At 40.1% G+C, this 106,983-nt stretch overlaps 3 protein-coding genes across 14 annotated transcripts; 2 read left to right on the top strand and 1 right to left on the bottom strand.

The window, feature by feature from the left end:
• Positions 1-226: 226 nt before the first annotated feature.
• On the top strand, positions 227-20,148 carry LOC130919503 (divergent protein kinase domain 1A-like). Of its 5 annotated transcripts, XM_057842282.1 has the most exons (6): positions 8,866-8,984; positions 9,049-9,140; positions 12,731-12,877; positions 12,957-13,064; positions 15,529-15,708; positions 18,370-20,147. In XM_057842282.1, the coding sequence occupies exons 2-6, from the start codon at positions 9,099-9,101 to the stop codon at positions 19,171-19,173; spliced, it is 1,281 nt and encodes a 426-aa protein (XP_057698265.1). In that variant the 5' UTR covers positions 8,866-8,984; positions 9,049-9,098; the 3' UTR covers positions 19,174-20,147. The 5 variants fall into 5 exon arrangements, with proteins under 5 accessions (XP_057698264.1, XP_057698261.1, XP_057698263.1 ...); XM_057842281.1 differs by lacking the exons at positions 8,866-8,984; positions 9,049-9,140 and adding an exon at positions 227-395; XM_057842278.1 differs by having other exon boundaries at positions 6,675-9,140; positions 18,370-20,148.
• Positions 20,149-22,023: 1,875 nt separating this feature from the next.
• On the top strand, positions 22,024-49,461 carry fbxl5 (F-box and leucine-rich repeat protein 5). The gene is made up of 11 exons (XM_057841854.1): positions 22,024-22,192; positions 23,000-23,215; positions 32,056-32,151; positions 32,220-32,415; positions 32,557-32,742; positions 40,349-40,474; positions 40,559-40,704; positions 44,716-44,798; positions 44,868-45,269; positions 45,343-45,491; positions 48,696-49,461. Exons 1-11 carry the CDS (start codon positions 22,034-22,036, stop codon positions 48,770-48,772), a joined length of 1,836 nt encoding a protein of 611 aa, XP_057697837.1. The 5' UTR covers positions 22,024-22,033; the 3' UTR covers positions 48,773-49,461.
• Positions 49,462-51,314: 1,853 nt separating this feature from the next.
• Positions 51,315-101,849, bottom strand: cc2d2a (coiled-coil and C2 domain containing 2A). Of its 8 annotated transcripts, XM_057841610.1 has the most exons (40): positions 101,548-101,847; positions 101,363-101,447; positions 98,486-98,539; positions 98,309-98,389; positions 98,105-98,225; positions 94,599-94,690; positions 94,441-94,533; positions 94,291-94,371; positions 94,007-94,189; positions 93,718-93,877; positions 93,511-93,647; positions 86,903-87,034; positions 86,229-86,438; positions 84,502-84,608; positions 84,293-84,433; positions 82,391-82,547; positions 82,075-82,328; positions 80,477-80,654; positions 80,177-80,330; positions 79,960-80,107; positions 78,472-78,598; positions 78,198-78,401; positions 77,958-78,050; positions 77,792-77,883; positions 75,735-75,845; positions 75,538-75,552; positions 73,114-73,281; positions 72,883-73,050; positions 69,401-69,497; positions 69,234-69,326; positions 68,935-69,111; positions 67,465-67,479; positions 67,189-67,383; positions 67,028-67,117; positions 62,935-63,048; positions 62,728-62,862; positions 59,763-59,885; positions 59,609-59,667; positions 59,247-59,442; positions 51,363-52,618 (listed from the first exon to the last, which is right to left on the bottom strand). In XM_057841610.1, exons 1-40 carry the CDS (start codon positions 101,565-101,567, stop codon positions 52,433-52,435), a joined length of 5,046 nt encoding a protein of 1,681 aa, XP_057697593.1. In that variant the 5' UTR covers positions 101,568-101,847; the 3' UTR covers positions 51,363-52,432. The 8 variants fall into 8 exon arrangements, with proteins under 8 accessions (XP_057697598.1, XP_057697591.1, XP_057697592.1 ...); XM_057841608.1 differs by having other exon boundaries at positions 51,319-52,618; positions 67,189-67,479; positions 101,548-101,849; XM_057841611.1 differs by lacking the exon at positions 75,538-75,552 and having other exon boundaries at positions 51,364-52,618.
• Between the last annotated feature and the right edge of the window lie 5,134 nt (positions 101,850-106,983).

Raw genomic sequence — 106,983 nt, 5'->3', positions numbered from 1 at the left:
TCCTGGTTTAAACCCTCAAAAGTCTTGGTCTTTTCTTGATCTCACTGAGTCCGATCTCAGTGTGGTCTTGAGCACAACACCAGTTTTTAACATGAGGAGAAATCAAATATCTGGGCTTGGAATCTGACAAAATTGTGATTTCATGGAAAGGAAGTGAGTGCGCGCATGTGTGTGTGTGTAGCGAGTGGGTGGTGCGTCACGTTGCGAGCCTCACTTGAACGCAGCCTATCCGTACACCACCCACCTCCTCCTCCGGGGTCCGATGGGCTCGGCGCCAGCTGGATGCCAGCTCTCTGCCAGTTTGCCGCTCGGCCATGGCGAGAGCTCGGCTGCCGTGGAGGAGCCTCTTCTTCTTCTTCGTCTTCTTCTTCTTCCGGAAGCCTCCGCAAACGCAGGTTAGTAAAGTCGGGGGGGGATATGTTTGCGCGTACGTGTGCGCGCACGTACGTCTCGTGGGGTTGGAGGGTGGGGGTCTCCTCTTCTCCGTTGCTATGGCAACCACTTTCATGATGGAGCATAGATCCATCCTGTTCGTCGCTCGGTGAGACGTTTACTGACTCGGCAAAAAGTGGAGTCTGACTCGTAAACTTCCAGGTGTTAAGTCAACAGCTGCCATCGACGGCTCTGGATGTCCAATCCATTTGAAGTAAAAGGGTTGGCAGCGTATGAATGTTCTGCCAATTCTTGATATATCAGGTCACTTCCTATTGATTTTGGGGCATTTTGGGTTCACTTCCTGTTTATACTGGGTCACTTCCAGGTGATTCGATGGCATTTCAGGGTCACTTCCTGTACAAATTTGGTCACTTCCTGTTGCTTGTGGGGAAATTCAGGGTCACTTTCTGTTGAGTTTGAAGCATCTCGGACTTCCTGTAGATATCGGCTTACTTCCTGTTGATTTTAGGGTTCACTTCCTGTTCACATTGGGTTACTTCCTGTTGATTTTGGGCAATTTTGGGTTCACTTCCTGTTCATATTGGGACACCTCCTGTTGATATGAGGACAGTTCAGGGTCACTTCCTGTTGATTTTGGCCAATTTTGGGTTCACTTCCTGCTTATATTGGGTCACTTCCTGGTGATTCGATGGCATTTCAGGGTCACTTCCTGTAAAAATTTGGTAACTTCCTGTTGCTTGTGGGGAAATTCAGGGTCACTTCCTGTTGAGTCTGAAGCGTCTCGGACTTCTTGTAGATATCGGCTCACTTCCTGTTGATTTTAGGGCATTTTGGGTTCGCTTCCTGTTCATATTGGGTCGCTTCCTGTTGATATGAGAGTTCAGGGTTACTTCCTGTTGATTTTGGGCAATTTTGGGTTCACTTCCTGCTCATATTGGGTTACTTTCTGTTGATATGGGGGGATTTTGGGGTCACTTCCTGTTGATTTGGGGGGAATTTCAGGGTCACTTCCTGTTGATTTTGAAGCTTCTCGGACTTCCTGAAGATAGCAGGTCACTTCCTATTGATTTTGGCCAATTTTGGGTTCACTTCCTGTTCACATCAGGCCACTTCCTGTTGATATAGAGGCATTTTGGGCTCATATTGGGTCACTTCCAGTTGATTTGATGGCATTCCAGGGCCACTTCCCGAACAAATTCAGTCACTTCCTGTTGCTTTTGGGGCAATTCAGGGTCACTTCCTGTTGATTTTGAAGCATCTCGGACTTCCTGTAGATATCGGCTCACTTCCTGTTGATTTTAGGGTTCATTTCCTGTTCCTGTTGATTTTGGCCAATTTTGGGTTCATGTCCTGTTCACATTAGGTCACTTCCTGTTGACATAGAGGCATTTTGGGGTCATATTGGATCACTTCCAGTTGATTTGATGGCATTCCAGGATCACTTCCTGGACAAATTCGGTCACTTCCTGTTGCTTTTTGAGGCATTTCAGGGTCACTTCCTGTTGCTTTTGCGGCAATTCAAGGTCACTTCCTGTTGATTTTGAAGCATCTCGGATTTCGTGTAGATATCGGCTCACTTCCTGTTGATTTTAGAGCATTTTGGGTTCACTTCCTGTTCATATTGGGTCGCTTCCTGTTGGTATGAGGAGAGTTCAGGGTCACTTTCTATTGATTTTGGAGCCTTTTGGGTTCACTTCCTGTTTATATTGGGTAACTTCCAGTTGATTTGATGGCATTTCATGGTTACTTCCTGTACAAATTCAGTCACTTCCTGTTGCTTCTGAGGCTTTTCAGGGTCACTTCCTGTTGCTTTTGGGCCATTTTGGGTTCACTTCCTGTTCATATTGGGTCGCTTCCTGTTGGTATGTGGAGAGTTCAGGGTTACTTCCTGTTGATTTTGGGTTCACTTCCTGTTTATATTGGGTCACTTCCAATTGATTTGATGGCATTTCATGGTTACTTCCTGTACAAATTCAGTCACTTCCTGTTGCTTCTGAGGCTTTTCAGGGTCACTTCCTGTTGCTTTTGGGCCATTTTGGGTTCACTTCCTGTTCATATTGGGTCGCTTCCTGTTGGTTTAAGGAGCGTTCAGGGTTACTTCCTGTTGATTTTGGGCCGTTTTGGGTTCACTTCCTGTTCATATTGGGTCACTTCCTATTGATTTTGGGGCATTTTGGGTTCACTTCCTGTTTATATTGGGTCACTTCCAGTTGATTTGCTGGCATTTCAGGGTCACTTCCTGTACAAATTCGGTCACTTCCTGTTGCTTTTGAGGCATTTCAGGGTCACTTCCTGTTGCTTTTGGATCCCCCCAAAATTATTTTTAAACAAAGAAAAAAATAATTTGAAAAATAAAATTGCCCTCTCCTGATTTTTTTGTTTTTTTTTTTTGTAAATAATATGCAAAGCAAATGACCGTCTAAGGTGCTTGTCACATGATCTGTTGGAAAAATAATTTTGACCCATCATAAAAATATCTTTTTTTGTTCATTTCATTCATTTTTGTTGTTTGCTTTCAAGCTTTACAACCTTTATATATACATGCAATGACACTTTTCGGCCACCAAGGGGGGCCTGCCCCCCCCTTGAACTCCACTTATGGACAAACATCCTTGTTTTTCAGCGGTCATTTTTGGGGGGCAAACAAAAGAGAGCCTGCATCGCATTAGAGTTCCGGTCATTTTGGTGTATGAACGGTGTCAGGGGTCAAATGGTTTTGGCTGGGAAGAAACGCCATTGGAAAAAAAAAAGGAATATTATAAACGACATCACTTCTAGATAGGCCCCTCCCTTTTTTCCGCCTCTATGTTTCCGTGGGAAGCCCATTAAGCATTTGAGCTTTATCCTCATTCATAATGTATGAACATCGAACATTGAAGTCCAACGTGCCTCTATTTCAAATGGACGCTTCATTAGGAACCCCTGTTCACGCTGTCAATAGATGATTCATTTACTGTAAAGGAATATATTTAAAAAATCAATACACTGTTAAAAGAAAAAAGGATCGATTAGAACGAATGTGTTCGTTATATACACTCAGGGTACATTAAGGTAGTATCGTCCTCTAATTAATAGCAGTCATGATCAGAAGTCATGCTCCATTTTCGATTGCATTTGTGGTGTTCGCATGAAAGCGGCTGAGTGTGCACAAAAGGCCACAAGAATTGATTGGGAAGCTCAGGCGGCCTTGTGGCCAAGCGAGGAAAAACAAGAGGTTAATGTAGCGTTTGTGGCTTTGGGGTTGTGGTTTCAAGTAAGGCATAAGCAGGGTTTAATGGGTGGGGTCAGGCCCCTCCTGGTGGCCCAAAAGTGTCATTGCATGTATTTGACTTTTCTATAGATGATTTTAAAATTAACAATTTTCTGGAAAATATTGTCCACAACAAAAAATAATTAAAGGAACAAAAAAAAAAATTATGATGGGTGAAAATTATTTTTCGAACAGATCATGTGACTATTGTAATGCAATGAACAAATCGTATCTGCATGTACGATTAGTAATGTCTGCTCGTCACAGAACACGGAAGTCAGAGATACGCAGCGAGCTCGAGACACCTGATAAAAAGCCCGCCAGTGAACAGTTAATGTTGATGATGCCTCTCTTCTGTTCTCTAACTAAAGATCTGTCAGTAAAAAACGTCAACTCTTTCAGTAAGTTGTCTTATTCAAGAAACCCACAAATACAAAGCAACATAACTTGCACCTTAGACCAGGGGTCCCCAACCTTTTTTGCACCACGGACCGGTGCTATTTGGGTCTTTTTTTTCACGGACCGGTGTTCTGACAAATTTTGCAACCCATCAAAAATTGCAGCAATGCGGTTCTGCGCATGCGCGTAACGTTAAACATAGCCGCAAAATGCGCAAATGCAGCGATTCCAAAGTAAACACTACAAACTTTCTTGAAAGAAAGGAATATTAACTTACGTTTGATCATGGAAGGACTTGTAGAAAAGTTCTCCTCAGATTCATCTTGCCATGTAAGCTTCACACAACAGCTGCACACCGCGCTCACCATTAAGGACTTCGCATTGTCGTTAAACATTAATTAAGACGCCCGCTTCACAAAGATACGATGTTGGAAATTGTAGCAAGGTTTTCAACGCTCTTGTCGCGATGTCAGGATATTCCAGAATGACTTTAATCCAGAACCTCGGTAGAGTTGTTGTCTCAAATGTACATTTAATAAGGTCGCCGTCATTTGCGATCTCTCTGTTTATTCACAAACGGGTCACGAGTCCACTCCTGGGTTCGTGGGTCTTCGAGGTTGTAGGCTCGTCAGGTGCCCTTTTCGCCGTAAAAATATCCTTTTCGCCGTAAAAATATTTCCAAAGACGTCTGTTTTCCTGTTATCTTCACTCGTGTGGGGGCTAATTATTTCCGGGAACAAATGTGCTGCGTCGCGGCCTAGTAATTGGCTATTATCGAGGACAAGCGCACATAGATATATTCTATACACAAACAAGATGTACTGTTAGCAGTCCAATCAATGGACTTCTATGACACCATTGTAATCTATCCCGTAGTATTATATCTGGAGTAGACAGATATATTGGTGTGTTAAGCAGGGGCACAGGGTTAATTCGGCCAGAATGCGGTCCTTATTAAATTATTTTTTTCTTTGCGACCCGGTCGCAAATGCGCCACGGACCGGTATCGGTCCGCGGCCCGGCAGATGGGGACCCCTGCCTTAGACGGTCATTTGCTTTGCTTAGCCAGAACCACCTCAGGAACGAAGCGGCAAGATGGATATACGTCATTTTTTCAAACCTAAGCTTTCAAAAGAGACAACAACTACTGAGCAAGAACCAAGGATTGAACATGTGGACCATGAAAAGCCAGACAGCGATGCCAAAATGGTGAGCGGAGTTTCAATTTACCCCACTAAAGACGCTAATAGTACAACAGAGCCACCACCGTTGTTCTGCCAAATTTTGTACCTTTATAATATTTTGCTCCCAAAGCTGTTGTGGCGGTTAATAAGCCCTCTTTTACATTCAGTTGGACTCTCAATGCTGTCCACAGGTACTAAATAAACAAGTAAAACCATAAACATGAACAAAAACGCTTGGTGTAAAGAAATCAACTGTGGGAACAATTATTAGACATACAAGACCACTGATAATCAATGTTCCCTCTAATTTTTTATGTGTCTGAGCAAACACACAAGCTTCCTGAGCACACTGCGGCCCACAGTGAGCAACATCAGATGTGTACCGTATTTTTTGGACTATAAGTCGCACCGGAGAATAAGTTGCACCAGCCAAAAAATGCGTAATGAAAAGGTAAAAACATATTGTCGCACCGGCGTATAAGTCACATTTTTGGGGGAAATTTATTTGGTAGAATCCACCACCAAGAACAGACATGTCATTTTGAAAGGCAATTTAGAATAAAATACAATAGAGAACAACAGGCTCAATAAATGTACGGTATGCTAACATTACATGACTCATAAACAACGAACTGAGAACATGCCTGGTATGTTAATGTAACATAGCTATTTAGAATTATTCAGATAACTATAGCATAAAGAACATGCTAACTAGCAACAATGATATAATAATGTGTGAATAAGTTCACATATAAGTCGCTCCAGAGTATAAGATGCACCCTTTGCCAAACTATGAAAAAAATCCTGCGATTTATAGTCCGAAAAATACGGTACATGGCGGCCACACACCAGTATCACGCCTTTTCACGCCTATTAGCATTTCTACTGCCCGTAAATTATCTAATAGAAAAAGCATTTAATGATTAATACCCATAATTAAAATATCTTTATACGTCACTAGAATACACACCAATCTGACTTAAATTGTACCTTATTTTTCACATCTTAATATATAGGATTAGCATTTGTTGTACTGATATGTCAGCGAGTAAAATATCGTCAATGAGAACTTCAACTTGCTCTGGGTCAGATTTTGTTTTGTGGGACAGCTTGTTTCTCTTCTGTCGGTCTTTTGCACTCTCCCGCAATAATGTACCAATCCCCTGTCCCATCTTGAGTCTTCGTAATTTTCAACAGCTTTCAAATGACTTTTCTGCTGAATATGACGCTTGAGGTAGTCCAACTTCCATTTAGTCCACATTTTTCCCTCTGAAAACTCACTTGGTACTTTGGCTTTGCGGGAAATATCACCCAGTTTCATCGCTAGTTCGTCTACAGTATATGCACATGCTCCGACAGCCACTCCATCTTATATGAACCGCATTTCTTTTTTACTTTGGCTTGGTGAGTGGATGTGTCGCTGCCCGTTCGTTTCGCCATGATAAGGGGTTGGCCTTTGCGTCTCTCAACTCCGCCGCACTCACGCACTCTTGTCAGCTTGCTAACCTACACCGCGCGTGTAGGCTGGGCAATACACAAGCAATGTAAATGATATGATTGGCTGCGTAGCGGAAGTGAACTTTATCGTATCATTTGCTGTACACCTGTCACTCACCGAGTTACAACGTAATTAATACGTTTCTGTTGATTTTTTTTTTTGTGCGCAGCATAGAATTTCTTGTGCGCAGAGTAGATGCCAGCAGTGCGCGATTGCGCACGCGCGCAGCTTAGAGGGAACACTGCTGATAATCTCCCTCGATCTGGGGCTCCATTCAAGATCTCACCCCGTGGAATTCAAATGATGACAAGAACGGTGAGCAAAAATCCCAGAACCACACGGGGGACATAGTGAATGACCTACCTGAGCTGGGACCACAGTAACAAAGGCTACTATCAGTAACAGAATGCGCCGCCAGGGACTCAAATCCTGCACTACCAGACATGTCCCCCTGCTGAAGCCAGAACACGTCCAGGCCCGTCTGCGGTTCGCGAGGGAGCATTTGGATGATCTAGAAGAGGACTGGGAGAATGCGTTATGGTCAGATGAAACCAAAATAGAACTTTTTGGTTGAAACACAGGTTCTCGTGTTTGGAGGAGAAAGAATACTGAATTGAATCCGAAGAACACCATACCCACTGTGAGGCATGGGGGTGGAAACATCCTGCTTTGGGGCTGCTTTTCTGCAAAGGGACCAGGACGACTGATCTGTGTAAAGGAAAGAATGTATCGAGAGATTTTGAGTGAAAATCTCCTTCCATCAGCAAGGGCATTGTAGATGAGACGTGGCTGGGTCTTTCAGCATGACAATGATCCCAAACACACAGCCAGGGCAACAATAGAGTGGCTTCTTAAGAAGCATTTCAAGGTCCTGGAGTGGCCTAGCCAGTCTCCAGATCTCAACCCCATAGAGAATCCGTGGAGGTAGTTGAAAGTCCGTGTTGCCCAATGACAGCCCCAAAACATCACTGCTCTAGAGGAGGTCTGCATGGAGGAATGGGTCAAATTACCAGCAACAGTGTGTGAAGTTTGTGAAGAGTTACAGAAAACGTTTGGTCTCCATTATTGCCAACAAAGGGTACATAACAAATTATTGAGATGAACTTTTGGTATTGACCAAATACTTTTTTCCACCATGATTTCCAAATAAATTCTTAAAAATCAAACAAGATTTCTGTTTTTTTTTCACATTCTGTCTCTCATGGTTGAGGTTTACCCATGTTGCCAATTACAGGCCTTTCTAATATTTTCAAGTGGGAGAACTTGCACAATTAGTGGTTGACTAAATACTTATTCGCCCCACTTTATCTCTAGCCTGGTAGTCCAGACTCACCGCTGTTCCAGCTATTGAGTCTGGCCACCATTAAGCGCATAAAATTTCCAGGGCGGAGCAAGCCACAGCAAACAGACAGCGGAGTGGACCAATCAGCGACGGGCGGGACGAGGGACAAAACATACGAGGAGAGCGGAGTTTATTCAACATGGCTAGCGCGAGACAGACTGTTGTCAATGACTTGTGTCGATGGGATTTTGGTCACTTAAAACTGATTTTACCGTGGATTGGAACATATTCTCGGCTCTCCTGTTCGCCATCTGTGTTGTTGTGGAGACGACTTCCGACGCGGAAGAGTAACGTTGCTTGTTAAGAACACGTCACGCAAATAAACGAATCTGATTTGTCGATTGATTTTGTACTTGTTCGAGAGGCCGTTAATGGGCTGGGTCCCAGACTATTCTCTCCGTGTTTGAAAAACACAGGGAGAACAGTCTGGCCGTGCCAGGCAACTGTATCTCAGCCATCAATGTTCACGTATCTCATCCATCAATTTTTTAGCATATTGCATCACACTCATGCATCTCAAAGCTTTCAAAACATGGTCTGTGTACTCTTTATTATGTCACAAAGAACAACTGAGAACAGCATATAAGGAACAAACAAATAGCATTCAGTGTCAGGTCGTCAGCAATTCAGCATATGTTTGCATGCCAACTAGCAATTACCGCTTGACCTGATTGTTTCCTTTGCCTGTCAACATCAATAAAATCCTGTGTCTGTGATACGCTACTGGTTCCTCCGTCTCGTACATGACAGTACGACCTGACCAAAATGGAACCAGCGTATCAACCCTCTGCCCTGGACCGTCTTCACCAAACGGAAGAGGAGGTCTCCCGGATGTCTGGTGACATCGCATCGTTAATCCAGGTCGGCAACAAACACCAGCAACAACTCCAGCAACAGCAAGAACAACTGACACAGGTGATCCAAACTCTCACCAAACTGGCAACTCCATCGTCACCACAACCCAATGCTCTGGTTCCAGAAGCCCCGGTTCCGGTGAACCCAGCTTTGGCTATTGATGCTCCCGAGTCCATGATTGGAAACCCCGAATGCTTTAACAGAGACCCAACCCAGGTACGAGCCTTTCTGACAAGTTGCAAAGTCCAATTTTCCCTACAACCCTGGACCTTTTCAACCGAAGGGGCCAAAGTTGGGTACAACATCACCCACTTGACTGGTCGGGCTCGACTTTGGGGAAGAGCGGAATTTGAGAGGCAAACACCACTCTGTACCGACTTCAATGCCTTTGCCAATGAAATGATCAAAGTGTTCGACCCGGGCTTTTCTGGCTGCGAGACATCCCCCGCCCTTATGACCATCCGTCAAGGCAGTCAGTCAGTGTCGGAGTATTCGATTGATTTCCGAACTTTGGTGAGGCGCAGTGACTGGAACACGGAAGCCGTGATCGACGCATTCTATCACAGCCTGGCGGGATACATCAAAGATGAGCTTGTCTCCTATGATCTACCCAGCACCCTTGATGAAGCCATTGCCCTTGTAGCCTGCATTGACCGTCGGATTCAGACCAGACGGCAAGAGAGGGGACGTCGGAGCGCGCCTTCTGCCTCTCAGCCTGTTCCAGTTGTTACTCCCACTCATTTAAACCAGCCTGAGCCAATGGAGATTGGCCGTGCTGCCCTATCTCCTGAAGAGCGCCAGTGACATTTCCCCTCTAACCTGTGCCTGTTCTGCGGGGGTGAAGGTCATCGAATCGCTACCTGTCCAGCAAAAGCCAGAGCTCACCAGACATCGGGGAGATTCGGGTGAGCTTAACGTGTCTTGAGTCTCCCCCCCCATTCGTAAACCCTTGCTCCAAATTCGCCTCCTGCTGACTGACACCACCCATACTTTGACCGCTCTCATCGACTCTGGAGCAGAGGCCAACATCATGGATGTGGATCTGGCCCAGCAGCTCGGCATTCGGCGTCACCAACTTTCCCCATCTGTTCCTGCACAAGCTCTGGATGGACATCTACTCGGCACATTGACCCACATCTCAGCCCCGGTGACCATGCTTCTGTCCGGAAACCACCACGAGTCCATCCAGTTCCATCTGCTTCGCTCACCAGGTCAATCTCTCATCCTTGGTTATCCATGGCTGCGCCAGCACAACCCTAGCATGGATTGGGAGACTTGCGTGGTACGAGATTGGGGCATGAGATGCCACCAGGCCTGCCTGCAGGAGGCAGTCATACCCACCAACCCTGAACCTGTCAATCCTGTTCCAGCTATCTCCAACGTACCTGCCTGCTATCATGGACTCCGTGAGCTCTTTAACAAGACCAAGGCCACTATGCTGCCCCCTCACCAACCATATGACTGCGCCATAGACCTCCTCCCCGGTACGGTGCCACCAAAGGGCCGTCTGTTATCTGCACCAGAAAGAAGCGCCATGGAGAAGTACATTAATGAATCACTAGCTGCTGGGTTAATCCGTCCATCGTCATCGCCTGCTGGAGCTGGATTCTTTTTTTGTACCGAAGAAGGATGGCTCTCTCCGCCCATGCATAGATTACCGTGGACTAAATGACATAACCATCAAGAACCGCTACCCCCTGCCACTCATGTCATCTGCTTTTGAACTTCTCCAAGGTGCCACTGTGTTCACTAAACTGGATCTGAGGAACGCTTATCACCTGGTTCGAATGAAAGAAGGCAATGAGTGGAAGACGGCATTCAACACACCCTCCGGACACTATGAGTACCTAGTCATGCCCTTTGGCCTAACCCAGTGCTTCTAAAATTATTTTCTGTTACACCCCCCCCAAGGAAGACGTAAATGTTTCGCGCCCCCCCCCAAACTCTCTGCCGCCGCTGTAAATAGTATCATTTGTCTATAAAATTACAATTATAAGTACACCTCAGCCTAACATTGTGTCCTTTTCTTCTATTAAAGAAAAAAAGTAACATATCAACTTATAATAAAGTATAACTTTCTTAACATTGTTTTGTTTGTAACAGAAAAGACTTAACGCGCAACAATTTGCCTGAATTTAAAAGAAAGTCACATCCAAACTGTAAAAATACAATCAAGGTACATTTTTGACCATTTGATACTGAAAAAGTAATAAAAACAGTCATTAAAAAAAAAAAATCTATTTGATTAGAAACATTAACTCATGACGACAATATGCCAAAAAATTTGACCGAAAAAACAAAACTGAATAAAAGGAAAAAAAATGTCTTTGGACAGAAGGACAGTTTTTATTTTCGCTGCTCACAGTATCACCTCCTTTGCAATGGTGTGGGGTTATTTTGCACTGCGCATGCTAACAGTGCTGACTGGTTTACTGATATAACACTGACAAAGCGGGACGATTGTTGGCAATAATAGGCATGTTTTCAATGAAAATCAAGCGGCTTATCAATGAGTTTGGGGTCTAATGTCTTTAAGTGGCGTCTTATTTGATTTGGCTTCTGGCTGTCCGCTATAATCATTTTTAGACACAGTAAACAGTGGTCTTTCGTCATCTCCCACTGTATTAAAAGTCAAAGCCAAAAGGCAAATGGCCTGAAAAAAGCGCATTCTCAGCGGCCGAGGGAGAACCATAGGTGAGGGCGGTCGTCGTGACGATCCCAAGCCGAAAATGGCACTTCTAGGGCGGACACGTGAGAACCGGAGAAGACAGTGGGTCGCTGCGTGAGTCCGGTGTTGTGCCGAAAAAAAAGGCCGGAAAACGGCTTTCGAAAACAGCGCACAGCTCTTCATATGTCTTTTTTGTGTGTGCTCTTGCTTAGTTCAAAAATACTGCGCGCACTCGCGCCCCACTATTTGAGAAGTACTGGCCTAACCAACGCCCATGCAGTATTTCAGGCTCTGGTAAATATCCTGCGAGACATGCTCAAGATCTTTGTGTTTGTGTATTTAGATGACATAATGATATTTTCCAAAACCATGTCTGACCATATTAATCACTTCCAGTAGGTTCTGCGCCGTCTCCTGGAAAACTCCGTTTGTCAAAGCAGAGAAATGTGAATTCCACGCCAGATCGGCATATGGTCCTGAGGAGAGGATGTGGGTTCCATCTGGGCGGATTGTAGATCGGACCCTCATATCTGACTTCAACCGTCCGTCCGGCGGGGTCGACTTCGAGCGGCTTGCTCTCAGCCCATGTCTGCATCAGAGTCTTGACTCTGAACCCGATCCTGTGCCATCGGTAGTTGATTCCTCACTGGTGAGGAGGAGATTGAGCCAATGCCCTCAGTGGATGAGGCCATGGACACTGACGGGTGGATTAGCAGCCCTTGGTGGGCTCAATCCTTGGGACTTCTGGAGCCGTCCCTTGAGAGGGGGATTCTGTCATGTATCTCATTTATCAATTTTCTAGCATATTGCATCACACTCATGCATCTCAAACCTTTCATAACACGGTTTTTGTAGTCTTTATTTTGTCACAAAGAACAACTGAGAACAGCATATAAGGCACAAACAAATAGCATTCAGTGTCAGGTCGTCAGCCATTCAGCATATGTTTGCATGCCAACTAGCCATTACCGCTTGACCTGATTGTTTCCTTTGCCTGTCAATATCAATAAAATCCTGTGTCTGCGAAACGCAACTGGTTCCTCCGTCTCATACATGACAATTGAACGCCTAGCAACCTTGAAAACCCCCTCGTACTAAGATGTCTCTCTCTGTTCATCTGTGTTCTATTCCTCTGCAGCGCCCCCCACAGGCGCGCTTGTCATTGGCGCACATCAAGTGTCTGTTCCTGTGCTGGCTGGCGGTTCTGGTAGGCAGCTGGGTGGTCTACGTGGAGTACTCGTCCTACTCCGAGCTTTGCCGGGGACACCGTTGCACGGCGGCCATGGTGAACTGTCGCGAACGCATTAGCTAGGTTTTGCGCAGGCTTCTTTAGCTAGCGTCTTTGTTGTTTTTGTTGTTGTCAGTGCGAAAAATACCGAATAGCCTTGGTGGATGGATCAGCCTGCAGCAGCTTGTGTGACAAAAACACTTTGGAGCTCAACAAGTGTCTCGGCACGCAAGCTAGCAAGCAGGTACACATGTGTTCTCTTACGTTGTTAAGCGAAGACCCTAACCCAAAAATGTGGTTGCGACCTATACGCCAAAAATGCTGACCATTGCCCAGTTTAAGCTGTTGTAAAACTAAAAACGCATACAACTTAGCATTAGCTATTGACGCTAACTACACAGATAAGTTACGCGACAATTTTTAATGTCATGTAGGCCTATCACTTTATTTTGTTTAATTTACCATAAATTTTCCTGTATAGGTCGCAGTTTTTGTACTGAAATTTTCGCCCCAGAAATGCGAGTGCGACCTACAGTATACGCCAAAAATGCTGACCGTTGGCCAATCTAGACCCTCATAAAACTAAAAAAAGCATACAACTTAGCATTAGCTATGGACGCTAACTACACAGACAAGTTACGCTAGAATTTTTAATCTCATGTATGACTTTATTTTGTTTTATTTACCGTAGTTTTTCACATATAGGTCGCAGTTTTTTGACCGAAATTTTCGCCCAAATATGCGCATGACCTATACGCCAAAATACTGCCCGTTGCCCAATTTAGACCGTCGTAAAACTAAAAATGCATACAAGTTAGCATTAGCTATGTACGCTAACTATGCAGAAAAGTCAAGCTAGAATTTTTAATCTCATGTATCACTTTATTTTGTTGTATTTACTGTGGTGACCTCTACGCCAAAAATGCTGCCCGTTGCCCAGATTAGACCACCGTAAAACTGAAAAAGCATACAAGTTAACATTAGCTACATACGCTAACTATGGAGACAAGTCACGCTAGAATTTTTAATCTCATGTATCAATTTATTATGTTTTAATTAATGCTGTTTCTCATGTAGCTTCTTCTTCTTCAAGCATACAACATAACATTAGCTATGTATGCTAACTATACAGAATTTTGAATCTCGTGTAACATTTTGTTTTACTGACCGTATATCCTCACATATAGGTTGTAGTTTTTGTACCTTTCTGACCGTTGCCCAATTTAGACTGTCGTAAAACTGAAAAACCATACAATTTAGCATTAGCTATGTATGCTAGTTACACAGACACGTTACAGTCGTATTTTTAATCTTATGTGTCATTTTATTTTGTTTTATTTACTGTAGTTGCTAGCGTATAAGACGCAGTTTTTGTACCGACTAGATTAGCATGAGCTAAATATGCCGTACCGTATATCTTACCGTATATCCTCGCATATAGGTCGCAATGTTTTTTTTTTTTGTGAAGTCTTCGCCCAAAAAATGAGGGTGCGACCGATATGCTAAAAATGCTGACGGTTGCCCAATTTAGACTGTGGTAAAACAGAAAAAGCATACAATTTAGCATTAGCTACCTACGCTAGAATTTGTTATCTCATCTATCACTTTATTTTATTTACCGTACATCCTTTGCATATATATCGCAATTTTTGTACAGAAATTTACGCCCAAAAATGCGGGAGAGACCGATATGCTAAAAATGCTGACGGTTGCCAAATTTAGACTGCCGTAAAACTGAAAAAGCATCCAATTTAGCATTAGCTATGTACACTAACTACACAGACCAGTCACGCTATAATTTTTAAATCTCATTTTTCAATTTATTTTGTTTAATTTACCATAATTTTTCATGTATAGGTCGCAATTTTTGTACTAAAATTTCCGCCCAAAAATTGCGAGTACGACCTTTATGCCAAAAATGCTGACCATTGACCAATTTAGTCCCTCGTAAAACTGAAAAAGCGTAGAACATAGCATTAGCTACGTAGGCTAACTTTACAGACAAGTCACGCTAGAATTTTTAATCTCTCGTATCCATTTATTTTGTTCTATTTACTGTACTTTCTCATGTATAGGTTGCAGTTGTTGTACGGAAATTTTCGCCCAAAAAATGCGAGAGCGACCTAAACGCCAAAAATGCTGACCGTTGCCCAATTTAAACCGCAGTAAAACTCAAAAAAAGCATATGACTTAGCATTAGCTATGTACGCTAACTATGCAGAGAAGTCACGCTAGAATTTTTAGTCTCATGTATAACTTTATTTATTTGTATTTGCTGTATTTTCCCACATATAGGTCGCAGTTTTTGTACTAAAATTACCGCCCAAAACATGCGGGTGCGACCTCTATACGCAAAAAATGCTGACCCCATCGCTCAATTAAGACACTCATAAAACTGAAAAAGCATACAACTTAGTAATAGCTACATACGCTAACATTTTACTCTCGTCTATTGCTTTATTTTGTTTTATTTACCGTATGTCCTCGCATTTAGCTCGCAATTTTTGTCCTGAAATTTTCACCCAAAAAATGCGGGTGTGACCTATATGCCAACAATGCAGCCCGTTGCCCAGATTAGACGGCCGCAAAACTGAAAAAGCATCCAACTAATTTACAACTAATAGCACAGGTATTCATTAAATTTGTTGTGTACATGGAATTGCATTAACATGATTGAGTTATATTAACTAGACCGTTGTGGTTTCCAGGTGTACTCGTGCACTTGGGCCGACCTGGAATGCGTGATCAGGTGTCGGATGGATGAGACTCCGGCCTACGATGTGGGGAGCCAGATGGAGGCCAAGAAGGAGGCTGCCGCCCTCTTCGACACGCCCTCCAAGGGGACCTCCGTGGAAAGGTTCCGAGAGATGATCCTCGACCACTTAAAGGTAGTGTTGCACCAATACCGATGCTGGTATCGCTGTTAGTAAAAATAATGGAACTAAAATGATGTCAACGGTATAGGCGAGTACTATGAAATAACATGCTGATGCTGACACATTAAAAACGTCACGCTGACAGAGGGGCTCTACATGCGCGTCATTCAGCTGACTGAGCGAGATTGACACAGACGGAGCGAGACAAGCAGAGGATGGCCAAGAAATCTGGACCACCAAATCCCACCATTAGTTCTTTTAAGGAACATCTGATAACGGATGAACCCGCGACTAAGAAGTGAAGGAATTCGGCCCACCCCGCCAAGCCGCGGAAACGGCGCCAGCCGAACGAAATGCTATCCCGTTGGCACAGCTCCCGCAAGCCAACCGATGGGGGCCAAAACTCCGTGCGTTCACTCCGGTGTTAACCCTTTGTACTGACTCCATGTTCCAAAAGTTTGAAGAAGGCTCACCGAAAACAGGTTGACAATTTATTCGTCGACAATGGTCAAAAAACAAGGCAAAAACAGATGACGGAGGGACAATGCTGGATCCAGGGTCGGCAAAACAAGGCTACATAGAAATGTTCCTGAGCAGCGACAGTCGTTATCTAAATGTTCAGTTCTTTTTGAAAGCTGCGGTGGAGTGGGCAGGGAAAGGTGTGGCTGGGTGTTGTCTTGGGATCGTCCCACTGTGGCAGGTTTGGGCGGTTAGGTTCGTGCGTCATCCTTCGTGGGTGGGACGTGGTTGCCACGGCGACTGATGCAGGTCTTGACATCCAAGGCGAATCCAGGGTCTTGTCTAGGGATCAGCTCCTGACCATAGGTGAGGGTAGTAATGTAGATCGACTGGTAAATTGCATTTTGGCTCAGCCTCTTCTTCACCACAACGGACCAGTGCAGAGTCGACACCACTGCAGACGCTGCACCGATTTCAGCCGGGCTCTCTTATTTTATTGCATATACAGTGATACCTCAGCTCACGAACATAATTGGTTCCCAGAAAGTGTGCGTGAGGCGAAAAGTTCGTCTTCCGAACATTTATTTCCCATAAGAAACCATTAAAATGAGAATAATCCGTTCCCAGGTCCCCATAAAACATAATTTTCTACTAAATAAGCCTTAAAACTACACAAAAATATACCTTATTTTATGTATAATAAGTGTGCTATTGTATTATAATTAAAGAAATAAACTGTACTGTGTAATAAAGTTGTTTTATTTACCTTTGCGATGGTATGGGAGTGGGAGGAGTGGGAGGAGGAGGGAGGGAGTTACTGTTTGGAAGGAGAGTGTTACCGGCAAAGTGCGCAGTTAGCGTAGACTCCACTGCTGTGCCCCCCACATGCTTTTGGTTGTTAATAAAAGTGCCCACAAAAAGCCATCCGACGCCTCTGGGTGTTTGTATGCACGCCGCCTCCTTTCTGGAGAGGAAATCGGGCGAACCGAAGACAACCGACGACAACGAGCCAACGTGACTCGCCGGTCCACTTCTCACGACGGTGGGAAGCTGAAAGCACCCCCAATTACCAGTCGAGGGCGAATTGGTAACACGAGTCACCTTCCATAAGGACTGTATGTAACTCTTTTTCGGTCCCATAATAGCAAAAGTACACTCAATATGGTCCAAAATGTCTATCAAACACAAACCACGTCCGCACTCAACGAAAGGGAGGGGACGAACTGGGACGCCGTGAGCGTGCGTCAGCTTCTCGTGGCGCTGTCCGACCGCGTGGCTTGGTTCGTCCGCCGAAAACTAGTTCGCCAGCAGAGACTATATGCTCGCGAATTTAATGTTCTTGAGGCGAAAAGTTCGTGAGCTTAAGCGTTCGTGAGCCGAGGTATCACTGTACTGCACTACCCTCTCCACACAACCCCATCACGGTGCTTGGTTGTGGCTGCCAGTCTGGCACCCACATAATAGGGCTGTAGTTGGGTTTGACACTTTTCTATAAGGGAGAACTCCCAGGCAGGGACGTCCTATTCTTTGGTGTCCGTTGTGGGGCAGGGAGTTGGGGCTCCGGTCCTGCTCCGCACAGCGGTGGCCTCTTGGCTTTCTCGCGCTTCCACCTTCCTCTCTCCTTTCCACCCGGGTGTCCCAGCTGGATGCTGATAGGACGGCGGGGTGTCACCCCTTACAGGTAGGGATCCTTTCCCGCTCTGGGCCGAGTGTGCCGCGGCGGTTGCTGGGGGTCCGAGTGGGCGGGCAATGGAGCATGCCCTCGCCCTTTCCCTGAGGGCTGGTTGATGGTGGCACGGATGATCCTGGGGACTACCCTGGGTCCTCAGGGGATCACAGCAGCCCCTTTGCTGGAGAGTCGAGGGTAAGGGTGTGCCATGCTTGCGCCCCTCGATTAGGCAGGGTCACAGGTCATAGTGGGTTCACGCACAACTAGGTGCAATTAGATACTCTTAGTTAAATGAGATTCTCGGTGCCAGGATTAGCGATCAGGTAGCATAGAATAGGATGTCAGAATATCCACACTTACAGGTGATTTACATAATACTCGAGTTCCGCACTTCACATTGCTGAATTGTGTATGCTCCAGTACAGTACTAAATATTATACTAGTAGCATAGTTCATCACTAAAGAGGCGGGGCTAACACTTGACCTGAAACTTTCGGGTTAGGACTTCGTAACTGAAAAATTTTGTTCTCTGTTCCTCCTCACAGACCAAAGTGGGAGATGAGCAAACCAACCTTGGCGAGCTCAGTGTTCGTGCCCTGACGGCGGCCGACGCCAACAAGGATGGCCACATTTCCTTGGCGGAGGCTAGGTCTTCTTGGGCGCTTCTGCAGCTGGATGATTACCTTCTGGCGTTGGCACTACAGGACCGCGGACACACACCCAAGATCCTCGGCTTCTGCGGGGATCTCTACGTGACGGAGAGAGTCACGAACGCACCGCTCTACGGTTTCAGGGCGCCGACTTGGTTTCCGGCTGGTATTCGGCGTACAGTCGACCACTGGTTCACCCCCGCCTGGCCTCATCGAGCCAAGATTTCTATCGGGCTCCTGGAACTGGTGGAGGACCTGTTCCACGGTGCTTTTGGCAGCTTCTTCATGTGTGACCTTAGCGCCGCCCGCTTCGGGTACACCGGGCGCCACGATTTGAGGGTGGCAGACGCTCAGCATATCGTCCCAGAGGCTACTTTCCGGAAGGCCATCCGGCGGCGGAGGTGCGAGAAGGATGCGGACTGCGTCTACGGGGTGGACTGCCTGACCTCGTGCGATCTCACCAAGCGACGTTGCACTCCTGAGTTGGCCGAGCCCAACCTGGCCAAGGCCTGCCGGGTCCTTGAGGACTACCTCCTGCGGGGGGCGCCCTCGGACATACGCGAGGAACTGGAGAAGCAGCTGTACACCTGTGCGACGTTGCAGGGATCGGCCGAACGGGCGGAGATCCAACACTCGCTGGTCCTCAACAATCTCAAGTCGCTTCTGTGGAAGAAGATCTCGCACAACAAAGACTCCTAGTTAAAAAGTCGCAGAGTTCTTAGTACTGTTGCATCGGTACCGATATAGCACTTAAATTAATCGGTATCCAGGAGCACTAAGAAATAACGTTCCGAAGCTTTGCAATATTTGCTTATTTGAGAACTAGTTTCCAACCGCTGGTCGCCACACCCAAGATGGCTGTCATTCGCTGCCACACCTTCCACTTCAAATGGATTGGACGTCAATGAACACCAATCCCAGAAAATATTTAAATTTGGGGGCATTTGAAGTCATTTTTTGTTGATTTTCGGTCACTTTCTCTTGATTATGGGGCATTTGCAGGTCACTTCCTGTTCATTTCGGGACATTCCCGTCTCACTTCCTGTTCAGTAAGCCCAAATCCACAGGAAGTGACGCAGAAATGTCCTAAAATCAACGGGAAGTGACTAAAAATCTTTTTTTTTTTTTTCAAGCTTCTGCCGTTTTTTTTTTTTTTCAAAATGAGTGTATCGTCACTATATTGGGAAGGGAAACGATTGTTCAATTTCTTCACAGCGGCCATCTTGGGTAGGGCATCCAACGATTTGAAACTAGATCTGGAAAAGTACATATTGCACAGCATCGGCACGTTATTTCTTAGTTCTTGCCGATAACGATGAAATAATTTTAGTGTTGTACCTGTACAAAACTACAAATTAGTATTTCAAACAAACATTTTCAGTATTTATTTATTTATTTATTTACATGAGTCTTGAGTGATTTGGGGAATTTGAGATATTTGCTAATGCCACTTTTTGGAAGATTTAAAGTTGTCTTGCGATTTATAATGATCTTACACAAATTATTACGAATATCAAAAATGGAAATAAATAATTAATTATGAAAGAGGAGTGTGTTTGGTGTGTTTCAACTATTATCTAGCTATCTAGCTCTCTAGCTAGCTAGCTATATGACGTATTAATGCCAGTTTGTAAACTAGTACGTCAAGACAACACTACCGAGACTAGCTAAACTATTAGCAGATATAGAAATACATATCCCAGAATGCACTGTGTGTGTGTGCTTGTGTTGAAATGCGTTCAATAAAAACTCTACACCGAATCGTTTCGTAACCGTAAAGTGTAAACACTCATCGAACTAGAAGATTCAATTTCTGGTGAAATTGCGATAGTAGCTTTGCTTTGGCAGGTAACCTCGTTAGGGTCACTTCCTGTTGATTTTGGGGCGTTTTGGGGTCACTGTTCACTTCCTGTTGATGCAGGTCCCTTCCTGTTGATTTGGGGGCATTTTAGGGTCACTTCCCATTGATATCAGATCACTTCCTGTCAATGCAGGTCACTTCGGGTCCATATCAGATCACTTCCTGTTGATGAAGGTAAGTTCCTGTTGATTTGGAGGCATTTCGGGGTCACTTCCTGTTGATTTGTGGGCCTTTTAGGGTGAATTCCTGTTGATATTAGTTCACTTCCTGTTGGTATCAGGTCACTTCCTGTTGATTTTGGGGCATTTTGGGGTCACTGTTGATGTCAGATCATTTACTATTGATATCAGGTCACTTCCTGTTGATGCAGGTCACTTCCTGTTGATTTGGGGGCATTTTAGGGTCACTTCCCATTGTTATCAGATCACTTCCTGTCAATGCAGGTCACTTCCTGTCCATATCAGATCACTTCCTGTCAATGCAGGTCACTTCGGGTCCATATCAGATCACTTCCTGTTGATGAAGGTAAGTTCCTGTTGATTTGGAGGCATTTTGGGGTCACATCCTGTTGATTTGTGGGCCTATTAGGATGACTTCCTGTTGATATTAGTTCACTTCCTGTTGGTATCAGGTCACTTCCTGTTGATTTTGGGGCGTTTTGGGGTCACTGCTGATGTCAGATCATTTACTATTGATATCAGGTCACTTCCTGTTGATTTGGGGGCATTTTAGGGTCACTTCCCATTGTTATCAGATCACTTCCTGTCAATGCAGGTCACTTTTTGCCCATATCAGATAGATCACTTCCTGTCAATGCAGGTCACTTCGGGTCCATATCAGATTACTTCCTGTTGATGAAGGTAAGTTCCTGTTGATTTGGAGGCATTTCGGGGTCACTTCCTGTTGATTTGTGGGCCTTTTAGGGTGACTTCCTGTTGATATTAGTTCACTTCCTGTTTATTTCGGGGTGTTTTCGGGTCACTTACTGTTGATATCAGATCAATTCCTGTTGATGCAGGTCACTTCGTGTTGATTTGGGGGGCGTTTTAGGGTCACTTTCTGTCGATATCAGACCACTTCCTGTTGATGAAGGTCACTTCCTGTTGATTTGGAGGCATTTCGGGGTCACTTCCTGTTAATATCAGATCACTTCCTTTTAATTTTGGGGTGTTAGGGGGTCATTTCCTGTAGCTATTAGCTCACTTCCTGTTGATGTTAGGTCACTTCCTGCTGATATCATCCATCCATCCATCCATTATCTTCCGCTTATTCCGGGGTCGGGTCGCGGGGGCAGCAGCTTTAGCAGGGAAGCCCAGACTTCCCTCTCCCCAGCCACTTCAGCGGTCAATGTCAATGGAATTGACGTACATAGCCGTCAATGGCATCGACATTCATGGGCGTCAATGCCATCGACAATCGCTGTATATGGGCGTTATTGGCAGGGTTGTACATGGCCGTAATTGAATTGGACGTGTATAGTCGTCATTGGCATCGATAATAATACGAACGACAATAATAATAATAAGTAGAAGAAGAAGAAGACACAGAAAAACAGATGGTAGCTTCTTACATTCCATGTAAAAATACCATCAATGATAGAAAAATTAACGTTTAGGTTCAAGTATGACACATTAAATATGGCGGACAAGCTTACGTACTCCATGAACATGTTTAACTCGCTTGAGGCGGGGTTAACGTATGTCTATGGTAATAACGACGCAGGAGCTCAATGCTAATGCTACTACCAAACGCACATCTTCGAGTCTGGTCAACATGGCTCCTTTTCCGGACGAGGTAGACGTTTTTACGGGCCCGCACTGGCGAATGAAGCAGCTAGTGGATATTTATTCCGAAAAGGTAAATGTTTGCGATTGTTTTTATGAAAGGTTTGCGGCCAAAAAGCATTTTATCGGCGGAAAGGTTGGCCCCAAACGGTGAAGCTCGTTAGCTTAGCATGTTAGCTTGAGGAGCTAGTTACGTAATTATGCAACAGGCTTTTATAATTTAATATCCCCGTGGAACAGATGTGCAATGTGAATAGTTGCACGTTTTGAAACCGTAATTTACTTTATTTTTAACGAGGGTAATACCGCGTAACGTGCATTTGTGCATAGTGAAGGTTTGTTGTTGTTGTGGTACTGTGACGTCGTAAAGAAACCGGGTTGTCATTCTGAAACCGAAGCAATGTACGTTTACGTAATTTATTTTCTTTAAAATACGATTTTTACGTGTGCATTAAATTGTAATAGACAGCTAAAACGAAAAATAGCTAACGTATTACTTTTTAAACGAGGATTTTTGTCAGAATATCAGTTATCAATAGTATTTAGCCCTTAAGTTGTCATTTTCTAATAAGAAAAATAATAAAACAAAATTTTAAGTGACTGATGTAATAACACGGCACAACTGAAATTGTATGAACATGACATTTTTTGAGGAAATAAAATCAATTTCAATGGGTGACATAATGTTGTAATCTTGCAAGTTAACATGATATATGACTTTTTCATTCGTCAAGGTTATTTATAAATTAATGTCATAATAAAATGTTGTCAAATTACAGCAAAAAAGAAGCAAAAATTCAAGTTTTTTTTTTTTTTTTTTTTTTTAAATCAAATTTGAGTTAACATTTTGTCCCTTTTCCTCTCAAAACTGAACGGTCAGCTGTCAGAGACCAACTTCTCCAACAACAGCGACTTCCGCTCCTTCCTCAAGTCGTTACTTGCCACCTTCAAGGAGTTTAAAATGCACGAGCAGATCGAGAACGAGTACATCATCGGGCTGCTGGAACAGCGCTGCTGCACCGTTTACAACATGCACTCCGACAACAAACTCTCCGACATGCTGCTGCTTCTGGAGAAGGGCCTGCACAACGTCAAGGTAGGGTTTATGCGGGTCATTAAAAAGCATTGAAAGTCATCAAATGGATTTTGTCAAAATTCAGGCCTTAAAAAGCATCAAATTACATATTTGAGGCATTAAAGATTATGTAAACTTCAACTTGAACGTGAATGTAGAAGACTTCTGCCTTTGTACAAGGGCTGGTCATGGCTTAGCACAACAGTTATATATTAGAGCTGTCCTGACTAGTCGACATCATCAATGACGTAAATGCGTCGATGAGCACAACATCCCGTCGACGGTTAATGAAGGGTTTAAAAAATACAGTGGGGCAAATAAGTATTTTGTCAACCCCTAATTGTGCAAGTTCTCCCACTTGATAATATTAGAGAGGCCTGTAATTGTCAACATGGGTAAAACTCAACCATGAGAGACAGTATGTGGGAAAAAAAAAACAGAAAATTACATTGTCAAATTTTTAAAGAATTTATTTGCAAATCATGGTGGAAAATAAGTATTTGGTCAATACCAAAAGTTCATCTCAATACTTTGTTATGTACCCTTTGTTGGCAGTAACGGAGGCCAAAAGTTTTCTGTAACTCTTCACAAGCTTTTCACTCACTGTTGCTGGTATATTGGCCCATTCCTCCATGCAGATCTTAGTAGTGCAACGGTTTGCGGTTCAAAACCGAACCGTACGGTTCGCCCTGCACGGTTCAATACGCCTTTATGAACCGCGCCTTTTTGGTTTTGCAATTACAGTAATTTATTCCGAACGCTTGTGGAATGAATTGGTCAAACTCTGTGTGCCTGTGTGTGACGTGAAGCACAGCTGTAGAGAAATTCCCGTCCCGCGAGTAAATGTCCAATCGCTGTCAAGCACCTGTGTAATATGAGCCGAGTAACGCCCTCTCTCGCTTACGAGCGAGGTGAAAGTGAAACAAGAAAGAAAACAAAAAAAGTTATGGCGAGCGAGGAGTCGACAGACCAAATTTTGAGGAAGCACCGGCTTCTTTCAAATATGCGGTGTGGCGACATTTCGGTTTCCCCGTGGACTACGATGCAGACGGAGAGAAAATATTGAAAAAAATAATAAAACAATTTGCAAGCATTGCTCAGCGCTTGTTCCCTATGCTAACGGCAACACTTCTAGAGCTGTCCCGACTAGTCGACATAGTCGACGTCATCGATGACGTAAATCCGTCGACGAGCACAACATCCCGTCGACGGTTAACGAAGGGTTAAAAAATATATGCGTGGAAAGTTCAGAATGTCGGATGCTCTGTATGCAAGCGGGGAAAGCGGCACAAAGCCAAAAAAGCGCACCAGAGTGTCCAAAACATTGACTTATTTCAAAGAAACAACGGAGGGTACACTCTTCTGTCCTGTCTCTTCAATGCCAAGCTTGGCTGCACGTCGGCCGTGAATAAACACCTCAAGCGCCGTCACCCAGTTAATTTTTTTTTCCTTTTTTTTTCATTTTTGTACACCAGAGGGTGCTTTCGCCATACTGAATAATAATGTTTCATTGACAACGGGCCTATAAGTGCTATTAGTATTGTCCTTAATGCTAACTGAAAGGTTTATTTCATGTTACGGTTTATTTTATGGTATAGAAAATTATATAAGGTTAAAAGGTCATAAATATAGACAGTATATACAGTGATTGCACTCAAGGGAGAGATTGTCAATGATAAGGTAATAAATTAAGGTAAAGGCAATTCATTGATATATAAATAAGGTTTAAAAGGAAAAAGATGAAAAGTTTTTGCTAACTTCTAATTGTGTTGTTTTATTTGTGTGCACCGCAGCTCTTACGGTGTGATTACATCAAGGATGGAATAAAAGTTGTAAACCATCAGTTTAAGAGACCACCTTTTCAATCGGGATGCTACACTAGTTAATTCTATCAGCATTAGAACTCATTGTTTATTTGTGATTTATTATTGTTATTTACGTGTTTATTTGTACTTTAATAAATAATTTAAGTGTTCCAATATGTTTTTTGTGAATTGATAAGCGTCAACAAAAATTTCATTGCTAAATTAGTAAACAAAAAACAAAAAAAAAATTTTTTTTTTTAATTATTAGATTAGTCGACTAATCGTAAAAATAGTCGGCTGACTAATCGGGAGAAAATTAGTCGTTTGGGACAGCCCTAAACACTTCTAACATGACTCATCACCTCAGCCGGCATCGCCCACAGACATCGCTTTCTCAGAGCAGGACAACCCCGAAGATGACACCAGTGAAAACACACGGGTCTATAGAAGAGGCGTTCCAAAAGCCTTACAATATCAGGTCAGAAAAACACAAGAAAATAACCCATGCATTGCAAAAGACTTGCAACCATATTCCGTGGTTGAAGTTGCGGGCTTCGTTAATTTAATTGCAACGCTTGACCCGCGTTATATTGTTCCCTCGCGGACAAATTTCACCAACAACATAATCCCCAGATTTATGAAATGGCACGCAAAGCCATCGAATATGATTTCGCGAAAGCACATAGTTTCGCCCTGACCGCTGATAGTTGGACGTCCCGTGCTACAGAGTGCTACTACCTAACTGTGACGGTCCACTATAATTCATACCTGTCAAGTTGTACGGTCTCGTCGTAATTTGTACAAGTGAGCACTGATTTTTAAATGTCGCCGTACGTAACGTTCAAAATCTGCAGGTTTTTCGTGCATTGCGTTTTTGTTTTGTTTTTTCATCCGCTTGTATTTGGTCATTCGTTTGGTTTGTAGCAAACGCGGTGCTAGGCGGCTCCAGTATTTCCTGACTGTGGCCGACATCATACAATCTACGCCTAGATATCTCTTGCATATAGAACTACATGCGAAATGACACTCAACAGCCGCCATTTTAGAGCAGTAAACTTCTCAGAAAGGCTGTGTTGTAGTAAACCTTCCGAGCGAACCTAAGCAACTTTTTATCCAAAATACTCCTAAATCGGCAAAATCTTGACTTGAGTCTATCTTTAAAGGATGAAACCGTTTAAAAATTTTCACATGTCGAAGGTAGACAGAAGGGAACTAAGGCAAAAACGGGAGCAATTTTATCAACTTTAACGGTTGATTCACAACATAAAATGACCTCCAAACATAGCAAAGGTTACTATGTTTTTGGGTTTGTTTGTTTTTTTCTTAGTGATGCACGATAATACATTTTTCAACCGATACCGATAACCGATAATTTCCTCCTCATTCCAACCGATAACCGATAACGTCAAGCCGATAATTTTATTAAAAGATTTATGTAAAATTTTAAAGTATACACAAAAGAAAATATTACTGTGTAAAAATATAATTTATTGCTCTTTTTTTCAACATAAAATATGAACAAGTTGTCAATTCAAACATCTAAATAATGACAGATTGTCTGACATTGTGTAATGGTAAACTTTTGGCAACAATTACTTAATGAGTAAATACCTAAGGTGCACAAAAATGCCTTTAAAAGTAAGCCATTCCTAACGTATATAACATTAATACACTGCAAAACACACCTCCTTAAAACTAGTCAGTTTTAAGTGTAAATCTATTGGCAATATGTGAAATTATCTGCCATCGCTTCAAGTGTATTTCTCTCAGATTTCTTGGAAGTAAAATAGCTAGCTGAAAATAATCTTAACAGCCTTGTTTTAAACAATACATTATTATACTTAATCCTAAAAAAAAAAAAAAAAACTTGGAAGAAGATTTTGAATAATATTTGTGGCTACAGAATATTGATTTAAGAATTTGATTATCTACTGTGACTGTAATTGATCAGAGAAATAAGTTAAATAATTTGAAAAGTGATTGCTAATGTTATATGCTTTGTTGCACACTGTGAAAATGATTTAACTCAAAAGAGCGAGATGTCATGTACCCATTCTGCAGCGCTTTGTTTACATTTGTGGCTTTCATGACATTTGCTTTACAGCAGCTAAACTGATACACGGCAGTACGAATTGGACGGAGTTGGAGCTCGCATCCGCGTGCGTGTTGTTTTGTGCCTGAGTTTTGTTAAGCCGAAAATAAAGGCAGCGTTACAAAGTCATCTGACCGCTCGTCATTTTACATACTGAATGCATTATTGACTGGCTGACTTCGTTTTCTCCATGTTTAAATGATCATCTAACCACTGTGCCGTCATGATAAGCTTGCTTACTGGACATCAGTTTTTCATGAAGAATGGTGGTCGTATAAAGTGCATTATTTTTTTTATCCAGGGCTTTGGTTCTCGGGTCATTTAGGTTAAAAATAAAAAAAACGTGTCTCGTCTCGGCAGCAGCTACGTTCGTACCGGATAATCCGCCCGCCCCAGCCGGTTCGCCGCGGCGTATTCGGGTCCTGGCTCTGCTCGCACGCCGTGGGGGAACGCTCGAGAAACCGGGGTGTTCGCCGGAGGTCCCGAAGCCGGGGAACCTGGCTCGGCCCCGCCTCGCCATACCGGCCAGAGTGGCGGGCTCCGTCGGAAGACGGCTACTTGCCGACTATCGGTCTCCAGTCGTGCCGGTGTTTAGCCTTAGATGCGAATTTACCACCCGCCTTGGGCTGCATTCCCAAACAGCCGGACTCTGTATCGTCACAAGCCCTGTAGTTTAAAGTGCCTGTGACATGAAAAAGCATGTTTATTTCATAATACACGCGGTATTTTATGCTCCTGAATGATATGGACCGCTTGGATGTGTGTGGAAGCGATCGCTATATTTATTTAGTTTTTTGAATCCCCCGCACCAGGAAAATGAGTGACTTCCGGCTTCGGTCTCGCATTGAGGAGGAGGGCGCTGTGACGTGTACGGTAGAAGACGTCCTCTTCACGCTACAGTTTACTGTTGTGTATGAGGACGAAGGATTCAGCTGATTTTGCGGATTAATACGTTTATTTTTTGCATCACGCCAGCCAAACGGCTTCAGAAAAATCATTCTGTATGAGGGAGAGACGTATGTGCCTTTTTGGAGTTTCAAAAGGTTCCCATTCACCGTGGATATTTACTGTGAGACCATTGGACTTACGAGGAAGTGAGTAAACATCTTGTTTTGTATGATGTCAAATACGAATACAGCGATTACAAAGTAAACACTACAAACTTCCTTTAAATGAAGGACTACTTACGTTTGATCATTGATAGGCATGTAAAAAGCTCTCCTAATGCATTAGCAGCAGCACTGTTAGCTGCACAACAACTCCAGCCACCCTCCTCCGGGGAACGAACTGTAAATTGCTCTCTGCCGGGCGGTTTGCCGATCCGCTAAGACATTCGACAACCGGGTCGTCATGTCAGATAATCCAGGATAGCTATGTGTGATTTTCCGCTTTGAAGACTTTGAAACATCACTCGGTTCGGGTTAGCATGTCGGCTAGCTGTCACGCCTTCTGGTTTGTTTACATTCTCCGAAGCCGGGGAAGGGAAATGACATATGTCCGATTTAGGTGTCATAAAATATCGTTCGGGAGGTGCGACAGTAAAGGTGAAGTCGACAGTTTTGACCATTATGGAGTAATTTTGCCATGTCGTCCTGAATAAATGCATTTTTATTATTTCATATTCCATTCAGCACAAGACTGTTGTTTGTCATGACCATGCCATTTATTTAGCAATTGGGGAAAATACTTGGATAAAAAGAGTATCCTGTAAAAATATTGAAGTAAAGAGATAGAAACAATGACATTTTGCCGCTCTCTTCGTCGCGTTTTCCTCGTTGTGAATAGTTCCCCCTCGACGGCCTGACTGGTCCTTCTCAAGCCATTTATACAGGACTGTCTCAGATAATTAGAATATTGTGATAAAGTTCTTTACTTTCTGTAATGCAATTAAAAAAACAAAAATGTCATACATTCTGGATTCATTACACATCAACTGAACTATTTCAAGCCTTTTATTATTTTAATATTGCTGAATTTGGCTTACAGCTTAAGAAAACTCAAAAATCCTATCTCAAAATATTAGAATATCATGAAAAAGTATACAAGTAGGCTATTCAACTAATCACCTGAATCATCTAATTAACTCGAAACACCTGCGAGGGTTTCCTGAGCCTTAAAAACACTCAACTTGGTTCAGTAAACTAAATCACAAGTATGGGGAAGACTGCTGATCTGACTGCTGTCCAGAGGACCATCATTGATACCCTCCATCAGGAGGGTAAGACACAAAAAGAAATTTCTCAAAGAGCAGGCTGTTCACAGAGTGCAGTTTCAAAGCATATCCACAAAAAGTCTGTTGGAAGGGAAAAACCAAGAGAAATGACAGCAGCCTTAACAAAATTGTGAAGAAGAGCCGCTTCCAGAATTTGGGGGAGCTTCAAAGACAGTGGGCTGAAGCTGGAGTCCAGGTATCAAAAGCCACAGTTCACAGACGTGTCCGGGAAATGGGCTACAATAGCCGTATTCCCATGTTCAAGCCACTTCTGAACTCAAGACAACGGAAGAAGCGTCTGACTTGGGCTATGGAGAAGAAGCACTGGACAGTTGCAGCGTGGTCCAAAGTCCTCTTTTCAGACGAAAGCAAGTTTTGCATTTCATTTGGAAGTCAAGGCGCCAGAGTCTGGAGAAAGGCTGGAGAGGAGCAAAATCCAAGTTGCTTGAAATCCAGTGTGAAGTTCCCACAGTCAGCAATGGTTTGGGGAGCCATGTCAGCTGCTGGTGTTGGTCCACTGTGTTTCATCAAGTCCAGAGTAAATGCAACTGTGTACCAAGAGATTTTAGAGCACTACATGCTTCCATCTGCTGAAAAGCTCTATGGAGATGAGGATTTCATTTTCCAGCATGATCTGGCACCTGCCCACAGTGCCAAAACCACCAGTAACTGGTGCACTGACCATGGCATCACTGTCCTTGATTGGCCTGCTAATTCCCCTGACCTGAACCCCATCGAGAATTTGTGGGGTATAGTTAAGAAGAAGATGAAAGACACCAGACCTACAAATGCAAATGAGCTGAAGGCCGCTATCGAAGCATCCTGGGCATCAATAACACCTCAGCAATGCCACAGGCTGATTGCCTCCATGCCACGCCGGATTGATGCAGTAATCCGTGCAAAAGGATTCCCAACCAAGTACTGAGTGCATCAATGGACATTTTCAAATGTTTGATTTAGTTTTGCTGTTATTAAATTATTTTTTTACTTGGTCTGAGGAAGTATTCTAATTTTTTGATATAGGATTTTTGAGGTTTCTTAAGCTGTAAGCCAAAATCAGCAATATTCAAATAATAAAAGGCTTGAAATAGTTCAGTTGATGTGTAATGAATCCAGAATGTATGACATTTTTGTTTTTTTAATTGCATTACAGAGAGTAAAGAACTTTATCACAATATTCTAATTTCCTGAGACAGTCCTGTATAGCTATTGGGGAAAAATACTTGGGTAAAAAGAATATCCTGTAAAAATATTGGAGTAGAGAGACTGAAACAATGACATTTTGCGGCTTTCTTCGTCGCGTTTTCCTCATTCTGAATAATTTCCCCTCAATGGGCTGAATAGTAAAATCGATGAGCCAAGTCTACCGCTGACGTCATCCACCTGTTGGGGACGCTAAAGCCCTATAATGGTAGGCGTGGCTAACCGGCAGATTAAAAGACTAATTTCTCGTCATCTGTGCTTTGCTAAATTGTTTTATGTAGTCGAATCGTCTCAAAATATGATTCTAATTCACTTAATAATGCCATTTAAGACCTTTTTTCTCGTGTCATGTGCTCTTTAACTTAGTTAGTGTTTACAATAGCTTTAGCATTCCCGTTAGCAGCAGCCTCGTATTCGTTCCAAAAATCTTTGTGATGCAGTTTTAAATGGCTGCTGGGTTAGTGGTTTTGAATGAGGACGCTTTCCTTCTGCCTCGTGGAACTTCTACGGTACATGTTTCGCAGATGGCGAGAGCGTCGTTTTTTTTAGTAACAGCCGCCATAATATTCAACTACTTCTTGTCGTGTAACTCTGCCTCCTCAACCCCTCCTCCCTCAGGGGCTTCAGAGAGGGGAGGGGTTGAGGAGGCGGCGTGCTGAATTCTTCGGTTGCGCACATTTGGAGGCTAAATCAAGTATATAATTAGCGGATTGCTTTATCGTTTACATTTTTTATTATCTGGATTATCTGTGTGACGTCATAATTGCCATTATCGGCCGATAATTATCGTTGACCGATATTATCGTGTATCTTTAGTTTTTTTTTTTTTTAATGAAAAAAAAAAACATGAAAGGTATCACCAGTTACTTTGCCAAGTAACTTTTTTACTACTGTGTGTGTATTTCAGTAGTCAGTCACTACACTTGCCAAAGAGCTAAGAGGCATTTTAACAGTCAAAAATGTTTACATTTTAAGTGTTTATTTCATTTTTTAAAAAGCAAAATAAAGGCAGTTTAAAAAAAAATTTTTTTTTAATGCAAAACCGAACCAAAACCGTGATCCCAAAACCGAGGTTCGAACCGAACCGTGGGCTAACTGAACCGTTGCACCCCTAGCAGATCTCCTCTAGAGCAGTGATGTTTTGGGGCTGTCGTTGGGCAACACGGACTTTCAACTCACTTCAGAAATTAGAGAAGCGTCACATTTTTTCAAAGGGTGCCAATACTTTTTTTCCGGCCCATTTTTTGTTTAAAATGAGTGAGTTTTGTTTAAAATGATAATGATTTAATTTTTTCCCCCATTCTCTTTAGTGTTTTTTTTAATATCAAGCAAAATAAATGAAGATATTAATACCAAAGCATTTGTAATTGCATTCGTTTTCTGGGAGAAATTGAGCATTATCTGACAGAATTGCAGGGGTGCCAATACTTTTGGCAAGCAGTGTACTCCGATGCGCCTTATAGTGCGGAAAATACGGTATATTTTTGTATCTGGTCGCTTCAATGATTACGAAATTACTTGAAATGGTTTAATATTCTTTATTGTTCAGAGCGAATACGAACAGCTCAATTACGCCCAGCAGCTGAAGGAGCGATTGGAGGCTTTCACTCAGGACTTCCTGCCCCACATGAAGGAGGAGGAAGAGGTTAGCACGTAGCATTTAGCACGTACGCCAACTTAAAAGAGCGTCACCCTAAACGCATGACTTTTCAGGTGTTTCAGCCAATGCTGATGCAGCATTTCAGCTACGAGGAGCTGAAGGCCATCAAGAAGCAAGTGATAGCGCAGCACCGCTGTCAGCGGCCGTGGGAGCGCGCCGCCGACGTGCTCAAAGGCTTCGGCTTGTGGAGCCGCGCCGAGGAGCTGCAGAAGGCCTTCAAATACGCCGACCACGAGAAGAGCGACTACGGTCAGTTTTTTTTAGCTGTCGTCTCTGACATCAGATACAAATTTCACTTTTAGATTAATAGTCGGAACACTATTTGTCGATCTTGAAAAAAAGTCGATATATCGGTCAATATGAAGTTTCGGCCTTTTTAACTTCCTGTAGAAGCAGAGCACGACGGAACCGGTTCGGTGCACGTCTCACAGCTTCCGGCCGAAGTGGTGGTGAGGATCTTCCGCTTTTTGGGCCCGCAAGATCTTTGCCGCTGCAGCCAAGTGTGCGCCTCCTGGTCGGAGCTGGCCAAAACCGGTTCCCTGTGGCGACACCTCTACCCCGTACGCTGGGCCAGAGGTAAGAAATAAATATACACAACTAGGGCTGCAGCTATCGAATATTGTAGTAATCAAGTAATCGACTGAAAATTCTATCGATTAATCAAGTAATTGGATAAAACAAATATATTTTTAGGTGAAGAGCAATTATAAATATACAGTGGGGAGAACAAGTATTTGATACACAGTCAATGGGAAAACCCATTTGCAGTGTATCAAATACTTGTTTTCCCCACTGTACATGAGAAAACAAGACATTTCATCTAATCTTGAACCATTTTCAGTCAATCACTGTCTTTATTTTTTATGCATATTGTTGAAAACAGCCAACAATTGCATCTCAGATGTAACTAGAATAAGAAAAAAAGACATTCACTGCTTTCACTCAAAAAACCTTTAGATCTGATTAAAAATGTATATACATACACACACACATATATATATATATATATATATATATATATATTAGGGCTGTCAAACGATTAAAAATTTTAATCGAGTTAATTACAGCTTAAAAATTAATTAATCGCAATTAATCGCAATTCAAACCATCTCTAAAATATGCCATATTTTTATGTAAATTATTGTTGGAATGGAAAGATAAGACACACGACGGATATATACATACAACATACTGTACATCAGTACTGTATTTGTTTATTGTAACAATAAATCCACAAATGGCATTATTAACATTCTTTCTGTTAAAGTGATCCACGGACAGAAAGACTTGTAGTTCTTAAACGATAAATGTTACAGTACCAAGTTGTAGTAATTTTATATTAAAACCCCTCTTTATGTTTTCGTTTTAATAAAATTTGTAAAATTTTCAATCAAAAGTAGAGTTAATATATTAATAATAAAAATAACAATAATAAAAATAGAGTGAAAAGTTTTACGTGTATTTTGCATAGCTAAATTGATATGGAATGCCAGTTTATTTAGCATTGTTGGTTAACTGTGTGTCAGAATAGGGCCTCATTACTATAGACTGAAGTGCTTTTCTTTTTGAGAACATTATTTTTTTTTTTTTGAGAGATAGGAATATTATTTTTGTTGTGCTTTCACTAAACGATACTTATGTTTGTTGTGAAGGAGAAGCTTATGCCAATAAACGGCGCGCCTGTGTCCACTCGCCTTTACTGTATAACATATACAGTGGGAAGAACAAGTATTTGATACACTGCCAAAACCCATTGGCAGTGTATCAAATACTTGTTCTCCCCACTGTACCTGTACATATCTTACCGAAAATAAAACAAGAGACACATAATTGCCACTAAAAGAAAGAAAACTTAACGAAATATGTGTGGAGCACAAATAGCAATTTGCATTGCATTGTGAATACAGCATAAACGTCTCACAACTACTAATTCTCCCACGTTTAGAAGACATAACATGAGTATGGAACGGCGCTGCCCCCAAGCGGCCGGTGGCATTCTCTTCACTCTTAATGTCCATAAACGGCCTCATTGTAATGTTTGAGGCAATATGCCAGCGGGTGCGTTAATTGCGTCAAATATTTTAACGTGATTAATTTTAAAAATTAATTAACGCCCGTTAACGCGATAATTTTGACAGCCCTAATATATATATATATGTATATATATATATATATATATATATATATATATACCTAAAAATGCCGTTACGCTTGATAACACACATCACTTAAAAGTTAGGATTTTTTCCCACGTGTTTCAATTGAATTTGTATTTGTGTCGAGCCATTTTTAAGTTCTAGTTAAGTTTTAAGTTAGTCTAAACTGTAAGTCCTGATAGGATTTTGAGTTTTTGCAGTGTTCAAAATAAATGTATGATACAGGCTGTATTGGAGCACATGAGGGACCAGTGCTACTTGGTGTTTTATCCAGCAATGACTACTGAGCTAAAATTGATAGTTAGCATTATTGAGTTTTTATTTTACACCCTCATCACTCCACAACGCTATGTTATGTTAAAGCCTGTATGTAAGACACGTTAGCCACGCATCGAAAGTGGTCATAATTAATAGAAACCTAGCCCTCCGCAGGGCTAACGTTACGTGAACTAGTGAAAGTAATGTTAATCTTATTTATTAGCGCTTAGCCCTCTACTGCTTTAAGATGGCGGCTGTTTACTAACGCTGCCCAGACGCGGCCAAGTCTGTTTAAACATACATGTGATCTCTATGAGACTCATCAGACGCTACCTGCTACCAACGTAGCATTGTGCGGGCTAGTATTTAGCAACGTCGGCATCGTTTGTAGCGGTTGTCGGCTGCAGTAAGTTTTTTTTTTTTTTTTTTGCTTCTTCCTCTACGCACGTGACATCAGCGCATTGTCCCGCATTAAAAGTAGTCCGAGCAAAACGTGATGCTAAGAGCTGTCAAAATAAACGATTACTCGAGGTGAATAAAATTACTCGGATCAGTTTTTAAACTCGAGTTACTCGAGTATACGTTTCAGCTCTAAACACAACACATACTAGTAAGTAGAGGTGGGAATCTTTGGGCACCTAACGATTCGATTACGATTACGATTCAGAGACTCAGATTCGATTATAAATCGATTATTGATTCCCCCCCCCATTTTTTATTTTTTTTTTTCCCGATCGATCGGGTCCGATCACGTCATTTTCAAAGTATCGGAATCTGCAAAAAAATATCGGACGTGCCTTTTTTTAATATATATATATATTTTTTAATTGAATCGTTTTCTAATTGTATTTAACGTTACAGAAAAAATGTCTTACACTCATCCAGAGTCTTTTCAAATTTATCGCGTTAACGGCGGTAATTAATTTTTTAAAAAAATTAATCACGTTAAAATATGTAACGCAATTACCACATGCGCTGCACGACCCACTCACGCATTGTCGCGTTCAATCTATAATGACGCAGTTTTATCTATATATAGAGGTAAAAGGGAGCGTAAAATGAACAGAGTGAATTTTGGCAGTCTTTGGAGCCATTCGTTAATTGGCTAAAGCCTGAAAATCCCTCTCTCAACATAGCGGTAACACTACAAACATGCGAAAAAGCACAGAATTCTGTGAAAACAAAGTATATTGGTTAAAAGAAGTCTTATTTCTGAAGACACTTTGTTTCTAGAAAATGTGGAATTCATTCCACCTGCGTAAATTTTATCGTATTGTTGAGAGAAATAAGTACTCCCTTTAAAATGCTAATGTTTTTGCACTTTCTTGTAAAAATAAATAAATAAAAAAGCTGCGTAAGGGGCAGCTTTTGTTGTACGGGCATGTTTCTATCGTTCCTGTTGAATCATGAGGATATTTAACTAATTAATGGACAAAAATTTGTTTGTCTACTTTATTAATAAGTAATGTATGATGCATCGATAATCGTGATAACCGTGATCATCGTCAATACCGTGATAGAATCGAATCGTAGCCCCCTGAATCGTAACGAGCTTCATATTTTCACATGAAAACGTTAATTTTGGTCTAACCAGTATTGTTTACGGGTGGGAACCTCTGGGTAGCTCACAATATGATATAATTTAGTGATACAAGGCTAACGATAACGATGGACCTTCAATGGCAGCCAATGGCATTTACAGGTCAATTTCTGTTGATTTTGGGTCACTTCCTGTTGATTTGGGGGCATTTACAAGTCATTTCCTGTTGATTTTGGAGTTACTGAACAGGAAGTGACCCGGTATTGTCCCAAAATGAACAGGAAGTGACCCATAAATGCCCCAAAATCAACAGGGAGTGACCCGTAAATGCTGTTCACGTATTGTTTATGTTTATATTGGGGCATTTGTGTGTCACTTCCTGTTGATATGGGATTACTGAACATAAAGTGACCCGGAATTGTCCCAAAATACATAGGAAATGAATCAGAATGAACAGGAAGTGGCCTATAAATGTCTTGTAATCAACATGAAGTGACCCAGAAATGCCCGAGAATCAAGAGGAAGTGCCGTTGATACCAATAGATGTCCGATTTGATGATTTTTGGTCACTCCATGTTGATTTTGGGGTATTTACAGGTCACTTCCTATTCGTGTTGTTACTTCCTATTCATTTTGGGACATTCCTGGCTCACTTTTGGGTTACTGAACAGGAAGTGACCTGGGAATATCGCAAAATAATTAGGAAATGACATGCTAATGTTGCAAAATCAACAGGAAGTGACTTGTAAATGCCCCAAAATCAACAGCAAGAGACCCAAATTCAACAGGAAATGGCCCAAAATGAAATTGTATTCCATTGATGGCTAAAGATGTCCAATCTGATGATTTTGGGTCACTCCATGTTGATTTGGGGCATTTACGGGTCACTTCCTGTTGATTTTGGAGCATTTAAAGGTCATTTCCTATTCTTTTTGGGACATCCCAGGCTCCCTTCCTGTTCAGTAACCCCAAATAAACAGAAAGTAACCCATAAATGTCCCCAAATTTAACAGGAAGTGACCTAAAATCGATAGGAAATGACATGAAATAGCCCAAAATGTAATTATTGGCTGCCTTTGATGGTAATAGATGTCCAATCTGATGATTTTGTGTCACTTCTTGTTGATTTTGCGGCATTTACAGGTCACGTCCGGTTCATTTTGAGTTACTTCCAATTCATTTTGTGACATTTCTGGCTCACTTTTGGGTTACAGAACAGGAAGTGACCTGGGAATATACCAAAATAAATAGGTAATGACCTGAGAGTGTCTTAAAGGAAGAGACCTGCAAATGCTTGAAAATGAACAGGAAATGACCTGTAAATGCCCCAAAATCAACAGGAAGTGACACAGAAATGCCTTAAAAGTTAGGAGTTAATTACAGCTTAAAATTAATTAATCGTAATTAATTGCAATTCAAACCATCTATGAAATATGCCATATTTTTCTGTAAATTATTGTTGGAATGGAAAGATAAGACACAAGACGGATACATACATTCAACATATGGTCCATAAGTACTGTATTTGTTTATTATAACAATAAATCAACAAGATGACATTAAAGTGCTTGTGACACGAAAAAGCATGTTTATTTCATAATACACGCGGTATTTTATGCTCCTGAATGATATGGACCGCTTGGATGTGTGTGGAAGCGATCGCTATATTTATTTAGTTTTTTGAATCCCGCGCCAGGAAAATGAGTGACTTCCGGCTTCGGTCTCGCATTGAGGAGGAGGGCGCTGTGACGTGTACGGTAGAAGACGTCCTCTTCACGCTACAGTGTACTGTTGTGTATGAGGACGAAGGATTCAGCTGATTTTGCGGATTAATACTTTTATTTTTTGCATCACGCCAGCCAAACGGCTGCAGAAAAATCATTCTGTATGCGGGAGAGGCGTATGCGCCTTTTTGGAGTTTCAAAAGGTTCCCATTCACCGTGGATATTTACTGTGGGACCATTGGACTTACGAGGAAGTGAGTTAATGTCTTGTTTTGTATTATGTCAAATACGAATACAGTGATTACAAAGTAAACACTATAAAATTCCTTTAAATAAAGGACTACTTAACGTTTGATCATTGATAGGCATGTAAAAAGCTATCCTCACGCTCATTAGCAGTTAGCTGTTAGCACGTTAGCTACACAACAATTCCAGCCACCCTCCTCCAGGGAACGAACTGTAAATTGCTCTCCGCCGGGCGGTTTGCCGATCCGCAAAGAAACTCGACAACCGGGTCGTCATGTCAAATAATCCAGGCTAGTTATGTGTGATTTTCCACTTCGAAGACTTTGAAACATCCCTCGGTTCGGGTTAGCATGTCGGCTAGCTGTCACTCCTTCTGGTCTGTTTACATTCTCCGAAGCCGGGGAAGGGAAATGACATATGTCCGATTTAGGTGTCATAAAATATCGTTCGGAAGGTGTGACAGTAAAGGTAAAGTCGACTGTTTTGACCATTATGGAGTAATTTTGCCATGTCGTCTTGATAAATGGATTTTTATTATTTTATATTCCATTTAGCAGAAGTTATTTGTCATGACCATGCCATTTATTTAGCAATTGGGGAAAGTACTTTGGTAAAAAGAATATCCTGTAAAAAATATTGAAGTAAAGAGACAGAAACAATGACATTTTGCCGCTCTCTTCGTCGCGTTTTCCTCATTGTGAATAGTTCCCCCTCGACGGGCTGACTGGTCCTTCTCAAGCCATTTATATAGCTATTGGGGAAAATACTTGGATAAAAAGAATATCCTGTAAAAATATTGGGAGTAGAGAGACTGAAACAATGACATTTTGCAGCTCTCTTCGTCTCGTTTTCCTCGTTCTGAACAATTCCCCCTCAATGGGCTGAATAGTAAAACCGATGAGCCTAGTCTACCGCTGACGTCATCCACCTGTTGGGGACGCTAAAGCCCTATAATGGTAGGCGTGGCTAACCGGCAGATTAAAAGACTAATTTCTCGTCATCTGCGCTTTGCTAAATTGTTGTATATGGTCGAATCGTCTCAAAATATGATTCTAATTCACATAATAATGCCATTTAAGACTTTTTTTCTGGTGTCGTATGCTCTTTAACATTATTAACATTCTGTAAAAGCGATCCATGGATAGAAAGACTTGTAGCTCTTAAAAGATAAATGTCAGTACAAGTTATAGAAATTTTTTTATTAAAACCCCTCTTAATGTATTCGTTTAAATAAAATTTGTAAAATTTTCAATCCAAAAATAAAGTAGTAGCCTGCTATTGTTGATGTCAATGATTACACAATGCTCATGGGTCGCATCCAAGCATCAGCAGAGGGCGACAAAACTCCAAAAAACACGAATAATAAATGGAGATTACAATGTGCTGTCATTTTAATCTGTTTGAGCGGGGCATGTTGCGTCAAATATTTTAACGTGATTATTTTTAAAAAATTAATTACCGCCCGTTAACGCGATAATTTTGACAGCCCTACTTAAAATCAAATGGAAGTGAATGAAATCATTGCCATCCCTTCCACACACCGTCAGTGACGGCCAATGCGTTAACTTTGGGTGATTTCATGTCATTTCCCGTTGATTTTTGGTGCATTTCTGTGTCACTTGCTGTTGATTTTTGGCCATTTACAGGTCATTTCCTGTTGGTTTTGGGTCACTGAACAGGAAGTGAGTTGGGAGTATCCCAAAATCAATAGGAAATGACCTGAGAATGCTCTAAAAGAAACAGGAAGGGATCTGTCGATGCCCCAAGGTCAACAGGAAGCGAACATTTGCAGCCATCTTTCCTACTTCAAATAGATTGAAAGTAAATGGCAGCAAATGAGTTACTTTTTGAGGCATTCCGGGTAATTTCCTGTTGATTTTCGGACATTGGCAGGTCACTTCCTGTTGATTTTGGGTTGCTGAACAAGAAGTGACTAGAGAATATCCCAAAATAAACAGGTAGACCTGTAAAGTCCTCCAAAACAGGGAAGACTGTCTGATGCTTGATCACATTACGGAAGAACAGTTGGATAATTTACTCTTTTTACGTACTTTTATGAATTTAGAATAACATAAAACTGATCATTCTTTGGAATGAGTTGCAATTAGCTGAAATGTGATCAAATAAAACAAGAATCAATTAATATAAAAACTTTTATACCTAAGGAAAATGTATTCAGAAAACAACTATGATATTAAGAAGTTGACTAAATTTCAACATCGCTTAAGCACCGCCCCCTTTGCTGTCTGCTTGTTCAGGCGACTACTACGACGGCCCACCCGGAGATTCGGACCAGGAGCCCGATGATGGCTGGCTGAAAAGTCGGGAGAAAGAAGCGCGCGCCTACCAGGACTGGGACGAGGACGCCGACATCGACGAATCCGGTGACCTTCCGTTATAAGAACCGGCCGCTCGTTACTCTTCCTTCGCGGACGCCGTCAAACCTCGCCCGCCTCTTTGCATCTCAGACCAGCGCGACGACTCGCCGGCCATCGGCGCCGCACAGCGGGAGAAGAGACTCCTCGACGGGATGGTCCAGAACCTCCTCCCGGTCGTCGGACCGTCCGTCAAGTCCCTGGTGCTGGCCTACGGCTCCTCTGTCTCCAGCAAAATGGTGACTATGGGCGGGAACCTCTGGGTAGCTAACGATACGATCCGCAATACAAGACTCGCGATGATGATGTCATGATATGGCGACACAACAATTATCGATACGCGGGTCAGAAAAATCCTTCTACAATCGACGATTTATTGATTATAGGGCCTTTCTGGGTCATTTCCTGTTGATTTTGGAGGCGTTTACGGATCATTTCTTGTTGATTTTGGGTTACTGAGGAGGAAGTGGCCCGGAAATGTCCCCAAACGAATAGGAAGTGATGCAAAATCGACAGGAAGTGACCTGTAAATGCCCTAAAATGAACAGGAAGTGACACAGAAATGCCCTAAAATGAATTTATTGGATGCCTATGGCTTTCAATGAGTTTTTGAACACCTGTAGGTCAAAAATACTAGTGGTTGATTCAGCTTAGATTTGCCTTTGACCGAACCAGAATTTTCATGATGGCATGAACATTATTATAATGAACAAAACAAAGACAGTAACAAAACTTTGCATACTGGAAAAACAGGAGTGGAAACAAACGCACAAATCCCAATCCGACACCGTGCCAAAAATATTATTAATCGGGCCTATAATATGTTACTGGATTTATTGAGATGACGTCATAATTCCTATTATCGGACCGATAATTATCGTGCACTTCTACTTCATAGGAAGTGACTCAAAATGAATAGAAAGTGACCTATAAATGCCCTAAAATGTAGGGTAAGGAAAGTGATTGGACGTCTATGGCTGTCAATGGCAGCCAATGAGTGAAGTTTGGGGTTACTTAAGGTCATTTCCTGTTGATTTTGGGGCATTTCTGGGTCGTTTCCTGCTGATTTTGGGGGCATTTACGGATCACTTGCTTTTGTTATTGGGTCACTGAACAAGAAGTGGCGCAAAATCAACAGGAAGTGACCTGTAAATGTCCTAAAACGAACAGGAAGTGGCCCAGAAATGGCCCCATTTACAAGTTTTTGGGTTACCGAATAGGAAATGACTCAAAATGACATGGAAATGCCCTAATTGTAGGGTAAGGAAAGTGATTGGACATCTATGGCTGTCAATGGCAGCCAATAAATGAAATTGAGGGGTACTCCAGGTCATTTTCTGTTGATTTTGGGGGAATATCTGGGTCACTTCCTGTTAATTTTGTGGCCTTTCAGGGTCACTTCCTGTTAATTTTGGGTTAATAACAGGAAGTGGTCTGGAAATGTCCCCAAATGAATAGGAAGTGACACAAAATTAACTGGAGGTGACCTGGAAATGCGCTAAAATGCAGGGTAAGGAAGCTGTCAATGACAGCCAATGAGTGAAATTGGGGTGTACTTCAGGTCATTTCCTGTTGATTTTGGAGCATTTCTGGGACATTTACCGATCATTTCCTGTTGATTTTGGGTTACTGAATAGGAAGTGTCCTGGAAATGTCCCCAAACGAATAGGAAGTGATGCTAAATCAACAGAAAGTGACCTGTAGATGCCCTAAAATGAACAGGAAGTGACTCAAGAATGTTCCCAAGGGAATAGGAAGTGACTCAAAATAATTTGGGGAGAACTTCAGGTCATTTCCCGTTGATTTTGGGGCATTTCTGGGTCACCTGCTGGTGGTTATGGGTTACTGAATAGGAAGTGACCTGGAAATATCCCCAAATGTATAGGAAGTGATGCAAAATCAACAGGAAGTGACCTTGAAATGCCCCCATTTACAGGTCACTTCCTGTTGATTTTTGTTTGGGGGCGGTTGCAGAACAAGAAGTGGCTCGAGAATGTTCCTAAGTGACTAGGAAGTGACTCAAAATCAACAGGAAGTGAGCTGGAAATGCCCAAAAATGAAATGAATGATTGGACGTCAATGGCAGCTAATGAGTGAAAATATGGGGGTACTTAAGGTCATTTCTGTTGATTTTGGGGCATTTCTGTTTCACTTCCTGTTGGTTTTGGGGTATTTATAGGTTACTTCCTGTTTATTTTAACTTCAGTAACTCTGAAATCACCAGGAAGTGACCCGGTAATGTTAATTTTGGGACATTTATGGGCCACTTCCTGTTGATTTAGGAGTTACGGAACATGAAGGGACCCGGTAATGTCCCAAAATGGGACATTTACTGGTCACTTCCTGTGGATTTGGGAGTTACTGAAAAGAAAGTGACCCGGTAATGTTAATTTTGGGACATTTATGGTTCACTTCCTGTTTATATTGGAATTACTGAACAGGAAATGACCCGGAAATGTCCCAAAATCAACAGGAAATGACTTGCAAGTGCCACAACTTCTTTTCATGTTGGGCCATTTCAGGTCACTTCCTGTTGATATTGGGGGCATTTCTGGGTCACTTCCTGTTGATTTGGGGTTCCTGAACAGGAAGTGAGCCAGGACTGTTCTGAAATGAATACAAAGTGACTCAAAATCAACAGGAAGTGACACAAAGTCAACAGATTAAACCTTTTGAGGCATTTCTGGGTCACTTCCTGTTGATTTAGGGTTCCTGAACCCAGAAATGCCCCAAAATCAAGAGACTCAACCTTTTTGGGGCATTTCTGGGTCACTTCCTGTTGCTTTGTAGTTCCTGGACAGGAGGTGAGCCAGGAGAGTCCTGAAGTGACTCAAAATGAACAGGAAGTGACCGCTATATGCGCCAAAATCCACAGGAAGTGACCCAGAAATCCCAAAATTAACAAGTGACCCAAAATCAACATTCTACCTTTTAGGGGCATATCAGGGTCACTTCCTGTTGATTCTGGGGTTCCTGAACAGGAAGTGAGGCAGGAATGTCCGGAAATGAATATGAAGGGACTCAAAATGAACAGGAAGTGACCTTTATATGATTCAACATCAGCAGGAAGTGACCCAGAATTGCCCCAAAATCATTAAGTAGTGACCCAAAATCAGCAGATTCCACCTTTGGGCGTTTCTGGGTCACTTCCTGTAAATTTTGGGGACACTGAACATGAAGTGGGCCAGGAATGTGAATTAGGAAATGACTCCAAATGAACAGGAAGTGACCCAGAAATGCCCCAAAAGCAACAGGAAGTGACCCAAATTCAGCAAGAAGTTTTGGGGCATTTTAGGTAATTTCCTGTTGAATTTTAGTCATTTCCTGTTGATTTTGGGGCATTTCTGGGTCAGTTCCCGTTCATTTGGGGACATTTCTGGGTCAATGATTTCGGGTTCCTGAACAGGAAGTGAGGCAGGCATGTCCCGAAATGAATACGAAGTGACGCCAATAGAACAGGAAGTGACCTTTATATGCTCCAACATCAGCAGGAAGTGACCCAGAATTGCCCCAAAATTGGCAGATTTCACCTTTGGGGGCGTTTCTGGGTCACTTCCTGTAAATTTTGGGATTACTGAACAGGAATTGTGCCAGGAATGTGAATAGGAAGTGACTCCAAATGAACAGGAAGTGACCCAGAAATGCCCCAAAATCAACAGGAAGTGACCCAAAATCGGCAAGAAGTTGTGGGGCATTTTAGGTAATTTCCTGTTGAATTGTAGTCATTTCCTGTTGATTTTGGGGCATTTCTGGGTCACTTCCTGTTCATTTGGGGACATTTCTGGGTCAATGATTTCGGGTTCCTGAACAGGAAGTGACCCAGAAATGCCCCAAAATCAACAGGAAGTGACCCAAAATTGGTAAGAAGTTTTGGGGCATTTTAGGTCATTTCCTGTTGAATTGTAGTCATTTCCTGTTGATTTTGGGGCATTTCTGGGTCACTTCCTGTTCATTTGGGGACATTTCTGGGTCAATGATTTCGGGTTCCTGAACAGGAGGTGACCCAGAAATGCCCCTAAATCAACAGGAAGTGACCCAAACTCGGCAGGTTTTGGGGCATTTTAGGTCATTTCCTGTTGGTTTTCAGTCACTTCCTGTTGATTTTGGGGCATTAACGGGTCGCTTCCTGTTGATTTTCAGTCACTTCCTGTTTTTAGCTTTTAAGAGCCAACCGATTGGATGCCTTTTATCGTCAATGACACACTGATGACACGTCAATGAGTTCAACCGATGCCGTTTTTTTCCATCAGGTGCGTCAGATGTTGAGTCTGTGTCCCAACTTGACGCATCTGGACCTGACACAGACGGACGTCACCGATTTCGCCTTTGACAGGTAAAGTGGCAAAATGGCCGCCGGCCGGACGACGATATCACACATGCGGCGTGGGCGTCCCCCTCCTAGTTGGTCTTTCGTGGGTGCCTGCGCCTCGCTGGAGCACCTGGACTTGTCGGGCTGCGACCAAATCACGGACCGCGCCCTGCAGAGACTCTCGCTGGGGTTGGGCGACCCCTGGCCGCCGCGCCGGCGCCGCCGCGCTCACCGAAGCGCGCCGGCCGACATCGAGGACTCGGCGGCCGAGTGGACGCGGCGTCTGGAGACCCGGCTGCTGGACGCGGCGTGCCGGTGCCGGCGCGCCGACGCCGCCCTTTTGCGTCTTTGCGACGGCGCGCTCAGGACTAATTGCCGCCGTTCGCAAACGGACACTAAACGCCGCGACGGCGGGACGAACCGGGCCGCGGCCGGGCGGCGGCTGGCTTTCCTCAGCCTGTCCGGATGCTTCCGGGTCACGGACGCGGGACTCAGGTAGGGGAATCGAGCGAACGCAGGCCGGGCCGGGCCGGGGACGAGGAGTTAACGGAGCTGTGGTTTGTCGGAGGGCCCTGTCGGAGGCGGGAGGACTCCCGGCGCTGGAGCACCTCAACCTGTCGGGGTGCCTGCGGGTGACGGAGGCGGGGCTCGGGCAGCTGGTGTCGGCGTGCCCCGCCCTCAACGACGAACACTTTTACTACTGCGACAACATCAACGGTAGGCTCTCGATAACCATACATGGGTCATCTATTTCAATGGTAAACAATCTTTTCATTTTAGGGCATTTCAGGTCATTTCCTGTTGATTTTAGAGGGATTTATAGCTCACTTCTTGTTGATTTGGGGTTACTAAACAAGAAGTGACCCGGGAATGCCTGAAAATGAATACGGAGTAACTCAAAACAAATTGGAAGTGACCTGTAAATGCCACAAAATAAACAGGAAGTGACCTGGTAGTCACTTCCTGTTCAGTAACTCCAAAATCAACAGGAAGTGACCAGGTAATGTCCCAAAATGAGACACTTAGCGGTCACTTCATGTTTATTTTGGAACATTTATGGGTCACTTCCTGTTGATTTTGGAGTTACTGAACAGGAAGTGACCCCGTAATGTTAATTTTGGGACATTTTTGGGTCACTTCCTGTTGATTTTGGAGTTACTGAACAGGAAGTGACCTGGTAATGTCCAAAAATTAAGAGGAAGTGGTCGGAAATCAACAGGAAATGACTTAAAAGAGCCCCAACTTCAACAGGAAGTGACCCATAAATGTTCCAAAAGTAACATTGCCGGGTCACTTGCCGTTCCACAACGCCAAAATCAACAGGATGTGACCCATAAAGGTCCCATTTTGGGACATTACCATGTCACTTCCTGTTCCAAAACGCCAAAATCAACAGGAAGTCACCCAGTAATGTCTTTACGGGTCACTTCCTGTTGATTTGGGAATTACAGAACAGGAAGTGACCCGGTAATGTCCCAAAATGGGACATTTACAGGTCACTTCCTGTTGATTTTGGCGTAGTGGAACAGGAAGTGACCAGGCAATGTTAATTTTGGGACATTTATGGGTCACTTCCTATTGATTTTGGAGTTACTGAACAGGAAGTGACCCGGTAATGTCCAAAAATGAACAGGAAGTTACCGATAATCAACAGGAAATGACTTGCAAGAGCCCACACTTCCAACAGGAAGTGACCTGTAAATTTTCCAAAATTAACATTGCCGGGTCACTTCCTGTTCCACAACGCCAAAATCAACAGGAAGTGACCAGGTAATGTCCCAAAATGGGACACTTAGGGGTCACTTCCTGTTTATTTTGGGACATTTACGGGTCACTTCCTGTTGAAGTTGGGGCTCTTTTAAGTCATTTCCTGTTGATTTCTGACCACTTCCTCTTAATTTTTGAACATTACCAGGTCACTTCCTGTTCAGGAACTCCGAAATCAACAGGAAGTGACCCAGTAATGTCTTAACGGGTCACTTCATGTTGATTATGGAGTTACGGAACAGAAAGTGACCCGGTAATGTCCCAAAGTGGGACATTTACAGGTCACTTCCTGTTGATTTTTGAGTTGCTGAACAGGAAGTGACCCGGCAATGTTAATTTTGGAACATTTATGGGTCACTTCCTGTTAATGTCGGAGTTACGGTACAGGAAGTGACCCGGTAATGTTAATTTTGGGACATTTATGGGCCACTTCGTGTTGATTTTGGAGTTACTGAACAGGAAGTGACCTGGTAATGTTCAAAAATTAAGAGGAAGTGGTCAGAAATAACAGGAAATGACTTAAAGGAGCCCCAACTTCAACAGGAAGTGACCCGTAAATTTTCCAAAATGAACATTGCCGGGTCACTTCCTGTTCCACAACGCCAAAATCAACAGGAAGTGACCAGGTAAATGGGACACTTAGGGGTCACTTCCTGTTGATTTCGGAGTCGCGGAACAGGAAGTGATCCACTGTTGTCTTTACGGGTCACTTGCTGTTGATTTGGGCATTACGGAACAGGAAGTGACCCGGTAATGTCCCAAAGTGGGACATTTACAGGTCACTTCCTGTTGATTTTGGAGTTACTGAACAGGAAGTGACCTGGCAATGTTAATTTTGGAGCATTTATGGGTCACTTCCTGTTGAAGTCGGAGTTACAGTCCAGGAAGTGACCCGGTAATGTTAATTTAGGGACATTTATGGGTCACTTCCTGTTGATTTTGGAGTTACTGGACAGGAAGTGACCCGGTAATGTCCAAAAATTAACAGGGAGTGGCCAGTAATCAACAGGAAATGACTTGCAAGAGCCCCAACTTCAACAGGAAGTGACTTGTAAATTTTCCAAAAGTAACAAAGCTGGCTTACTTCCTGTTCCACAATGTCAATATCAACAGGAAGTGACCCCAAAATAAACAGAAAATGATTTACATCACTTCCTGTTCTTTTTGAGTCACTTCCTGTTGAATTTTGGACATCTATATGTCACTTTCTGTAGATTTCAAATCACTTCCTGTTGAAATTGGGGCACTTGCAAGTCATTTCGTGCTTATTTTCAGTCACCTGTTGATTTTGGAGCATTTCTGTGTCACTTCCTGTAAGTTTTGAGTCACTTCCTGTTCAGTAGCCCCATAGAAACAGGAAGTGACCCAGAAATGTCCCCCAAATCTACAGGAAGTGACAGAGAATTAATTTTGGAGCATTTCAGGTCATTTCCTGTTGATTTTTGTTCACTTCCTGTTGATTTTGGGGCATTTCCGGGTCACTTACTGTTGTTTTGGGGTTACTGAACAGGAAGTGACCCAGGAATGTCCTAAAATCAACAGGAAGTGACCAAAAATCAAAAGAAAATGACTCAAACAGGAAGTGACACAAATAATTTTGTTTATTTTGAAATCAACAGGTCACTTCCTGTTGTTTTGGGGTTACTGAACAGGAAGTAACCCAGGAATGTCTTAAAATTGACAGGAAGTGACCAAAAATTAACAGGAAATGACCTGAAATGCTCCAAAATTAACTCCGTCACTTCCTATTGATTTTTGGGACATTTCTGGGTCTCTTCCTGTTTCTTTGGGGCTACTGAACAGGAAGTGACTCAAAAGCAACAGGAAGTGACCCAGAAATGCCCCAAAATCAACAGAAAATTATTTACATCACTTCCTGTTGAAATTGGGGCACTTGCAAGTAATTTCTTGTTGATTTTTGGTCACTTCCTGTTGATTTTGGGACATTTCTAAGTAGGAAGTGACTTGAGAATGTCCACAAATCATCAGGAAGTGACTAAAAACCTACAGGAAATGATCTGAAACACTCCAAAATTAACTTACTCTCTGCAATCGAGGGCTTTGGATGACCAATTTTAAGTAGGCGGGGCGGCTACCAGCCCCCTCCCATTCCAAATGGATTGAAATGGCAGCCATTTTCTTTTTGTTGTTCAGGTCCAAAAGCAGACACGGCGAGCGGATGCCAGAACCTGCAATGCGGATTCCGAGCGTGCTGTCGCTCCGGAGAGTGACTCCGCCCCCTCCCTCGACCCCGCCTCCCCTTCTATAATTGCACTTTATTCCACTGGGTGTCACCTCCAGTACGTTCCTACGTGAAAACTGTTAAAAAAATGTCAAAAGTCCCCGTCTTTTCCTGTCGTCGACACTCCGCATTATTCATTTCGGCGTTTAGAAGCAGCTTAGAAACACGATCCATCGTTCCGAAGGACGCCAGGAGGTTAAGTTACACCGACGATTAAAATAAAAAATGGCAACGGTACAACGTGGACCATTTTTGTTGTTGTTGTCAAGTGGAAAGACGGAAGAAATAAAGTTCATATTTTGAGAAAGTCAACTGTTTTTTATGTGATTGACTGGGGAAGGAAACTGCAATTCTTAAAACGTATCATTGCCGCCATCTGGTGGTTATTCACTGCCGGGCAAGTAGAAATGCAAGAATATAAAGTGAAAAATACAGTTTGTAGTGTTAAAAATGTTGGGGGTTTTAAGCAGATTTTCTTCAATTTATTTTGAAGGACATCTATCGCAGTGTTCATTAATGAACTGAAGTAATATTAAAAGCTGTCAATATGCCAAATTTTTTATAAACGGCTTTTTAATGTTATTCCATGGGCTGCCATTGAGGACAATAGATGTCTATTTGGTTTGAGGTTAATTTTTTTTTTTAGTTTTGATATATATTTACATTTGTCATTTTAAAAAAATTGCAAAATTATTTCATAACTAATTGAATGCCACTGACAGTGATAGATGTCCAATTAATATTTGATTTTAATTTTTTTTTTTTTAAAATAAATTTGGGGGGGGGAAATGTGAAAACAGTAAATTTTCCAAAAAAAATTTAATTTTGCAATTTTTTTTTCGTAAAATAAAAAAATGTTTACTATTAATTTTTAACAAAAGCTGTAAAATAACTTGTTTAGAACAAATTCTCATATATTTTTTATTAAAAGGGAAAAAAAAAAAGTTCCCACAGCTTTGCAAATTAACTTATTAGCCGCCATTGACGACAATATATATCCATATATGTTCGACATCCATCGCCGTCAGTGGCGGACAATACATTTGCATAGCTGTTAAATTAAAAAATATTAGGGCTGTCAAAATGATCGCGTTAACGGGTGGAAATCAATTTTTAAAAATTAATCACGTTAAAATAATTTAACGCATATGCCCCGCTCAGATTAAAATGACAGCAAAGTGTCATTTCCACTTGTTACTTATGTTTTTTGGTGTTTTGCCACCCTCTGCTGGCGCTTGGGTGCAACTGATTTTACGGGTTTCAGCACCATAATTATTATTGACATCAACAATGGCGAGCCTCCAGTTTATTTTTTGTTTGAAATTTTTTACAAATTTTATTAAAACGAAAACATTAAGAGGGGTTTTAATTAGGGCTGTCAAATGGTTAAAATTTTCAATCGAGTTAATCACAGCTTAAAAATTAATCGGAATTAATCACAGTTCAAACCATCTATAAAATATGCCATATTTTTCTGTAAATTGTTGGAAAGATACGATGGATATATACATTAAACATACTGTACATAAGTACTGTATTCGTTTATTATAACAATAAATCAACAAAATGGCGTTAACATTCTGTTAAAGCGATCCATGGATAGAAAGACTTGTAGTTCTTAAAAGATAAATGTTAGTACAAGTTATAGAAATTTTATATGAAAACCCCTTTTAATGTTTTCGTTTTATTAAAATTTGTAAAAATTTCAATCAAAAAATAAAACTAGTAGCCCGCCATTGTTGATGTCAATAATTACACAATGCTCATGGGTGCTAAAGCCCATAAAATCACTCGCACCCAAGTGCCAGCAGAGGGCGGCAAAACACCTAAAAACATAAGTAACAAGTGTAAATGACACTTTGCTGTCATTTTAATTTGTTTGAGCGGGGCATGTGCGTTAAATGCGTCAAATATTTTAATGTGATTAATTTAAAAAACTCAATTAATGCCCGTTAATGCGATACTTTTGACAGCCCTCGTTATAGATTTTTTTTTAAAGTTAAATTTGGGGGAAAAAATGCAAAAACAGTAAATTTTCATTTTTTTTTTTTTTTTAATTTTGCAAATTTTCTTTTGTAAAATAAAAGTTTATTAATTTTTAACACTGAAAAACTAAAATATTAACTCATTTAGAACAAATTCTCATATTTTTCTTCATTTTTTTATGAAAAGGGGAAAAAAAATTCTCACAGCTTTGCAAATTAACTTATCGGCCGCCATTGACGACAATATATGTCCATATATGTTCGACATCTATCGCCATCATTGAAGGCCAATAAATTAATTTGCATAGCTGTTGAATTAAAAAATATTAGGGCTGTCAAAATTATCGCGTTAACGGGCGGTAATCAATTTTTTAAAATTAATCACGTTAAAATATTTGACGCATTTAACGCACATGCCCCGCTCAAACAGATTAAAATGACAGCACAGTGTCGTGTCCATTTGTTACTTGTCTTTTTTGGTGTTTTGTCGCCCTCTGCTGGCACTTGGGTGCCACTCATTTTATTGGGGTTCAGCTATATGAGCATTGTGTAATTATTGACATCAACAATGGCGAGCTACTAGTTTATTTTTTGTTTGAAAATTTTACAAATTTTATTAAAACGAAAACATTAAGAGGGGGTTTCATTAGGGCTGTCAAACGATTAAAATTTTTAATCGAGTTAAAGCTTAAAAATTAATCGTAATTAATCACAATTCAAACCATCTATAAATATGCCATATTCTGTAAATTATTAATTAATTAATTAATATTATTAACATTCTGTTAAAGCGATCTGTGGATAGAAAGACTTGTAGTTCTTAAAAGATAAATGTTAGTACAAGTTATAGAAATGTTATATCAACACCCCCCGTAATGTTTTCATTTTAATAAAATTTGTAAAAATTTCACTCAAAAAATAAACTAGTAGCTCGCCATTGTTGATGTCAATAACTATAATGGTGCTGAAACCCATAAAATCAGTCACACCCAAGCGCCACCAGAGGGCGGCAAAACACCCAAAAAATATAAGTAACAAGTGGAAATGACACTTTGCTGTCATTTTAATCTGTTTGAGCGGGGCATGTGTGTCAAATATTTTAACGTGATTAATTTTTAAAAAATTAACGCCCGTTAACGCGATACTTTTGACAGCCCTAGTTATATATTTTTTTAAAGTTGAATTTGGGAAAAAAATATAAAAAAATTTTAATTTTGCAATTTTTCTTATGTAAAATAAAAAATGTTTACCATTAATTTTTAACAATCAAAAACTAAAATATTTACTAGTTCAGAACAAATTTTCATATTTTTCTTCATTTTTTTATTAAAAGGGAAAAAAAAAAACAGCTTTGCAAATTAACTTATTGGCCGCCATTGACGACAATTATATGTCCGTATATGTTCGACATCTATCGCCGTCATTGGCGGCCAATAAATTAATTTGCATAGCTGTTAAATTTAAAAAAAAAAAGATATATATATATATATATATCACTCTGTCCCATTTTTTTTTGTTCAAATGACAAAAATGTAAAATAAAAAAATTATACATATAAAAATCAATTCAACCTCAGCCCTCCCCGTCCAAATGGATTGGACATCTACGGCATCTCACCTCAGAAAAAGCAGATTAGAAAAATATATTTCTTTACAAGAGTAAAATCAGGAGCGCACGAGAGAGGCGAGGTAGACCCAGACGGACAGCACGTTATTGGGGTACGGGTGCACGTAGACGGCCAGGGCGAACTCCACGTTGGACGTCTGGATGGTGTGCACCCCCGTGCTGTGCACCGCCTCCACTATGGGGCCCATTTCCGAGAAGGCCATGTGTAGCGGGAACCCTGATATCTAAGAAAAAATCCAAAAATGAAGGAGTTGTCAGTCCCCTGAATATTAGAGGTCGACCGATATATCGGCTACTGATCAATTATTTAAAAAATAGATTGGCCAATTTATACTCGATATAATAGGGTAATTCTTATGTTATGATGAACTTTGTTATAAAAAGTGACTGATATATGGACTTTTTTTCAAGTCGATTTACATCTGATTAACCCTTGAGAGTCGAAGGACGCGCCGGCGCGTCCTCAGCGCACGTCGTCTTTGAAGCGCCCTCACGTTTTAAATACGTCACCCACATGCCGTTGGTTGGTCTCGTTTTAAAGTGCGGAAGTTGCGGTTTACTCTCGTTATTATTTGAAGTCAATCGACCAATTAAAACGTGAGATATTGTCATTTAAGTTTTATAGTTTTATTGTCCTCTCAAAAAAAACATTAAAACGCTGCATGGATCATTTGTTTGTGTCTATATTTCCATCATTTCTTGTCCTTTTTCAAAACGGAAGCTCCATGAAAAAAACACAAATCAAACGAACCCTTTCGAAGTCACAGTGGAAGCACAAAATGCGTTTTTTAAATAAATATAACTGCCGTGCGAGGTTCCACCGAACGAGAGGGAGGAGTTTTCCGAAGCAGCGAGGTGGCGAGCCGACGGCCGTTTGGATCGAGCAGTGACCTTGTGTGACTTTGAGAATGAACGGAAAACTAAATTTAGCGCAAGCAATTGTGCTATTTGATCAACTCGAGGAAGAGGATGGTCCAAATTCGTCATCATCGTCTTCTTCGGAAGAGTCCTCGAGTGAAGATAGTGACGGATATGAACACGTGGGTGACGCCATCGACGAGCAGAGGTAAGCAAACTCACTCTTTTTTTTTTTTTATGCTGAAAAAGTTTCTTTTGAAAGTTTCTTTTGATATTGCAAGACAAAGTTAATTTTGATGCAATATAAGTGTGTGTTTGTGTATATAATAATAAAATGTGCATATCAGATCAAAGTCGTACGTGAACTGTGTGTATCCAAGGCAGGAATTTATAATTGTGGTGATCTTCTTTCTATATAAAGATTAGGGATGTAGCACATATTCAGCTATGGTATTCTTTCTATTGTCATACATATAGATTTCCATGATTATTTATTGCTGTATATATTTTTATTTTATACTTTATTATTTTCATAAATACTGACTTTTTTTCATGTACATTCATAGTGACAATGAAAGTAAAGTGAAATGAAAATGGAAGGGTGGAAAGAGGACCGACACCCCATGGAAGTGTGGGCTGTGTGATGTCGCCCTGTTTCGAATTCCAGGACGAAACTGCTTTTCGGAGTGGCATGCCTAAAAAAAATTTAACTTGTTTATTGTAAATATTTTTGAAAATACTTTTTTTCCCCCCAATGTTATATATATATACATTTTTTCCCACAATCAGTCTTCTCAATTTGTGTATATAAATGTGTGTTCAAGAAGCTTGATTGTGTGTACATAGTTTTCATCAGGTGATGGGCCGCAATACCTAAACTCATAAAGAGATGGCCTCTAAACACTTTTTGTGTTAGATGGTATATATTTTTTCACTGTTCGGTCTGCTGTATATAACCTGTTTTGACTAGAGCATGTATAAAGGCAAAAAACGCCTATGCTATACCCGTTGTTTATGTTGAATTGTCAAATATAAAACTATTTATTCTAAATTTTTTTGGTTGAATGTTCATCCTAACATATTGAATAAATGTTAAAAAGTTTCAAAACGGTTCGTTACGCATGTTTGGTTGTCAATTGGACATCAAAATTAAAAATTTTGACAAAACGATTGTGGAATTTTTGGTCTTTTTGGGTCCAAAATGATGATTTATAATTGGTCAGTGACGGAAACAACAGTTTGGACATGAAGTTCAAGGTGTCACAAAAAAAGGGACCAAACCAGGCCATCGTAAACAATTCTTTCTTTGAAATATAAAGGCAACTTCAAAGGCATGCAAAATCAGACAAAATAGGCCCAGACCTTAAAGGGTTAAGTACTAGAACTTTTTCGTTCACTGTTCGGATGACCGCTTTAAGCGACCGATATATCGGGCCGATTAATTTTTTTTTTTACGATCAGCCGATCTAATAGGCTAACTGCTATGTTCACTGTTCCGATGATCGCTTTAAGCGACCGATATATCGGGCCAATTTTTTAAAAAATTTACTGTTTGATTGATGATCTTTCTTATAAAAGGCAACCGATATATGGACTTAATTCAAGCCAATTAACGGCTGATTACGTAGGATAACTGTTTTGTTTTTTGTTCGGATGAACGCTTATAAAGTTCGACCGATATATCGGGCCGATTTCTTTGTTATGTTCACTGGGTGATGACCTTTCTTATAAAATGAGACCGATATATCGGGCCGATATATAGACTTTTTTCAAGTTGATCTACAGCTGATAAAGTAGGAGCACTGATTTGTTCACTGTTCGGATGCCCTCTTATAAGGTTTGACCGATATATCGGTCCGATTTTTTTGTTTATGTTTACTGGATGATGACCATTCTTAGAAAAGGAAACCGATATATTGGACCGATATATAGACTTTTTTCAAGGCGATTAACAGCTGATTAAATAGTTAACTGTTTTGATCACTGTTTGGGTGATCGTTTTAAGTGACCGATATATCTGGGCGAGTGATTTTTTTTATTTTACGATTAGCCGAACTAATAGGACTGCTATGTTCACTGTTTGGGTGATGATCTTTCTTATAAAAGGCGACCGATATATGAACTTTTTTCAAGTCAATTAACAGCTGATTAAGTCAGATAACTGTTTTACTGCTGATTAAGTCGGATAACTGTTTTGTCTGCTGTTTGGATGACCTCTTATAAGGTTCGACCGATATATCGGGCCGATTTATTTTGTTTGTTATATTCACTGTTCGGGTGATGACCTTTCTTAAAAAATGAGACCGATATATCGGGCCACTTTTTTCAAACTGATAAAGTAGGGTCACTGATTTGTTCACTATTCAGATGCCCTCTTATAAGGTTCGACCGATATATCGGGCCGATATCTTTGTTATGTTCACTGGGTGATGACCGTTCTTAGAAAATGAAACCGATATATCGGGTCGACATATGGACTTTTTTAAAGGCGATTAACAGCTGATTAAGTAGTTAACTGTTTTGATCACTGTTTGGGTGATGGCTTTAAGTGACCGATATATCGGGGCAATTGATTTTTAAAAATTTTACGATTAGCCGATCTAATAGGACTGCTATGTTCACTGTTTGGGTGATCACCTTTCTTATAAAAGGCGACCGATATATGGACTTTTTTCGAGTTAATTTACATCTGATTAAGTACGAGAACTTTTTCGTTCACCGTTCGACCTTTTATAAGATTGCACCGATATATCAGGCCGATTTAAAAAATTTTTTTTACTGTTTGATGATCTTTCATATATAAGCCAACCGATATATCGGGCCGATATGTGGACTTAATTCAAGCCAATTAACAGCTAATGAAATAGGATAACTGTTTTGTCTGCTGTTTGGATGACCTCTTATAAGGTTCGACCGATATATCGGGCCGATTTGTTTTGTTTGTTATGTTCACTGTTTGGGTGATGTCCTTTCTTATAAAATGAGACCGATATATCGGGCCGATATATAGACTTTTTTCAAGCTGATAAAGTAGGATCACTGATTTGTTCACTGTTCAGACACCCTCTTATAAGGTTTGACCGATATATCATGCCGATATCTTTGTTATGTTCACTGGGTGATGACCGTTCTTATAAAAGCAAACCGATATATCGGGTCGACATATGGACTTCTTTTTAAGGCGATTAACAGCTGATTAAGTAGTTAACTGTTTTGATCACTGTTTGGGTGATGGCTTTAAGTGACCGATATATCGGGGCAATTGATTTTTAAAAATTTTACGATTAGCCGATCTAATAGGACTGCTATGTTCACTGTTTGGGTGATGACCTTTCTTATAAAATGAGACGGATATATCGGGCCGATATATAGACTTTTTTCAAGCTGATTTACAGCTGATGAAGTAGGATAACTGATTTGTTCACTGTTCGGATGCACTCTTATAAGGTTTGACCGATATATCGGGCCAACATTTTTGTTTGTTATGTTCACTGGGTGATGACCGTTCTTATAAAAGGAAACCGATATATCGGGTCAACATATGGACTTTTTTCAAGCCAATTAACAGCTGATTAAGTCAGATAACTGTTTTGTCTGCTGTTTGGATGACCACTTATAAGGTTCGACCGATATATCGGGTCGATTTGTTTTGTTTGTTATGTTCACAGTTCGGGTGATGTACTTTCTTATAAAATGAGACAGATATATTGGGCCGATGTATAGACTTTTTTCAAGCTGATCTACAGCTGATAAAGTAGGATCACTGATTTGTTCACTGTTCAGACGCCCTCTTATAAGGTTTGACCGATATATAGGGCCGATTAATTTTTTTTATTTTACGATCAGCCGATCTAATAGGATAACTGCTATGTTCACTTTTTGGGTGATGACCTTTTATAAGATTGCACCCATATATCAGGCTGATTTTTTTTAAAAAAATACTGTTTGATGATCTTTCATATAAAAGCCAACTGATATATCGGGCCAATATATGGACTTATTTCAAGCCAATTAACAGCTGATTAAGTCGGATAACTGTTTTGTCTGCTGTTTGGATGACCTCTTATAAGGTTTGACCGATATATCAGGCCGATTTTTTGTTATGTTCACTGGGTGATGACCTTTCTTATAAAATGAGACCGATATATCGGGCCGATATATAGACTTTTTTCAAGTTGATCTACAGCTGATAAAGTAGGATAACTGATTTGTTCACTGTTCGGATGCCCTCTTATAAGGTTTGACCGATATATCAGGCCGATTTTTTGTTGTTGTTATGTTAACTGGGTGATGACCGTTCTTATAAAAGGAAACCGATATATCGGGTCAACATGTGGACTTTTTTAAAGGCGATTAACAGCTGATTAAGTAGTTATCTGTTTTGATCACTGTTTGGGTGATGGCTTTAAGTGACCGATATATCGGGCCGATTGATTTTTTTATTTTACGATTAGACGATCTAATAGGACTGCTATGTTCACTGTTTGGGTGATGACCTTTCTTATAAAAGGCGACTGATATATAGACTTTTTTCAAGCCAATTAACAGCTTTGACAGCCAGAAATCTTGCTTGTTTGTGGGTGACCAAATACCGTAATTTTCGGACTATAAGCCGCTACTTTTTTCTTTCATTTTGAATCCTGCAGCTTATAGTCCAGTGCGGCTTATTTGTTGATTTTTTTTTTTTTTTGGGGGGGGGGGGGGGGGGGGGGGGGCATTAATAGGCAACACATGCCTCCTAGCATGCATAGCAGCACTATAGATGTAAATAACAATCAAAATTCATGTTCTGTGCTAATTATTTATTCAGTTACTGTTCCAGTTGTTTCATTAATTGCTTGTTATGGTATTTGGTAACACTTTATTTGGCAGCAGCGTCATAAGACAGTCATAATTATGACATGACACTATCATGGGCATTACTGAATGCTTACGACAGATGTCATTAAGTGTCATCTGACAAATTAGGTTAACAAGTCCATTTATGTTCAGCTCGGATCTTTTACATCCATTCAAAAGTGAGATAATTTGCCGAATAACACTAAATGACATCTGTTATAAGCATTCATTAATGCCCATGACAGTGTCATGTCATAATGACAGTCTCATGGCGCCACTGTCAAAGTGTTACCAAATAACATAACTAGCAATAAGGAAACAACTGGAACAATAACTGAATAAATAATTAGCACAGAACGTGAATTTTGATTGTTATTTACATCTGTTGCGCTGCAATGCATGCTAGGAGGCATGTTGGACAACAACAGTGTTGACAGCAGGTTGCAGAAGAGATTGATTGTCTCCCCCAAGGGAGCAGTGATGGCCAAATGAAGCTTCTTGAAGAAATGAAGCTTAGCAGCCAATTGGTTCAAAGCTTCATGGTGTTTCATTTGGTCTTCTGACCGTCGTATGATGCCGCAGTCTAATGAAGTGTTACCGGTTGATATCTTATGGTGTAAATATCCCATAATACAGTAAGGACAGCTGCGGCCTATAGTCCCGTGCGGCTTATCTATGAACAAATGCTGTTTTTGTGTCACATTTGGTGGGCTGCGGCTTATAGTCAGGTGTGCCTTATAGTGCGAAAATTACGGTACTTATTTTCCACTCTAATTTGGAAATAAATTATTTAAAAATCAAACAATGTGATTTTCTGTTCTTTTCCCCCACATTCTCTCTCATCGTTGAGGTTTACCCATGTTGACAATTAAAGGCCTCTCTAATCTTTTCAAGTAGGAGAACATGCACAATTGGTGGTGGATTAAATACTTATTTGCCCCACTGTATGTGTATATACACATATATATATATGTATACAGTATCGGCCTCAAATATCGGCTTACAAAATCAGCTTTAGATATCGGCACTTGGCTGAATTGTTTTTTCAAAAATCAGTCGACCTCTACTGAATATGATAAAAAATGATGAGTAATAGTAGTACAGTAGATTAATAATATAGCATTCAAATACTAGTAGTATTTTGGGTTGTCTGACCCGGTTGTCGCCGAGCAAGTTCTCCAACTCGTGTCGGTGGCCCTCGGCGAGGTCGTGGGCGCCGCTCCCGAGCGCCACGGCGCACTGCTCCAGACTGGGCAGGAAATGCTTCAGGGCGCTGCTGCAGTAACGATTCCAACGAGTGGGCCGCTGGGGGCGCCATTCCATGACTTTGTCGCGGAGCAGCTTCTCCATCCTAAGGAGGCATAAAAAAAAAAATTCTAAGACAAGGTCTTCATCATGTCATTGAACATATTTTTGTCAGCAATGTAGTGTCAATCGCCCCTCCCTGTCCAAACGGATTGGACGTCCATCGCCGTCAAAGGCAGCCTAAGTTAAAAATATGACAAAACCTAACCGACCTCTCTTGAAGTTCCACGGCGGCGGTTTTGTCCGAGCCCCGGTACACCAGCTCTTCTGGCTGCGTGTGAACAAATGACATTTTATTCATCAAAACATCATCAAGTCACGAGCGAACAACCGTCTAGCGGCAAGGGGCGGGGCAAATTGTCCCACCTGCACGCTGGAGAGCCCCGGGTGCGTGAAAAATCGGTTGAAAAAGGGGCGCCAACCGACACCTCTGCTCACGTCAAAGCTAATCCTCATTGGGGACACGTGCTCTTGAATGTTCAACCACACCTTCCACGACAAAAATGGCACGTTACAACAAAAACAAAGTGACCAGCAAACAAACAACAAACATTTTTTCCCTCCATCTAATTAAAATACCGTACATACTGGTGTATACAGTGTGGCAAATAAGTATTTAGTCAACCACCGATTGTGCAAGTTCTCGTACTTGAAAAGATTAGAGAGGCCTGTAATTGTCAACATGGGTAAACCTCAACCATGAGAGACAGAATGTGGAAAAAAAAAAACAGAAAATCACATTGTTTGATTTTTAAAGAATTTATTTCCAAATTAAGAGTGGAAAATAAGTATTTGGTCACCAACAAACAAGCAAGATTTCTGGCTGTCGAAGAGGTCTAACTTCTAACGACGTCTAACAAGGCTCCACTCGTTACCTGTATTAATGGCACCTGTTTTAACTCATTGTCTGTATAAAAGACACCTGTCCACAACCTCAGTCAGTCACACTCCAAACTCCATTATGGCCAAGACCCAAGAGCTGTCGAAGGACACCGGAGACAACATTGTAGACCTGCACCAGGCTGGGAGGACTGAATCTGCAATAGGTAAAACTAGAGATGTCCCGATCGATCAGCATCCCAATCGATCGGGTCCGATCACGTCATTTTCAAAGTATCGGAATCGGCAAAAAAATATCGGCCATGCCTTTTTTTTAATATATATTTTTTTTAATTAAATTGTTTTCTAATTGTATTTAACCTTACAGACATGATATGTTACACTTATCCAGAGTCTTTAGTTTAGGCTTAAGGTAGGGTTATCAAATTTATCCGAATAACGGCAGTAACTAATTTTTCTAAAAATGTATCACGATAAATTATTTAACACAATTAATGCATGCGCTGCACGACCCACTCACGCATTGTCGCGCTCCATCTGTAATGGCGCCGTTTTGCCTATATAGAGAGCTAAAAGGCAGCGTAAAATGAATAGAGTGAATTTTGGCAGCTTTAGGAGCTTTATTTTAATTGGCTAAAGCCTTACTATCCCTCTCCGTACGATTAGAAACATCATGGGAAGCAACGTGAGGAAGCAAGGTAGCAATTGATCTTTTATTTAACACCTTATCTTATATCCCATCGCAGAGAAGATATATGAATTGGTAGCACTACGTACAGTCATGGTTTCATTTGTCATGGTTCCACTTCCCATCATGCATTTAGGCATGGCCTTCAGTATCATTTACTGAAAGCTCAACAAATACACAAGATGTCAATATTTAGTCACAATATATAAAGTCACAAGTCTTTCTATCCGTGGATCCCTCTCACAGAAAGAATGTTAATAATGTAAATGCCATCTTGAGGATTTATTGTCATAATAAACAAATACAGTACTTAGTTACTGTATGTTGAATGTATATATTGGTCTGGGTTTTATTCATTTTTCTCTTAATGCATTGCCAAAATGTATATGATTGGGAAAAATTATCGGGAATGATTGGAATTGAATCGGGAGCAAAAAAAAAAAAAGCAATCGGATTGGGAAAGATCGGGATCGGCAGATACTCAAACTAAAATGATCGAGATCGGATCGGGAGCAAAAAAACATGATAGGAAGAACCCTAGGTAAAACCCTTGGTGTAAAGAAATTAACTGTGGGAGCAATTATTAGAAAATGGAAGACATACAAGACCACCGATAACCTCCCTCGATCTGGGGCTCCGTGCAAGATCTCGCCCCGTGGCGTCAAACTGATAACAAGAACGGTGAGCAAGAATCCCAGAACCACACGGGGGGACCTAGCGAATGACCTACAGAGAGCTGGGACCACAGTAACTAAGGCTACTATCAGTAACACAATGCGCTGGCAGGGACTCAAATCCTGCACTGCCAGATGTGTCCCCCTGCTGAAGAAAGTACACGTCCAGGCCCGTCTGCGGTTCGCTAGAGAGCATTTGGATGATCCAGAAGAGGACTGGGAGAATGTGTTATGGTCAGATGAAACCAAAGTAGAACGTTTTGGTAGAAACACAGGTTCTCGTGTTTGGAGGAAAAAGAATACTGAATTGCATCCGAAGAACACCATAGCCACTGTGAAGCATGGGGGTGGAAACATCATGCTTTGGGGCTGTTTTTCTGCCAAGGGACCAGGACAACTGATCTGTGTAAAGGAAAGAATGAATGGGGCCATGTATTGAGAGATTTTGAGTGAAAATCTCCTTCCATCAGCAAGGGCATTGAAGATGAGACGTGGCTGAGTCTTTCAGCATGACAATGATCCCAAACACACAGCCGGGGCAACAAAGGAGTGGCTTCGTAAGAAGCATTTCAAGGTCCTGGAGTGACCTAGCCAGTGTCAAGATCTCAACCCTATAGAAAATCTGTGGAGGGAGTTGAAAGTCCGTTTAGCCCAACGACAGCCCCAAAACATCACTGCTCTAGAGGAGATCTGCATGGAGGAATGGGCCAAAATACCAGCAACAGTGTGTGAAAAGCTTGTGAAGCGTTACAGAAAACGTTTGGCCTCCGTTATTGCCAACAAGGGGTACATAACAAAGTATTGAGATGAACTTTTGGTATTGATCAAATACTTATTTTCCACCATGATTTGCAAATAAATTATTTAAAAATCAAACAATGTGATTTTCTGTTTTTTTTTTTCCACATTCTGTCTCTCATGGTTGAGGTTTACCCATGTTGACAATTACAGGCCTCTAAATATTTTCAAGTGGGAGAACTTGCACAATTAGTGGTTGACTAAATACTTATTTGCCCCACTGTAAGTCGCACCCTGAGTTTGTGGTTTAAAAAGTTGTTGTTTTAGGATGACCTTCGCATAAATTGCACCACAATATGTGAGATTTTTGGGCAAATTTTTTTGAACTGACATTGTCAGCGTTGACCAGGCACCCGACCGCCTGCAGGGGGCAGAAGGTGTCGTACTGGCCGTAGTATTGTCCGCTGCTGGGGTTCCAGATCAGGTAGCGGCCTTGCTCCAACGTCAGCACGTACGCGCTCAATCCCTGCTCCGGAAAATAAAAATACATACATTAAAAAAGTAGCGAATGGCTAGCAAGGTTAGCGTACACACTAACCTCTGGTACGGCAGTGCCGATAATCAGCCACGCCTTCTTGCCCAGGAATAGGAAGTAGTTGCACAACAACACGGCGTGTTCCTCTTCATCTCCTGCCAGCAACATCAGGAATTGCTAAAATAGTAATATTAATAATGTTAATTGTGATGCCATCAATTTTTTTACTCATTAGCCACTATTGACAGCAATAGACGTTCAGTCTATTTGAAGTTGGAGGGATGGAATGATAGATGTCCAACTGAAATAAACTGGTTACAGATGGCTCAATTTCGTGTACATATGAGTAAAGTGAGGGTACAGATTCGTAAACAGTAGTACATCTTGCTAAACTGCAGGCACAGATTACTAAACTGGTTACAAATGACTAAATTGAGGGCACAGATTAAACTGGTGGTTTTAGATGACTAAATTGAGGGTATAAATTACTAATCACTAGCTAGATAATGCTTGACTGTGGGGTACAAGATTAGTAAACCGTGGCTACAAATTGCTAAACTGTAGGTACAGATTACTAAACTAGCTACAAATGACTAAATTGAGGGCTCAGATTATTAAAATGGTGGGTTTACATGACTAAACTGTCGGTACAGATTACTAAATGGAAGGTACAGATTACTCAGTTGAGTGTACACATTGTTAAAGCGCGAGTACACAAAGGAAACTAAAGGTACAGGTGACTAAAGTGAGGGTATAGATTACTAAAATGTAGCTCCAGATTGCTTAACTGTGGGTACAGATTAATTAATTGAGGGTACAGATTACTAAACTGAGGTTACAGATTAATCGAGTGATAGTACAGATGACTCAACTGAGAGAACAGATTGTTAAAGTGCGGGTACATATGACTAAACAGAGTACAATTGACTAAATTGTGAGTACTGATGACTAAATGAGGCTACAGATTACTAAATTGAAGGTACCGAATACTCAACTAAGTGTACAGATGGTTCAGGTGCTAGGAGAGGTGACTAAATTGAGGGTATGGAATACTAAACTGTAGCTACGGATTTCTAATACGTGGGTACAGATAGCAAAACTGCGGGTACAGATTACTAAATTGAGTGTACAGATTATTAAATTGAGGGTACAGACTAATAAAGTTAGAGAACAGATGACTCAACTGAGTTTAAGATTGTTAAATTGAGGGTAATGATCACTAAACTAGGTTGAGGGTACAGATTACTAAACTGAGGTTACAAAATAATAACGTGATAGTACAGATGACTCAAGTGAGTGTTGAGATTGTTAAAGTGCGAGTACCGATGAGTAAACTGAAGGTACAGATGACTATATTGAAGGTATAGATTACTAAACTGTAGCTAGAGATTAGTAAACAGAGGCTACAGATTGCAAAACTGTTCAGTTCCGTTCAGTTCGGTTTAAATTTATTGTCCCCTAAGAAGGGGAAACTTGTTTTACAGTAGGTTACCAAACAGGCTAAAAAATACTAAATTGAGAGTACAGATTACTCAACTGAGTGTACTGAATATTAAACTAAGGTTACAGATGAATAAACTGAGGGTACAGATGACTAAACTGTGGGTACATGACTAAATTGAGGGTACAGATGACTAAACTATGGCTACAAGATTAGTAAACTCAGTGGGTACATATTACTAAACTGTCGGTACAGATGACCAAACTGAGGGTACAGATTACTAAATTGAGGGTACAGATTACTAAACTGGAGCTGGAGATTAGTAAACAGAGGGTACAGATTGCAAAACTTTGGATGCAAGATTAGAAAACTCTGATTACTACAGATTAGTAAACAGAGGGTTCAGATCGATTAGTAAACAGTCACTTAGTACAGATTAGGGCTGGGCGATATGGCCTTAAACATGTATCACGATAAATTGAGCAGATTTATCTCGATAACGATAAATGACGATAAATTCGCCCAAGCGGACTGATATATAATTTGAAAATCTGAATCAATGCATGAAATACAGATTAACTATTTCTTGTTGATTTATTTACCAGCATTCAATTTGATATACTGTATTTAACAATTGTACATGCAGTCTAAACATTAAATTTATAAAAATTAGGGCTGTCAAAATTATCGCGTTAACTGGCGTTAATTAATTTTTTTAATTAATCACGTTAAAATATTTGACGCAATTAACGCACTTGCCCAGCTCAGACATATTTAAATGTCACTAGAGTGAAAGGCCCACCTGTTAATTGTGTTTTGCGGAGTTTTGCTGCCCTCTGCTGGCGTTTGGGTGCGACTGATTTTATAGTGTAAGTAATTATTGCCATCAACAATGGCGGGCTACTAGTTTATTTTTTGATTGAAAATTTAACAAATTTTATTAAAACGAAAACATTAAGAGGGGTTTTAATATAAAATTTCTATAACTGATTTAGAACTGATTTATTGTTATAATAAACAAATACAGTCCTTATGTACCGCATGTTGAAAATATATATCCATCTTGCGTCTTATCTTTCCATTCCAACAATAATTTAGAGAAAAATATGGCATATTATATAGATGGTTTGAATTGCGATTAATTACGATTAATTAATTTTTAAGCTGTAATTAACTCGATTAAAAATTTTAATCGTTTGACAGCCCTAATAAAAATGTATTGTAAGCAATAAGAATTCAAGTATGAACATTTATAACAGCGTGTATGACTTGAACAATGTACATTGTCAAAATCAATATGCCTGTGCAAACATGTAATTGTAACACAAATGACTTGCAGCTTGAACAGTACACTTCAAAAAGACAACTTATTGTTAATGGCTGCTGTGATATAATTATTAAATACAAGTGTTTACTTTATGGTTTAAGGGTTTTTTTCCCCCCCAGTGCATTTTTTCATAAATGCACGCACAATAAAAATAGCTGGGGCCATTTCTCGGTCATTATAAGTTTCGCCGTTGGATTGTACTTTATGCAGAATTCTTTACCATCACAAAAGCTATCAGAGGAATCACACACACAGACAGATACAAAATACGCCACATAGTAATTGCTAGATGCAGTCCGTGCCCAATCCACTCATTAAGTTCAGCCGTTTCGACCAGGTTAGAGCCTCTATCCGACTCCATAACGTTCATTTGTAGCGTTAGCCGCTAGCTAGCGTTAGCCTGGCTACCAGTAGAAAGCACTGAAAGCACCATCTCCGGAAATCGTGAGAACAAAGGAGGACAGCGGGTGAAAGCCCGTCTGGATGCCACCAAGAGTCTACTAAATGTCGGTTGAAAGTTTGGTGAACCTCCCTTAAGCCACACTCCATCACGTTTTGCTTGTAGCGTTAGCTGCTAGCGTTAGCTTACCGGGCTTTTGTTTGATTGGCTTCCTGATGATCACGTGACTCCCTACGTAAGCACATTCACTGCTTTCTTAAAGGGGAATGAACATAGACGAACAACACAGAATCAAAGCGGGATGAAAAGACTATTTTCTTGTTTTATTAATTTACCGAATTTACCGACATGGTCAAAATTACGTCGGTCATCGTTAAGAATTTCGGTGACGGTAAATTTTCGGTTTACCGCCCTGCTCTAGTACAGATTGCTAAACTGTGGATCCAAGATTAGTAAACTCGGGGTCCAGATTGCTAAATCGTTGCTACATTTTCCTAAACTGGCTAAAAATTACTAAATTGAGAGTACAGATTACTCAACTGAGTTTACTGGATGTTAAACTAAAGGTACAGATGACTAAACTGAAGGTACAGATTAGTAAAACTGTAGCCAAAGATGACTAAATTCGGGGTTCAGATTGCTAAACTGTGGGTGCAGATTTTTAACTGTACCCAAAATTTAGCAGCGATACCCATGTACAGTATTACTAAACTGTGGGTACAGATTAGTAAACTGTGTACCCACAATTTAGTAATCTGTTCCCAAAGGTGATTAAACTGTGGGTACAGATTATTTAACTGTGGATGAGTATTGGTAAACTTTAGGTACTGTTTAGAAATCTATACCAACAGTATAGTAATCTGTAATATCTGTACAGATGACTTAATTTACAGTACAGCCCATTTAAACGGATTGGACGTCCATCGCCGACAACGGCAGCCTACGAGTCCAAACACATTTAAAGTACAGTGTGGTTTACGGTACTTACATCACATGTGCTCCATAGGTCGCAGATGCCAGAAAAAGAAACTTTGTCAGGTAGCGACGGAATGAGCGACACGAATCGTGCCACTTGAATCTGCGTAGATTAAAAAAAAAAACTAGCATAAATTTTTGGAGCGAGACTACAAGGCGATTCCGGAGACAGACCGCGTCCTCTTGGGGTTGGTCGGACATGATTTCCGGCGGCGGGTTGAGCGGGCGAATGTAGCGGGTGATGAAGACGGTCTTGCCGTTGAGGTCGACTGCGGTGGTGGCGCACGGGCGGCCAGGGAACCCTTCGGCCGCCGCTCGCTCGAAACGCTCGGCCGCCTGCAGGAGACGCTCGTCCTCTTGGCTGTCGAACTGGAAAGGATTTTTAAAAAAATGAATCAATAAGCAAACAGGACAACGGAAAACGGCGGGGAAAACTCTAGTTTTAGTTACCTTGAGTTCTTTAATCTAAAACAGAAGCGCGGGAGTCAAATCAATGATGGCGAATGAACATGCAAAAAAATGTTGAAATGTTAAAAGCGCATGCGATAATACAGCAAATAGTGGCCAACCAACTGCTTTCGTTTAAATTTTTCATACACAGCTATATATAATTGTATACATACTCTGTATGCTTTTTTTTTTCTTGATTTTTTTATTTTTGGGGGAAATTTTCCCAGTTTGGTTTTATAGTAGTAGTAGTAGTAGCAACAGTAGTGTAATTTTTTCTTATAATTTTTTTTGAATGTATTTTTAAAGTACATAAACATAATAATTAATCAAATTAATTTAAAAACTCCAAAAACAAAAAAACAAAACAAAAAAAAAAATCCGAAAATTCACAATCAAAGAAAATCATTTTAAAATTAATAAATAAAAAATAAAAGGATGTAAATTGTATTTTTTCTTTTAATTGTTTAAAGTCCATAAACGTAAAAATTAAGGAAAAATAATAAAAAGGGAAAGTGAATTTGAAAAATACAACCAAAAATCAGAAAATGCAAAATAAAAGAAAATCCTTAAAAAAAAAAAAAAAAAAAGAAATTCAGTTTAAATTATGTAATTATTTAAATAAGTTTTCGGGGGGAAATGTGTGCGTGTGTATGTGTGTGTGTAAATATATATAAATGTATAAATTATAATATATAATACATTTAATAATTTTATGAAATTTATACTGTATATATACTATGTATATATATAATTTATTGAATTAAAATGAAATATATAATTATATTATATATTATTTATAATCATTTTTAATATGGTATATATATGCATATGATATATTTATCTATTACTTTTTTATTTAATTTTTTTATTTTAGGATTTTCTAATTTTTAGCTGTAGCTTTTATTTCATTTATTAATTTTTAGAGTTACTGGAAAATTAATTGGGAAAAAAAATAAATTCACAAAACTACAAAAATAGTTTTGGGGAAAAATATGAAAAATGAGGTTTATTTATCGGTTTAAAGCAACATCAGGTAACTTTTCAGTTTTGGTCAAGTTTAGCAATGCCGGTGGACAAAAGCGGTGGTGTTTTGCTTTAAGGAAAACAGTTTCTCATGAGGACCAGCGTAGACCCGCACAGTGTCTTAAAATCCTGATTTCCTGGTCGCCTGCAGATGGATAAACCGACATTTGTTTCCAGCAGCTGTGTGATGGATGAATAGTTATGAAGTAATGACTATGAATAACACATGACTATGTTGATGATAAGAAATGTTTGATTTTGGACTGTTTTGTAACTACTGTAGTGTATTTCTCTAAATTTCAGACAGTTCATTTAGTTCATTGTTACTTTTATAATGTAATTGAATCAGCTCAATTCAAATTTGTTTATCTTGCACATTTGTGTGCACTCTCTGTAAGGCCACTATTTGAGGAAAGCGTGCGATGCACCCAACTAGCTCTGGCGAACCTTCTCCCTGATGGACTCGCCGGGCTGCAGCAGTGGCTCGATGGTGATGAAAAGTGTGATGAAGGCTCCCTGGCAGAGGCTGTGCACGCTCTCGTAGACGCCGGCGTTGGGCTGGCTACGCTCCTTGCTGTAGCCCAGCAGTACGGCCGGCGTCTTCACCTTGAACGTACCCTCAATCTGCACACATTTTTTTTAAGCTTAAACCTCTTCAGGTGTGAAGGTAGCTTTGGATGTAATTCAACGTGCCTTTTTGCTGTTAAAATTCAGAGTTATATATGTAGATAGTGTACGTGATGTACCCTAGACTGCGAGTAGATGGTGCTGAAAGGAATCTTGACGGAACCCAGCCAGTGCTTCTCCACCCGAGTCTGCGGCGATTCGCCGTTCTCTCTCTGCATACAAGTCATCAGCGCTCGGGTAACTCCGCGTTTGACGCCATGTCCGATTGTGTGTGTTTAGAACTCACCGCTCCCATTTCGCGCACCACCTCGTCAAATATGTTGATGAAGACTTCGTCTTTGACCGACTGCAAGCTGGCCACGCTGTAGTCATCGTTGGGTGCGCTGAATGCAGGGAAACAAGAATTACCAAGACGCTTTGGGGTAGACTTTTTTATACAATATGGAAAAAATGTGCAATTTTACACCAAAATATCAATATGATGCAATACATTATTTATTATTATATATCATGATTATATCATTATTTATTATGAAAAATGATGCTGCAATTTAACTGTACACTCACAGTATTTTTGAATTGATATTAAGACTGATGTGCCACAAATGTTAAATGCATCAAGTAGTGCTGCAACCTAAAACTGTCCAGTGTAAACAGAAGCAACACAGTAGTAGCATATTTTTGCTCAAATGTAAAGATTTATATACTATTACTTGTGTGTAGTGGTTTTGACTACTTTATACGAACCCCTTGATGCATTAAATTTTATTTTAAAAAAACATGCATTAAGCATTGGAGGAATACATAAACACATGAATAGTAATAATTAAAAAAATAAAAATACAGAAAATTACAAAAAATAAGAATTAATATTAAATATAAAAAAATAAAAATATATATATTGAAAAGTCATCATTAATAAATTCAAAAAATAAAAGTTATTTATTTAACATACATTAATTACTAATGGAAACTTCTTTAATTTTAATGTATTTGTATGTTTTTTTTTTTTTACTTGAATTATCCAATTTTTTTGTTGTTTTAAAATAAATTTTATATATACAGCATATATATCATCAATACATATATTTTTTTATTTTAACATTTTTAATGTTGATTAATTTCCTGTTTTCTTCTATTTTCAATTTTTTTTTAAATTCATTAATTTTGAATTTTCCAATTTTTTGCTGTTTTTTATTTAATTTTCTAAATCTATATATAATATATATACAGTGGGGCAAATAAGTATTTAGTCAACCACCAATTGTGCAAGTTAACCTACTTGAAAAGATGAGAGAGGCCTGTAATTGTCAACATGGGTAAACCTCAACCATGAGAGACAGAATGTGAAAAAAAAAATAGAAAATCACATTGTTTGATTTTTAAAGAATTTATTTCCAATTTAGAGTGGAGAATAAGTATTTGGTCACCTAAAAACAAGCAAGATTTCTGGCTGTCAAAGAAGTCTAACTTCTTCTAACGAGTCTCCACTCGTTACCTGCATTAATATAAAAGACACCTGTCCACAACCTCAGTCAGTCACACGCCAAACTCCACTATGGCCAAGACCAAAGAGCTGTCAAAGGAGACCAAAGACAAAATTGTAGACCTGCACGTCTGGATTTGAGTCCCTGGCGGCGCTTTGTGTTACTGATAGTAGACTGTTACTGTGGTCCCAGCTCTCTGTAGGTCATTCACTAGGTCCCCCCGTGTGGTTCTGGGATTTTTGCTCACCGTTCTTGTTACCATTTTGACGCCACGGGGTAAGATCTTGCATGGAGCCCCAGATTGAGGGAGATTATCAGTGGTCTTGTATGTCTTCCATTTTCCTATAATTGCTCCCACAGTTGATTTCTTTACACCAAGCGTTTTACCTATTGCAGATTCAGTCTTCCAAAGAGCTGTCGAAGGACACCAAAGACAAAATTGTAGACCTGCACCAGGCTGGGAAGACTGAATCTGCAATAGGTAAAACGCTTGGTGTAAAGAAATCAACTGTGGGAGCAATTATTAGAAAATGGAAGACATACAAGACCACTGATAATCTCCCTGGGGCTCCATGCATGATCTCACCCCGTGGTGTCAAAATGATAACAAGAACGGTGAGCAAAAATCCAAGAACCACACGGGGGGAATGACCAAAATAGAACTTTTTGGTAGAAACACAGGTTCTCGTGTTTGTGGAGAAAGAATACAGAATTGCATCCGAAGAACACCATACCCACTGTGAAGAATCGGGGTGGAAACATCATGCTTTGGGGCTGTTTTTCTGCAAAGAGACCAGGACGACTGATCTGTGTAGGAAAGAATGAATGGGGCCATGTATTGAGAGATTTTGAGTGAAAATATCCTTCCATCAGCAAGGGCATTGAAGATAAGATGAGACATGCCTGGGTCTTTCACAGCATGACAACGATCCCAAACACACAGCCAGGGCAACAAAGGAGTGGCTTCCGTAAGAAGCATTTCAAGGTCCTGGAGTGGCCTAGCCAGTCTCCAGATCTCAACCCCATAGAAAATCTCTGGAGGGAGTTGAAAGTCCGTGTTGCCCAACGACAGCCACAAAACATCACCGCTCGAGAGGAGATCTCCAAAATACCAGCAACAGTGAGTGAAAAGCTTGTGTTTTTTTTTTCCACATTCTGTCTCTCATGGTTGAGGTTTACCCATGTTGACAATTACAGGCCTCTCTAATATTTTCAAGTGGGAGAACTTGCACAATTAGTGGTTGACTAAATACTTATTTGCCCCACTGTATGTCTGTCATCAATACATATAATTTTACATTTTTTATTATATCTTTTTAAATTTTAATACTTTTTTGGTTTTCGTGTATTTTATTTTTTAATGCCTTAATTTAGAAATTTTCAATGTTTTTGTTAAAAAAAATATATGAATGTATATACTGTATATATTTACCTTTTTATTTGAGCTCTTTCAAATTTAATTTTGTTCTTTTCTATTTTAAATTTTATTTAATGCTTTAATTTGGAATTTTCCAATTATTATTATTTTAAAAAAAAATTTTTTTTCTCTTTACATATTTATATATATATACAGTATATATATATATATATATATATATATATATATATATATATATATATATATATCATCAATACATAATTTCATTTTTTTTATTTGGACATTTTGAATGTTGATTAATTTCCTGTTTTCTTCTATTTCTATTTTTGTTTGTTTGAATTCATTAATTTAGAATATAAATACATGTATTTTCACATTCTCATTAGAACTTTTTAAATTTTAATACTTTTTGGTTTTCATTTATTTTACTTTTTACTTGTTTAATTCAGAATTTTTCAATTTTTTAAAAATTATATATATTCTTTATTATTATTATTATGTTGTTTTTTTTATTTGAACTCTTTAAATTTTAATTTTCTGTTTTCTTCTATTTTCCCAGCTTAAATAAATTGGGCATGTAGTGCTGTCAATAACAGCCAATGAATTAATATTAAATCAATCAAATTCTATATTGGAACCAATTGTGCCATCTGTGTAGATTATATGTGTTGCTATTTTCAATTGTCTTGCATGTATTACTCAAACACGGTCACCAGGGGGAGCCAGTTGGCTAACTATTGAGTGGATCTAGGGACATCTTGAAGCAGATTGATGATAACCCTTTTTAGCAATGTGCAATGTGCAATAGCCCAATTTAGCAAGTCGGCGCAAAATGGGCGCCGTCTGCTGGCTAAAACGCACATTACACAAACGGGTCTATTCGTGGCGATGACGACGACTTACCGAAAAGGCAGCTGCAGCTCCTCGTTCCAGCAGGGGTTGGGCCCGTCGGCGGTGGTGGTCTGGAAGACGTTCCGCTGGAAGGAGACCTCCACGAAAGGCCGCACTTGGACATGGTTGACCAGCCAATCGCTGCCCTGGATGGCGCCTTGAGGCGACGGTCCCGCTTTACTGTGACAACAAACCTCGGCGTCAATCTGAATGACTACGATCAAATCAAAGTTCTTTTCTTACCCGCCCTGCGAGCGGCGCACGGGAATATCGTACGCCCGCAAAATGTTGACCAGTAGTTTGATGTCGCCGTCCGACAGGTTCTGAGCTGTCACTTTCTTCCTCTCCTTCCTCTGAGGCCTCAGAGGACGTTTGGGCTCCGCCAGGTGGAAGAGGTTTAAACCCAGGATTCTGATTGGTCGTTTCGAGAAAAGCAGTGAGAAGACTTGCTACTAGCATGGAGGTTGAGCTACATCAAGGGGTGTCCAAAGTCTAGCCTGTTGTTTCATTCTAAATTCATTGGCAGCCATTGACAGCGGTAGACGTCCAATCTATTTGGACGTGCGTTAGTCCAAATAGATTATTAGACATCGAGCGCTGTCAACGGCAGGCAGACTCGGATTGCCACTTTTAATCGTTTAGAGACATTGCTGACCCCTAAATTCCCCAAATCGTATTAAATAAATTAAATATTTGAGTTAATAAAAAAAATAAATAATAATAAATAAATAAATAAATAAATAAATATTTGAGTTAATATTCCTATTTTTCTGTATTTTTTGTATTTATTTTTCTCTTTTAATTAAAGAAATAAATATTTTCAATTAAAAAAAGAGGAAAAAATACATATATACGGTGTTTATATAATTAAAAAAAAAAATTTTAAGTCAAAAAACAAAAAGAAAAAAACCCTAAATGTTTTATTTGTTTTATTTATTTTTGAAAACGTTTAAAAGAGAAAATGGCTTCATAATTTTTTGATGATTATTATTTTAAATTAAAGTAAATGGCTTATTTATTTTGTGTATTAATATATTAAAAATATTTTAAATATAAAACAAAAAGAAAAATAAAACAATTAAATTGAAATTATTTTTTGTTTAATATTTTAATTTTTAAGCAAAAAAAAAAAAATCCATTAAATATATTTTTAATTTAAAAAAATAATTTCAGCTTAAAATATTTAAAACAATAAGAAAAAAAACAATCGATTTAAAAAAAAAAGTATTTTAATAAATTTGGTAGGGTTATTTATTTACGTTAATTTAATTTTTAATTTAACTGTTGATTATTTCTTATAGCATGTTTATTTGGTGTATTATTATTACTATTATTATTTAAATATTTTAAATATCAAACAAAAATAAAAAGGAAACCTGTAAGTATTCTTTTTTTTCTTTTAATAATTTAAATATTTTTTTCTAGCAAAACAAAACTCAGTAAATACCTTTTTCACTTTTTAAAAAATATTTCAGCCTTAAAATATTTCTCCCTCCAAAAAAAGACAAAATTAAAAAATACTAAAATATTAAAATTTTAAATATTTTAAATTTTTTAAAATTAGAAAAGGGAAAAAAACTTTTTTTAACCATTTATTTCACCAAATTTGTTACGTTTATTCATTAACTTCAATATTAATTTAATAGTCATTATTCTCATATTCCTTTTGTATATTTTTTGTCTTTTTTTTAATAGATGTACATTTATTAGTTTAAAAATTAATAAACAATATATAATAAATAGGGCTGTCAAAATTATCGCGTTAACGGGCGGTAATTATTTTTGTTAATTAATCACGTTAAAATATTTGACGCAAATAGCGCACATGCTCCGGTCAAACAGATTAAAAAGGCAGTACAACGTAATGCCAGCTTGTTACCTGTTTTTTGGTGTTTGGCGCCCTCTGCTGGCGCTTGGGTGCGACTGATTTTATGGGTTAGTACCATGAGTGAGCATGGTGTAATTATTGACATCAACGATGGCGAGCTACTAGTTTTTTTTTGATTGAAAATTTTACAAATTTGAATAAAACGAAAACATTAAGAGGGGTTTTAATCTAGAATTTCTAAAACTTGTTCTAATATTTATCTTTTGAGAACTACAAGTCTTTCTATTCATGGATCACTTTAAGAGAATGTTAATAATGTTAATGCCATCTTGTTGATTTATTGTTATAAAAAACAAATGCAGTACTTATGTACCGTATGTTGAATGTATATATTCGTCTTGTGTCTTATCTTTCCATTCCAACAATAATTTACAGAAAAATATGGCATATTTAATAGATGGTTTGAATTGCGATTAATTATGATTAATTAATTTTTCAGCTGTAATTAATTCGACTAAAAATTTTAATGGTTTGACAGCCCTAATAATAAATAACTTTGGTCATTGCATTGTTCTTCTTTATATGCAAATTTCCAGTTATGAACATTTCAACATCAATAACAGAATAGAAAATAACAAGTTTTTACACACGAACCGATTGCTCGTCGCTGTTGCATCAAGAAAAAAAAATAAATTGATGATTACCCTAAACTGCCACGACTGCTCAGAGCCAAAATTTGGACACCCTGAATCTACAGCACATCTACCTAAAACTCTACAGCTCTACTGGGTTGCATTGTGGGTTCTAGCTAGCTAAAAAAATGTAAGAACTGAACATACCCTGGACCGGCACCACTGTTAAACATGCATAGCAGAAGAAAAGAAAAGAAATAAATAAAGAAACAAATATAATAGAAAACATGACAAAAATACACTACGCAACCCACTTATGAGAAGGAAAAAACACTTCTTAAAGGGCGCCTTGATCGGTCCGAGAGTAGAAATCTTTCCACTTGACACACTTGACTGTTACTTACTTGAGCATCTCTGCCCTGCCAGTCATTTTTAACAGCTTTGGACTCCTCATCTCTAAAAACTCAGTGCTATCTCGAAGGTGGCGATCTGGCACTCTTCGTAAACGTGCTCCGCTTTATCACGTTTGTATGTTTTTTGTAGTTTTTTTTTTTTTTAAAACAAAAAGAACAAACATGCAAGGAAATACAACAGAGTACATGATATTAGTGCTTCGTCTACAGGGACGTGCAGCATGCCTTGAAAATAGAAGGGAGGAGACCTTTTCACCATCAGCGGTTGGGAATGCTCGCGCTAGAAGTCCAATTTGTTTGGACTCGATTCACTCGAGTAATTCGATTAAAAAAAAACTTCGGTTCAAATTCCGCTGCTTCAAGGATTTGTTTACTTAGAGTGGCATTGTAATTGTTTGTTTTGAAAGTGTTTGCATTTAGTTGTATTGATTTTGGTGGATGCCTCTAGTAGCAAAAGTGAATTGCTCCCTGTTAAGACCAACATAAGGTTGTATTAATAATATGCTAATATGATTGTTTATGCATTTGTAATTTAGTTTTGAGGTATGTGTGTTTGAACGAATGTTGAGTCAATTGTAAAAAAAAAAAAAAAAAAAAAAAGTTAGCATTTTATAGCATTTAAGCTAGCGGATTTTTCTATGCAAGTTAGCCAATTGTTCTTTTGTTGTACTTTGATCCTCATTTATTAATTTATTAATACCGCTTGAGGCTAAGCTCTAAACTGCACCCTTTCAGGGTGATGTGAGGAAGAGGTAATTGTTGATTTTAAGTGCCATTGACACACCTTTGCCATCTTTCTGCTGTGAATTCAAATGAGTATGTCACTCTTAGACGTCCAATCTACTTGAACCGAAAGGGCTGGCTCCCCCTTCAAATGGATTGGACATCTACTAATGTCAAATGGGAGCCAAGGAGTTCAGTATGAAAGTTATTGTCAAATTCCTTTTCTGACCTTTGACCTCACTACCACCCAAAATGTAAAAATGCACCCAAAAATTAATTAATTAATTAAAAATTAATTAAAAAAAAAAAAAAGTTTTGATTGTAAAGCAGGATTTAAAGTTAGACGACCTTTTGATCTTCATGCATTGATATAATAATGCCTTCGACCTTTGGCCTAATAATTTTCAAAAAGATTTCTTAATTTTTTTCGTATTATTGTTGTTTTTTTAAACCAAATTTGTATTTATTTATTTTATTTTTACTCTTTCTCTTCTAAGCAGATCGACCTCTATGACCTACTCTCATCATATTATTACACTGCAAATTTGAGGTAAATAAACTAATCCGTTATTCGGTTATTGTCCAATTCTGTTTCTGACCTATGTGACCTTTGATCTCACTACCCAAAAATGGAATAAATCAATTTCCGTGAAAATCTGACCAATCAGTTTTGATTCTAAATAAGGATTTAAAGTTAATGGACCTTGTGTTCTTTATGAATGTTGACAAAATGCCGCTGACCTTTGCCCTCAAGCCCCAAAATGTCTCTTTTGCTTCAAACCACCTCTGTGACCTTTGACTAATGCTCTTCTTATCATATCACTACCCAGCAAATTTGAGGTAAATAGGCTAGTCCTTTACCCGTATATTGTCCCAGTAAGTTTCTCACCTCTGACCTTTGACCTCCCGACACCAAAATGTAAAAAAAAATAAATAAAAAATATAATTTCACTAAAAATTTGACCAATCGGTAAAAATTTGACCAGGTTTGATTCTAAAGCAAGATTTCAAGTTAGAGGACCTTGTGATCTTTATGAATGGCAAAATGCCCCTGACCTTTGCCCTCATGCCCCAAAATGTCTCTTTTAATCCTAATTACTGCTTTGACCCATGTTCTTCTCATCATATCACTACCCTGCAAATTTTAGGCATCTCACAGCACAACTGTCTTAGTTTTTTGGGTTTTCTTTTGAAACAAGAACTCCTTTACATCACCAGACGACACAGTTCCCTAGCAAGTATGTTGAAAAGGTCTACGACACCTCTGGTGAAGTGAGATTTTGCAAGCAGCGCCGAGCAGAAGGAGTACTTTGGGAGCGGGTTACCCAAAACATGGCATCTCCTCCTCGATGACCATGTCGGACAGTAGGAAGTGATGGCTGGCCAGGAGGAACCTGTGAATGACGGCTTCACGTATCTGTAAGTAAAGGGTAAAAAAAATATTAAGCAGCATTACAGTTGCTGTTTATTGGGTAGGATTTGCTAAATCACCTTTTGGAGGTACTTGGCCACCAAGGCTCGGTGGAAGTCCAGATGTTCTTTGGTGTCGATCATCTCGCCTTCCTTCAGCCTCTTCTCATAACCCTGAAGACACAAATACACAACAACTTTATTTTGTTATCAGTACTTATTAGGTATAGCCATGACAGTCTAAAATGGAGATCGTCCTAAAATAATGATTGTGCATACATTTGCATTTATTATCACCTTTGTTGGTTAGTTTGGACCTACCTGAAAAACTTTCTCAGAGACCTCCCTCTCACGAGACGGTACATATTTGTAATTGCGAAACTCAGGCACCTCCTGGCTCCTCAACGCTAGGAGGCGGAAGCGCCGCGAGCGTGCCAGCTCTTCGTCGCTGGCGAAGTTGAACTCCTCCTGAAGCTGCTCCAGACGGAAGAAGTCCGGCGCCGACACCTGACCGCTGCTAGCCACCTGCAAGCAAACATAAATTGCTATGAGACGTGCAGCGTGACGTGTAATTTTTTTTTTATCAGGTGCGTACTTTGAGCATCTGCATGACTGAGGCATTTACGGGATCGTTGGGGTCCAGTCGAGACTGCATGGCCCACTCGCCAATTTTTTTCACATTGCCAGATGGAGCGAGAGGGGAGACGGCGTCATACTGGCCGCTGAAACGCAAACAGCATTTCAATTATGTACGTTTCGTTTAGACTGTATACATAAATTTTAGATTTTTTAAAGGGGAAAAATTACAATATTAAATATGCAGTAAAATATTGTTTTTGTTTACTTTATTAATTGTAAATATTTTGTTGAAGGTGTATTTGATTTTTTTTCTTTTTAAAAAATGTTTTTTTTTTTTTAAATAAATATAAAAAAACATTAGTGTGACCATTTTGTTTTGCAAATGGATGGATTGGATTAATGTGGATTGATTTGTGTTGTTTGAAAAACACAAAACAATACTACTTTTCACATCAATTTTTCAAAATAATACTTTTTTATTTATAAAAATTAACTTTTTTTTTTTATTCTTTGTTCACAGCTTATTTGTAGTACAGACTGCACATTTCCTTAAAATGTATTTTCTTTCTTTTTAATCTTTTATTTTTTTTTATTATTTTTATTTGTCAATTATCTTTTCTTTTAATATTTTAGATTTTTAAAAATATTTTTATTGATCTTTTATTTTTCAGATATTATTTTTTTCTTTTCTTTTTGATTTTATTTTTTATCAGTTATATTTATTTTCTTATTCATTTTCTGACCTTAGCTTTTATTCAACTTATATTTTACTCATATTTTTATTTTTAAATATTATTTATAAATTGTTTAATGTTTTATTTACATTATTTATTATTGTATTTTCTTTTTTTTTCTTTTATAAAAATATTTTTTATATACCGGTATCTTATTTTTTTGTATACTATTTTTAATTAATTTTGTATTATTAATTATTTTATCCATTATTTTCTTCTATTGTTGTTTATACATTTTTATACTGTACATCATTTATTATTTTATTTGATTAATTTCTTGACCTTTAAAATTTTTTTTTTTTTTAAATGTTATATTTCTTATTAATTTTTATGTATTATATTCTTTTATTTACCAATTATTTTGTTTAGCTATTATTTATATTTCTTTTTTTTTTTTTTTAAAGAATATTATTAGCATTTATTTTTTATACATGATTTATTATTTTCTTTTGGTTTTATTCTATATTTCTATACATTATTGTTTTATTTTTTGAATATATATTTATTGTAATGTTTTTTTAATATTTAGATTTTATTTACGTTTTATTTATTTTTTATTGTTTTCTTTAGATGTTATTGATTTTTATTTATTATTTTATTCTTTATTTTTAACTATTATTCATAGATCTTTATTTCTTTTTTATTCTTATTTCATTCTTTAATTTTTAAATACTATTTATCTTCTATTATTTGTTTTTAATCATTCTTACTCTATTTTATTCATAAAGACATTGCAGACCAATCTATCCAACAAAGCCAAGTCATCATACCCGTGATGAGCGCCAGGATGCTGTGACAGGGGAGGCGCGAGCGGCACATTGTCCTCGCCGACGCCCCACGAAACGCAGCACGAGAGCTTCCCGGACGTCAACAGGATCACATTGTCGCTGGCGTCGCCCGTGAACGAAAGCGGAACGCCTGCAAATTTATAGCGACGGTTTGTACCGAAGATGCCTCTTTCATTTTAACGTCATATTAATCGCCGACCGCTTCCGACGCCTTCGTGGTCAAACATCTCTCTCTGGTTGCTGCTGAACTCAAACTCCTCTATGGAGGAGTTGCCCGCCAGCACCGACGAAGGCGGCACGGGCACGTAGACCTCTGCTAGCATGGTATACAATGAGCCCAGGTCTTCAAACACCTGCGTGAAAAAAAAGCCTAATTTGTTAAATGTGTCAAGTAGTGCAGCAACCTAAAACTATGCAGTGTTAACAGAACTAGCACAGCAGCGTACATATAGTATACAGTCAGGTACACGCTATCGTACAGAAATTGATGGTACGATACCTGTAAGGTAATGCTTCGGGGACAGTTGACGATCCTCAGATTGAAAATCTGTCCAAAGTGCACTCGGAAATCGGGGTTGAGCGGGAAACTGTTGGTCTGCGAGACTTCTTTGTCGTTGTACAAAATCTTGACAAAGATGAATCGTCTCGCAACTTCATGCCGGCGAGCCACTTCGCCCCTTGGAAACGGGTGAACAAATACAACAATATTATTTTAGCTAGACAATTTGTAATTACATCCAAAAAATTGGTTTTATATTTATTACTGTTCAAAAAATTGATTTTCCCGCCAAATTTGGCCCTTTACTAGATTCATTATTCTTATCTTTTTAGTTCATTAATTATGCATGAATGTATGTTATAACTGGTTTGTTTTGTTTGTAAAACGTAAAATAATTATCTATTTTTCGGATCAGTTCTTCAACATAATACATTTTTATTGATAAAAACAACCAAATTTGTAAGTTTATCCAATTTTCTTTGAATTAAATTTAATTAAATTATTTTGTTTTCAGCTTATTTGTAGCAGTTACTTTCATTATTATTTTTATTCTCAATTATTTTTTTAAATCATTATTTTCATTTTTTAAAAATTTATTTTAATTGTAATTTCATTTAATATTTTATATTATTATTTATCATTAATTACGAATTATTATTATAAAAACGAATTAATTTTTCCTTTATTAATCATTTTTTAACTATTGTTCATATTCATATGTTTGTTTTTTATTTTTGCTTTATTTATTTTTTCAATTTTATTCTTTAATGAACTTTGAATGTTTTCTTCATATTTATTTTTTTTTGTTCATTATTAATATTTGTTATTCATTAATTTGTTTCATTATTTATTATTATTTATGTTTATTTTACATTATATATTTGTTTATTAATTAATTTGTATTTTTTTACTTATTATTTCTATGTCTAAATTTATTCTTTTATTAATTTTTGTTATTAATTTATTTTTCATTATTTTATTTATTATTTATGTTTGTGATATATAATTATTTCATTTATTATTCTTTTAAATGTATTTTATTCTTTAGTTAACCTTTAATCTTTTCTTCATTATTATTTTTTAATATTATTATTGATTCATTATTATGATGTTTATTTTATTAATAATTTCATTAGTTATTATTATTTATAAGTGTATTATTTATTATTTTCTATTATCTATTTATTTGGTATTTGTTAATTTTTTATTTTTTTTAATTGAGTTATTTATTATTTGAATATCTATACTCTTTTATTTGTGTATTTTATTCTTTAATTTACCTTTAATCATTCCTTCGTTAATATTTGATTAATTTTCTTTTCTTTTTATTTATTTATATTTCATCTTATTTACAAAGCCAAAGCAGACTTTAGCCTAACTTAAATCTCATAAAGCCAACTCGTCATCCCCTGAAAATATTGTCACATAGGCCCCTGGGCTGCAGGTTTAAGACCCCCCTGTCTTATATGAATGTAATCATAATAAAAATTTTAAAAAATCCTAATTTGTGCATGAAAGGTGTTAAAATGGCACCGGTACATTTTCCCTGATTCCCCACCCTCCCAGTTGAACCGAATCGGTCAGCAGCAACTCTGTACCTGGGGCAGAGCTCTCCCTCCGAGACGTTTCCAGAAGCGGTCAGCTCCGGGATCAAGATGGCCTCGCCCGGCTTTCTGCGAATCCTGGCCGCTTTCTCGCGGACCTGCTTCACGATGGTGTCCAACTCCAGCTTTTCCGGGGTGTCCGGCTTGGACGGGCCTTCGTCAGGTGGTCCTTCGGGTTCACTGGCTTCCTGGTCGTCTTCTTCCGTTTCGTCCTGCGCTTTCTTCTTTCGTTTCTTCTTCTTGGATTTCTGCAGAGAGGACGGTAAGATGGCTTTTCTTCAGCACCGCTAATGAACGTATGCGCGGCTACCTGTTTCTTCCTCCAAGCCTTCCACTCGTCCAGCTGTTTCTTGTATTCGCTCAGCTTGGTCTGGTAGTCCACCTCGGCCTCGGCCTCCAGCTCCCACACCTCGGACAAAATGTCTTTCTCGTACTCGCGTTCGTCCGACTCGCGGTCCACAGTCTCCCTGGAGTCAAGTATTCAGTAAGATTTCCATGATTCATTGAACAATTACAAGCTAGTCAAAAGTAATTTCATAGTTGATAAATGAAGAAGAATATGCTCTTTTAGAATTCTTCAATTATTTAAAATAAATAAATAAAATAAATAAATAACTGTATATATATGATTAAGTATTAAAAAATAAGAATAAAAATTAAAAGCAAAGGCATATTTTTTAATTTAAAAAAACATTCATCAAAAACAATTTATAATTATTATCAAATTTTACTTTACAGTAAATATGCTTTTTTCCCTCCATTTTTATTATTTTGTTAAAACTAAAAAATATAATGAATATATATTTTAAACATTTATCAAATAAACTTATCAAATAATTAATAATTTATATAATAACAGATACCAGTACTCATAATAATAGAATAACAATAAAATAATTATAATCTAATTATATTTATCATTTATTATGCTACAGTACCGGTAATTATGCTTTTTTGTTCATTTCTTATTTTTTTTAATTAAAAAATATATTAAAGAAATAATCTAAAAACAATTATTTATTATTATTATCAATTTTTATTTTGCAGAATTTTGTTTTGCTTTTTTCCCTTCATTTTTATTATTTTATAAAATTAAAAAATATATATATGTTAAGGCAGGGGTTCCCAACCTATTCCACTAAGGCACACTGTGGGTGCAGGATTTCATTCTTACCAAACAAGATGACAACACTTTTTCCCCAATCTGGTGTTTTACAAGTGCAATCAGTTGATTGCAGTCAGGTGTGGCTTGTTTTAGCAGAAGCCTCATTGGTTCAACTGTCTCTGCTGGATCGGCTGGAACAAAAACCAGGACCCACAGTGTGCCTTGAGGACTGGGTTGAAAACCCCTGTTAAGGGAATAATTTATATATATAAAAAAAGCAATTATTATATATTTATTATTTTAGAGTAAACATTTTTAAATTAATTTTTCATTATTTTATCTTTTTAATTTTTTTTAAATAAAAAAATATGTTCTTTAAGGACATAATCAAAAAACAGCTATCAGTATATTATTATTAATTTGTATTTTACAGTTTATATGTTTTTTTTCTCTTAATTACTATTTTTTTCTTTAAGTTTAAAAAATATTTGTTTCATTTTTAAAAGAAAAATATCATCAAAAAAAATTATTAATTTACTGTTTACTTACTATTTTTTCCAAATAAAAAAATATTTTAAAAAATCTAACGTTTTTCGAATTCTGGCGATTTTTAATTACCAAAATACATTCAAAATAAAAAGGAAAAAACAGTAAATATTCTTAGTTTAATGTAGTCTTCCATCCTTTGTACTTTGAAGTCTATATGAAAAAAACTATACATTCTTTTTTATTTTGTTTTTTTTTCTGAACAAAAATATTTTAAAGACCAATTTAACAAAAAAAAAAAAAAAAAAAAAAAAAAAAAACGGGGGGAACAGTTAATATTATTTTCATTTTGTATTTTTATAGCTTAAAAAAACAAATATAACGGGAAAAAAAAGGTAAATATTCTCAGCTTTCAATAGTCTTCAATAAAAGCGGACTGATCAATTTGTTAATTATGGTAATATAGTTAGATATTTCTAAACATCAGCTTAAAAAAACTACATTAAAACTCCTTAAATGAGTATCACTTGTAGTGTCCAATCCATTAGCAGTGAGAAGCTGTCAACAAACGTTAACCACACCAGTAATTTGGTACGCAGTTAGCTAAGCTTCTTATCCTACCGTCTTAAGAAGAGCTTGTAAGGCGTGTTGATGAACCTCTGATGTTCTCTTAAGGCCTTCAGCTCCTTCCAGACTTTGACCAAGCTCTTCAACAGCGTCCTATCCTTCTCCTGCTCACCGTCCCGCAGTTCCCGCGTGTTCCTGTTGCACGAAAAAATGGAGCAAAAGCAGGGAATGGCGGCCGGACACAAACAGGCGAAAGCGCTCACTTGACCTCCATGCTGTACTCCACGATCCTCTGCTGCAAGGCTTGAGAGAGGTTCTGCTCGCTGTGGATCTCCAGCATGTTCCTCATGGTGTTTCTCAGCCCGTTCAACTGAAGCACACCAACAAATGTTATGTTTTTATTAAAAGTTGACCGATATATCAGGCCGATATATGGCCTTTTTACAGAAGCAGCCTTTGGCCAATATAATAGACTCGTTGTTATGTAGAAACAAACAACTAGAAACAATCTGGTGCGCACCAGAAACTATCTGGTAAACATAAGCATTATATAGCATTTAAGCAAGCGGACTTTTGCTATGCAAGTTAGCCAATTGATGTAAACATGAGCATTATATACCATTTAAGCTAACGGACTTTTGCTATGCAAGTTAGCGAATTGTTGTAAATATTAGCGTTATATAACATTTAAGCTAGTGGACTTTTGCTGTCCAGGTTAGCCAATTGTTGTAAACATTAGCATTATAAAGAATTTAAGCTTACAGACCTTTGCTATGCAAGTTAGCCAACTGCAACAATGCAACAATTGGCTAACTTGTATAGTATTAGTCCACTAGCTTAAATGCTACATAATGCTAATGTTTACCAGATAGCTTCTGGTGCACACCAGAAACTATCTGGTAAACATTAGCATTATATGGCATGTAACCTAGCGGACTTTTGCTATGCAAGCTGGCCTATAGTTGTAAACATTAGCATTATATAGCATTTCAGCTAGCGGACCTTAGCTATGCAATTTAGCAAATTGTTGTAAACATTAGCATTATATAGCATTTAAGCTAGTGGACTTTTGCTGTGCAAGTTAACCAATTGTTGCAAACATTAGTATTATAAAGAATTTAAGCTTACAGACCTTTGCTATACAAGTTAGCCAATTGCAACAATGCAACAATTGGCTAACTTGCATAGTAAGAGTCCGCTAGCTTAAATGCTATATAATGCTAATGTTTACCAGATAGCTTCTGGTGCGGACTAGAAACTATCTGGTAAACATTAGCATTATATGGCATGTAACCTAGCGGACTTTTGCTATGCAAGTTGGCCAATAGTTGTAAACATTAGCAATATACAGCATTTAAGCTAGCGGACTTTTGCTATGCAAGTTAGCATATTGTTGTAAACATTAGCATTATATAGCATTTAAGCTAGTGGACTTTTGCTGTCCAAGTTAACCAATTGTTGTAAACATTAGTATCATAAAGAATTTAATCTTACAGACCTTTGCTATACAAGTTAGCCAATTGCAACAATGCAACAATTGGCTAACTTGCATATAAATGTCCGCTAGCTTAAATGCTATATAATTCTAATGTTTATCAGATAGCTTCTGGTGCGCACGGAAACATTAGCAATATATAGCATTTAAGCTAGCAGACCTTTGCTATGCAAGTTAGCCAATTGCAACAATGCAACGATTGGATAACTTTCATAGCAAAAGTTCGCTAGCTTAAATGCTATACAATGCTAATGTTTATCAGATAATTTCTGGTGCGCACTAGAAACAATCTGGTGTGCACGAGAAACAATCTGGTGCGCACTCCAAACTATCTAGTAAACATTAGCAGTATATAGCATTTAAGCTAGCAGACTTTTGCAGTGTACGCTAGCCAATGTTGTAAACATTAGCATTTTATAGCATTTAAGCTAGGAACTTTTGCTATGCAAGTTAGCCTTTATCTTCAACCGTAAATCAAGAAGATTAGAGGAGGACCTTGTCGGTGAGGTGCTCCGTGAGGTTGTTACGTTGCCGGTTGAGGTACTGGTCGTACAGCTGGGCCAGACGTGACGCCAGCACGTGTTCGCGGCTGAAGAGTGGGTGATGGGAGAAAATAAGGCCCGACACGTCCACATCTAGCTGGTAGTCGCCTAGGACAGCATCCGCAGCACAGATGGACAGATTTGTATGCTTGGACTGGAGTGGCTGAGGATGAAATGAATGTAAATGAACGGATTTTCTGGAACAAATTTCAAATACAGAAGTACAGTAAGCCCAAGTCTTCATCATCACCTTACCCGGGTAAGGACAAGCATGATGTTTACTCTCAGTCCGTTCCTCGTTGCGTCCCCAAGACCGCGCCAACTGTGTTTTAGTTCCGCTTTACTTGGCATATTTCAATAATCGGAATTTGGATGTTTGTGAGTCGTTCTCAAATCTTCCATGGCCAAATCGCGAATAATCCAAGAATCGGACATTTCGCACACCTCTACTTGAAATGCCCCCATATCAGCATATTCGGTGCATAGGTCTCACCCACATTTTTAAACGAAAGTTTCGGTAAAAAAAAATTGTGACCTATACGCGGGTATATACGGTATATGTTTGACCGGTGTGATTTACAGTATACTTTTGAAAATACGTGAATTTTCCAACTTTGAAAATCAGACCTTCATGTAGAACGTTTGCAGGGCTGGGTCCAGATCGTCCTCCATATGGAAGAGCGGCGGTCTGCTAGACGATTCCTTGATGGGGTCCGGCAGAGAGATGATCCTGCCGTCATCTCCGAACCATTTGGCTCCCTAAATGGAAGTAATAACTAGGAGTGGGAACCTCAGGGCACCTCACGATACGATACGATTCGCGATACAAGGCTCACGATAACGATTATATCACGATACAGCGATTATCGATATATTGGTCAGAAATTGGATACATGACATTCTACGATACAACTGTTGAAACGGAAAAAAAAAAAAAAAAGATATTTGAAAATAGAAAAAATACTGTTTAAGTCATTTATTAAACAGTGACACCTTTTCTGTGCAACATTGCTGTAAAATATAAATCTACTGCTAATGGTGCCCCTGCACGTATAGAGGAAACCAACCACGACCACTGATATCGCTTGGAGAGATCATGATGAATGGCACCCTTAATTTCTTTAAAGTTTTAAATCTTTAAAAAAATAAATTTAATAAAAGTGCCGTAGGTGTCAGCAGTTGAGCTTGGAGTGGGGCAATGATAAAATTGGTGGGTCTTTTCTTCGTATATGAACTTTGTTGCTTGGTTTGAGCACTTCCGCTATCTGCTTCAGCATTTAAGATGTCAGACTTGCTCAGTCACAGTCTTCCTCACCTTAAAAACAACAAAATAAAACAAAAATATTAGCTACTTCTTAGCGTTTGAGTTGAAATCCTGATTTTTTTTGTGTGTGTTGGTAGTATTGAATTAAAAAAAATATGAATTGAATGTATTGAAATTAAAAATTCAATAATTACCTATTTTTAATATGTAGGCGACATCAATAATTACCTATTTTTAATATGTAGGCTACATTAATTATCATGCACATCACTTTATATATCTTGGAACCTATTCAAACCATTTTTATAGCTTATTGTATCAAAATGACAGTAATAACAGTTTGTGTAGTAAACTAGATGGAAATTGGTTATCAAATAAATCGGTAAATTCATGTGGGCTTGTTCGATATTCATTTTCATCCAGTTTAGGGTCCTGGTTTATTTTACATCATTCAACACCAAATGTCATCAAAATAATACATGTAAATTAAAAAGTCAATTACATTGCAAAACTTTCTTACCTCAAGTGATGAATGCGAAGCAGGGAAGAAATCAGGTGTGCCCTTCGTCACCAGCTCCCAGTGAACCTTATTTTTGTTAGACAATTGTTGCATACAGCAAAGTCCTTGTTCACCTTACTTCCTTTCTTGTTGGTGTAAAATCTAAAGTGTGTCCCCATGTGTGATTTGTGGCAATATTTTTCTCATTTTTTCCTCCACCGTTCTCACGGAGCTTTTTTATTTTTTCAACCCACTAGGAGCTGCCTCTCTTCTTCTCTAGACAACTTGTGCGCACTTTACCCTCACCGCCACTCCCGAGCGCCCCTTGTGGACCGCCAAGGAATTGCTCAACAAACATTGAGCAGTTTACAGCATCCATACTCCATTGTATGGCAAATATGTTAAATAAAAGTATCGATTCTTGGCGGGAGCATATCGATAACCCATCGGGTTGCAAAATATCGCGATATATCGCTGTATCGAGATATTGTCACACTCTTAGTAATAACTGTTTATGTAGTGTGAAATTAATCATGTTTTTGACCTGTAAATGTACCAAAATCCACAGGAAGTAAAAAAATGAACAGGGAGTGAACCAGTAATGCCCTATAATCAACAGGAAATGACCCAAAATGTACAGGAAGTGACCCTAAATAAATAGAAAGTGACCAAAATGTATAGGAAGTGACCTGGTAATGCCCCAAAACCATCAGAGAGCAGTCCGTAATCAACAGAAAGTGACCCTAAGAATCCCAAAACCAACAGGGAGTGATCTGGCAATACACCAAATCCACAGGAAGTGGCCAATGAACAGGAAGTGAACCAGCCATGCTCTAAAATCAACAGGGGATGACCAAAAATGTACAGTAAGTGATTACGGAAGGCCCCAAAATGTAGAGGAAGTGAAATGTACAGGAAGTGACCTGGCAATGCCCCAAAACTATCAAAAGTGGTCCAGACTCAACAGAAAATGACCCTAGGTGCCCCAAAACCAACTGGAAGTGACGTGGAAATGCACCAAAATCCACATAAAGTGACCAATGGACAGGAAATGAAGCAGGAATTCCCTAAAATCCACAGGAACTGATTCAGAATGTACAGTACGTGGCTATGCAAGGCACAAAAACAAGAACTGACCCTAAATGAACTAAAAGTGACAGAAATGTATAGGAAGTGACCCGACAATGCCCCAAAACCATCAGAAAGTGGTCCAGAATAAACAAAGAGACCCAAAGTAGCCCATAACCATCAGGAAGTTACCTGGAAATGCACCATTATCCACAGGAGGTGACCAATGAACAGGAAGTGAAACAGGAATGCCCTAAAATCAACAGGAAATAATCCAAAATGTACAGGAAGTGACTACGGTAAGCCCGAAATTGTACAGGAATTGACCTGGCAATGTCCCTAAACAATCAGAAAGCGGTCCATAATCAACAGAAATTGATCCTAAGTAAAGATGCACCGATACCAGTATCGGCTGGTAGTATCGGTGAGTACCCAAAGAGGGTGCCGATACCATTTACCGGTCCAGTATTATAAGACTCCACCGCAGCCATTTTTGCTCCTGACGCTCACTACACTCTCTGTTGTGTGATGACACGTGATCACTTTGCACGCCAAGCAGCTATCGCTATTGACCTGCTCCAGTCCAATGAGAGCGGGCCAATAGCCACTCTTAACCAATGCCGGGTGAAGGAATTCGGCCCCCCGGCCAAGCCGCCGGAACAGCGACAGCCGAGCCAGATGGCGCCACCACAGCAAGTCAGCCGGCGAGACCAAATTCAGTGCGTTCACTCCGGTGTTAACCCTTTGTACTGATTCCATTTTGAACGGTTTAAAGAAGGCTCCCCGAAAACAGGTTGACAATTTATTCGTCAACAATGATCAAAAAACAAGGAAAAACACGACGGAGAGGCAATGTTGGATCCAAGGTCCGCAAAACAACGGATATATCAGAATGTCCCCGAGAAGCGACCGTTGTTCGCTCTTTTGAAAGCTCCGGTGGAGTAGGCCGGACGGAAGGCGGGCCTGGGGGTTGTGCGGTCAAGTTCGTGCGTCATCCTTCGTGGCTAGGACGTGGTTGACACGGCAACTGATGCATGTCTTGACGTCTAAGGCGCCGCGCTATCAAGTTGTTGTCTTGGTAGGGCGAGAGCGTTCTGGCCCCATCGAAGAGTTGTTGAAGTCCTTTCCTTCGCTTGTCAGGCGAGGGCTGATAAGGTGATCCACTTTAGTGTGTCAAAGGGCATGGAGTGACGTCCCTCAAACTACGGTCAAATGCGTTACTATAATGAATGTGTTAGACTAATGTAGACAGTTATATGGTGTCTGCAAGAAAGGTAACTATTCCCTTGACGGGGCAGATTTCTCATATGTCGGAAAAACAAACTATGAGAAATATTTCAGCATAGAAAGATCTCCGTCGAGTACAATGGCTGCATGCAAGATTTGCGGCCTGAAATTTTGGAGAGGTGGTGTTAAATTGTCCAGTTTCAATACCACGAACCTGATAAAACATTTGAAGACGAAACATGTGAACGAACACATAGAGTTTGAGGCTGCAACAGCAGCAACTGTTACCAAGAGAAAGGGGGCTGGACCAGAGCAACAATCGCTGGTCAGTTCATTCATCGTCTACTTTTATTGTCTTCTACTGAAAGAAATGTTGCAGTAATTTGAGACCTGTTTCCAAAGTAGGGTTGCCACGTTTCAGAAAGAGAAATAAGGGACGCTCACTTCGCGACCAAAGCCGTACAGGCGTCAAAAAAAAAGGGCCATCTCCAAAACTCCTAAAATGCATACAAATGTATCTATTTATGTATATTCCGTATTGCTTCAATACAGAACGCAACTTTCAATTCCCAATTCGGAAAGATTCCTTATTTCAAAGGACGGGTGGCAAGCCTATTCAAAAGTGCTGCAGAAGTAAGCTAAGCTAAGTGGCTAAGTGTGTGTTGCTGCTGGTGCACAGAGAGGGATGCTAATAGAGGGACAGGATGCTGTGGTCAATTATTATTACTTTTAAATTCATGTAAGTTGCTCTGTTTGGCCTTTGAGAGCCAAAACTCAGGGTTTAAAAAAACTATTCATGATTCATTCATTGTATTTTACCTTCTGACTGTTGGGCTTGTATTAGACATGTTTTAATTACACAAATCTAGCACTATTTTGGCCTATGAGAGCCAAAGGTTTATTTAACTATTGTCACCCATACCAGGTACGCAATAAAAAATTCTACTGGATTTACGTTGTATACAGTGTATCTACAGTGGGGCAAATTAGTATTTAGTCAACCACTAATTGTGCAAGTTCTCCCACTTGAAAATATTAGAGAGGCCTGTAATTGTCAACATGGGTAAACCTCAACCACGAGAGACAGAATGTGGAGAAAAAAAAACAGAAAATCACATTGTTTGATTTTTAAAGAATTTATTTGCAAATCATGGTGGAAAATAAGTATTTGTTCATCTCAATACTATGTTATGTACCCTTTGTTAGCAATAACGGAGGCCAAACGTTTTCTGTAACTCTTCACAAGCTTTTCACACACTGTTGCTGGTATTTTGGCCCATTCCTCCATGCAGATCTCCTCTAGAGCAGTGATGTTTTGGGGCTGTCGTTGGGCAACACTGACTTTCGACTCCCTCCACAGATTTTCTATGGGGTTGAGATCTGGAGACTGGCTAGGCCACTCTAGGACCTTGAAATGCTTCATACGAAGCCACTCCCTTGTTGCCCTGGTTGCGTGTTTGGGATCATTGTCATGCTGAAAGACCCAGCCACGTCTCATCTTCAATGCCCTTGCTGATGGAAGGAGATTTTCACTCAAAATCTCTCGACACATGGCCCTATTCATCTTTCCTTTACACAGATCAGTCGTCCTGGTCCCCTTGCAGAAAAACAGCCCCAAAGCATGATGTTTCCACCCCCATGCTTCACAGTGGGTATAGTGTTCTTCGGATGCAATTCAGTATTCTTTCTCCTCCAAACACGAGAACCTGTGTTTCTACCAAAAAGTTCTATTTTGGTTTCATCTGACCATAACGCATTCTCACATTCTTCTTCTGGATCATCCAAATGCTCTCTAGCGAACTGCAGACGGGCCTGGATATGTACTTTCTTCAGCAGAGGGACATGTCTGACAGTGCAGGATTTGAGTCCCTGGCGGCGCATTGTGTAACTGATAGTAGCCTTTGTTACTGTGGTCCCAACTCTATGTGGGTCATTCACTAGGTCCCCCCGAGTGATTCTGGGATTTTTGCTCACCGTTCTTGTTGTCATTTCGACGCCATGGGGTGAGATCTTGCATGGAGCCCTAGATCGAGGGAGATTATCAGTGGTCTTGTATGTCTTCCATTTTCTAATAATTGCTCCCCCAGTTGATTTCTTTACATCAAGCGTTGTACCTATTGCAGATTCAGTCTTCCAAGCCTGGTGCAGGTCTACAATTTTGTCTCTGGTGTCCTTCAACAGCCCTTCGGTCTTGGCCATAGTGGAGTTTGGAGTGTGACTGACTGAGTTTGTGGATAGGTGTCTTTTATACCGGTAATGTGTTAAAACAGGTGCCATTAATACAGGTAACGAGTGGATTCGCGTTAGACCTAGTTAGAAGTTAGACCTCTTTGACAGCCAGAAATCTTGCTTGTTTGTAGGTGACCAAATACTTTTTTTCCCACTCTAATTTGGAAATAAATTCTTTAAAAATCAAACAATGTGATTTTCTGTTTTTTTTCCACATTCTGTCTCTCATGGTTGAGGTTTACCCATGCTGACAATTACAGGCCCCTCTAATCTTTTCAAGTAAGAGAACTTGCACAATTGGTGGTTGACTAAATACTTATTTGCCCCACTGTATATTCCGTATTGGTTCAATATGGAACGCAACTTCTAACACCCAATTCGGAACGGTTCCTTATTTCAAAGGACGGGTGGCAAGCCTATGCTAAAGTGCTGTAGAAGTAAGCTAAGCCAAGTGGCTAAGTGTGTGTTGCTGCTGGTGCACAGAGAGGGAGGCTAATGGACATGATGCTGTGGTCAATTATTATTACTTTTAATTTCATGAATGCTCTAAAATAAACAGGAAATGACCCAAAACTACAGTAAGTGATTATGGAAGGCCCCCAAATGTACAGGAAGTGACCCTAAATGTATAGGAAGTGACCCAGCAATGCCCCAAAACCATCAGAAAGTGGTCCCCAATCAACACAAAGTGACACTACATACCCCAAAACCAACAGTAAGTGACCTGGAAATGCACCAAAATCCACAGGAAGTGACCAATGAACAGGAAGTTAACCAGTAATGCCTTAAAATTAACAGAAAATGGTCCAAAATGTACAGTAAATGGCTATGAACGGCCCCAAAATCTACAGGAAGGAACCCATGGGAGAACAAACCATCACTTGCAATCCCTCCAGAAATTCAATTTCCTAGTTTTTAAAGACGCACTTGTGAAAGACAAAGCCTCACCTCTTCCATTCTCAAAATGCGGTTCTCCAAAATGTTCTCATTGGAGGGCGACACGGTCAGCCGTTCGCCTACGTAGAGCCCCTCATCCTCCAGGTAGCGAGGCGTCATGTTCTCCGGTAATTTCGCTGAGGTCGGCACTGTGATGCGAAACATATCGGCGAAACGATTCAGTTTTGCGTGATCGTAAATTCGTTCGGAAGTCCGTACCCGTCCGAGAACTCGGCGTGAAGATGAGCGGGCGGTGGCGCACGGCAAATGCCCGTAGACCGATGTACTCGGCGCTCTTCACTTCCAGGAAGTCTTTGGACGTTTGCTCCAGGACGAAGACGTTGCCGTCCTCGTCTTGCACGAGAGGTTCGTCTTCGTCCTAAAAGGGAATATGTTTTTTAATGTCTGCCACGATGAACTCATTGGTGCTGATAGACATAGAATTCTACTGTCGACTAATGAAAATTATGCTTTGTGCTAGCCTTAATCTATTAGGTTCTCATCTTACGTGGTCTTGGCTTGGGTCCTGGCTGCGTTCCTCGTCCTCCTCCTCCTGCACTTGGGCTTCTTCTCGTTTGCGCTCCTTGCTCGACTTTCGACTTTTCTTGCTCGTCTTTTCCTCCGGTTGCACCTCGAAGTTAATCGTGAAGAAGTTGTAAGCTTCATCTGCGGTCACGCGATTCCTTTCCACCTGTTCGACATAGGGATAGGAACCTCTCAGTACGATATTATTTGCGATATAAGAATGTTCATCCGCAGCCATCCTTCCAGATCATTCAGTGCCAGTCTTACTGGCTCGGTTGGTCCCCGAAACTTCACTCTGGTACTAGCGGCCTGAGGCAGGAACTGAGAGGAATCGGCGTCTGAATCCACCTGAAAGAGAGCAGAAGAAATGAAATCTCCTCGGATGCACTTATTCCGTCACTCAAACTCGTTTCTGACCTCTCTGTCGGACCTCGTGACCTTCGGTCTGTCCCGACGGCGCCCGGCAGCGACCACAGACGCCTCCTGGAGCCGGAGACTCTCGCCTTGTGACTATAAAACACGATTAACACATTCTTTCCCTTCCTGTATGTTATTAAAATAACTTCGGCGCTCACCCTGGCTGCTTTCAGCTTCTCCTCCAAGCGGCGCGTGACAAAGCGGTCCGACTGTTGGGAGGCGCGACTCTTTGGGGCTTTGGATGCCAGGCCTAGTGCGTAAATGGCATTTTTCAGTAGTCACTTTAGATTAGGTAGATACTGTAGGTTAGGGAAATTATATTAGGTTGGATAGGTGGATAAAGTCAGTCGGTTGGTTTGTAATTGTATGTTAGGTAGATAGGGTAAGGTAGGGTACTGTAGGTAGGTACTGTAGTTAGGTTAGGTTAGGTTAGGTTAGCTAGGTAGGTAGGTAGGTAGGTAGGTAGGTAGGTAGGTAGGTAGGTAGGTAGGTAGATTAGAGAGCAGAGTAGATTAGATTATAGTTGAGTATCGTAGAGTAGGTGGGTATAGGTACAGTGCCTTGCAAAAGTATTCGGCCCCCTTGAATCTTGCAACCTTTTGCCACATTTCAGGCTTCAAACATAAAGATATGAAATTTAATTTTTTTGTCAAGAATCAACAACAAGTGAGACACAATCGTGAAGTGGAACAACATTTATTGGATAATTTAAACTTTTTTAACAAATAAAAAACTGAAAAATGGGGCGTGCAATTTTATTCGGCCCCTTTACTTTCAGTGCAGCAAACTCACTCCAGAAGTTCAGTGAGGATCTCTGAATGATCCAATGTTGTCCTAAATGACCGATGATGATAAATAGAATCCGCCTGTGTGTAATCAAGTCTCCATATAAATGCACCTGCTCTGTGATAGTCTCAGGGTTCTGTTTAAAGTGCAGAGGGCATTATGAAAACCAAGGAACACACCAGGCAGGTCCGAGATACTGTTGTGGAGAAGTTTAAAGCCGGATTTGGATACAAAAAGATTTCCCAAGCTTTAAACATCTCAAGGAGCACTGTGCAAGCCATCATATTGAAATGGAAGGAGCATCAGACCACTGCAAATCTACCAAGACCTGGCCGACCTTCCAAACTTTCTTCTCAAACAAGGAGAAAACTGATCAGAGATGCAGCCAAGAAGCCCATGATCACTCTGGATGAACTGCAGAGATCTACAGCTGAGGTGGGAGAGTCTTTCCATAGGACAACAATCAGTCGTACACTGCACAAATCTGGCCTTTATGGAAGAGTGGCAAGAAGAAAGCCATTTCTCAAAGATATCCATAAAAAGTCTCGTTTAAAGTTTGCCACAAGCCAACTGGGAGACACACCAAACATGTGGAAGAAGGTGCTCTGGTCAGATGAAACCAAAATTGAACTTTTTGGCCACAATGCAAAACGATATGTTTGGCGTAAAAGCAACACAGCTCATTACCTTGAACACACCATCCCCACTGTCAAACATGGTGGTGGCAGCATCATGGTTTGGGCCTGCTTTTCTTCAGCAGGGACAGGGAAGATGGTTATAATTGACGGGAAGATGGATGCAGCCAAATACAGGAACATTCTGGAAGAAAACCTGTTGGTATCTGCACAAGACCTGAGACTGGGACGGAGATTTATCTTCCAACAGGACAATGATCCAAAACATAAAGCCAAATCTACAATGGAATGGTTCAAAAATAAACGTATCCAGGTGTTAGAATGGCCAAGTCAAAGTCCAGACCTGAATCCAATCGAGAATCTGTGGAAAGAGCTGAAGACAGCTGTTCACAAACACTCTCCATCCAACCTCACTGAGCTCGAGCTGTTTTGCAAGGAAGAATGGGCAAGAATGTCAGTCTCTCGATGTGCAAAACTGATAGAAACATACCCCAAGCGACTTGCAGCTGTAATTGGAGCAAAAGGTGGCGCTACAAAGTATTAACGCAAGGGGGCCGAATAATATCGCACGCCCCACTTTTCAGTTTTTTATTTTTTAAAAAAGTTTAAATTATCCAATAAATTTTGTTCCACTTCACGATTGTGTCCCACTTGTTGTTGATTCTTGACAAAAAATTAAAATTTTATATCTTTATGTTTGAAGCCTGAAATGTTGCGAAAGGTTGCAAGGTTCAAGGGGGCTGAATACTTTTGCAAGGCACTGTAGGTAGGTTAAATCGATTAGATAGTATAGGTAGGCTAGGTAGATTGATTAGATAGGACAGATCGGCTAGGTAGATTAGATAGAATAGGTAGGCTAGGTGGATTAGGTAGGATAGATAGGCTAGGTCGATAGATTAGAGAGGATAGTAGGCTAGGTGGGTATTAGGTAAGTAGGTAGATAAAATAGGGTTAATATGTTAGATTAGGTAGACTAAGTAGCTTGATTAGATAGGATAGGTGGGCTGGTATATTGGCAAGGAAGTGTAGCTAGATTAGAGAGGATAGGCAGGCTGAATAGATGAGTAGAGTAGAGTACAGCAGAGTACAGTAGAGTACAGTAGGGTTTAGGTTTGGTATGGTAGTGTAATGCAGGGTAGGGCAGGGTAGCATACAGTACAGTAGAGTAGGGTAGGGTTTGGGTTGGTAGGGTAGGGTAATGTAGAGTAGGGTAGAGTACAGTACAGAAGAGTAGGGTAGGGTTTAGGTTTGGTAGGGTAGTGTAATGTAGGGTAGGGTAAAATACAGTACAGTACAGTAGGGTAGGGTTTAGGTTTGGTAGGGTAATGTAGGCTAGGGTAGGGTAGAATACAGTACAGTAAAGTACAGTATAGTAGAGTAAAGTAGAGTAGGAAAGGGTAAGGTAGGGTAGGTCATTTGGTCGCTCGGTAGGTAAATAAATAGATTAGATAGCATAGGTAGGCTAGGTAGATAGATTAGATACGATAAATAGGCTAGGTCGATTAGGTAGGATAGGTTGATAGATTACAGAGGATAGTAGGCTAGGTAAATAGATAGGATGGGTAGGCTAGGTAGAGTCGAGTCGAGTCGAGTCGAATTGAGTAGAGTAGAGAGCACAGCAGAGTAGAGTAACGTAGACTAGGTGGGCAAATAAATAGGTTCGATAGGATACATAGGCTAGCTAGATTAGATTAAATTAGTAGAGTAGAGTAGAGTAGAGTAGAGTAGAGTAGAGTAGAGTAGAGTAGAGTAGAGTAGAGTAGAGTAGAGTAGAGTAGAGTAGAGTAGAGTAGAGTAGAGTAGAGTAGAGTAGAGTAGAGTAAATCAGTTGGTCTGTCAGATTAGGAATGATAGGTTAGGTTTGGTAGGTAGGCTCTGTAGGAAGGTATTTAGGTAAGATGTATTTAATTTCCATATAAATCATAAATCATGTTTTTTACTGTAATATTACCATAGGCTAAACATTTCAGCTAGTAACAATCTTTAGAAGGCAAAGCAAATTGATTTGTATAGCACAATTCAAGTGCTTTACATCACATGAAAATAAGCAAGATACAATTTAGCTAAAAAACAAATAAAACAGGAGATTAAAATAAAAACACAAAATTAAATATTTCAACAACAGTGGCACTTGAATACACTGACTCTAGTAAAAACAATAGCGTTTTTAGCCCTGATTCAAAGGAGCGACTCATTTAAGCACACATCAGATCTTGGGAGGATTTTTGCCGATCAGGACCTACTTGTAAGTGAAGGGACCTTCGATATCTTTCCCGTGCCTTCATCTTCACTGTGGAGAGGAACACTGGGTATTTCCTCAATGTCCTCAACGGGGGAATTCTGGGCGGACAGCTTCTCCAACAGCTGCGAAAACAACAACGTGGAAGTCATTATTATTAACCGTTCATAATCTTTGGAAAAAATATAATGTCAACACCAAGATCAACCTTTTTCCTTCTCATCTGTCTCTGCGCCCTCAAGGTTCTCTTCAAGGTTTCTCCAGGATCATCCTCGCTACTTTGTGTTTCCTGCGTCACGAGACGTGAGACCAAGAATTAGCATGCTAAACAAAATAGTTCTGAACGCTCTGAAGATACTGGAATACATAAAAATCGTTCACGTACATTCATTGTCGAGTGCTGCGACTCTTCACTCAGCCCGGAGGACGGCACCAGAGCCTGCAAAGAACATGTTGAGTCACGTTAGACACGCTTTTTTTGAAACATGCCTGAGCATTGACTGACAACTAGGGCTGCAGCTATCGATTACTTTAGTAGTTGAATAATCTATCAACTAGTTAGTTGGAATAATCGAGGAATTAGATTAGGAACATTTTATGGGCTGCAGAATAAATGTTGCTAAGATTGCACTTTCAAAAGAGCATTAAATGCAAATACAAAGTAAAATTTGTTTGAAGTTTTTCTTCCAGACATTAAGGATTGAACTTCGATTAAAAAAATAAATTAAAATGCCTGAGCTTAGCGTCAAACGATATTAAAAAAAATATTAATAATAAATGAGGATCTTAGTACAACAAGAGTACAATTGGCTTACTTGCATAGCAAAAGTCCATTAGCTTAAATGCTTTTTTACAATGCTCTTAACAAATTGTTCACATTCCCACAAAAACAGCTAAATATACCAGTAAACAAAATTACGAATGCATAAAAAAAAAAACACATTAGCTCAAGCAAAAATCGACCTTATGTTGGTCTTAACAGGGAGCAGCTGGATTCAGCCATGTTAAATGAGTTATGTCATATTCACTGTTGCCACTAGAGGGAAGTGTATCCACCCAAATCAATAAAACTAAATGCAAACACTTTCAAAACAAACCATTACAACGCCACTTTAATTAAACGAATACTCGAAGCAGCAACATTTTATTAGAATCTTTTTTTCTAATTGAATCACTCGAGTTTAGGGATGTCCCAAACGACTAATTTCCTCCCGATTAGTCCGCCGACTATTTTTACGATTAGTCGACTAATCTATTAATTTCTTTTTTTTACTACTTTAATAATGACATTTTTGTTGAAGCTTATTAATTCACAAAAAAACATTTTGGAACACCTAAATTCTTTATTAACGTATAAATAAATAACATAAATATCAATAATAAATCACAAACAATGAGGTCAAATGCTGCCGGCATTAACTAGTGCGAAAAAAATGTAAACGGAAACACTAAGACTTCACCTCTTTAACAGGAGTCAAAACAATTCTTACTCTTTTTGTGGTATGTCATTCTAAATGTTAAAATGAATTGCAATGTCTCGGACAACCATTTTCAGAATACTTTGTGTGAGTTCAGATGCTTTTTCTGGTGTGCATTCTGCATTTTTGGGGGAGGGGAAAAACTGTTCAATTTTTGTTTGTTTTAACCTGAAAATAGATGAAGTAGAGGGCACACTTAAATATTACAATTATTTTGAATCAGAGGCGCACATACTCACAGTAACAAAAATTAAATATATAGTATTTATTTATTTAAATATAGTATATTACTATATGTATATACACAATGTGGGAGCTTCCATGATCCTAATAAATTTAATAATAATTAAAAAATATATTGTATAATTATGAAATATCTATATTAGTTATTTTATTAAATAAAAATGCACGTTGATACGACGCAGATAAAGGTAACTTCCATTTTTTTTTTTAAATCGTTAGAAAGTTGTATGGACTTACAATCTGCTAGCTTGTTGTTTCCTGTTGTCTTCCGAAACACACCTGGGTGCCAGCGCTTCAAGTGTTCGTTCATAGCCGACGTGCTACCGTGGTATGCAAGCTCACCTTTGCAAAGAGTACACACAGTGGCATCCTCCATATTTTCCTTGAAATAATTCCTGGCTCTGGCTATTCTGGTCCGCTTTTTTGGCTTAATGCCACTTTCACGTGTCACCAATTCTGCCCTTTTTGGTAATTGGCGGTGTTTTCAACTCCTCTCCGTAGTGAAGAGTGAACCGGCGATTCACTTGGCTTGTTGTCGGTTTGTCCGATTTCTTCCTCAGGAAGGCGGCGGCGTGCATAAAAACACCGAGAGGTGTCAGATGGCTCTTTTTGGCTACTTTTATTGACCAAAATAAAAACGTGTGTGTGTGGGGGGGGGGGGGGGTGCAGCGACTGAACTCCGCGGTACCCGCGCACTTTCCCAACTCACCGATCTCACTCCCTCTCTCTCGCTCGCCCACTTTCTTCCTCTTTGCTCAATCTGACAATGCCGGTCACATAGAAATAACAGCGGCCCCCTTGGGGGTGCCAGTAACAACCGCTTGAATCGCGAGAGCCTGTCATTCTAAACTTTATCCGCATGTAAATTTTTTTTCAACCCGTCATTACCCGTCCACGGTACGTTTTGTCCGTCGACGTATTTACGTCATCAATGACGTCGACAACGTCAACTAGTCGGAACAGCTCTACTCGAGTTAATCGAATAATCGTTGCAGCACTTAACAAATCATAACATAATCTGACAAAAAAAAATTGCATTTACATAAAAAGACAGCCTTGACAAATCTATAGGGAAAAAAAAAACTGATAAACACGTGACGAATTATTTTAATAATGTGACAATGATGACAAAACAAATCTGTCAAGAACAAGCCAAAAACGGACAGAAATTAATATAATACAGTTGGACTAATTTCTTAAAATGCTGAATTTGTCTTTTTTTTTTTTACAAAGCTCTGATTCAAAAACACACAAAAACTTGGTAGAACTATATCTAAAACTGAAATCTGACGAAAACACAACCAAAAAACTGAACTGCGTATGGACTGAAAATATGAAACTGAGTTTTTCTTGCGAGAAAAACAAATTCTATTGAAGAAAATATCGGACCAAAAATAATACTATATCATTAATTAGCAGCAATAATTTCTTCAGAAATCATCTGTATATACATGAACATCGAATTCTTCCAATGAAATTTCCACCCTTCATAAAAAACAAACCACCTATTACTCTATGGAAGTATTTTTATGCAACTTGACCTGTTCGTCGTCGCCCTCATGTTTGAGTTTGACGAATGTTTCTTGCAAGGTCCGCCGCTGTTTTCGTAGTTTATCTCGTATGGCGCTGTAAAATAAAAATAATAAATTGTTAGAGAGCTATCGTTAGCTTAACATTTAACTAGCATTCTTGCATCAAGCTAAAATCATGCTAACAACAACTTTACCTCGCACCCGGAGAAGCCATGACGACGGGAAAGGATGTCTTTGACGTTCAAATGTGCTTAATACATCGCAAATGGTTGGTCCTCTCACTGGAACTGTTTAAAAGGCGTTTGTATTCCATGTTATAATTACAGAATACAAATTTAATTTCAAGTCATTGTGGATAAAACATTTAAGCGTTGTTGCTAATCCCCGGTTTTTCCACAACATAGTGACGTTTTGTACAATGAGAACTCTCATTGGCTGGAATTCTGACGTCGCACAAAATAAGCGCTGTTATTGGCTGTATTGATCTGTTTGTCAGCAGTAAACGCTCTGCTATTGGATTTTGTGTCAAATAACCCGCCCATAACAAATGCTTCTTTTCCGCTGCCTAGTAACGACACGACGCCAATTTTTTTTTTTTTACTACGGAAAGCGAAAAGCGCATTAGTTGAAAATTAATGAACATTAAAGAATAGTATTATTTGATTTTTAAAGGGCGGGTACATAATTACAAACATGCTAAATATGTACGGTAGTCATGGTTTGAAGGCGGGAAAACACGAAACATTGAAACACACAGAAAAAAGTAATAAATCAAACAGTATTTTAAATACTGAGGTTTTTATATTTGTATTCATATAGTTTCATATTACTATACTTTTCTAAATTATTTATTTTATATATGTATGCTTTTCTGTAGAGTTATTATGTACCGACGTCGTGCCTTCTGGCGTTTGGTAAGAAACGTCAGGGTGTCGCCATATTGGATGTGTCAAAATCATAACAAAACAAAGAGGAACGTGTGTATGTTTTTGGTTCCGCTCGGCCCTTTAAGGGCGTTACTCCTCTTTGAGTTCTCAACTTCTCATGTGACACATGTTTTGAAGTGTAAGTTCTATTATTTAGAGAAATAAATGTTATCAAATGTGGACACAAATACTCCGCCTACGACCTGAAGTCTCCGGGACCACAGCGAACACAATGGCACTTGAACTGCCGGAGTTCTGGGAGTCTGCTCCTGAAGCATGGTTTGCTCGGGCCGAGGCGGAGTTCGGTCTTAGCGACATTGAGGACGACGAGAAGAGGTTCTGGTATGTCGTCTCAGCGCTTAACAACAGAACAGCGTCCCAGGTGGCTCGCTTCATCACCTCCCCTCCGGCTCGGAATAAGTACGGCGCGTTGAAGGACCGCCTGCTAGGGGTGCATGGACTGTCACGGCGCGAGCGGGCACGCCGGTTGCTGGACATTAACGGACTCGGCGAGCGCACACCGATACAGCTCATGGACTTTATGCTGAAGCTTTTGGGCGAAGAGAAACCGTGTTCACTCTTCTTGGAACTGTTCATACGCCAACTCCCCGCCTACGTGCGCAACGCTCTTGGTAATGTGGACATCTCGGACCCGCGTGCGCTCGCTAAAGAGGCTGAGAGGCACTTTTTAGCGTGAAGTTGCACCCCCCCCCACCTCCCATATTTTAAATTTCAAATAAAAATGTCATACAGTGTATAAAATAGTCTCGATTCTTGGTTAAAAGCAAAGAAACCGTGCAGTTAGCGTTTATTTTACGTAAATTGACGAAGTGCAATGCTACTATGTTAGCGAATGAGGCTAGCGGCCGCCTGGCGTAAAAGGAGCCTTTCTGGTGAAAATTGTGAATAAATGCTTAAATCACCGAATTCTTCATAGATATGAACGTAAAACAGTTTCGATTATTCCTTAAAAGCAAAGGAACCGTGCAGTTAGCGTTTATTTTACGTACACTGACGAAGTACAATGCTACTATGATAGCGAATGAGCCTAGCGGCCGCTTGACATTTCAGCATAGGCGGAGTTAGGCTTTTGGGGCAGGGGGGCACAACATGTTGATGACCCCGAAACGCAGTGTCACCAACAAAATTAACTTACAGGAATATGTATAAGTTGACAATGAGCTTTGAGTTGACAATAAGTTTTTTTTGTCTCCCATCAGTCTTGAGGGGAATTCTAAATCAGGCTGCTTAGGCAATACAGTACTTTTCGCTAAGATCGTCATCCACTGAATATGGTATGCCCGCCGGTGTCGTGGCAATGTAGTTACCCCAGTCAAAAATTGTATCCCCTGGGCGGAGCCATATAGAGGTAGATTTGTGTCTTTATTATTCAATCAAAAAAAAGTTGCTTCAATAAAAAAAAGTTGCTTTAATCAAAATTTATATTTTCAATCAAAAATAATTCGCTTCAATAAAAAAAAAAATATATTTTTTTTGTTGTTGTTGTTGTTCATTTCATTCATTTTGTTGCAGTTTTATTGCTTTACAACTTATATATATACAGTGGGGAGAACAAGTATTTGATACACTGCCAATGGGAAAATCCATTGGCAGTGTATCAAATACTCGTTCTCCCCACTGTATATGTATATATATATATATATATATATAGGAAAGTCAATTTCATGCAATGACACTTTTCGGCCACCAGGGGGCCCTAAAAGCTTTTCTGGCGAAAATGTTTGTGAATAAATGCTTAAATCCCCAAATTCTTCATAGATATGAACGTAAATCAGTCTCGATATTTGGTTAAAAGCAAAGAAACCATGCAGTTAGCATTAATTTTACGTATATTGACGAAGTACAATGAATGCTACTACGTTAGCGAATGAGGCTAGCAGCTGCCTGGTGTAAAAGGAGTTTTTCTGGCGAAAATTCTTGTGAATAAATGCTTAAATCCCCGAATACTTCATAGATATGGAAGTAAAACAGTCTTGATTTTGGTTAAAAGCAAAGAAACCGTGCAGTTAGCGTTTATTTTATGTATATTGAAGAAGTACAATGCTATATGTTAGCGAATGAGACTGGCGGCCGCCTGTCGTGAAAGGAGCTTTTCTGGCAAAAATTCTTGTGAATAAATGCTTAAATCCCCAAATACTTCATAGATATGGACGTAAAAAAGTCTCGATTTGAAGCGGGTTGCTTGTTAAGAGTCTTTATTGCTCGCTCTGAACTCTCGTACACTCTCTCTCCCTGATGAGCCGGAACGCGCGCGGCTCTTTATAAGGTCCGTCACGTGACTGTGACGCAGCCGGTAACGCGCTCGGCCAAACAGACAAGTACGGTGGGTGAATTATGTCCAACAAAGGGTCACCACACAGGTCCCCCCAGAATTCACCCACACAGGACGCCAGGCGCAACCCGAATCAACAGTACGGAACGGAAGGGTTGCGCGGCTGGGACGTCAGTGGAAGACGACCGAACGGACAGTCAGGCGGCCGACCAGGATGCCAGACTCGGGACGCCCAAGCAGAACAGTCTGGAGGACGCCCAGGATGCCAGGCGGCGGGCGACGGAACGCGACGATCAGGCGGCCGTCCAGAACGCCAGATGCGGGACGTCCGAGCAGAACGGTCTGGAGGACGCCCATGACGAGGAGCGCGCCGTGCAGCACCGCGCAGACGAGGCCGGAGAAGCGGACGCCGAGAGAGGCGGCACGCGTCGCTGAGCAGCGGTCGAGACTTGCGACGAGCAGCACCACCCAGTCGAGGCTGCAGACGAGGGCGACGGGCGCGGCGGTCGGAATCGGCCGGTCGAGGCCGGAGACGACGGCGACCGGTGCGGCGGTCGGAGTCGCCCGGTCGTGGACAAGGGCGACAGGCGAGACGAACCAGGCCGACCGGTCGTAGCAGGAGCGGGGGAAACGCCGAAACCGGAGCGACGTCATCGTTGTCCAAAGGCGGAGGACGAGGAGAGACGTCGGGGGCGGCGTTCGCTGGCGCTGGCCGATGTGCAACCTCGGAGACTACCGGAGGCGCCGGCACAGCAGCAAGGCTAGCGGCGATGGCCAGCGGCGTAGGCTGATGACTGACCTCGGAGACTCCCGGAGGCGTTGGAGTGAGGTCAGAGGCGGCGGCGTCCAGCGGCGCCAGTAGAGGGGCGACCTCGGAGACTTCCAGAGGCGCAGGTGCTGGAGCGGCGTCGTTAGGAAGGCCAGAAGCAGGCGCAGCAATGACGTCGTGAGGCGAAGTGTCGCCGAGAAAACCAGGGCCGGACGGGACGCCGTCGAGGGGACCAGGGCCGGACGGGGCGTCGTTGAGTAGGCCGCAGGCCGGCGCAAGGGCGCCGCAGCCGGGAAAGCCAGGGACGGGCGCACCGTCATCGAGTAGGCCGCAGGCGGGCGCACCGTCGTCGAGTAGGCCGCAGGCGGGCGCAACGGCGCCGCAGCCGGGAAAGCCAGGGACGGGCGCAGCGGCGTCGACGGAGAGCGGCGACGGAGCCGAGGCGAGCGAGAGCGGGGCCGGAGGCGAGACAGCAACTTCGGCGTCGGGAAGAGCCAGAGCGGAAGCGCGCGGCGGTGGCGCGGGTACCGGGACAGCAGTACGGCTGCGAGGAACCGGGGCGGAAGTGCCGCCATCTATGGCGGGTACCACGGGCAGCAAGGTTCGTGAGGCGGGCACCTTGGGCGCCTTTGAAGTCGATTTGTACGACGGTTCATAAAGTCTGAGGAGGTGCGCCTTGAGCCCCGTGTACTTGCCCACCTTCGGCGGATAGACCACGAAGTGCTGTGCTCTAACCGCCATAGAGTACCCGAGCGCGGCCACCACGTGGTAGAAGCGCATGGTGTCGTCGGAAACACCACGGAGGACGAACTGCTCCTCCGCGTTAGCGAACCACGCGGCCGCAGAAGACTCGGAAAACATCGGAAGCTCGAAAAAGCTAATAGCCGCCATTGCCGAAAGTGTTCAAAATGCCTCTGAGACTTCAGCGAGGCAGTCGGGGTCACCAGTGAAGCGGGTTGCTTGTTAAGAGTCTTTATTGCTCGCTCTGAACTCTCGTACACTCTCTCTCCCTGATGAGCCGGAACGCGCGCGGCTCTTTATAAGGTCCGTCACGTGACTGTGACGCAGCCGGTAACGCGCTCGGCCAAACAGACAAGTACGGTGGGTGAATTATGTCCAACAAAGGGTCACCACAGATTCTTGGTTAAAAGCAAAGAAATCTTGCAGTTAGCGTTTATTTTACGTATACTGACAAAGTAAAATGCTACTATGTTAACGAATGAGGTTAGCGGCCGCCTGGCGTAAACAGAGCTTTTCTGGCAAAATTCTTGTGAATAAAGGCTTAAATCCCCAAATTCTTCATATATATGGACCTAAAACTGTCTTGATTCTTGGGTAAAAGCAAATAAACTGTGAAGTTAGCATTTATTTTACGTATACTGACGACGTACAATGCTACTATGTTAGCAAATGAGGCTAGCGGCCGCCTGGCGTAAAAGGAGCTTTTCTGGCAAAAATTCTTGTGAATAAATGCTTAAATCCCCAAATTCTTCATAGATATGGACGTAAAACAGTCTGGATTCTTGGTTAAAAGCAAAGAAACTGTGCAGTTAGCATTTATTTTACGTATATTGATGAAGTACAATGCTACTATGTTAGCGAATGAGGCTAGCGGCCGCCTGGCGTAAAAGGAGCTTTTCTG

Source organism: Corythoichthys intestinalis, chromosome 7, assembly GCF_030265065.1.
Source record: "Corythoichthys intestinalis isolate RoL2023-P3 chromosome 7, ASM3026506v1, whole genome shotgun sequence".
NCBI lineage: Eukaryota > Metazoa > Chordata > Actinopteri > Syngnathiformes > Syngnathidae > Corythoichthys > Corythoichthys intestinalis.
Note: the sequence above shows the minus strand (reverse complement) of the source record. Positions and strands in the feature narration are given on the sequence as shown.

What these genes read in the sequence shown, in the direction of transcription:
- fbxl5 (XM_057841854.1), top strand. Translation starts at nt 22,034, where the DNA reads ATGTCTATGGTAATAACGACGCAGGAGCTCAATGCTAATGCTACTACC. An exon ending in ACATGAAGGAGGAGGAAGAG is followed by an intron (nt 32,152 to 32,219) that starts GTTAGCACGTAG and finishes ATGACTTTTCAG; the next exon opens with GTGTTTCAGCCAATGCTGAT. An exon ending in CCTCTGTCTCCAGCAAAATG is followed by an intron (nt 40,705 to 44,715) that starts GTGACTATGGGC and finishes TTTTTCCATCAG; the next exon opens with GTGCGTCAGATGTTGAGTCT.
- cc2d2a (XM_057841608.1), bottom strand. Translation starts at nt 101,567, where the DNA reads ATGGCTTCTCCGGGTGCGAG. An exon ending in CGGGGCTCTCCAGCGTGCAG is followed by an intron (nt 59,668 to 59,762) that starts GTGGGACAATTT and finishes GTTCACACGCAG; the next exon opens with CCAGAAGAGCTGGTGTACCG. An exon ending in GCCGTGGAACTTCAAGAGAG is followed by an intron (nt 59,443 to 59,608) that starts GTCGGTTAGGTT and finishes ATGCCTCCTTAG; the next exon opens with GATGGAGAAGCTGCTCCGCG.
- LOC130919503 (XM_057842278.1), top strand. Translation starts at nt 8,835, where the DNA reads ATGGAACCAGCGTATCAACCCTCTGCCCTGGACCGTCTTCACCAAACG. An exon ending in TTAACAGAGACCCAACCCAG is followed by an intron (nt 9,141 to 12,730) that starts GTACGAGCCTTT and finishes ATTCCTCTGCAG; the next exon opens with CGCCCCCCACAGGCGCGCTT. An exon ending in GCACGCAAGCTAGCAAGCAG is followed by an intron (nt 13,065 to 15,528) that starts GTACACATGTGT and finishes TGTGGTTTCCAG; the next exon opens with GTGTACTCGTGCACTTGGGC.